Source organism: Globicephala melas, chromosome 3 (assembly GCF_963455315.2).
Source record: "Globicephala melas chromosome 3, mGloMel1.2, whole genome shotgun sequence".
Lineage (NCBI taxonomy): Eukaryota > Metazoa > Chordata > Mammalia > Artiodactyla > Delphinidae > Globicephala > Globicephala melas.
The window spans coordinates 79,393,646-79,515,541 of record NC_083316.1 but is presented as its reverse complement, the minus strand read 5'-3'; the positions used below and the strand labels follow the sequence as shown (position 1 = coordinate 79,515,541).

Genomic DNA, 121,896 nt, shown 5'->3' with positions numbered 1-121,896 from the left:
GTGATTATGTGTGAAATGTAGTCATCTCTACAACAAATTGCTATTTTTTCAATGCCGCAAAAAGGAAATGGAATTCTGTTTCCAAAATGCCACAGGTCCAAATCTGTACTTCATGTGTTCCAACCTCTGTAACCACCAGAGGGCAGTATGAATCCACCCATTAAAAGGAACCATAGAAAAGACAGGTGTTCTGCAAAATTTTTGCTCTGAGAGTCTTAAAAATAATTTTTAAAATTATGAATCCCTCCAAAAAGTTTGTCATATCTAAAAAATTTCAAAATAAGGACATAATTTTTGTATGTTATAATAAAGGATATCATTTCTGGTATATTTTGAAATATTTATATTTTAAAATAAAATTTATATCACCTTTTCCATATATCCAAAGGAAACTAAATACTATGGCCAACTTGATACCCATCACCATCCATTCAAAAATAAAATGGTGGATGTAGTGGAGGGAGGACCCCAGGTGGTCCCCCCCACCCCTGCCCTACCTGGCCTCATCCTTGTATTTTACTAATTAAACAATCTCTTGTTTTTTAACCCCTAAAAAATATACATGGAAAAAGCTTTCTTAAGCAATTGGAAAATTTGCATTTTTCTATTTTCTTCTTAACTTGTATATAAATTCCACTTTCATTACATCACATATACTTGTAGGGTTTTTTTGGATCACCCTCTCACACTTTCCTGCAACAAAAATACATACATAAATCCAAATATAGTTTTTAAAAACTTCAAGTGACCATAATTATTACAGATATTACTAATATACAATTAATCACAATAGCATACATGTATTATAAACATTGATATAGAATTATTAAACCTAAAAAGTAAAATTGTATTTTAAATGTAGATATTAATGAGGTGAATGAGGATATATTTATTTCAGAATAAGACAGGATTCAGCATCAGTTTTATTTTTATTATGCTGACAAACTCGATCATATCAATAAGTAGATGGAAATGGAAGGAGTTTTGTTCAGGCAATGTCACAAAGTTATTTGAACCCCTCCCAGGTTACATGCTGAAAGTCACATAGTGATTGATCATCAGAAATGTTTTAATGATCTAATAGTTGACGACTGGATTAGATCTTCCTATTTTGTGCTAAGAAATAATTGAAAACTATTTGATTTGCATAATGATTGTTACCCATTCATTAGAGTCATTCACTTGCTTAAGCAATATTTTGAATTGTCCCCTGGCTTGATGCTCCAGAGGTTTTTCAAATCAGAGCATTGTTCCATGGGAAGACTAGGGATGGTTGAGGGATATGCATTTCAGGTGTTAATTGGGAGAAGGCTGGTTATGAAGAGGGAGCAGGCAAGGAAAACAGCATGATCTTCAACTTCAGGGATGGCTTCAGGCAGAACAGTTCTAAGAAATATTACCTATGAAACAAGAGGATCTGGAAATCACATGCACATATGCCTTAGAAAGTCTTCATGTGCTTCAGTTGGAAGATTATTGTCCTAACTAACTTAAAACAAAATAAAAACACAGAACTTCTCTCACTTCCGGACTTTTGAAATCAATTGAGTTGAGAACATGTGATGAAAACTGAGAAGTACGCATGCCCCCAAATCTGATTTTAATCTAAGTAAACATATTATTTTAAGGTCCAATGAAGAAATTTCTTTCTCCAAATCAATGTGCTTATTAGTCTATACCTTCTTCTAATTCTTGTTCTTATCATCATAGATATGCTTTTGTATTCTGCATTTTAACTGTCTGAAATATACTTTTTATTGAAATTAAAAATACTCATAATACAAAGATAGAGATACCTCCACAAAGCTTTTATGAAAAAGAACAGTCCCGGGTCTTAATCAGCTCACCACAGCATTGCTTACCTCCCTTTTTAACGCTCTTGCCCCGTCTTATGATTGTAACCGACATATACCAAAATACAATGTGGGTATTGCTGCTTTTCTGTCTTACAGTTTTAGGCATTAACTATTATAACTTTCCATTATGAAAGATGAGGATTCAGTTCAATTTCACCTCCATCTGCACCCCACAGAGTTCCCATGCTCCAGTCTTCCCTGTATAGATGCAACTTTAGCATGAAACACGTTCAGTTTCCACATTATGAGGGTCATGTTCAACACTATCTGCACCTGAGCCACATACTCAGTGCACTGTGATTACTCTGTCTTGCCTGCACAACATTTCATTTTCCTTGGAATTTTTAATAGTTTTCTATGTACTCAACTCAGTTCCAAACTCCCCCTGAATTGTATGTCTTCAGTTTATATGTTCAGACATGTTAGGTTTCAATTTCATCTTCTTGAAGAAGTCTCTTCCAAAGTCTTCTGACCTTTCCTATTTGGGATGGGGCTGCCTCTAGCCTGCTGCATGACCATGGCCTCATTTAGGAATTCTGTCGGCTTCCTTCCTGCGATGGATCCCCTGGTTCCTGGATCCTCTAGTTCCTCCTGGGTTTATCCCCTTATCCTGGTGGAACATATTCTCCAGTAGCATTCTGAGAAAGGATGAATAGGAATTAGGTTTTTGAAAGTGTATTTCTAAAAATATCTTTTTTTTTTTTTCAAATCTGCAACTTAATTGATAATAGAGAAGCCTTTAAAAATCTAGGTTGGAAATCATTTTTTCTTTTTTCAAACCAGTGGTTTAGGAGAACATGTTGCTTTCCAATCCTTGTCCATATTGTAACATCTTCTTCTCCTCCTTCTTGAATCATTCATTGTGCCAGACACTCACAATCTGATCTGCAAATTCTTTAAGATCATATATGCTTCCGGAAGCCTTTGAAAAAGCTTTGGAAAAAAAAAAAAAGAGCTCAAAATTTCAAAAATAAAGTAAATGGAAGTTTTATAAGTCATCACTGAGGAAAAAAAGAATTGCCCTTTGAATAACCTTTGCAATCGTTTTCCATCTCCTATATACTAATTCTTCACCCTCAGGCACTGGTCTACTCACCACCACTTACCTCAGTTTTCACGCTTCTGTACCTTGCATGTACATTTCTGGCTCCTGAAATATATCTATTAGCAAAGTCTTACTTGTCCTTCAATTCCCACTTTATTTCCTATGTTCTTTGTGGCATTTTCACCATTTACTTCTTAAAAAAAAAAGATACTTATTACATTTTGAACATTTTATGTAAACTAACAGTGGCTGTGGGCCACTTTATAGCCAAAGTTTAGCCGCTAATTTTTAGGCAGATCAAAAAACAAGAATTCATCACAATTTACAAAAGGGGAACAATACTTAAAATACGAATGATCTTTGTTTCAAACCATGGAGAAGAATGACAGTGTGTGCAGTCTTCATGAAGGTAGCGTAATGAGGTTCCACATCTGGGGGATTTCTTATTTTGATCTCTATTTTAACTGGATTAGAAAATCACATTTGTGTATCATTAAGAATGGGAGAAATGTTTTGATAATCAGTTTTCCATGTTTGTATTGTACATAACATTGAAGTTAGATTGCTCACTGAAAATAACTTTCATCACTTTGCTGGACACTGTGTAGATGAGTTATTACACTGAAAACAACACCAGCAACAATAAAAACCTATAAAGTTGATTGTTTCAACATATAAAGTTGAACTTATAGGTTTCATTTAGCTGTGGAACATTCTTTATGCTTTGTTTTAGCATTTAAGTAGAGACAAGGTTTGTACTCTAATATATCATTGATTTCATTCTCTGAAGGATGAAAAAACATCAAGTGCTTGTAAACAGTCAAACTCAGCAATGCAGTGATTTGAACCCAAATTTTGTCTTCTTAGGAGAATTTATCTTCAACATTATTTTCAGTCAAAATCTTATTTTCAAACTTAAGCCTTGTGGAATTTTGGTCTTGAATTATTAGATTCTGGCTAATCACTAGAATAATAACAATATGAAAGTAAAAATACTGTCTTCACTGGAATTTTCATTGTCATGATGAACTGTCTTATTTCATCTCTCCTTTTACAAACTCATGAGAGCAACTTTCCCTTCAAAAGCCAGTTTACTGTGATATGTAAAAGCAGAATCATTTACTTATTATTTCTTCACATAACATGAGGAAAAGCAGCTATAGTCATCACAACAATTTAATTATATTAATAATTTTCACAACTTCATTTAGTGGCAAATCATGATTAAATGTCATATATTCTACATAACTGTTCTCTGTAAATAAAGCAGTGTGTAAATTCGCATTAATGTATAAATTATTTGCAATTTACGTCTCTTCCTTCCTGCATATCAGTTGGAGTGTTTTGAGCTACATTTATATTCTATATCAGAGGGTCAGCAAACCCTCTGTAAATGTCCAGAGAGTTAATATTTTAGGTTTTGCAGGCCTAAATGTAGCATCAAAGTAGCATAGACGATATAAAGATGAAAGCGCTTGTGTTAAAAAAAAACCGTATTTATGAACACTGAAATTTTAATTTCACATAATTTTCACATAGCAGGAAATATACTCTTAATTTTTTTTTCCCATTTAATAATATAAAAGCTACTGCTAGCTGGTAGGCTAATAGGTGGTGAGTCAGACTTGGCCTGTGGGCTATAGTTTGCTAACCCCTGGCCCATATCATGCCTCAAAAAGAAACCAGTTAACAAAATGAAAAGTCTGTTCTTACGTAGCCTGGGTTTTCAGTAAAAAGCAAATAAACAGTAAATCATCACATACTTCTACCTTATAAGTTTCGCATAGATGCCAAAATCTGAACCATACTTTGACCACTGGTGATTAACAATGAAGTAAACGATCTGCTAGCACCCAGAAGAAAATGATTGCTCATCCACATTATGTGCCATTCATTTTATATAACAACTAACAGTGTCATTTGAATAAGGAATTTTACCAGTAGCCGTTCATTGGCAGGCACATGAGAATATTTAATTGTTGGTATTCAAGTTTCATAATACATTTGTTATGTCCCATCCCAGACACTTTTATTCTCTTGGTACAAATTGTAGCTGAAAAGATCTCAGCTCAAACTCAATTTCTCTTTAAAAAAAAGTGTGTATTCATAAGAATTCATGAGAGGGTGTGTGTATATTTATATCTTGATTCATGTCTTTCATCAATTTTAGAAAATATTCAGGCATTATCTCTTTGAATATACTACTCTTCCATTCGCTCTAACATTCCCTTCTGGAACCTGTGTTTTACATATGATGGACCTCACATTCTATCAGCATGCCTCTTAAGCATTCTTTAATTTTTTTTTACTATAAACTATTTTAAGCATAAAATAGAGAAGTTATAGAAAACAATACAACCCACACCAGTAAGTCAACTTCATCAGACCATAGCATTTTGCCATATATGCTTGTTATACATATTGTTGAGATAAATTATAGATATAATTGAAATCTCCTGGATACCTTCCCAGAATCTTTCCCTTTATGCCTCTCCCAAGTTGACAATGATTCACTTTTTAATATTTTTGTTCACATAACGAAATAATATGTCCTAAAATTTTGTGTCAAAGTTAAATATTGCAGATGTATCAATCTTTTTTTCATGTAGTTTGCTTCTTGTGCTTTTAGTATATGGTTTAAGAAATTCTTACTTAATTTAAGGTCATGAATCAATCAATCAATCTATATTTTCTTCTCAAATTTAAAAAGGTTTTTCTTTTAACATTTATGTCTTTAAATCATCTGGAATTTATTTTCATCTAGAGTGAGGTAAGGATACAATGCCAATTTTTGCATGTGAATAAGCAACAGCTCAAGCACACTTTATTAAATACTTCATTCTTTTCTCACTGATTTGAATGATCAATTCCATTATATATCAAGTTCCTATTTATGCTCGGGTCAACTTCTGACCTCTATTCTGTTTTCCTAGCTTGTTTTTCTCATTCTGAGGTAGTTTCACACTGTTTTAATTGTTATGGTGTTATATAGTTATAGATAGCTGGTAATCATGCTGTTTGGACATGTTTTTCTTCCGAATTATTCTGCTTTCTCTCTAATAAAGCATACAATATTGACCTTTTTTGGTTTTAGTCTTCACAGCAATAAAGGGTAGGAGGTATATAAATATGAATAAATATCAGTCTGTGATATTGGTCATTTGCCTGCCTTCAGAAAAAATTTCAGCAGTTATGTAATGAATAGCATTATTTTGCATAGTTTTGTAAAACTGTGATTGATTTTACAAGACTAGTCACTATGCAAGAAATCCCCTCCAGCTATATGCCACTACAGACAAGTGTTTTAACAGATAATGCACTGGGACTGGTGGCAGTGGATCAATTTTCCAATAAAGTTCATTTATCTTATATTCACCATCGTACGTAATCACACTTTTCTTTTTGGCTGCTTGTGCAAAATCATTACAAGTTTAATTTTCCTTGCTCTAGCTTATGAAGATTCACATTCTACATTCACCCTGGAGTTCTGCTCCCTATCTATATTTCCACTTTTATTCTTTTTTGTTGCTGTTGTTGTTTTGTTTTTTTGCAGTACGCGGGCCTCTCACTGCTGTGGCCTCTCCTGTTGCGGAGCACAGGCTCCGGACGCGCAGGCTCAGCGGCCATGGCTCACGGGCCCAGCAGCTCCACGGCATGTGGGATCTTCCCGGACCGGGGCACGAACCCGTGTCCCCTGCATCAGCAGGCGGACTCTCAACAACTGCGCCACCAGGGAAGCCCTCCACTTTTATTCTTAGTTGCAGTATTTATACTACCACTTTCATCACTCCTTTTAATCTTTAAAGAACTATTTTTAAGCTATGGATATACTTCCTTTGAATTAGAATGATAGCAATGAAGAATGAAAGTTTAACAGATTTAAGTGATGATACTTAATTGACTTGAAAGCACCATGAGCATTGAGATAATATTTCAGTTTAGTTGAATATCAAGCAAGAGTTTCTTGATCAAATAGTCCAAATAGCACATGTACAGCCTCTAAACGTTTAGAAATCATTAAAACATAATGAGATTTTAGCAAAAATTATGATTAATATTACATTTCAAATTTATAAAATATATGCTAACAGCTGTACTGTGTTTCAGAGAAGTAGAACTTTAACAATCTGAAGATAATGAACTCAGATAATTACATATGAACCAATAAGACCCCAGGTCTCCACTCAAAAACTGGCTCAGAGGAACAACTTGGAATCACCCAGGCCTTTCTTGGTACCTGGTTTCTCCCATTCCTGAGCCTTTCAGAAGAGCTGCCGGGCAAACTGACTTGCTTCCCACTGGTATCTACCTTTACCTTTATCTGCATTGGGTGTTTCTTCACTCTGGTAGATGAGTGACCGTTCCCCTATTCACTTCTGACTTACACCGGGTTTAGGAAATATGGATTTATTTTAGTATCGTCAAAAACTGAGTTTCTGTTTCTTTTCTGTTCTCATTTTGGGGCTGATTTTAAAGTGGATAACAGGCAAAAAGATTTTTTTTTTTTGCCATTTTGTACCTGATAATGAGATTAGTCTTGTCTGAGATGATAATGCCTCTTTCAGCCTCTGAATTGTCCAGACCCAGACACAAGGGTGTAATATCAACCCAGGAGGAGAGGAGCACAGCACTTGGGAGTAAAGAACTCATTCAAGTTTACTCAGCTAATCAACCCAGATGTCCGTGATTTTCAATAATTCAAGAAACAATTTACAGCCTGCTGCACTAAAAATCTCCAAAAGAATCCTTGAAACAATCGTGGAAAATCTGTTCCTCCACTCTCAGGATTTCTGGAGACTTGGGTTACTTATTCTCAGGCAGCTAACAGCACTATTAACCGTAAGATAAGATGAACGACTGAGGCCATTCACTAGGGCTTGCATGTCCTATAAAGAGGTGGGAAACACATCCCTCAGAAGGCCAGGAGGAAGTGTGCCAGGGAGCATCAAATCACTGCAGCGTTTCCCCACCCAGGTGTCTGATTAGCTGTTAGCTGCCTGATTAGATCACGGTGTGTCTTAAGGATCTCAAGAATACAATAAACACTTTAACATCACTTGAATGTAAGCATACACCTCTATCTATATCATACACCTCTGGTATATTTGACACTGCTGGGAAATAAGGATACATTTAAGTAAATTTTCCAGTTAATTTTATTAGCTAATTGTTTATGAATTGCAATATATTCTCTTATTTTCCAAAAAGACTTTGTGTAGATTAAAAGATACATATGATAACGAATCTCTCAGTGTCAGTTTTTAATGATCTATAAATGGATATCACATAGCATAATTATGAGAAATAAATGAGTTAATATTTGTAAAGGGCTTAGAACGGCATCTAGCGCATGACAACTTCCATACAAGTTTTCAATAAACAAACTATAGAGCAAAAAGATATACATTCAAAATAAGTGAAAAGGATGAGGCAAATGGAAAACAAAAGGTATGGAAACAAAACGCAGTGCACAACATAACACCCATGAAATCCCTTCAATAGTGAGAAGTGGGTCACAGTCTTAGCTTCCGCTTTCTGGTACCAAGGCAAGGCAGTCAGTTATCTGCCTAATAGAGCCCATAACTTAACAAGAGATAGCCTTATTCCTTATATTAAGAACAGAGAGACTGCATCCCCAGGTCCTAATATCTATTATTTGCACTAAGTTTCTCACAGTTAATAAAGCAATAGGTTTTAACTGAGCTGTGTCTCATCACTCCATTCAGACACATCAAGCAATCCACTGACAGCAGTCTGAGGCTGCAGCAAACCTGCAGAAGGGAGAGCACCGGGGCAGTGATGTGCTATCTTTATGGCCCGGCTTAGTCTCAGCAATTTTGAGAAAATTGTTAGGAATGAGCAGATAGCTTATCTTCCAGGCCTCAGTTATCTAAAATTAAAAACAAAAGGCAGGGAATGGAAGTCGAGCTCAGCACATAGTAAGCACTCGATGTCTATTTAATAAATGAATGACCTGAAATCCTTTATTTCAGCCATTTTTATTGAAAAACTTTATGTAATGGGCAATACACATTCTGCCTTCTTACTGGAATTCAAAATATAATTTAACCTTTTCTTGATGACTCAGTTCCACTGTACTGAACATCAGTGATGGCCTCAGGCGATGTTGCGATACTCCCACGCACTGATTTAGAATGATGTATCTTTTATTCTGATGTACATTTTGAAGTTCTGTTTCTCATCCAAAGCAGTTGTCAGGTTTATTTTGGTTATTGCTAGTGTGCCTGCTTCTACCAGCCTTCTTTCTTCCTTCTGCATATTTGTTGGTTTTCTTGTGATGTTGAATAAGAAGTTGGTTGATGATCATGTATGAATTGCACGTAAAATAGAAGTAAATAAGCCCTGAGTGGTGGCTTGAGATTCTTCTCTGAGTAAAATGAGCAAGATTTTGTGTACATATTCTCTAAGTTTCCTTTAGTGGCTCAGATGACTTTTTATCTTCCTATTTACTCTTGGCTGTGTTCTGGATAGCTGAGTTTTCTAGATAACTGATCTTGGGACAAAAACATTATTAATCTACACAGGATACAGTATAAGTATAAGGTGTCAAAGGGAGAGCTGTCTTGCAAAGCATTTCATGAGAAAGAGATTGCAGAAGTGTTGGTGGGAAAGTCACCTTCTTATACACAATAGATTGGTTAAGCAAGAGCTGCAGGTGAATGGGGACCAGAAAAACCAGGCTGTAGCACTGAATCATCCAAATGAAGGAGACAGAGGCATTGAAGGCCCAGGGCTTGGAGCTTGAATGTCCTAGATACCCGTCTGCACCTATCTGCAACATTGTTGGCCTGCCCTTGGGGCAAGAGTTTGGGGGTTAGTCAATGACTCTTTCTGTCATTTTCATACTCCATAGGTGGAGTGAAAAGAACATTCCTTTCTTTTTTGAAATTTGGGCAAGTTGCATCCAGTTTTCATTTAGTGACTTTATTGTCTACCCTAAACATTTTTAGGTACCTAGAAACATTTGGGAATGGTACAACAAAATGCATGGACCACATAACACAACATGACCTTAAGGAGTTCAATTTTAGCAGCATGAACAAAGATAACTGAGGTCAGTTTAGTTTTTTAAGTGGATCAGTGTAGTTCAGTAAACTTGAGAAGTGGAGTAAGATTCTCAAGAGAACAAGGGATGCATAATCTGTAAAGAATAAGCAAATCCTTGAGATTTTTTTCTGACGAAATGGTACCCCATATACTACTGATACAGTCGAAACGAATGCACTAAGGGTATTTTAAATCTTATAAAATTTAGTCCACACTCTCTACCTATTTGGACATGTTCTTCTTGCCATTTTAATCAGATAATCATTTGCTAGCAATTGAGTTTGTTGATACTGTTGCCAACTTGATAAATGAAATGGAGTGTTTGGAACACTGACCCATTTATTCCTCTAAAAAACAAACCATTTATCTTTGTTTCTGAAGTTTCTTCCCACACTTCCACCACCTTGGTCCCTATCCAGTTCTTCCCAAAGATCTAAATGCATCTCTTTCCTGTAAAAAACGGGCTTCATAGTGGCCGATCATTGCACGGGGGATTGGCTTGTTCAATTTACTTTAAGGTCATGTTAAAACAACATTGTCCCAACTATAAATAAATTGCTTAAATTGAGGTCAAAGGTAGCCCAAGGAAGTAATCTTCATTGAGCCACCTGAGCACACTTCCAGAAATTCATTGACCTACATCCACAACACACGTTCACAATCGATTAAAAGTGCCCTCCAGTGAACCAGCCTCTTGCTACTTTCTTTGTAACCTCATCAGAGAGCTTGGGGGCTATCAGGACTGTCCCTACTGATAAATGGCGGCAAGGCTCATGCTGGGGATGGGACCTAGTAAAGGACTGAATCTTTGCTCTCCATCGTACCAAAAAGTGAGACAGGAGGAATATCTTGTCAGGAAAAAACGCAACTTTCTAATACCTTTATCTCTCTTCCTGCCATGACAGAACCTGTGTATCAACCATCTGGGATTTTCTAGGTCCCCGCTTAGGTACATTTTCTTTTTAAGAAGACTAAAAGATGCAGGGACATAGAAATTTTTAAGCATTGGGAGAACATTTTGGGGTTTTCCAAGCCTATCTAATGACCATATTCAAACATGAAGAGTTAATAGTTTAAAAAAAATAATTTATGTCAGTTACTGTGAAAATTGTTCATATTTCTCTTTTATATGCAGCACTATGGAAAAATGTTGAGACTCTTACCACAATCTTATCTCTACTGATGGTAAACAAGAAATGCTTGAACATGTTTCTAAATTAATGCAGGTTAAAAGGCAGCCTACGCAAAATTAATTCTGAATTTTGTGCAACTTATTCTGGTAGCCATTTGGGGGAAAAAGGCCAAAAACCAATAACACTCAAAAATAAGGGACCCATCAACCACTGCTGAGACCAATCATGAAGAAGAGACAATATTTTTCTGCCCTTGGCATAAGTTGTAAATTACAGGAAGGCATGGTTTCTGGATTATAAGCTTTTATACAGTCTAAAACACTTAACAGTATCATATAGTTGATTTCAATAGATTAATTTCTGTTTGAATTGATGAAGAGCTGAAAGGACATGACACTCATAGATAAGCATTTAGATTTATTATCACCGAAGACTGTCTGGATGTATTATCTTGCCCTGGATATTAAAGACTTGTTTCTGTGCTACTTGGGGTGTGGGTGTGCATGTTAGACCTGCACTAGTACTTGTCTCACCATTGGAGGGAAGTTCTTTCCCCATATGTGGCATTTCCTTCTTTCCCTTAGGTAAGTGTAGATGGGAACAACCTTGCTTGTCAGACAGATAATGACTGACTGCATTTGAAAGTTTTAATGCTAGGTTAACATAATTTGGGACTTCCCTGGTGGTCCAGTGGTTAAGACTCTGTGCTCCCAATGCAGAGGACACAGGTTCGATCCTTGGTCAGGGAACTAAGATCGCACGTGCCATGTGGTGCAGCCAAATAAAAATTAAAAAAAAAAAAATTGAAATGAAACATTGCTCAAAACAATGACTTTTCTATTTGTGGCAGATGTTTTCCAAAGATATCTAATGATAACTCTAATCCCACATTATTCTACAATGTGGTCTTGATACTCCCTCATCAAGAGATAGAGTTTATTTCCCTATGTTCCTAAGTTTGGATAAGCCCCGTGACTGCTTTGACTTATGAAATACAGTGGAAGTGACGCTGTGCTAGTTCCTGGTGTAGCCCTTAAAAGTGTTTGATTTATCTTAACTGCTTTTGCATCATGCTTACTCTCCATGTGCTCCCTCTTAGAGCCGTCATGCTATGTATGAAAAGCCCAAGTCAAAGTCACACGGAAAGCCACGTGCAGGGATTCTAGTGTCTAGCCCAGCTTACCTCCCAGAGAACAGTCACCTCTGACTGTCAGCCAGTTGAGCGGGCCATCTTGGATGTCCAGGCCAACTGAACTTTCGGATCACTGCATCCTTGAAGACTGCTAACCACCACTGCATGGGAGATCCCAGGGAAGAACCACCCAGCTGAGCCCAGCCAATCTGTAGAACCATGAGAGAAAGTACTTTACTTTATTGAAATTGTGGATTGATATTATAGAAATAAGTTACACTTGATATATGAAATACATATTAGCCCATTTAAAAACATTTCATTTAAAGTTGAGCCCTGAGTGATATGATCACAGCCCTGTCCAACACCTTCATTGCAGCTTTGTGAGATCCTAAGCAAAGTACCCAATTAAGCCATGCCTAGACTCCTGGTCCACAGACAATATGAGATAATAAATGTTGGGTTATGTAGGTTTTTTGTTAACAATCTTATTCACATGTAATACAACTCGTCCATTTAAAGTATACAATTGAAAGGTTTTTTTTCTCTTCACAGCATTGTGAAACCATCACCACAATCAATTTTGTAATATTTTCACTACTCCCAAAATAAAGCCCGTATTTTTTAGCTGTCACCCACCTTTCTTCTATTCCCTCAGCCCTAGGCTACCACTAACCTACTTTCTGTCTCTATAAATTTGTCTGTTCTAGACATTTCATATAAATGGAATTATACAAACAAAGTTGAGCACTGAGGGTTGAACATAATATTCCTTTTTGCTAAACTGTAAGTTCCTCTAGGTAAGGAAATATGACTATTCGGACTTGAATCTCTAGCATTCAACAATGTTTTGAACTTAGTAGATACTCAGTATATGTTTGTTAAATGAATAACTCTTCCCTTTTATACTACACTCAGTCCAATTTTCCTACTCATTAAGATTCCTCTTCAATGTCAGTAAGTTATTTTATGCATTGAATTCATAATCCTACCCCATGATTGCCAAAGAATGTGGTTCTGATGAGTTGACAAGTTTTGGCACCTTTTTGTCAGGTGATTAGTAATGTTGAAACTTATGTAAGGTTTTATCAATGTTATACACATGCATATGTATTTATATAGGTATTTACACATAAAAGAGACTAAACATTCTTTAATTTTTGACCCCACTGATTCAAACAAGGATGATAAACTTCCTTTTTGTAATAATTAATTAATTATTGCTTAATTAATATTTAAGCAAAGTGTTTAAGTAAGATTACAGATGTACTATTTACTTTCTTATGACAATATTCTCAAATATTTTAGATGTCTTGTTAGCAAACAATTAAAATGGTAATTTGTAGTATTTACTATTCATAAAAGAAGGTTTGTTTAATAGGCTATTTAACCAGACTTTTTTAGCATTTCCTTTCAAGCAAGTACTATAATTTAATGTAAATCATACAGCAACAGTAAAACATTACTGGGCTCAAGCATCATCTCACTGGCAAGTGTGGGCTTTCTGGTTCCAGTGAGTGTGGATGCTAATGAAAGCTCCACCCCCCACTGCTTGGTGATCACAGTCTAACAACTCAACCTCTCCCCTCAGTCTTCTCAGATCTCATGGAGTTTACAAGGTGCCTGCATGGTGTCTGAGACATAATAAACGACCAACAGCTATTAGATCTCTGTTGGATGCAGGATTAGTCCAGTTCTAGAATCAGCTCCTCCCCTTTCACACAGCCTCCACCTCGATATTCCTAATAGGTAAGTGTCAGAAAAAGTGGTCACCATAGCTTGAAGTCTTCCTGATTGTAATAATCACATCTGTCAGCTTATTCTCAACTCCTCTGTTCTTTGTTTCTTCTAATTTCAGTCCTAGCTCTACTCTTGAGGGATCACTAAGTTGAATTTCAGCATATCTTCCCCCTTTCCTCCCTCCCTCCCTTCCTTCCTTCCCTCCCTCCCTCCTTCCTTCCTTCCACAAATACTCTATTAATACATAGTGAGTGCCAGTCTTCTCTAGGGACAAAACAGTAAATAGTAAAAAAAAAAAAAAAAAAAACTCTGCTCTTATGGAGTTTACATCCTAGCAGGGGAGACACAATAAACACATAAACATGAAACACAGTATATTGTAAGATAGTGAAGAAGTAAATCATGCAGGGTTTGGGAGTAGAGAATGAGGGAGGGGGTATCATTGTGGATGGGGCAGTCATGGTGGGCCTCTCGAGGACTGAATAAAGTGGGCCACACCATCAATGCCCTAAGAGCTCTCAAGTGCCGAAACTTCATAGAGGCCTGTCGTGTAGTGGAGATGCCTGCTGCCATCCTGTGTTATGATCGCTTACCTGGCTGGCTTAAGCTGGGCCAAAGAGATCCTCAGTGAATACGAACTCTCTGTAGGTAGATGGAACCACAACTCTGTAGTTTTACCAAGAGTTCCTGTGAAGTAGAGGAATCAGCCTGCAGCGTGATAGAAAAGAAAAGGCGTTTAGAGTCAGAAGCAGAGATGAGACCCTCACAACTTTCCAGACTCTGTTTCCCTCCTTGTGAGCCTGGCGCCATTCCTGCCCTAGATCCACAAGATGCTCTATAACTTACAACAAGGCCCTCCTTTCCCCTTTTGTGCTTGGTAGTTTGAATTAGATTTTGTTGATGAAATCAGGCTCTTGATTCCTTCTTACTCCCTCCAATGCCCGAGGGATATACAATAAAATGTAAAAGCAAATATGTAACAGAAGGATGTGAAGGTTAATTTTATATGCCAATCTGATTGGGCTAAGGGATGCTCAGATAGCTGGTAAAACATTACTTCTAGGTGTATCTGTGTGTATCTGGAAGAGATTAGCATTTGATTCAGGAGGCTGAGTAAAGGGATCCATCCTCAGCAATGTGGGCAGTCATCAGCCAATGGGGGGCCCAAATGGAACAAAAAGGTAGAGGTAGGCAAATTCTCTCTCTTTTCTTGAGCTGGGACATCCAGCTTCTCCTGCCCTTGGATGCTGGAGCTCTTGGGTCTCAGGCCTTCAGACTCTGGGACTTAACACCCGTGGCCCCCGGTTGTTAGGCCTTCGGACTCAGACTGAATGACACTCAGGCTTTCCTAGGTCTCCAGCTTGCAGACAGCAGATGGTGGGACTTCTTGGCCTCCATAACCATGTAAGCCAGTTCCTATAACAAATCTCTTCATATATGTATTCTATTGGCTCTGTTTCTCTGGAGAACCCTAACTGCACAAGGATATCTGATTCCTCCATGTCACTGCTCTTCTTCATAACTACTTCAAGCACTGCCTGCATTTCTGTATCTCTATTCCATGTTTTTATTTGCTGTCTACAACTTTTCTCAGTCATTCCCTCCTTCACCCTTTACTTCTTTGTCACATTTTCCATTTTCTCTTTCTTTTTTTTTTGCGGTACGCGGGCCTCTCACTGCTGTGGCCTCTCCCGTTGCGGAGCACAGGCTCCGGACGCACAGGCTCAGCAGCCACGGCTCACGGGTCCAGCCGCTCTGCGGCACGTGGGATCCTCCCGGACCGGGGCACGAACCCGTGTCCCCTGCATCGGCAGGCGGACTCTCAACCACTGCGCCACCAGGGAAACCCCATTTTCTTTCTTATTTCTATTATTTTTGTAGTCTTTTTCAACACCTTTTCATTAACTTTTTGTCTGTGTGGCCTTTTTATTGAGTGATTCATCTCCTCTCACTTCTTAACATTTGAAAAAAATCCTAACATCAGAGAGCAGAAGGGCTTGCTCAATCAAAGACTGCTAGCTGCCATGGTAGGTCTCTTCTCTTTCCTTCCTCCATTTTCTCCTACAAACAATTCTGAGAAGATAGGAATGTGTTAAATTGGCCTAGTCTGAACAACTAGAAGATATCTGTGGGTAAGAGTTCAGTTTACGTGTGAGTACTGAAGGCCTTGCTAGCAAACCTTCTACATGCAACCCAATCTATGAAAACATGGCAGTGTCCTTTCCCAAAGTTGGATACTCTCTCCATTGGGACTCTTACTTGCTGAGATATATAACACATGACCAGAAATCTCTAGCAATTATTTCACTGGTAGCAGCTTTTCTTAGAGTTCTTCCGGTCCCCAGGCCACCCTGAATCCCTGAGCTTGTGTCCAGCTCAAGTGGTTGCTCACATGTCTGAATTACTCTCTTAATAGAGTCCTGGAAGAGTCTACACTGAGATTTTGCGGGGGGACGGGTCTGCAGTGAGGAGGTAGACAGGAGGCATCTGGGATGCACAGCTCTTGCTTTTGGTCTTACCCATTCCCCTAGGAGCCATGGTACAGTGTTCATCACCCTTGTGGATGTGTCTAATCTCAGGGATCGGCAGAACTCTGACCCAGCCCTAAATTCTGGAATGTTCACAGGGGCCTACATGCAAACTTAGCTCTAGAAATAGCTCAAGAGTTTGCCAGTTCCTAAAAGTAAACAAACAAATCTCCACCTTAGGTACATTTTTACGTAACATATGTTGAGGGCTAGGTCTGTACTAGGTAGGTGCTGTGCTGAGCACTTTAGATATGGTAACATATTTAACTCTCATAATGAATGTCTGAAGTGTGAAGTTCTATATGGCTTGGCAAATCTAAGGCTGCATGCCTAGTAGAGTATGTGGACTTGAGCTCAGAACTGTGTGACTCCACCATCCATAATCCTGATCGCTATGCTATGCCACCTCCTCTAAGGAAGAGTATATAAAACACATGTTTATGCACCAAAGAACCTGTGATAATGGCCCTGTGGCTGCAAATGTAATCAGGATGCACTCCATATTTGTCATTCGGGTTTGTGAGCTCTTCCTGTCCTGTTGCCATGTTTCCTCCCAGATACCTAGATAAACTTTCACCTCTTTCCCAGCCTCTAACCATCACCAAAATTTCCATCTTGACAGGACACTGAGAATCTTATATTCTGTGCTATCCCAAGTTATTTCACTGCTCTTTCCTTTTCCTTCCCAAGAAGGAAGATGAACATCCATGCGGTGACTCTGGCGCAGAATCTTTCCCGTGTACTTAGAGTGAGCCAATCGATAGCTCCCCACAGACTTCACTGCAGCGATGGCCAGCAACGCATAAACGACATTGTTATTTGGCAGATCCAAAGAAGGTCTTGGGAGAAAATGAATTTATCGTCCCCCTCATCGTCCCCTTCAGTGACTCCTACCTTACTGCTTCTTGTTAGAAGCCCCTGGAAGCAAGTCCTTTATGCCATCAAATAGCATCATTTCCCTTGGTAGTGCTACATTATTGACTGAGATAATCCTGGTTTTTAAAACGTCATTTAAGGTAGGTACAATTCATACTTGGTTAATTTGTGTGTGGTTTGATCTATATCCAATCTGATAGCAGAATGTTTACTTTTTTTCCTTCTTCTGGAGTTGGAGTTTTCATTATTAAAATAAAAAATGGGTCCTAGAACTGTCACCCATGAAGAACTCTCAGTTAGAAAACATTGCCTGGTTGCTTTCTTCTGGCTAGAGTTTGATGGACCTACTTTAATACATTTTAGTTGACAGGACTGGTTTGTGCAAGTGGTTTGAACATCATTTTAACGAGGCCAATGGCATACATTCTACCTCTGTAGGATCTGTTAGTATATTCTCCTGGGGCTTGGATGTCCAGTCTCTTTGTAAATCCACACACTGCTCACAAGGGAGAGGACGCACACAGACAACCCCACTCCAAGCACATACCTCACAGACATCACGTTTAGGGCACAAAGGACTGCGTTAAGCATCCTGCCTACGAGAGATACTTGGGGAAAGAAGAGAAGTAAATTCAAATGAAAATACCATCTAAATAATAATGTGAATATGACTTGTCCATTTAAAAGACACACAGAAAATAGATGGAAGCAGAAACAATATGGTGAGCTAGGTAGTGAAATAACAAAGAACTGGGAACTGCTTGCTGTTTCTTGAATGTCTTTTTTTTGCGTTACGCGGGCCTTTCACTGTTGTGGCCTCTCCCGTTGCGGAGCACAGGCTCCGGACGCGCAGGCTCACTGGCCATGGCTCACGGGCCTAGCCGCTCCGCGGCATGTGGGATCCTCCCGGACTGGGGCACGAAGCCGTGTCCCCTGCATCGGCAGGCGGACTCTCAACCACTGTGCCACCAGGGAAGCCCTGTTTCTTGAACGTCTTGATTACATTCTCTACGAGAGAGGGAGATGCTCCTTGGTTCACATACAAATAGATAACTGTTTATGGGAACAGGGGAAAAACTGTGGCAAAGTATCTTTGCCCAGAAAGGGCGGCAGCAATCCAAGACTGTGTTATTCCAGGTGATTCCAGGCAACAGGATGCTGCTAACTGCTGTGGGTACCAAAAAAAAAATTTTTTTAATAAAAAATAAACAAAAGAGAAAATTGAGATAACTAACAGGATTCTTAATATTTGTTAGTCACCATCTGCAGTTCAAGACAATAACGACCTCTTTTTAAGATTTTTGGACAGCTGCTCAAGTTTCAATCCCTGAAAAGCTGGAGGTCTGGACATGAATACAGTGAAGAATTTTTTATTTTTAAGCATAGACCTCATTGTGACAGATTATTTCGTAGTGTTCATTCAGTACAGACATAAGCACTATGTACTCAGTGGCTGTTAACACTGTCATCCTACTTCATGTGTGTTCAGTTGACATAATTTTCCTTTTTTATTTGTTCTGAACTGCCACACATAAACACTAAGTATAAGGATTAACTTTCTCTTTAAGAAATGATTATATATGTTTTCCCCAATCAGAATTGGCTCCATTTAATATTCTACCTAGTAGCACTAACAGTGCTTTTCTGTGCCTTCAGTTTGGGTTTAATTCTTTTTCAAGCTTTTCTACCCTTTGGCATGTTTCGTGAACAAAGACTAACTTACAGTCTTGTGATGTCTCTTTCTGGAACACCGAAGAAGTGGGGATTTACAGAAGTTTCCAAAGCCAGAAAATCCTGCCCCCCAAGATCCTCCCCACCAGGACTAAGTTGTTGCCATCCAGGCTGCCTTCAAAGAACCAAATGCAGGTCCCATGTCTGCAGGGGCCCAAAACTAATACTAAAGACAGACCTTTGGGATAATACTGACTTATCTGCAACTGCTTAAAATTTAAAAAGGAAAAACCACAGTAGTGATATAGTTTAGAAAATGAGTCTGTGGACAAGTTGTACAACTTACTGTCAGTAACCATAAAGGATTTTGCACAAACACACCCTTACTCCCTTTCTTCTGCTATTTCTCGGCTCTTCCAGCAGGTGTCACTATAATCACAGAACAAACATTCCACAGGATGGTATGTAACTTTATTTTTCTACCATAATTTAAAGTATTTACACACTGCACACTCACTGTTTTACACAGATACTTATTCATACACCTATGAACCACATCTAAAGGTTTCTTTGCAAAGACTCTACACACTGTGGGAGTTTCCAAGCATAACAAAGAGAAGGACAAAAAAATGTTTCGAGTCTTTTAAAGACAGCCACGTGGAGCATCTGTGAAAACCAGTGTTTTCCCACAAGTTTAAGCTCCCCCAGAAGACGTTTGAACAGCTACATCCTACCTATGTGTTAGTATGACCCGACACTCTTCTGGTTAAAGAGGATTTCAAAAACCAACATGTGCAAGTAGCATTTTCTTTAGACATTCTACGAAAGAAACTGGAGAAGATAAACCAGGCCCTTCTCTAGAGAAATATCTGTATTTCTGAAACAGTTATCTGTGGGGAGGGCCTCAGTGTCATACAGAGATACTGACTATAAAGGGAGAACAGCTAAATACACTGGTACTAATAATAGTGATGTAGGATGCTTTTAAGCATCCTTTCCAGGTAAATGATATGGGCAAAACAACCCAATTTTCTTTTCCCAACTATTAGCAGAGGTGGTTGTTTTGCTTTCCCTGAAAAGGACAAAGGTATGTTAATCATATACACTCTAAACCCAGATACTGTAGAAAACTTCTACTGTTTTTACTTCACTTTTAGACTATTTGCACAAAAATAGTGGTTAGAAGTACCCTAAATATTTTTCCTTCATTCTACTCAAATTACGTCAAAATTACTAGCTAACTATAGCTTCTAACCTGGCACAGGATTCTGTAAGTGAACAAAAGAAGTCACGGCTCAGAGCTGATGGTAGGTAGGCCCCCGGTCCAGCTCTTATATAAGGATAACAGGTTTGGGTTTCAACCCTCTGTAAGCAGGATGCCTTCAGGATTTTCCCAGACTGGCCAAGATTATTCTCTCATATACCAGAAGATGGTCGAGAGGAGGTTTGCCACCTCTGGATGAACCCACATCTCCATCCTGTGACTGATAGATCAGTTCACAAAGAAACAGAACTTCACAAAATGACATCCTCTTTCCTGCCAGTCTGGGCCTCTGGCAGTGCCACTCATCAACAGGACATGGCAAAAGGAAGAAATTACCTGGCCAACTAAAACTAAGCAGAATCTTGACCCAAACTGCTGTGAAATTTAAAGTTCACTAACTTTTGTTTGCATTTACGTAAATGATTAGGGTAAAGTATAAATATTACCACTAATTCTTGGAACCATACATTTACATTTTAGATGTAACAACATAAACCTACCTAGCCTGGAGTTCATGTTCTCAGTTACCGTTCTTGCCTTTTGTTGGCGGTGTTTTCCTTTTGCAAGAGGTGCCAACAATGGAATTGAAGAGGCAAGGAGTTTCTCTGTAGCTTGGTGAAATTACTATAAAGTAAAATGACTAAATAATAGTCACCTACTGATGTTAAGAGGGAGAGTATCTGATTAAATCGAGAGGCCACCTGGGGTGCAATACTGCCCAGTGCGAATGTCTGGACTAACCAGCACCCAGAGTTAGCTACATACAGAGTCAGGCCAAGGAAGCGCTTCTGTCATGAGTGCCCCAGTCCACTCCATTATGCACACAGATGTGTCAAAGGCTGAGGAAGGCCTCGGTGCGGAGGGCAAGGAAGAGGAAAACTTTGTGATGGGATCTGGGCCTTGATGTTAAAGCAAGAATCTAACAAACCCCAGTCCCTGGGGTCCTAAAGTGAGACTGAGGAGGGCTTACTGGGCATGAACACAGGCAGCAGTGTGTTTCTGAGCCCAAACAGCCAAGGAAGAGAAGGCTAAGAATGTGGGCTTGTACAAATTACAGAGATAAGAGCAAGGCATGATCACTCAATTTATGTTTTTGCGTTTTGTTCGTTCAATGTAGAATAGAGTTAAAAGAGGGAAAAGCTTCAGTTTACACAAGGACACGGGATGACAAAATTCTGAGAGCTGCCGGGGTCTAGCAAGATGCCTGGTATTCATCTATGAAATTGTCATCACTAGCCCCTTCTGACCTATAAAAACAGCAGTTTTCATTCAACCTACCATACTATAAGTGCTCAGATATAACAATCCTAGTTAATAAGAACGGTACTAACATTCTCCCCACCCTCCGAAAAAGTGACAGCTGTAAAAGAGGAAGAGGGCCTAGAATCAGTGTTTAAACAGCCAAAAGCACCTGGAGGGGGGTTAACTGTCCTTCCACATCGAGCAAGGGCAGAAGAAGAGGGTAAGGACCTAGTTCAAAGGAACGAGGCAGCTGCCCCAGGAGGCGGCAGGTGAAAGCTGCGTGCATGGGATGAGCAGCAGTGGGAAAGGACAGGAGGGCGCAGCCAGGAAGAGCTACAAACAACGTCACCGGTCATCTTCAAAGGGAACGCTGCGTACGGTGTCTGTGCACGTGTACTATATACATACTAACCAGGTACACACATAAATATTTAATATATAAAAAATAAAGTGCTTTCTAACAGGTCCCCAGGCAGGGACATTATAAAACATTTCACAAAACTGCAAAACAAAATCGATACAATCAAAGAACACTACATCCAACAGACGTGAAAACAGTCAAACACAATATGTACAATCAGGTGGGTGTCCCAGGACAAACATCCTGTCATATACATGGTATATACATATATACTCTTTTACTCAATATATTATGACAATATATATTTTAAAATTTTGTTATAGACAAAAACAGAAACAAAACAAAGACAACCCCTACAAAAACACGATAAGGATGGAGCACGCGAGGCCTAGACTGACAGACAAATGGCTGTCTCCACGGGGAGTCCCGAGGCCACTGCTTGGGAAAATGTGCCAGCGTTCTTTCCTGGGGTGCAGTGCCGCCACGTCTTCCAAGGCACTGTGGGCTGCGGCAGTGAAGTTGGCATCCCCCGTGGTGAGCAGGTCAAAGACACAGGACTGGAAATAGATGTCCTTCACCGGCATCTTCTCGTGGCATTGAGCGTTAGCAGTCTCCAGTGTGTAGCCAGGCCAGGCCTGGGCCGAGGACGTGTGAGGCAGGCTGTGCCCTAGGATGGCAGACACCTGGCCCTGCCCGTCATCGATGCGCTCGCTCAGGGGGCAGCCGTTCACACACAGCTGCAGGTCCTGGCTCTCCTCGTAGGACATGGCCAGGTCTTCAGGCATGCGGACGGCGAGGGTCAGGTAGCGACCCAGCTGCCGCACGAACACCGTGGTCCCTATGTAGCGAGCGTGCATCTCCACGTAGCGGCCGCTCTCCCTCTCCACGATACGCAGGCTCTTGATGTCGCCGTCCCCTCCACTGGTGCTGCCATCCACAAAGGCAGCTGGCAGGTCATCTGTCACAGCTTGGTATACTTTCTGATCTGTACACTCGCGGTGGGCTTTGAAGATGATGGTGATCTGTGGGAAGGAACGCGTACAAAGTTTAACACGATGGGAGGGACACGGGACGGTGCATCCTTGTGTGGCAAGAGCTGCTCTCCATTCTGGAGTTGAATGGCTAGAGGCAGAATCTCCAGACTAGGCCTCTTTGCTTCTGCCTTGCAAGTGAATGGTGTCACTGTTAGGGAAACTTTTAAAAGTCCTATGTATTTGGAATGATAATTTAACACAGATCCGGGGAATGTGCCTCCGGAAAAAATGTTCATTTTCCTAAGACAGAACAATGCTGTTGTTGGGATACAGGCAATTTTTATTGGTAATTTATATCTTGTCTCCTTCCAAAAACAGATGAGCTGTGGTAGAGCTCTGAGAAAAAAAGATTCCGTTCTCAGTTATGCAGAAGCTCTAAGTGGCTTAATTAACAATAAACCTACCAGAAATTTTTTTTTTGCGGTACGCGGGCCTCTCACTGTTGTGGCCTCTCCCGTTGCGGAGCACAGGCTCCGGATGCACAGGCTCAGCGGCCATGGCTCATGGGCCTAGCCGCTCCGCGGCAGGTGGGATCTTCCTGGACCAGGGCACGAACCCGCATCCCCTGCATCGGCAGGCGGACTCTCAACCACTGCGCCACCAGGGAAGCCCCGTACCAGAACTTCAATTTCTAAAAAGTTTCTCCCTTGGACGCTAAAACCATATCCCATGACTCATCACTACAAACTTACTTATAAACACTGAGGGAGGAAATGGAAAGCTGAGGAGGGGGCCATCCCAGCAACAGCTACCAATCATGTGCCTCAGGAAAGATTTCTCTTAAGTCCCTTAATCAAATGTTTCACATGACTGACTAATCGCTGTGACAGCAAACTCACTTAGCAAATGCAGCTCCCAAGCACTGGCAGACTAAATACCCTAAACCTAGTTACAGCAAATGTTTTCCCCAAACAGCACGATGGCCCTTCGACTTCTCAGAAATCTGTTCCCCAGTCAACTCTCAACCCGCCAAGTTAAGCAGACAATTCATGGAGAAAAAACTACTGATAATACAAAAGCTTCCCTTGAGTGAACTGATTTTATTTCCTTAATTAGAACAATTATTAAAAAAAAATGAACCTTGAGCACCTCGTCTCCAACATCCTCAACATCTCTGCCGCAGGGGATGGAAGGAAGATGACGAGGAAGAGACAGGGCCTTCTGGGTCACACAGGTGGGAAAACGGTCCCCAAGGGGGAAAAAAGACTATGCTTTGAGATCTGAGTTATTGTCAATAACTGAGGTAACAGCTTCTTCTTCTTCTTTTTTTTTTTTCAGAGAACTATTTTATTTTAAATTAATCTTTACTGGAGTATAGTTACTTTACAATGTTGTGTTAGCTTCTACTGCACAGCAAAACTTTACAATGTTGTGTTAGCTTCTACTGCACAGCAAAACGAATCAGCCATACATACACACCTATCCCTCTCCTTTTGGACTTCCCGCCCATTTAGGTCACCACAGTGCATTAAGTAGAGTTCCCTGTGCTGTACAGTATGCTCCCATCAGTTTTCTATTTTATACATAGCATCAATAGAGTGTATGTGTCAATCCCAATTATTCTTTCTTCTTGAAGAAAAAAAGAAGTATCAGGTGACTTCAGTCAAGGAGGGAGGTAGACAAGCCAAACACTCTACAGATTACTCTGGATGGAGGGAACCTTCCACCTCCTGCAAGGGGGCTAATCAAAACAATAGACCCTTGTTTAAAAGGCCATGCTGGCCCCTCTCCACCCCGCTCTCTACAAGTCCTCACCACCACCCTCAAGTTTATGTCCGAAGGGCTTTTTCCCCAGCTCGGCCAGCATTTGCTCACACTATTTAATTCCACGTGTTACCACCAGTGTTACCTAACTGGAATTTTCCAGCCTTTTCATTTCACTTCAGCCAGTTATAAAGCCACATCTGAACCAGCTGCACTGTAGCAACTGGTTAAATTCATATCCGTTGTTTGCAGCTGCAACTAAAACCCAGACAATGCACTAAGAAAATGCTTGGTTTTCTCCCTTCCTAATTACCCTGAGCCACAATTTAATTTCATGACCAGCCTTCTCACATTTCAACACCTTCCTAACAACCTGAAGGAGGTGTACCAGAGATGATTTCAGGAAATTTGTTGTGCATCCAACCATACGACCTTCCAGAGCGAGTGGGATTTTGAGCTAGATATCTAATGGGACTATAAAATAGATTTATTTGGTGGCTCTAAAGACAGTTTGACAAGTGCTTTTTTAAGGTAAGCTGGGATCCCTTGGAGGTGAAAAAGATTTATTCAAGTAAATTCTGCACCTGAAGAGTTGAAAGTTAATACAGACGGCTACAATAAGAGTAATAGTCTTTTCATACAGCCACTCTCCTCATTTTCAACTAGAACATCCACACTCAAAGAGTAAATGAACTCTTCTAAAACAGCTAGGCCATTTATCCTTCCAGTCTAACAAACCTCAAATTTAAACCAACTTGGCGTTATCTGCAAGAATTAAGTACTTTTTAGTTCACCTTAGGAAAAACACAGAGGAATTAGTTTTGTTGCGACAACACACCAGAGAGATCCAATTCCAAACAAGTTTCTAAAAAGGCAAGCAAGGGTCAATATTAAGATGAGTGGAATAGTTCCAGCTCTCACCAAGTCCACCAATTCCAACTCGGGAGTCATTTCAAACACTCTCACGTTATTGTCCTCTGCTATGCCTGTGACACTGACAGTAACTCCCATTACTTCTAGAAGATCAAGTAAAACTTAAAGCTTGACCGCTGCATACTATCTACACTTACAAAATATTCCAGTTTACCTAATGGATTTCTGTCTGTCCAATTTCCTAGGAGTGATTTTCTCTATGAGACAACGAAGCTGGTATTTCTCTTGTTGTTCCTCCTTTAGGTGAAATAATTCGCTCGGAGCATATGTATAGAATTAGCCCTTGAATCAAGATGCTGAGGGTAATGAAGCAACCTCAAAGCCTGAGAGAAGTTTCCTGAGTGGTCCTCTGTAGTTTAAGTAAGTACTGAAGAAATACCTAGAGATATAATCAATGTAGTAGAAAACACTAGGTAACAGTTTCACATGACTTAAGTTTTGTAATGTCATTCCTCATACAATTAATTACAACTCGAGGTCTTAAAAAGCAGGCACTCAGCCATGAAGGGCCAGAAATTCATTTCCAGATTCTGTCTCCCTCTTCAGGAAAAAAAAAAAAAAAATTTATTCACTCTCAATAATTCTTACTTTAAAAACACTCAAAATTTAATTGGCATGTTTGGTAATTCCACACGTTTTCTATTTCCAACTAGCAGCTGTCAGAGGGTAAAAACAGGACATTCAAAAATGTATTCTAAAGCTCTCAAACAGATAATTTAAAAACACCAGCTATGCTGCTTACTTTCCCCCCTCTATGAACTGATCCATATGCTGTAATAACTCAATTTGGCACATCTGTTCTACGCCACACCATTTATTATTGATGGATGGCATTTCTGTGCATTTAAAACACCAGTGCCTTTTGTTAAACCTCCCCCGCCCAGCCCCTCCCAACCCTCACCTCAGACAGACTACTCCAGTCCCCTCATTCATTTTTAATGTTTCATTCCCTGAGACCTTTACCACCCTACGGGTCTCTTAGGAAGAGCAAGAGAGCAGCTACAAATCAACCTTTCCACACGAGTAAGGCCATAAGGATTTAAGGTTTGCTGTGAAATACCAATATTTAGAGGCAGCTGCCTCTCCTTTCCACCAGGAAAGTAAAAAAAAAAAAAAATTAACTGAAAACGACGTAGCCCAGAGAACCAGGCATTGCCTTGGCAATGCACAGACAGAGCTTCCCCAGGCTCGACAGCCTTGCAAAGTGCTGCACAGAAGTTTTCAAACAGTAGAATTCCCCACAGGCTGTGCACTTAACTATTTGTGCTTATTGTATTTTGGAAGAAACATTTATTGGTGTTTAATCAGGCCATCTGGCACTGCAAGTGCAGGACCTTACTAGATTTCTCTAATAGCAGAACTCGACTTTAAGATCAAGGGACTCCATCTCTTGGATTTAGATGGGCCCGCAAACCAAACTGAAAGTCACAGAAATCAGCCTGGAACATACAGAAACAATTTTGATATGTACCTAATTAAGATTCTGCTTGTGTTAAGGAAGCTAAAATTAATTTTATTTCATATAATTAGCTGATAAGTCTACTTCCTCAGATCCTCTGGGTGCAATTATAGGTTGAAAAAACAGGCGACTGTGGGAGAATAAGAGAACGCTGTGCCCATGGCCCCTTTGCTCTTACCAGATCAGTGGAGTACAGCCTCTACACTCAGCCCTCAAGGCTGAGCAAAACAAGAAACCATTCCAAAAAGGGCACATGCTTCAAAGAAATAAACACACGTGCTCTATCTCCAGCTCTAAAACACATAATCTTAACTTCAGAGGGTCAGTTTTTATAAATGTTGAGGAGTCTGAGCCTAGGAAGCTCTGAAGCACCATAAGGAAGTATCTCGGCTGGACTGGGGAGAACTCTGGATCTCTCTCCCTTTTGTGGAGCAGGAAACAAAAGCATATTCACCTCGAATAACTTTCTGTTTGAACAGTTTCATACAAAACCTAGGAGAGTGTATGTACCATACTTAAGGAAAAAATGTTGCACTGGTTAATAACTGATGTCATTGATAATTTTCCTGAAAAACTAAGAAAAAAAAATCTGTCAGGAAGGTGTGAACTCGATGAACCGAATGTAATTTTACCATTCCGACTCAGCCTACATATCAGCTATCTACCTATAGGAAATCTGAACTTAAGATCTATAAGAGTATAGTTTCTTAAGTAATTTCATTGGAGTAGGACAAGATATTAACAGGAAGACAGTAGTACATGTGTTTAAGAGGAGGGTGGCAGGTTAAAAATCTTACTCTAGACTTCTTTTAAGTCCTGAATGAGACTATAAAAATCTCCTACCTTCTAAGGATATCAAAATAGGTTTCTCTATGCTCATGAGTCTCTTTCCACAGAGCTCTGTTCTAGAAACATGTACAGGATTCCAGAGAAACGGAATGGATCAGACTTATTTATTCTTCAGTGTTGCCCTAGGTAATACATGCAGGAACAAGGGCTGCCTTGGCTGCTGGAGGGGTTCTTGGCAGCAGATGGAGAAAGAAGAAACCAAACCAGAGGGAAAGGACACCCACAGTTGAGGCTGCTAGGGTGGTCCAGGGGAGAAGCATTAAGCTCAGTGGCTGGAAAGAGCATGTGAGAGAGAAAGGGAAGCAGGCCCAGGGATGACACATAAAAGGGACAGGCAAAAAAAATGTCGACTTCCAAAGGGCAATTTCTGTACACTTAAAACAAGGAAGGCTGGAAGTAGAAATAGGCTCAGAGACAGGGAAATCGGCCAGTTTCCTTGTACAGACCAGAGCTGAGTTTGGGGAGGAAAGGCCTCTGGTCCTCACAGTCTTGGCACTCAGAGAACTCCAAACGGAACTTCTTGTTTGTTGTGTTCGGACTTTGCATTGAGGAGGCCAGCAAATGTAGGAACTCACTACACTGCTAGATGCGAAGTTAGATATGTGTAGACAGTATTACAGGCCGAGGCTGCCACTGTGCTTTAGACCAGAGGCTAAAAATATTCTGAAAGGTGACAGCCAGGGCCAGAGGCAATAACTCTAGGGGCAGGAATCTGCCCTAGCAAGTCTTGCTTTTAGGGATCTCCCTCCTAATTGGGGGGGGGGGGAATGGGGGGGGACGGGCACAGGGCCAGGGTTCAGCACAGCTGTTTCCCAAACCAATGGGGATTAGGAAATCACAGTCTCATTGATCATTTTTCAGTTTTGGTGATTTGAAAAGCAAAAGGGCTTGAAGGTCTCCACAATACACTCACACTCCGTCACTTGTAGGTTCAATTGCAGGTTCCCAGGGCTATTAAAAAAAAAAGCAAAGCCTAGGAACGAGGTGGTTACAGGCAGTGACCATATATTCCAAGAAGCCAGTTAACTGGAAAGTTACAAAACAATATCCTTCTGTCTTCATTTTCCTGAGGCAGGGAGCGGGGAAAGCATGAACACCACATAAATGCACACGTGTGCTTACGTGTGTACTCACCCACACCTTTAGACGGAAAGATTAAACCCTGACCCCCTTTTTTCAGGAGCACATGCAGAGCAGATGGGAAGTTAGTATTTAAATGTTGTCACATCAATTCTATCCACAGTGTGTATACTAAGTTCCAACACTGAAAGAACCCCACCAGCAGCAGCAAAGGTACTTTGGGCTCCAGCTCTTAATAACCAGCTAACTGGGACATACAGAGCTCCTCTCTCCACAGACCCAACTTCACCTGAAGTTCTTTCTAGACCCGACAGCATCATGTTTTCACTACAAGGCTCTCCAGCTAAATTCTGCATCTTAGATGGGTGCTGCTATTCTTGTTAGTTATTACTTACTGACAAGCTGAGCAGTTTAAGAAGTCCTGAAGTTACCCCACCCATGAGAACACAAAATTCAAAACAGTGGAAGAGCAAGTTCTACTACAGTCAAAACAAATAAAGACAAAATGGGTAAGGTAGCATTTTTCATTGTTCAACACTGTAGGTAACTATACCACATTCCGCACAGGCAGAAACTGTTTGGTTAGCATTAATTGAAGCCAACAAAAAAAGTACCAACCATCCAATGTTTCCTTCTTGCCCCTTCCTCTCAAAATGTTAACTCAAAGAAAATTTAACAGGGCAGAGAGAAACATTTGGAAATGTGACAGAAAAACAAGTTCTAACTCTCAGCTGTGCATCAGACTTGGCCTCCTGCCTCTGGTTTAAACTATGAAGGAGTGTGGATTTGTTTTAAAGGAGTAGAGGCCCACAGCACTCGCATGGAATCCTGGCTGGCTCAGGCAGGCGTTGGGTTAATTTCTCTTATAAATGGGGGATTACGAAGGTCCTTTTTGTCCTTCCAAACCACATCTGGCACAGAGGGAGCGGCACAGAGAGATTCAAAATATAAAACTGACAAGATACACAGACACAAATTTTATACATTTTTAGACAGTTTCCACTAACATCTTCCGTAATTCTTCATTCTATTCCAGAGAACAGAAAGATGATAAAAGACTCATTACCCAGAGTACATGAATCTGTATGAACAATATAAAGGTGTATCTTGTTTGGAAAGTACAGCATAAAGAATAAATAAGGCAGGCCCATTTTCACCTTACAAAATGATCTTTCACACTTACAGATATATCATGGAGCTAATAATTTCTCCTTCTTTTCCTTCTTCCTTTGCCCACATATACTTTTACCTCCAGGCAATCTGCTGAAGTTTCATATAGTTCTATGAAGCAAAGCTGAATAGTTTCTGGGCCTGAGACCTTACAATCCAGTACAAACGAGAGCTATGCAGGAAACAGAAAAGGACAAATAGAAATACTACCACCTGCAATTATAGCTGATTTCTGCTTTTCTAAAAACTATTCTTTAATGTTTCAATATTATCTCTACAATAAGTGAATTCAGGGAGGATAAGGTTATCTAAGACATGTTTTCATGTGTCTTAAAGATGAGATGGAACCCTGAAAAAATGATTTTAACTAAGAACTGGTGATACTGATGGTTAAATTCCCTAGAAAGCTTTCTGGTATTAAATCAAAGATCAATAACCTTTCAACAGTGGCAGCCAGGGTTCTAGAGCCTGCTAGGGTATACAGGAGTGAGGAGACCTGGGTGCAGGTGAGGGGCCACCTGAACAGTGGGAAGTGAAAAGGGAGACTGTGACAAATCCTAGGAGTAAGAACACTGGCCTGTGATGGTGACCAGCGGGGACAGTCAGGCCCTGGGTACAGCAGCCCATCTCTCTGGCCCAACCTCCTGGTCCTTCCTGACACCCGAGAAAACTCGCAGCTCTTGGAACCAGCTTATAATGTGGGCCACCAATGTTCTAAGAAGAAACCCTGCAAATGGCTTTTTTTCCCCCACACACAAACCCACAATTCTCCACTGACTGCTGCAAAGTTTAGTTATGTGCTTAGACTGAGGCAGAGACAACATTCACCTCTGCATCTCCCATGCATAATAGGCCCTTTAATGCTGGGTGTTTCAAATGCAGCACCACATTATACATTTTATCAGAGAAATGAATATAGTATACAAGCTGGGAGCTACAACTGCAAACTTCTTTCCCATCTGTTCTGCAATATGCCTCAACTGGTGTTATAACTTTTTTTTTTTTTTTTTTTTTAGCATTTCTGCAAAACAAGGAGGACCATGACAAGATGCAAATCGTAAAAAGATGGCAAGAATTAGCTGCATAACAGATAATCGTAACAAAACAAAGAGCAACCTCAGATTTTAAGGATTAGTTACAATGTATCTGCAAGACAGTTTGTGCTCTCTGGAAGGAAAGGGCTCTATATTCTCAAAGAAACTGCCACATGTCCCTTCTGTAACAATGTTGCACGAAAGCACAGTGTCCATGTATTCAAATCACAATCTGGCAGAGGGAAGGATAAGGCATCTTCCTTAGTCCACAAAAATAAGAATGATCACCACTGTGTAGCTCACATTGTCTCCATGAAGATACTAAAAACATAATTGGTTACAAAAACTTGGCTACAAAAAAATGCACTAGGCCTAGGGTCAAGAGAGGACAGATTTCCAAACCCTGATCCAAAGATATGCCTAAAAAAGACAGTGGAAAGCCTTTGCAATGCAGGCGCGTCTGCTCTGATTTTGTAACCAACAGAGAATGACCCAGAACATTGGTTTACATGCCCACATTTGATTGTCGAACAACAGTTCATGCTAAGGGGCATCAGAAAGGAGCACAGGATCCAATCATGCTCTAGGACCCTACAAGTGAAGAGTATTTTATCATCAGGGAACACCTTGGGTTATGCAGTTTGATGAAGATAGTAAGCAAGAATGGGTCAAAGGGACTAAGTCTTCCTGTATCTCTAGTATCATCAACCAGTGGAAGTTTTCAGGAAATTTCCCAGAAAGCAGCTAGAGTTCGAGACTTAGGGATAATTATGGACTTTCAAAGACAGGGTCTCTTACCATGCTTTGGATAGGCACTGAAAGCTACTGCCCATGGGGTCACTGGGAGCTGGTGGCCCATGGCAGCAGCAAGAATTCACAAGGCACCTCAGAGTACCTGTTCAACAGCCACCCGGCTTGGTCAAGCACAAAGAACACACCTCTTCCCCAAAGTCAAACTGCCTGAAGGTAAACCACCTTCTCTCACTAAAGGATGAAGTACAGAAAAATCTGAAGATCTATAAAGGACCTGCAGTCATCTCAATCTCCCCTCCTACTTGCAGTTTTGTTTCACTGAGTTTGAAGAACAGCATACAAAAGCTAGAGTGATGAGAAAGGACATGATTACGTTAAAACAAAAGGGAAAACAAAGCAAAGGTATACCAATTATTTGTACAGAATAATTTTTAAAAATATTGCCATCGTTTAGGTGTGTAATACATTCATCCTTGAAATTTTTTGGTTAAAGGAATCATTTTAAATGCACCTGAGAGACTGGTGCTTTTAATACATGTTACTAGGAATACATTTGTAAAGTGCAGAATCCTTTCATAAAATAATTTATACCAAAATCACCTGTAATCATGGCAGATACAATTCCTTATTAAATCCACATAAACAGGGATACATAGATGCACAGAATGAAGTAAAAAGGAGTTGAGACTGAGAGGCTGGCAAAGAGAATGTGGAAGAGAAGTTACAGAAGCCCAGCATCCCCACAGATGACCTGGTTATTTACCTGTGTGAGGCCCAGGAGAGATACTGGCATTGTGTCCCCTCCCCCACCCCCAGCCCAAAACAGAAACTGCTTTTCTTCCCATGTAGCCAGCGCTGCCAGTTCTAAGCCTGCCCCCTCTCTCATCTCTCTCCCGCAGAGTGCCTGCAGGCCAGAAGCTGCCCCTTACAGCCAAAGGTGTAGAAGGTGGCCCAGAGCTGACATGGATCTCAGCAGAGGTGTGCAGGTGTGCCAGGAACCCTGGCAGGCCCAGGGCGGGGAGAGATGAAAAAATAGCCCTGGTCTCCCCTTTAGGAACACATCTAGCTGGCAAGGTGGCCAACCATACAGACTCCTGGGAAGGGATCCCCAACAGGCTGGTGGAGGGCACGACATAAACCCAGTGGCCGTGAGAAGGCATACCTGCACGCAGCATGACCGACGTTTCCCGGGGAACGGGGAGAGAAAGTAGACAAGGGAAGATGAGGCCAAACTGTCAAGCACTGCAGGTCTTGCTGCCCTACACTCACTGCTTGCCATGTGGATAAGGAAAAGTCTTAGCTAATAAATGACCCCTTGAGTATACAGGTGACTCTGTAGTTTAGATTTTTTTTCCCCCCAAGCTTTGTCTTTTCGTGATGAGGTTTGAAACGTGGGTGTTTAGGGGCAGGTAGAGCTCACAAAGACAGCCTTGAAGATGACTTGCTTAAGAAGCCAGGTTACCAGGACTGAGTTGCCTTAGGGACTTCCCTGAGCAAAACACCTGAGTCTAGTGCTTCAGTTTAGTGCTGAAGGTGGTGAAATGAATGTTTGCTTAAATACTATAATTTCGGCATCACAACCAGCCAGCCTCTATGATATGACATCATTGGTCAGTCTTTAAATCTAGTGACACTGAGCACATAGGTCATTAAAAATGCTTGACCACAGGATGACACAGTATCCGCAATGTGCAGTGCTGGGTTATCCAATAGCTGGTCTATGTATGTATTTAAGGTCTCAGTAAAGCTGGGACTCACATAAAAAATTCTTCTTAAAGGTTTCTTGAAAACAGTATTACAGTAGACATCAAGGAAAAAAAATTAGATCTTTTTTGGAACTTATTTCTTATGTACTTTTTTGTCTCATTGTTTTTATTTTTATTGCCATCATTTTTTCATTGCTTAGAATTTTTAAAAGGGTTCATTTTGGCCCTGGGTTGGTAAAAGGAAATTGCAGTGCAAAATTTTAGGCCTTTGTTTGGTTTCACCAGCAGAAGCCATACCAACATGGAGACAGGCCCTCAACAGTAACCTTCCAGATGCTTTTGGGGGCTTTGGAGAGAGTTACAAAAAGAAGAAGGAAAGAAACAACTACTAGGGGTCATAGAGTAATTTGTTGCTGAACAGCATGGTCACCAGATGTGGGGAAATACTTTCCAATAGTGCAATTAAAGACCAAACATTCTCACTGTCTGCTTGAATTTATGTTAGAGGATAATTTTTCCCCTCTCCTTTCTGGAATGGGTAAAATCTTTGATCCTTACCAAAGTGAGGGAGAAAACAAATTGTATTTATTTATTTGCTAAAAACTATGAGAGATTCAACCACAACTGAAATAGAATGATCTGAAGTCCTTCAGTGTCAACTGTTCCATTTATATAATGTTAATACTCATAAGGTAACCAGTTGTCCCCAAATATTTTCAACATGATCAGTAAAAAGTATAAAATTTTGAAAGGTTGAACACCAAACAGAAGTGACATGTGACTGGATGGAAGGCTTGGAAAACAAAACTTTGGGCTTGTGAAAAGAAACAATATAGCTGACCCCTGAACAACAGGAGGATTAGGGGCAAAGACCCCTGTGCAGTTGAAAATTCACATATAACTTTATAGCTGGCCCTCTGTATCGAGAGTTCTGCACCCAAGGATTCAACCAACCATGGATCATGTAGTACTGTAGTATTTACTACTGGAAAAAAATCCACGTAAGTGGACTGGTGCAGTTCAAACCCATGTTGTTCAAGGGTCAACTGTAGTTTCCCATGCACACAGCACTTATTAATCTCAAAAGTATCGTTTGAAGGATACCACTCCAAGCCCTCAATTATTTACACAATGATTTTGATGATTTTCTACATTCCTAATGGAACTATCTTCTTGAATTTTCAGTGTTATGTCTTTCCAAATACTATTCCCAGGTTTTATATCCTATGACTGCAATAATGATGGATTTTTTGCCCATGGCTTGTCTTATGACTTCATAATTATACTAACTTCATATCATAACATACAGCAAATACATATTTTAATATACAGATAGGAAAAATTACTTGCATACTTGTAAAACACAGAGGAAGAAAAGTTTGAGATATAAGATTTGGAAAGGTAAGCTTGGGCTTTATTGGGAGTTGAAGCGTAAATAGTTTTAAGTCCCCCTAATTTGTCTAGATCGATGTAATAGTCTTTGTTCAGAGCAATGACTTCTAATCTTAGATTTGTGACACCCCCGGGGTGTCTCCATACATCTCTGGAGGTGCTGTAAAATTCCCTCCACAAAATGTGAAGTAAAATAATTTAAATTCACTTAATGACTATGCCACATATGTTTGGAGGCAAGGGAGGTGTCCTGGAATCAAAAGAACAGTCGTTAAGTATTATAAAAGCTTGTTCCCTGTCAATTATATTTTAGCCTAAACCAACTGATGAAAAGATAAACAAAGGAAATCAAGCAAGATGAGAAAACCTGTATATGTGATTTTGTGGTTGGAGGAGACAGTGAAGGAGCTGCTTACTTGGGATGCTATTTTCATGGACAACCCTTTTTGACTGCTTTATTTATTAACACCTGAATCAGCTCGGACTGGCAACTGGAAAGCCAGTCATAGCTCCTCTCCACCTACTTGCACTAAGACACTGGTGCCTTAAAATTGGCTTAGAGGATCTCTATTCAGTATTAGTTTCTTTAAAACAAACAAACAACAACCACATACACTGGCAGCTAGACAGGGTAAGTTTAACTTAACTATGTCAGTTTTCCCCTCAGGCTGACTTACATTTTTATCCTGAGATGACATGGGGTTATAAATCATGGGGTTATAAATTGCTCTGCAATATCCAATTCTTAACTTCCTTGGTCACCACTAGGTTAGGAACTAAAACACCACTGTGGGCTTGCCACTGAGAAGCTGGCTTATAGCCATTACATTTTACTATAGCTTCCAAGTTCCCAATAAAATTTCCTGATGGGTTACTGCCTCTGGCTTCACAGCGTTCTTTATTCAGAACACCCATTTCAGTCATCTGATAAATCTGAACATGGATTTCTTCAAGAGCCACACACATCTGCACTTAAAAATGACACCACTGAAAAAATAAAGAACTTTTTTTTTTCATTAAGCAAGCCTGCCTTTTCCCTAGAGAACCCAACTTCAATGTTTACTTTTTATTTTTCATATCACTGCCTATTTAAATTTAGACCCACATTTTACATAAGCCCTAGAATTCACTGAGAAATTTTTTACCAAGTAATTTTCATTTAATCCTTCATCCACCCTGCGTGCCAAGATGACCAAGAGAAGCTCCTTTTAAACTAGTCTTTTGTATCACACTTCAAAAGTTGCCTGAAGAATCAAACTCTGAAAGTTACTGGAAAGAAGAAAAAAGTACACTTGCCTTATCTGTAGCAGTAGCACTGGATCCAGGGACCACAGGCACATTCGTCACTTGAACTGAAAGATAATTATTATCTATGAGTGGCCAGGCCCCTTCCACTTTGCATGTCTGGAAGTGATCCTTGAAAGTTCTAAGGTGAGGATCTCCGAACAAGCCACAAAAAAGGTAATTAGGAGGGTTCTGGTCCCCTCCCCTGTGTTCTCTCGCTCCCGCGTGGCTATGATAGTTACAAGAGTCATGGGTCACTTCAGGGTTTGTGGAGGATGTGGGTCCATCCTTAGAACAGTTCCTCTGGCTCATGAGGTCACTGATACCCAACACAGCAGAATGGTATACTAGGTTACCACGGCAGGCTTTTGAAGTTCGCTGGGTGCAGCCGGCATAGGCACGCAGAGCCTTGCAAAACTCAGAGTCAAAGCCATCAATGGCAGAGTTCAGGTTTGAAGTCAGGAACACAAAGTCTGTGGTACATTTCTGGATTCGACATTGGGCTGGCTGTTGGCAGTCACCTATGAGAAAGAAGATAAGAACAAACATTTTTTAAATGCTTCACAACTTCCTGAGCTACATGAGAAAATGACATTCTCCTCTGGGAACTGTTTGTTCTATTTCATATACTCCTATTTTAAGAAGGCCTTCAGAAATAGGGCTGTATTGTGCTTCTTGGCCTCTCACAAAGTAAGCCACTGGGAGAAACACTGCATGCAGCTAGTTAACTTGAAACTAAAGCATGGGCCATTGTGAGTAAACAGGAGTCTAGCCCAGTGTTCTTAGGGTAAAATTACAAGGGAATGATAAACGAAATATTTTATCAACTTTGCTATTGTTTATAGATTTTGAGAAAGATGTCTTTGCTTTAAGACCAAGTCAAAGATATGAACTTTGTTTTGATTTTGAAAACTGCATAAGTAATGTGCTTTGGAAATCACTGTCTATGCACAAAACCACGAGTAAAGCCTGCACACCTCAGGGAAGGGAAACTCCTAAATTACAGCATGATTAGTTAAAACACCTTTACCCGATTCTACTATGGCTATAGGCAAAGAATATCAGGAAAAAATCCAGGTACTAAGTTATTCTGCATTTCTTGAGGAATGTTTATCAACAAATTGCATATAAATTAACACTTAATCTCCTGGTTTCTATCAATACAACGTGTAAATGTTCCCTTAAAAAAATGAAGTGATTGATTTGACCAAGCTAGGTATTCACTTATCCCATAACATCAACCACACTAGGATTCCAGCTCCTAAACAGTTCACCAGTAAAAGTACACTAAATCAAAAAGTACGTAACACTGACAGGTGATCCCACCAACTATGTTTTCTTCCAGAAACAGAACCAGAGACAGAATTATTAGAGTATATATAAACTACTTTTCCCCTAAATCAACAATTCACATAAACTTAATGATTAATTCACATTAACTTAATGATTTAAGTCAAGCTAAAATGAATGAAAAATCATGTGATTACTGCCCTACTATTTAAAAAGTCAGTTTTCAAATTATGGCTTGCCCCTAGCTTCTCATATAAAAATGTGTAAAATCTCTCAAAGCACAAAAAACACAATGAACTGCCAAGACTAGGTCAGTGGTGTGCACCAATCAGTTTAACACTATATTCCTTAAAATGGGAACACCAGGATTACTGAAATGAGAAACAATTTTCTTTATCATCCACCTCAAATTTTATACAAATGAACTGTAACGCGTATCTGTATTACTTTTGCCCATCCTTTATAGGTCTCTCAACCATGGAGGAGCCTCAGTGTCAAGTCTTAGGTTCCTCATATGAGAAATGAGTAGGTTGTTCTACAGTAAACTCTGTGATCTTTTCTAGGCATAAAATATCTATGGGGGGGGAAATCAGTCAGTAGAGTATTATTAAATGTATAATTATTCAAGATTTAGGCATAACAAAACTTCAGGATAATATCAAGATTTAGTAATTTACCTGATAAAGACTTAAAACTAACCCTAATAATCATCTTAGAAAGATATTTTAATCTTTTCAGTAGTAAACTGCTTTTAAATCTGAATAAAATAGCCTGTAATCTCTGCTCATGGCATCAGCTGGGGAAACAAAGGGTAGGAAATGACAACCTCTTAAGGCACTTTCCCAACCATTCTTAAATTTCAAAAACCAAAAAGGGAAAAATATAGTCAAGATTGGATATTTGATTTAACACAAGTAAAAGAGATTAAAATATTTTAATATTTTGGAGCTATGAATTTACAGCTATCACTAAATCGCACTTAAAAAAATCAAATACATCTTGATGTGTTTGGTCCCTTTTATGTTTGCTCATTCTAAAGTTGATATTTATAGAATTCCTCTCTATAAAGTAGATCAAATCATTTTTCAACTATTTTTACTCAAAAAAGCAAAAATGCGAACAAAAAAATACAACCAACCAACAACCCCCCAAATGGTATTAAACCCATTTTACAGATGGGAAAATCAAGACAAAGGGACACTAAAGGCCTTGTCCTGGCTGGATTGTAAACAGCTAGTATGAAGCCCAGAGCATGGTGCCTTTCCTCAAATCCTGTTTTCATTCCTCCACATGTCACATCTCTACTAAATGCCTGATTCTCAAGACAGTACTTGATAGCTTAAAAAAAGACGTAACTACAGTATTTCTTTTAAAATCAGCTTCACAGTAAGCAGTAAGCAAGAAAATAAAATATGGGCCAAGATCACTCAGTAATGAACAGTTCTTGGACAACATATAAATGACAGCACAAGAACTTTCTGCTAAACTTGCAGTGCCTATTCTTTGTTATGGCCTATAAAATCTAGCCAAGCATACACTTACTAATAATTATTTCAAATAGTCATAAAATATCAGAAGTAAGACCAGCATGGAAATGCAGATGCAACTGTTCAGAAAGAAAGAGAAAAGCAGAATTTAGATTCCCAGCTCCTTTTTTGTTCCTTTCCTTCCTCCTCTCTCACTTTTTCATAGCAGGTGGGTGCCGATTCCTTTGAGAAATCTCACATAAAACAGAACTCCTTGGGTTCCTTTGTTTTGGATGAGGTTTCTAACAGACTTTTTGAATAGAGAAGATGGGAGGGAGGAGGGCTAAATAGAGAGAAAGTGCATTTGGGTCAGCAGTTTCAGCCCCATCACAGGCTCCTGTATAATGACTAATTTGCAGCATACACCCAGAAACATCCAGGCTTCATGAATTTATAATGACAATGCGCACTTTGCCTGTTATAGGCGGTAAAGTAAGCCTCCTGTCAAAATACCAAGACAATGCAGAGCAGAAACAATTTCAAGGATGCAGCCAAGAAGGCCATGAAGTGTATGAGTAAGCAAGGAACTCCCATATTGGATCTCCATTCAGGAGGCGCAGAGGTTTGCTTAAGGGAAAAAAAAAAAAAAAGTGAATAAAAGTATTCTTTTCATTTCCCAAGGGCAGAATTCAAAATCTGCAGCTACAGATCTATTTTTCAAATCAGATCATCTATGATGTGACAGTATTTTCATTCCGGTAAATGAAACTTACTAAGGGATTTGTGGGTCTATAGCTTTCATTAATGATCCAGACATAAAGACCTCACCATTCAAGACAGTTTCCTCAATGTCCGGACTGCGCGTGTGAATCTGCAGCCCAATCACCAGTTTATAATAAAAGAAATCAGATATGCTGAAGTGAATTAAGTGAAATGCAGAGCCATATGGGGTGCAGAGGCAAATTATATGGATCCAGGCATCAAACATATGGTAGCCCATCTGTAAAGAGCACTCGGCTAGGCTCCCTGCTCTGAGAAACACCCCCTGCATTTCAATAGCACTGCTCTTCAAAGAAATCTTTCAAAAAGGAGCCCTCTTTTCTATAACCAGATTAACTGCTCCATTCCAACAAGCTGTCCACAGATATCACTCACCACAGCAACTCTGGGTAGAATCTAATGGTGACTTCAGCGTGAGCACATTAGGATACTGAGAGGAGTTTCACATTCCAAGTTCTTGAACTAAGGCACCTTAATTTTCTAAACTTTTAAACCAACTTCTTAGGCCTTTCATGGGCCAGCGAAGAAATCTTCAAGGACCACATTCCAATCCTGTTATAGGACCCAATGGCAACTAAAGGAAACAATATCCAAGTAGTCAAGAGGGACACAGTCCTGCCTACCACTTCAATTTCCATTTCAAGCAACCTACACTTTGACGTTATGGACACTTATTTTTTTCACACAAAACCCTCCTGAGCAGATTTTTTGACACGTCATAAAAAATTTTCCATGTAACCATAAGCAAACTGACTTTATTTTCTAAGGTTCTAAAGTCACTAATTTAAAACCTTAATCATCGTAAAACTTGCTATTTACACTATTAAGACCTCGGTCTGTTTCCACAAGTGACAGTGTTAAAATGCAGCTGTTACATCACAATGCAAAGTTATGCAAAGTAAATTAAGTCGCCTCCTCAAATGCCACATTTTTTCCCTATTACTTAAAAGACCTCCTGGATTTTTAACACTGCTGCTATGACTTAGTAAATAAATAAGAATTACTCCGTACAGTTGGGCGGCATTAAAATTCAGTATTCTCCAGATCAGAGCGTTGTGACTGCTGTCCTACAAATACAGGACAAAAAGATCGCGAAGGAAAACTTACCTAATGCTCTAAGTGTGCTCAAAATACAAGATAAATTATCTTTCAATTTGGTATAAAAAAAATTCTTTGTCTAGATCTGCTCCTAGAAGTGGTACTTATTAGTAAAGAGTGTCCTAGATTTTTTCCCCAGCTTTATTGAAATGCAACTCACATATAACATCGTGTTAATGAAACGATTTTAAAAAGAAAAGTAGGTTAAAACATGCTAAAAGGCTCATCTTCGCTAAGAAGAACGAAGAAGGCTTACTTCGTTAAGAACAGATTCCTCACCGCTGCTTCCATAGGGGAAGCGCCAAACCTCCAGAAGGCAAGACATCTGTCAGCCTCTCCTGGAACCCGAAAACACGCGGCTAGCCACAAAGCACGAGTTTTTCCAAAGAGGTTGAAAGCTGAATTAAAAGCAGCTTTCGAAAATATGAAAGAAATCCCAGTTTTAAAAAGTTTAAGTTACTTCGAGATTAACCCCCAGGTTTTCCAGCTCTGGTGAAAATCTTTCCATCTGGTGCGATTTCTTCGCCTCGCCGCCACCCCCAACTCCAGAGAAGCAGCACAAGGCTCCTAGTCACCCCACCGAGGCGGCGGCGGCGGCTGCGGAAACCTGATCCCAGCCTGACTTTCAGTAAACACCAATGCAGAGAGCAATAAAGCATCCGGAACATTTGTCTCGGGTGCGCAGCCCCCGCCCGCTACATCTTTGATAAGTGGCTGTTGGAGGGGAGATTTATCAACGGTCCGAGCAGAAGGCTGGGAAGGCGGGAGGGAGGGGAAGAGGCCTCTCCTCTGCGCCCCGGGCGCTCCGCTCGGTCAGTGGGTGTGTTCCTGCCGCCGCCCCGCGAGCCCAGCTAAGGTGCATGGCAGGGGCTAGTGAGGCCTTTCCCGTCGCGCCACGCCGCCTTCCGCCCCGGCAAGCGCCTACGGGACCGGGGGTGTCGGGGAACAAAGCACTCGGCCCTAGAGCTGGCTCCCCTCGCGCGCGCGCCTCATACCTGCGTGAAGCAGCCCGAGGCTGAGCAGCAACAGAAGCAGCAACGCCAGGGGCGGCGGGCAGAGCCGGGGGCGGGGGCACTGCTCAGCCCCGGCGGCAGCGGCGAGGGCGGCGGCGGCGGCGCAGGAAGATGCTGCTCTCAAGCCCATGCCCGTCCATGCAGGTCTCGTGGGCTCCGGCGGGGGCGTCGGCGCGGGCGCCGTGGCGGGTCCCGGGCCGTGGCTGCGGCATGGGCCGGAGGACGCGCCTCGCTTCCTCTTCTTCCTCCTTCAGGCCCGCGTCGAGCACGGGCCGCCGCCACCGCCGCAGCGAGCAGTGCGCCGCGGGCGGAGCGAGTTGGCGGCGGCGGCAACAGGGCGCAGTGGCATCGTGGCGGCCGGAGACGGCGGCGGGCGGAGGGAGAAGGGGCGGGAGAGAAGACACAAAGACCGTGAGCGAGTGAGGGGCCCGACCTGCAGCGCGCGGGCGCCCTGGCCGCGGCCAGCGTGGGCTCACCAGGCGTGGAGCTCGGGTGTGGACGAAAATGAGGAGCACGCAGCCCCAACCAGCTGCCACCGTCGGCCAGGATATCTTTCCGCGTCTGCCCAGCTCTCAATCAATCTCAGCCCCTCACTGCCGCCCCGCCCGCCCTACACCCGCCAATCCGAGTCGTCCCCACCCCGACCTCGCCCCTCCCTCTACCTCCATTGGCTGAGAGGCGGACGCTCTGGGCCCAGCCCGCCACTCGTAGGGCCCAAAGCGCCCCCCCCTCCGTGCCTCCTCCTTCTTTCTGCCTGCCCGGTGTAGTTCGGTTTCCGCGTCCGCTCGCTGCGAATCCTGTCCTTCGCGCCCGGGCCCAGCCTCCCTCCGGCTCCCTTCTCTGCTCTCCCTCCACCCCGTTCTGCGATTTACTGTTTCCTCGCACCCAATTGAAACAGGCGACAGCAACTTTGTCCTGGCGTCGTTACAAAGGCACCGGCCTTTGACCTCTCCTTGAATTAATGTGATCAGGTTTAACCTCCCTCCATGACTTTTATTAAAAATTTCTTTTTCATCACCCTCACTCTGTCCCTCCAGCTCCAGCTACGGCTACGGCTCCTTGGAGGAAGCGGACGCTTTTACCCAGAGCCTTGCGGCAGGTCCCTTCGCAGCCAATCACATCTGCGGAACCGCGTTCTTAGCCTGTTGCGGACTTTTGGTAAAGCTAGCACCCAGTCGCGTTGGAAATCCGAATGTGACCCACGGTCCGGAACAAATCGGATAGGCTGGGAAGGTACCCGCCAGCTCCCGACGGAGTTCGCTGGCAGCTGTGCGAGGCTCCGGTGTTCTTGTTCCTTTGACATTTCCCTTCCTGAAAGCTGCGGGGAGGGGTCTGAGAGCGGGCGAACTTCAACGTGTTCGGCTACAGTGTAATTAGATTAATGAGGATAGTAAGTTTTTAATGCAGTATAGAATAATTATGCCATGATTTCTTGTTGCTCAGTGGCTTTTCCACAAATTTTCATCGTCTATTAGCAAATTAACCCAATGGCAGGTCGGTTTCTACTTTTGCGACTGAATGGATCCCAAAATGAGGGAAAACCAATTGTCTGCCAGAAAAGAGGTTGCCAGTGGAGATACAGGAAAGCATGTTGTGAGATTGATGATAGGTTCTAATTTGTTATGAGTAGGTGTGAAGTGGTATCTAATCTCAAGAATGGCCTCAAAGGCCGGGAGCCACTTCGTACTGCCCTTGTCTTTGCCCTTCTCCAAACGGCAAAGGGCTGCCGTTTTAAATTCACTGATATCCAAGTCACAGTCTGCAACCCTACCTGCTACATTACTTAGAATCTCTAATTAGGAATTTCGTATCAACCACGGACACGTTAATATTCCAACATGTTAAAAAGTGCTAATCAATGGACCAGAATAATTGAGGACAAACCTTCCAACGCTCCAGCTTACTCATTAGACGCATTCTGAATTATACAAACCACTAGGTCCCTAATGAAGGATGCCTATCTATTTTTACTGCAACTTTTCATTACTTACTTATTACGTACTATGATGACTCAAGTGGTAAACACACCTTTCACTGCCCAAGATATAATCCAAACCTTGTGTGTATCTATAATATGCTTAATAGTAGCTTCAGAGTTGCCTGGAGAAATGACATTTTGGGGGGAGTTATCTGATATGATTTTTAGATGATACTGTGTTGTAAATCAAAATTTTACTCTCTTACAATTACTACATATTACAAATGAAATCAAGTTAATGAAATACTGGTAAGTGTCTTTTAAATAGTAATCAAATGTGAACACTATCTTTCAAAGTATTTTGCTAGCAAAGACTAACAGTAAGATGTTTCTTCTTCCTTAACCCAAGATTTAATTCGACCCCTATGAAAGAAGCATCCTACTTTATTGACCATACTTTAAAACATATAACCAAGAGTTAAGGATCAAATTCAGTTTAGTTTGAGTCTTTTCACTCCTGATTTTCTATGATTTCCCCGCCTTTCCTCTTCTCCCTCCTACATCCTGCTCCTTAAGTACACGGATGCTCTAGATTTTATCAACAGAGGGCACCCTCGAGTCACTGCAAATCCTGGTGTCCTGAAATGGAGCTGTTGTTCTTTAGAGGAAAAACTTCATTTTTTCTAAGGCACTTTACTGCTCCTCTGTTGTAAAATTTGACAAGCTTAATATTTATACGCCTAACAATTCACTTTTTATTGCTGCATAAGTGTTCAGCCTGCTAGAGGAAAATGTTAATTTTCACAATTAAACCACAAGGTGGTTCCTATTTTCAAGACATTAGTCTAGTTGACACATTGGCGGGGTAAATTCGGACTGTTAGTAAGATCCCGAATCAGCTTGGGAAGCAAGAGCGTAGTGAATGGTCACTTACAGCGCATCCACTCCCGCAGCTAGTATGCTACAAGTTAAGGAGGATTTTAAGACTCTACAAAGAAAAATCTGGGGAGGGAGCTAGAACACAAACATAAAATCGATGACTTATAAAAGTTTTTACATTTTAATCAGAAAAAAAATCGTGAAGTGACAGCTTGCACAACTCACAAATCCACCCTGTTTCTTGCCACTTGTACTCTTTCCTCCTGCGTCTTTGTTTTCAGGAAAAAAAAGATGAGACTGGAACAGTATAATTAGGGGACACAGCAAAGCATCCGTGCAAAATGGGTAGAATTAAAACACATGCCAGCAACATTAATGGATTCTAAACAAGATGTGGTTTCTTATCCTGAACCTTTACATGATGTCTTAACTGTCCCCCTGTTAATATACAGAATCTCCATTTCCAGAAATCTAACACGAGGTCTCTAACAGATCACCGGGGGCAGAGGAGCCAGGAATCAGACCCGGGGTTGCGATTTGTGCAACCCATTTTAGAGTAAAGGCTCCCCTGCTGTTCCCCAGTCCACCCTACGCAAGTCAGGGGTGAAGGAGCCCGGAGTCCGACAGCCCAGCGGCAAGCAGCTTGCATATTGTACTTACATCATTCTTAACCCTTCCGTTCCTGGAGGGGGCTTGGCGGGATCAGGGGATCCCTGAGCTCCGGAACACGCAGGACCTGGATGTGAGAGGAGAGTCCCAGAGCCAGGGGTAAGCGCTGCGCCCCCGGAAGGAGAGGGCCTGGGGCGTGCGTGGGGCTCATCACCCGAGCGTATACAACCGGCCCCCGCGATCCCTTCGGGCTCAGCCGCGGCTCGCACCGCTCAAAGCGGCAGGTGCAAAAAGCATTTTGGAGTCGCTTGCCAGCGCGCGGAGGTAATGCGCTTCCTGTCCATTTATCTCAGGAAACCAGCGCAGCCTTCCCTTCCAAACAAAATTAACCTCTCATTACCCAGCCACTCATTCCCGAGAAGGCCTTAAAAGCTTTACCAGCTCGCTAATGTATTTAAGCTTTTCTTCCAGGCAAACGCAGCCGCTGCCGCGACTGCCATCAGCCCCGGGGGTTCCTCTGAGCTCCGCAGGGAGCCAACCGCTTACTTCCCCCCAGCCTGCAGGCTGGGAAACTCTGGCCAACCCAAATCCCAGTTTGTACTAATGGGCTGACCCGACACCCCTGAACCGACTTCATGCCGGAAGCAGCCCAAACAAGTTCCCACTAATTTCACAAGAGCCCCTCGTATCAAGTCCTCAGCTCCCCTATCCTCAAGGAACGGGGGAGGGTACCCGGGAGGAACTTCAATAGCAAGCTGTCCCCGGGGAGTGGGCGCTGACTCCCCTTTGGAACGCCAGCCCTGTTCGCAGCGGGGGCGGGAAGCACTGATCAGGGGCGTGGGGGTAGTGTTAGCTAGGATCCAGCCGATTCCAAAAGTGGAGAAGCAAAGGTGGTTCTAGGTCTACAAGGGGCAAGAAGGGGCCTTTTGGAGGGCTGGGGTTTTCTCACCCTGGTTCTCGCCGCCCCGAGGCTGGCAGATTTATACCACACAGGTGGACGGAGACCTAAACAAAATAGTCCCGGCCGCTGCCTGCCGCTCACCCCTCACGTCCCTCTGGCCCACCGCAAACTTCAACAAAAACAACTCACCACAGGCATTCCCTTGTCTGCAGCGCGACGCTTGCCAGCTGGGAAAATAAGCGGCAAGCCACGCGGCCGGGGCGCTGAGGGAGGCAGCGCGGCGGCCGCTTCTCTTCCCCAGGTCGGGGCGGCGGTAACCCGAGGCAGGAGGGAGGTTCCGGCTCGGGGGCTGCTGTCCCTGTTCCCCGACTGCTGCGTGAGCGCCCGGCAAGCGGCTGCCGCGACGTCTCCGCTACCTCGGGGAGGGGGCGTGAGGCAAACCCCTCGATTCCGTCTTGCTTTCTCCAAGCTGCTCTCTCTTCCCTCCGGAATCAAAGACCAAACCCAGGGGCCTCCACCCCACCCCTCCACATCTCCCCCTGCCGGCACATCCCGGATCTTTCCAGCGCGGCTGCGGAGTGGCAGGTAGCGGTGTCCCAGAACCCCAGCCCCCGGCTCCCGCTCTGCTGGCGCCTCTCGCACGTACACCTCCACCCCTAAGGCCTGCACAAAGAGCCTTTCACGCTGCCAGCGCCACCCTCCGCGCCGCCCTCCAGACCGGCTGCATTGCTTTTGCCCACCCGCAGCACCAGCGCATTGCCGCTTGGTGAGTGTGCCAGCCTTCGCCGGGGCAGGGCGGCAGTGAACGTGTGCAGGTTGTTCCTGCTCTGCGCTTCGGCACAGGCACAGGTGCGGTCCCTTGTCCCCCCTTCTACCGCTTTCTCTAGCTGTCCACCAGCGGCCACAAAATGCATTCCTTCCTTTGCATAAATGATCTTTGAGTGTCTTCCTAGTATGTCTAAACTGGGGGAGGGGGGCAGTAGTGGTCCTCTGGATTTTCGCTGAAATAAGGAATCCAAAGACCTTTCCTGTCCATCTAAATGTGGCTTGAGTTTGCAGCTTAAGAAAACCCAGGATAACGATTTGGGAATTACAAAATAACGATTTGGGGAGAGAGGGTTGAGAGAGACATCTAAGACACAGGTGAGGAAGTGTGTTATTAAGAACAAGCCCACGCAATGTTCAAGGAAAGAATCACTTGGGTAAGAGTAGAATGTATGCAGGGCGAGAGGGAAGGGACTAGCTGATCTTCCAAAGTTGAAAATGAGCATCACAGGTATTCAGCAGTAGCTACTGTTCTGTGCAAGGCCTGGGGTGAGCTGGCTGCTTCTCTTTGTCCAGGCAAATAAATATTCAAGTGTCTTGACCTAGGTATTTCACTTTTTGCCTCCTTAGGAGTTTCTCCGACCCTCTCTAGCTTTTCTTCACCTTCTGCTCTCGGTCTAACGCTAGAGGCAGCATAGGGCAGGGTAAACAGGGAGGAGTGGGAATCTAGTGAGGAGGGTCCAGGAAGAACTTTCTGAATAGTAGTCTTAGGCAACTGATGTCTTTGGACCTTGGGTCACTATCAAAATGGGTGTGTTAGGGGCAATGGCCGGGTTCCTTCTGGTTCTGAAATCCTATGACGAGAGACGTCTCTTCGCACCCTCTCTGTAGGTTCCCTTTTCCCCTTTGAAGCGTTTACCCACCTTGCTTTATCTTCTCCAAATGCCAATCAAATTGAGAAAAAAAAAATACTGGGGATGTGTCACGGTAAATGTAAGATACACTGAAAAATGCTCTTTTTGCTATTGAGAATTAAAAAAATAATAACCCTCAGCTCCTGGTCCACAGAAACAAGGAATTTTAATGTCCTCACTTGCTTGCCTTTGAAAAGCCACTCCAGCAATCAGCAGAGCAGCAGAGCAGAGCTTTAATTTAGAACGTAAAGGCAAGTCTCCTGTGTTTTTCTTTTTCCTTCCACCAACACAAAGACAAGCTGCCACATAAAATAATGATGAACAAGAGTTCAAAGCAAGACCAGAGAGCCAGCCCAGAGGACGTTTTCTAATGCAGTCCCAGTCCTTCAACACTCCCCTGCTAAAGCTGGCTTTGGACAGCACATAAATAGTAGGCAGAAGCTGCCAGAATCCCCTTCCCCACCCCCTTCCCATAAATATTGGTCAGTGGAATTTGTATTGTCAATCATCATGTAAATGCATTCATCAAATGTTGTCAGTCTTCATGTAAATGCATTCATCAAATCAATACACTAAATTTTTCCTTAGCCTCATACTTTCCAGAATTTTCAATTCACTATTCACTTTGGAATCTTTAGCCTTAGTTCTCCCTCTGGACAACCTTGACTGTTTTGTGTGGAATCTTTTCTGAAACCAAGACAAAAAAAGGTGAAATTTCATAATGAAGTGCTAATTTTCAAACTACAAATCTCTTGCTTCTTCAGTTTTATCAAAAGAATTTTAGAATTGCTTAGCTTTCATAGCAATGCACACTTAAAAAGTTATATATTAAAGAGAATTCTTAAGTACACTTTCATTGGGGAATATAAGTTATTGTTTAAACAATAGTGGTGGAGAAACATTTTTAGCTTTTTAAAATTCTGTTGCTTTCACTTGTATCAATCACACCCACCCTCATAACTGTCCCATTCATATATGCTAAAAACAGTTATATTTCTTATTAGACACTGTATGTTCCACTAGTAAAAGAACATGGCTTATTTTTTCCTCCCAAAATTCTTTATCTTGCTCAATGCTCCATAACTTTTTTCTCTTATTTCATTTTAATCTTTTTTTTTTCTCATACCAACCAAAATAAACCAAAGACGGGAATAGAAAGGGACAAAAAAGTCACCTTCATTGTTTGACTTAGCATTTCTCTACTGACTGTAAAGAAACTTTCTAATGATTCAATGTGTATTTGCACCATCCTCTGAATTTCCACTTAAACGTGATAGAACTTCAGCTTTTAAAATGTTCGGTTAATGTATACATTCAACTCTCCAGTTGTCAAGGTCATAGTTTGCTTACTTTTGATATTTCTAAGTTTTTCCTTTTGCAAATTGGAAGAGTCATCTCAATGATCAAGCACCAAATGAATCCATTTTTCAGTATTTGTTTTCCTTTTTATTGCATGTGTTGTACTTCTTTTCTAGTTTCAGGTTAATGCTCAATTTAATATCCTTTATTTACTCATAATGTTTGAGAATTATTATTATTGCTAATAAATTACACTATTTTAAATGTTAGTAGCACCAATAATAAGATTGGTAAGGAATAGAACATATATAAAATAATGCTGGGAGAAAATGCTGTTACACTTTCTACATGTGATTAATTTAGTTAAATGTTACTGAAGTTCATCAAGATCTTTTTTATTTTACAGGATCAGTGTTTAAATTGAGTGAAAACATAAAGGATCTAAGACCTACTTCTATCTGTAAAAGGGTGAGAATTTGCTTTGCTTTTTTCCCTCTATACAAAGATGTAAGACAGCTGTCTTGAACCATCAGCTCATGTGATGGTTGAAGTAAAGAATTCTGGTAAATTGTAAATTTTAAAATGAAACCCCTGGACACATAGCTAATGAACAAAGAAAAATTTTTTTTAAATCCTTCAGAAGATGAAAACTATTACATTCTATCAGCAAAGAAAGCCTGATTTTTTAGAGAAACCCTGCAATTCTAAAGTATTCCTACATACATATACAATAAAGTAGATAAATGAATGTGTATTAAATTAATAAATATTCCTGAAAACATATGTGATAAAAAGAAAGTAGACAATAATCTCCTTGACGTTCTAGGGAAAAAGCTACAATTTTTTGTGGGCTTGCTATTAGAAAAGCTCTTGTCATGAATCGTTTAGCCATCCAGTACAGTGTAAGATAGTAGAACATGGAACAGCAGGGACTGACCTTTTCCCTACTGTATTTGTAGATTTTTTTCAGTTGTAGTCATTAAACACACCCACACACACACAAATTTTCTAGATCTTGTAATATGTCTTTAACATTAAAAAAAATTTTTATACAATTTTAAAGGTTATTTTCCACTTACAGTTATTACAAAATCTTGGCTATATTTCTCATCTTGTACAATATATCCTTGAGCCTGTCTTATACCCAATAATTTGTACATCCCACTCCCCCACCCCATATTGCCACTCCTCCCTTCCCCACTAGTAACCACTAGTTTGTTCTCTATATCTGTGAGTCTGCTTCTTTTTTGTTCTATATAACATTTGTCTTTCTTTGACTTATTTCACTTAGCATAATGCCCTCCAAGTCCATCTATGTTGCTGCAAATAGCAAAATTGTTTTCTTGTTTATGGCTGAGTAGTATTCCACTGTATGTATATACCACCTCTTCTTTATCCATTCGTTTATTGATGGACACTTACGTTGCTTCCATATCTTGGCTATTGTAAATAATGCCACTATAAGCATAGGGGTGCATGTATCTTTTTGAATTCGTGTTTTTGTTTGTTTTTTGGATCTGTACTCAGCAGTGGAATTGCTGAGTCATATGGTAGTTCTATTTTTAGTTTTTTGAGAAACCTCCATACTGTTTTCCACAGTGGCTGCACTAATTTACATTCCCACCAACAGTGTACGAGAATTCCCTTTTCTCCACACCCTTGCCAACATTTGTTATTTGTGTTCTTTTTGATGATAGCCATTCTGTCAGGTGTGAAGTGATATCTCATTGTGGTTTTGATTTGCATTTCTCTGATGATTAGTGACGTTGAGCATCTTTTCATGTGCCTATTGGCCATCTGCGTTTCCTCTTTGGAAAAATGTCTATTCGGTTCTGCCCATTTTTAATCAGGTTGTTTGTTTTGTTTTGTTTTTTGATGTTGAGTTGTATGAGCTGTTTATATATGTTGGATATTAACCCCTTATCAGTCATATCATTTGCAAATATTTTCTCCCATTCAGTAGGTTGTCTTTTCATTTTGTTGATTGTTTCCTTTGCTGTGCAAAAGTTTTTAGGTTTAATTAGGTCCCATTTGTTTATTGTACTATAAATCTTAAGAGGCAAAATATATATCCCCCAAATATTCACTTTCTTTTACATTACATTTGCTCTATAAAAGATAAACTTCAAGAAGCTGGAAAAGAACCTTTTAAGAGAGGTAAAAAATTGTAAAGTTACTCTTCTGTGAACCAATTTAGACCTACCATGGTAATTCATAACTTCTTTTAGAGATGAAGTCTCTATTCCCACACTCACCTGTATACAGAGTGGCAAGAACATTATAAAAATATGACAGAATGGAATATGCCAAAATCCTTAAAATGTCATGAAATCTATGACATTTGGGAAATTGGATAACCTCAATTCTAATAGCCAATATTACCAATTAAGAGTTTAAATAATAAAAAAACTAAGTGTGTTCTAATATATGAATGTTATGTTTATACCTACCAATATCAGAGAAAATTTCAAGGAGATATATTTTAATTCAACTTAATAAATTGAAAAAATAATGGGACCAAATGTGTTCAAATAATCACAAATACAAAAATAATAAGTATTTTCCTTTTTCTTCTTTTTTTCTCATATTTCATCATGCCATCCTTTCAAGTTGTCTAAGCCACACAAAGAGACTCAGGCAGTGTTTGTGCCAGAAGTAAGGTTAGATTGGAGCCTGAGAATGAACCCAGGGATGAAAACAGTGCATGTTCATCAGATGTTTTAGTGAAATAAATCTGGCTGAATTCAGGAGTGGGGCTTATTTCACAAGAGTAGGAAAGGATTCTCAGAGGTCAGGCTCTTGCTGTTGAGTTGTTAATGTGCTCTTCAGCTGTCCCAGCTGGGACTGTCCATCAACTAAGAATGTGAGGAATGCATGACTGGTGCAGGGATCTATGTGAAATAGATGAAGTTTCCCTTTCCCCTGCCCCCTGGTAGGGGTGCCACAAGGGAGATGGGGGATATACCCCCCCTCCAGACGCCCCAGTAAACAATCAGCATCCAGGATACGTACTCCTTGTTACAGAAAGGATCATGCACAAATATAATTCCTTTCTTTTAATCCTTCGATTAAGCAAATGATTTTTGAGCACCCCAGTGAGCCTGGCAATCCTCTAGATCCCGGGGATACTGCTGAAAATAATTCAGACAAGGCTCTGAAGAATGTACATTCGGATGGTGGGAAAATAAACAGGTAAACAAATCAATAAACAAAATAACTTTAATAATGCTATAGAGTTTAAGGAACAGGGTGCATGTTAGCAACAAGGGTGAGAAGGAGTCACCATTAATGGAAAGGGCTTTCTGAGATATCATGGAAAGGCCTGTAATAATATGGGGGAAAGGGTTCTAGGCAGAGGTCAGGGTCTCAAGGTATGAACAATCTTTCAGTGTTCAAGGAATGGAAAAAACTATGGCAAAAAGTATTTTACCTGGGAGAATTTTTAGCAATCTAAGGCAGACTTCTTTGGCACTTGAATGAGGGAGATTTCTTGGTTGTTCCCAAACCTCAGGAAGGTAAGAAACAGAAGAAGCATTTATTTAATTACTATTAGGAGTGACACCTTGTGTCTGACTCCGACGTAGGTGGGACTGGTTGGGCTCTAAGTGCACTCTCATAACCTCTCTCTGAAGCACAGATTGTTCTCATTTTGTAGATGAGGAAATTCAGATCAAAAGATTGAAAAACCTGCCCAAAGATACATAATAAGTGGGTGGTACAGGATTTGAACCAAGTTTTTCTGATTCTAAAGTACAGTTTTTTTCCATTAGACTTCATCGCTCTATGTTATTTATGGACAGTCCTGGCGTTAGAATGCACAGAGATTCATCATAAAGTTTTTGCGCCCCTGACGAATAAAATGAGTGTAATTAATAGGAGAATTAAAAGGTGAACTAATTGGGAAAAAACATTAAGAATTACTTTTAGAAATTTAAAATTAAAAATGTAGTCCTCTTCTAGCCCAATCAAGAATCTCTCCTCAGTAGTGCAGAGAGCCAAAGATTTTCTCAACTCATACTCTGCCGCTCTATATAGCTTTTGTCAAGACTTGAATGAACTTTCTTCACTTGATTAAATGTCCAGTAGCCTATGGCTTGATCACAGGAGTACAGGTTTGACGCACACTCTTTCAATGGGATGCCTATACGTTTCTAGGGAATTCACAAGCAGAATTATCTTATGGATATAATCGTGCCTGTTTCACAACGTAGCTCGTGCCATTTCCTTAGTAAGGGCTGTGCGACTATGGAAATGCATGAGTGGTGTCCATGGTGCCAGGTACACAATAATATTAGTGGTTTCCTACAAAATCCAGAGCCTGGAAGGAACACGAGAGGTAATTATGTGGAAAAAGTCTGATATAATCACATTGGAAAATAATCCGAGTTATCAATGCACAACTTCATTACTGTACTCATTATTACTTTTAACAGAGAGCTAGTACTGTTTTATCCACTGTTCATTCATTCAGTCAGTTGGTTATTGAGCCAATCATTGTTTCCATAAACATTTACTGAACTACCTACTATGTGCCCGTACTCTTCTAGGCACTAGAGATATATCGGTGAAAGAAAAAAGAGTTAAGAACTGAGAAATATATCAATGAATGAATCATAAAAATCCTCCCACCTAGAAGGAGAGACAGAAAATAAACATAAACATGAGGACGTTGTAGAGTATATTAAAAGTAGTAACATGCTCTGGGAAAAACAGAACATGATAGCGAGATATGGAATGCTGGTTTTTATGTATAGTTTTTAAAAGGGTGGTTAAGGTGGGCTTGGCTGAAAAAGTGACATTTGAGCAAAGACTTGGAGGAGTTGATTGAGTGACCCACGCAACTATCTGAAGGGAGTCCAAGGCAGAAGCAACAGCCAGTGCAAAGATTCTTAGGCAGGAGCATACCTGGCATTTTTGAGAACGAGAAGAGAGGCCAGTTTTGTCAGAATGGAGTGAGCAAGGGAGAGTTATGAGTTTAGATACATTAAGCGGCCCCAGATCACAGAGAACTTCAAGACAATTGTAAGGAGTCTAACTGAATTTGGGAACCCTAAGAGAATTCTGAGCAGATGAACGACTTGATTTGAATTTTAGGAGTTCACTCCTATAGTTTTGCTGAGAATTTACTATGACCAGGCAAAGGTGGAAGCTGGGAGTCCATTGGGATGGTTATTTCAATAATCTGTGTAAGAGACGATAGCAGGTCAGACCAATAGTGGTAGCAAAGGAATTGCTTAGAAGTGGCTTGATTCTGGATATATTTGGATGTTTGAATCAAAAGGCTTTCTTGATAGATCAGATGGAGATGTTAGGGAGTAGTCAAGGATCCCTCTAAAGCTTTTGGCCTGAGGCACCATCAAGATAGAATGCCATCAACTGAGCTGAGTTGGAACAGGTTGGAAAGACAAAATGCACCAGTTAAGGAGATGATTTTATTCAGTCTGTTGCAGTAAGGAGAAAGTTCATTAATGAGGACCATCTCAAAAACAAGGAAGGGGCCTTGAGGGAGAGGCAGGTACAAAATGGAGTCATCAGGTCATCTTATGGGAGTCATGAGGAAGGATGGAGAGGGATCTTTCTCATCTGATTCATTTGAGGAAGAGTGGAGGTGAGTTATCTTGATATATTTGAGGGCAGGGTGGTGCTTCATGGTTAGCCATTTCTTCGAACACAAAAGAGTGGGAGCAGAGGGCTCAGGTAAAGTTAAATATTGTCTGTGAGGAAAAGTAAGAGTTTAGTTTTGGACTTATTAGGTTTAAGATTTCTGTTAGATTTCCTGGTGAAAATCTCTTCAATATTTCCTTGCCTGACATCAAGATGTTTGCTGTATCCAGCCCTGAATTCTCACACTGCATGTAAAAACATGTAATTTGAATAATCAATTTTATTTCATTTCAGTAAACAGATGAAGTCTCTGAATTATTTTTTTATTGTATAAGTATTTTTGTTTTTGTTTTTGTTTTTTGCGGCACATGGGCCTCTCATTGTTGTGGCCTCTCCCGTTGCGGAGCACAGGCTCCGGACGCGCAGGTTCAGTGGCCATGGCTCACGGTCCCAGCCGCTCCGCGGCATGTGGGATCTTCCCGGACCGGGACACGAACCTGTGTCCCCTGCATCGGCAGGCGGACTCTCAACCACTGTGCCACCAGGGAAGCCCAGTATTTTTGTTTTTAACAGCCTTCATATTACTAAAATTATTTTAATGAAATTGGAACCAAATTTTCCTTTATCTGACACTTCAGATATTCCACATCTCAGTGATGGGATCCATGGATCACGAAAGACTGTAGGGTACTGGTCATGATTGATTTCATATTCACACCTACTTATGTGTATCATATGTTCTTTCCCCTGTAGGTCCAGTAAATTAGAAAAAACATACCTATCTTTAGTAAATTTGCCTAAAGATACATGAAAACCTTTTTGATATCTATATACAATAAAATACATAAAATGGTTCATTTGATTATAGTGTTAGAGGTTAATGGTCTGGATTTTTCTCACATGTCCTGCCAACACCTAGAGTGCCTCATGTTTCATATGAAATTCAGGACAGCCAATCTGATCAAAGCAGTCAGAGAAATGGTAGGAAATGTAGGCCTTTTGGGGAAAAGACTAGAAAAGAGTAGATAGTAAATTATATGTATATGGAATGAGAAAAGAGTGATGATAGAGAAGATTTAGGTAGGAAAGAACATGTTGAGTTTAGAAATCTTAGAAGTTAAATTTAAGGAACAAAAGATTAAAAGAGTGAGAACAAACTATACTTTGGTCCAAGGACAAAAGGCACTTGTGAAATGTTATAAAATATTATAAACAAGCTTTGTTTGCAGGTTTGGGAATCTGATTTAGACTATCCCCTTTATTTTGGGGAAAGAATGACTTGATTTTAAAGTAATCCATACTTGGGATATCTTTTGTATTACCTGCTTTTGGCTTTAGAAAGGCAATAATTGTAACTAAATTCTATTAATTAACATAGGAAATTAGCTCAGAAACCAATATAAACTTCACTATTATCTCACTGAATTCTCATAACAATCTTACAATCTGATATCATTATTTTCTGCATTGTACAGATAAGAAATATAGAAGGTGAGGTAACTTACTAAGTCATGCTACCCACCTTCCCCTCACCCCACCCTCCGCCCCAGGAAAAACAAGGAAGTTGAAGAGGTAGGATTCAAACCCACGTCTATGACTCTAAAGTCTCTTATAGAGCTGCCATATGATCCAGCAATCCCAATCCAGACAAAACTATAAGTCAAAAATGTACATACACCCCTATGTTCATAACAGCACTATTTACAATAGCCAAGACATGGAAGCAACCTAAATGTCCACCAACAGAGGAATGGATAAAGAAGATGTGGTACATATATACAATGGAATAGTACTCAGCAATAAAAAAGAATGAAATAATGCTATTTGCAGCAACATGGATTGATTTAGAGATTATCATACTAAGTGAAGTAAGTCAGAAAGAGAAAGACAAATACCATGGTATCACTTATATGTGGAATTTAAAACATGATACAAATGAACCTATCTTCAAAACAGAAATAGACTCACAGACACAGAAAACAGACTTGTGGTTGCAAAGGGGGAGGTGGGGTGGGAGAGGGATGGATTGGGAGTTTTGAATTAGCAGATGCAAACTATTATATATCGAATGGAGAAACAACAAGGTCCTACTGTATAGCACAGGGAACTATATTCAACATCCTGTGATAAACCATAATGGTAAAGAATGTAAAAAAGAATATATACATAGGTAAAGCTGAATCACTTTGCTGTACAGCAGAAACTAACACAACATTGTAAATCAACTATACCTCAATTTAAAAAAAAAAGCCTCAGACATTACAAGTCAATCTTTCTCTTTTATTTTCCTAAAAATAACTCAAGAGAGGGCAGACAGCAAAAGCAAGAACTATAATCCTGCAGCCTGTGGAACGAAAACCACATTAACAGAAAGATAGACAAGATGAAAAGGCAGAGGGCTATGTACCAGATGAAGGAACAAGATAAAACCCCAGAAAAACAACTAAATGAAGTGGAGATAGGCAACCTTCCAGAAAAAGAATTCAGAATAATGACAGTGAAGATGATCCAGGACCTCAAAAAAAGAATGGACGTAAAGATCAAGAAGATGCAAGAAATGTTTAACAAAGACCTAGAAGAATCAAAGAACAAACAAACAGAGATGAACAATACAATAACTGAAATGAAAACTACACTAGAAGGAATCAATAGCAGAATAACTGAGGCAGAAGAATGGATAAGTGACCTGGAAGACAGAATGGTGGAATTCACTGCTGCTAAACAGAATGAAGAAAAACGAATGAAAAGATATGAAGACAGCCTAAGAGACCTCTGGGACAACATTAAACACAACAACATTCGCATTAGAGGGGTCTCAGAAGGAGAAGACAGAGGGAAAGGACCCGAGAAAATATTTGAGGAGATTATAGTCGAAAACTTCCCTGACATGGGAAAATAAATAGCCACCCAAGTCCAGGAAGTGCAGCGAGTGCCATACAGGATAAACCCAAGGAGAAACATACCGAGACACATAGTAATCAAATTGGCAAAAATTAAAGACAAAGAAAAATTATTGGAAGCAGCAAGGGAAAAATGACAAATAACATACAAGGGAACTCCCATAAGGTTAACAGCTGATTTCTCAGCAGAAACTCTACAAGCCAGAAGGCAGTGGCATGATATACTTAAAGTGATGAAAGGGAAGACGCTACAACCAAGATTACTCTACCCAGCAAGGATCTCATTCAGATTTGATGGAGAAATCAAAATCTTAACACACAAGCAAAAGCTAAGAGAACTCAGCACCACCAAACCAGCTCCACAACAAATGCTAAAGGAACTTCTCTAAGTGGGAAACACTAGAGAAGAAAAGGACCTACAAAAACAAACCCAAAACAATTAAGAAAATGGTCATAGGAACATACATGTCGATAATTACCTTAAACGTGAATGGATTAAATGCTCCAACCGAAAGACACAGGCTTGCTGAATGGATACAAAAACAAGACCCATATATATGCTGTCTACAAGAGACCCACTTCAGACCTAGGGACACATACAGACTGAAGGTGAGAGGATGGAAAAAGTTATTCCATGCAAATGAAATCAAAAGAAAGCTGGAGTAGCAATACTCATATCAGATAAAATAGACTTTAAAATAAAGAATGTTACAAGAGACAAGGAAGGACACTACATAATGATCAAGGGATTAATCCAAGAAGAAGATATAACAATTATAAATATATATGCACCCAACACAGGAGCACCTCAATACATAAGGCAACTGCTAACAGCTATAAAAGGGGAAATCGGGCTTCCCTGGTGGTGCAGTGGTTGAGAGTCCACCTGCTGATGCAGGGGACATGCGTTCGTGCCCCGGTCCGGGAAGATCCCACATGCCGCAGAGCAGCTGGGCCCGTGAGCCATGGCCACTGAGCCTGCGCGTCCAGAGCCTGTGCTCCACAATGGGAGAGGCCACAGCAGTGAGAGGCCCGTGTACCGCAAAAAAAAAAAAAAGAGGAAATCGACAGTAACACAATAATAGTGGGGGACTTTAACACCTCATGTACACCAATGGACAGATCATCCAAAATGAAAATAAATAAAGAAACAGAAGCTTTAAATGACACAATAGACCAGATAGATTTAATTGATATTTATAGGCCATTCCATCCAAAAACAGCAAATTACACTTTCTTCTCAAATGTGCATGGAACATTCTCCAGGATAGATCACATCTTGGGTCACAAATCAAGCCTCAGTAAATTTAAGAAAATTGAAATCATATCAAGCATCTTTACTGACCACAACGCTATGAGATTAGAAATGAATTACAGGGTAAAAAATGTAAAAAACACAAAAACATGGAGGCTAAACACTACATTACTAAATAACCAAGAGATCACTGAAGAAATCAAAGAGGAAATTAAAAAATACCTAGAGACAAATGACAATGAAAACACGATGGTCCAAAACCTGTGGGATGCAGCAAAAGCAGTTCTAAGAGGGAAGTTTATAGCTATACAAGCCTACCTCAAGAAACAACAAAAATCTCAAATAGACAATCTAACCTTACACCTAAAGGAACCAGAGAAAGAAGAACAAACAAAACCCAAAGTTAGCAGAAGGAAAGAAATCATAAAGGTCAGAGCAGAAATAAATGACATCAATAAATTGATCAATAAAACTAAAAGCTGGTTCTTTGAGAAGATAAACAAAATGCATACACCATTAGCCAGACTCATCAAGAAAAAGAGGGAGAGGACCCAAATCAATAAAATTAGAAATGAAAAAGGAGAAGTTACAACAGACACCACAGAAATACAAAGCCTCCTAAGAGACTACTACAAGCAACTCTATGCTAATAAAATGGACAACCTAGAAGAAATGGACAAATTCTTAGAAAGGTATAACCTTCCAAGACTGAACCAGGAAGAAATAGAAAATATGAACAGACCAATCACAAGTAATGAAATTGAAACTGTGATTAAAAATCTTCCAATGAAGGAAGTCCAGGACCAGATGGCTTCACAGGTGAATTCTATCAAACATTTAGAGAAGAGCTAACACCCATCCTTCTCACACTCTTCCAAAATATTGCAGAGGAAGGAACACTCTGAAACTCATTCTATGAGGCCACCATAACCCTGATACCAAAACCAGACAAAGATACTACAAAAAAAGAAAATTACAGACCAATATCACTGATGAATATAGATGCAAAAATCCTCAACAAAATACTAGCAAACAGAATCCAACAACACATTAAAAGGATCATACACCATGATCAAGTGGGATTTATCCCAGGGATGCAAGGATTCTTCAATATACGCAAATCAATCAATGTGATACACCATATTAACAAATTGAAGGATTAAAAACCATATGATCATCTCAAAAATCTAGAAAAAGCTTTTGACAAAATTCAACACCCATGTATGATAAAAACTCTCCAGAAAGAGGGCATAGAGGGAACCTACCTCAACATAATAAAGGCCATATACGACAAACCCACAGAAAACATTATTCTCAATGGTGAAAAACTGAAAGCATTTCCTCTAAGATCAGGAACAAGACAAGGATGTCCACTCTCACCACTATTATTCAACATAGTTTTGCAAGTCCTAGCCATGGCAATCAGAGAAGAAAAAGAAATAAAAGGAATACAAATTGGAAAAGAAGAAGGAAAACTGTCACTGTTTGCAGATGACATTATACTATACATAGAGAATCCTAAAGATGCCACCAGAAAACTACTAGAGCTAATCAATGAATTCGGTAAAGTTGCAGGATACAAAATTAATGCACAGAAATCTCTTGCATTCCTATACACTAATGATGAAAAATCTGAAAGAGAAATTAAGGAAACACTTCTATTTACCATTGCAACAAAAAGAATAAAATACCTAGGAATAAATCTACCTAGGGAGACAAAAGACCTGTATGCAGAAAACTATAAGACACTGATGAAAGAAATTAAAGATGATACCAACAGATGGAGAGATATACCATGTTCTTGGATTGGAAGAATCAATATTGTGAAAATGAGTATACTGCCCAAAGCAATCTACAGATTCAATGCAATCCCTATCAAATCACCAGTGGCATTTTTTACAGAACTAGAGCAAAAAATCTTAAAATTTGTATGGAGACACAGAAGACCCCGAATAGCCAAAGCAGTCTTGAGGGAAAAAAATGGAGCTGGAGGAATCAGACTCCCTGACTTCAGACTATACTACAAATCTACGGTAATGAAGACAATATGGTACTGGCACAAAAACAGAAACATAGATCAATGGAACAAGATAGAAAGCCGAGAGATAAACCCACACACCGATGGTCAACTAATTGATGACAAAGGAGGCAAGGATATACAATGGAGAAAAGACAGTCTCTTCAATAAGTGGTGCTGGGAAAACTGGACAGCTACATATAAAAGAATGAAATTAGAACACTCCTTAACACCGTACACAAAAATAAACTCAAAATGGATTCAAGACCTAAATGTAAGACTGGACACTATAAAACTCTTAGAGGAAAATATAGGAAGAACACTCTTTGATGTAAATCACAGCAAGATCCTTTTTGATCCACCTCCTAGATTAATGGAAATAACAACAAAAATAAACAAATGGGACCTAATGAAACTTAAAAGCTTTTGCACAGCAAAGGAAACCATAAACAAGACGAAAAGACAACCGTCAGAATGGGAGAAAATGTTTGCAAACAAAACGACGGACAATGGATTAATCTCCAAAATATATAATCAGCTCATGCAGCTCAATATTAAAGAAACAAACAACACAATCCAAAAATGGGCAGAAGACCTAAATAGACATTTCTCCAAAGAAGACATACAGATGGCCAAGAAGCACATGAAAAGCTGCTCAACATCACTAATTATTAGAGAAATGCAAATCAAAACTACAATGACGTATCACCTCACACCAGGTAGAATGGGCAACATCAGAAAATCTACAAACAACAAATGCTGGAGAGGGTGTGGAGAAAAGGGAACCCTCTTGCACTGTTGGTGGGGATGTAAATTGATACTGCCACTATGGAGAACAGTATGGAGGTTCCTTAAAAAACTAAAAGTAGAATTACCATATGATCCAGCAATCCCACTACTGGGCATATACCCAGAGAAAACTATAATTCAAAAAGACACATGCACCCCAATATTCATTGCAGCACTATTTACAATAGCCTGGTCACGGAAGCAAGCTAAATGCCCATCAACAGACGAATGGATAAAGAAGAAGTGGTACATATATATATACAATGGAGTATTACTCAGCCAGAAAAAGGAACGAAATTGAGTCATTTGTTGAGACGTGGATGGATCTAGAGACTGTCATACAGAGTGAAGTAAGTCAGAAAGAGAAAAACAAATATTGTATATAAACGCATGTATGTGGAACCTAGAAAAATGGTACAGATGAACTGGTTTGCAGGGCAGAAGTTGAGACACAGATGTAGAGAACAAATGTATGGACACCAAGGGGGGAAAGCCATGGTGGGTGGGGATGGTGGTGTGCTGAATTGGGCAATTGGGATTGACATGTATACACTGATGTGTATAAAACTGATGACTAATAAGAACCTGCTTTATAAAAAAATAAATTAAATTAAATTTAAAAAAACTCAATAAAATGTACCTTGATGGGATTGTTTTCTTTCTTTCTTTCTTTTTTTGTTATCCTTCAGAGGATGTTTCTAATCAGGAGGGTTAAAAGCCGTAAAGTAATCTGACATTTTAAATTGGATAGAAGAAAGAACTTTGTTATGTACCTTTTATTACTGTCCTTTGTTCTGAGAATAAGAGGTAATTGACAGAACACTTGAAGCTTTCCAATCATCTACCCTCCCATGTCTGGTTTGATAAGTATGTAGTTTGCATATACATACTATAACTTAGAGCTGTAAGAATTCATGCTATATTGAGGTGACTTGTGTCATCATTGTTTTAGGGTTTTTGTTTTTGTTTTTGCGGTACACGGGCCTCTCACTGTTGCGGCCTCTCCCGTTGCGGAGCACAGGCTCCGGACGCGCAGGCTCAGCGGCCATGTCTCACGGGCCCAGCCGCTCCGCGGCATGTGGGATCTTCCTGGACCGGGGCACGAACCCACATCCCCTGCATCGGCAGGCGGACTCTCAACCACTGCGCCACCAGGGAAGCCCTGTTTTAGGGTTTTTAAAAATAGACTTGATTGTATCACAACTGTATAAATTCTTAACTGATTCACAGAAGAGTGCTAAGCTTGGTAGTTTTTTATATCTACATTGTAGACAGTTAATCATGTATTATTTTGTAGTTCTTGGACATAAACAAAAATTTTATTTATTGACTAAGTATGTTTATAGGGAAAGTAGAGACTTTCTGGTTTATTATGTTAACACATCTTATTAATAAAACTAAATAATCACAGAATGATAGAGAAAGGAAATGAATGATGTCACATCAAAAATATATGCAATGTAATATATCTGTCAGCTTTTTTGCTATGGGTCTGAAGGATGAGTCTGAAGGTAAGATGTTATTCAGAAAAATGCTTATTGAGAAACACTTGGTGCTGGAAGAGCAATTCACTTTATTTTCTGTTTATTGTTCTCAAGTCTCCACAGTTTAGTAGCATATATTTTTATTAGTTTGTATTATACAGCATGTTCACAAGAAAGAGACACAAAGATGCACTGAAACAAAGCAAACAGGAAAGTGGATAGGCAGATACACAATAGAAAAAAGAATTCAGAACATTCGAGATTTTACTAAGTAGGGGAACTGGTTGCATGCTGTAGCTAAAATCTATGAGAAAGAGATAATTCAGAATTTAGCATAAGCCTCTCTTTGTGATAAAACATATCAGGGCTAGTTTCAGTGTTCCAGATTAATTTCCCTCTCACGAAAGCATATTTACCGGCCTGCCATTGTCATAGTTCTCCTTCTCAAAATTAAATTCCTTTTAGCTAGCATTTTCCTGTGGAAAATATATATAACAGTGTGCCTAGATGGAATTCAGAGGAGAACAAAAGATAAGAAAAGTTTTCCAGGTCATGAAAGTCAAACATAAAGACTGTGCTCTGAACTTCAGAGCCTATAATTCATGTGTTTTTTCCTCATTAGGTAGCTCAGTGGATCGCAAAGCGAGATCCTGCTTGTATGAGCAGCTTCAGTATCACCTGAGAACTTGTTAGAGATGCAAGTTCTCTGGCCTCACCTGGGGTCTACTGAATCAGAACATCTGAGAGTGGGGTCCAGCAACCTGTGTTTTAACAAACCCTTCAAATGATTCTGGTTCATGTTGTGAGAACTTTGGGGTTGGGCCCTTGCTAATTCACAGTGTAGCTCTTAAAACAGTAGCAAAGGTACCAGTTGGAAACTATTAAGAAATTCAGATTCTTGGGCCCTGCGCCAGATCCAGGGAATCAGAATGTGCATTTTAACTAGATCCTCAGATGATTTCTCTGCATGTTAAATTTTGGGAAGCGCAGGGCTAGCCATTCTCTCATGGTTTTCAGCCTTGGGTGCATAATGAAACCACCTGGGGATGTTTAAAAACTAACTCCAAGGCTTCCCTGGTGGTGCAGTGGTTAAGAATCCACCTGCCAATGCAGGGGACACAGGTTTGAGCCCTGGTCCGGGAAAAATCCCTACATGCCGCAGAGCAACTAAGCCCATGCACAACTACTGAAGCCCGAGCGCCTAGAGCCTGTGCTCTGCAAGAAGAGAAGGCACTGCAATGAGAAGCCTGCTTGCCACAACTAAAGGAAGCCCACGTGCAGCACCGAAGACCCAATGCAGCGAAAAATAAATAAATAAATTTATTTAAAAAAAAAGGCTACCTCCAGAGATTCTGATTTAATTGTCCTGGGATGTTGTCTAGACACCAGGGATTTTTTTCCAAAGCTCCCTGTGTGATTCTAGTGGGCAGGCAAGATTGAGAACCACTCCTTTAAGCTCTCAAACAGAGTTTATTTACTTTTGTTTTTGACAAGCTTCTTTATATGATTTTAAAGTTTGCAGGATATCTTAATCTTCAGCTACATAGTAGAAGAAGAATATCCCGGGTAAGAGAAGTGATTATTTCACTTTACTCTGAATGATCATATCACACCCAAAGCACTGCCTTTAGCTCTGGGCTCCCTTCTGGAGAAGAATGTAGAAAAACTAGAGCATGTTTAGAGGGGTTGGACCAAGAGAAGCAATGCAAATCATTCCTCTGAGAAATGGTTACAGGAATTTATACTGTTTAGGCAGCCGGAATGATCTTTTTAAGCATAAATCAGGTTTTATCACGTTCGTGCCTGTCACTTGCCTTTGGATTTGGAAAGAAATCTAAGCCTTTTACCAAGTCCCTACATGATCTGGTGCTGCGTACCTCTTCCACCTCACCTCACGCTCCTTGCTCCTCTCATTTCTCACCTCTCCAGCCACTGTTGTGTTCCTAGGTCACTTTGAGAGTTTTCTCATCTGAGAGGAAATTCACCTTCTGTTCCTTCTGCCTAAAGTGATTTTCCCTTGGCTTTTCCCATGGATGGAGCTTCAACTTTCAGGTCTCTACTCAGATACGGTGCTTCCTCATGTACTCGGTCTCTCCTAGTACCTTTCCAGAACAAAAGCCTAGTTAGGTTCTGCCTGATAACTCCTGTGATCTGTAATTATCTTGTTTACTTATTTACTTTCTTGTTTATTATCTTCCTTCCTAGAATGTGAGTTTGATGAGGACAGGGACCTTATTGGATTTATTCATTACTATAATCCCAGTGTCTAGAGTGGTGCCCAGCACAAAGTAGGGGGTAAATAATAATTCACTGAATGGCTGAAAAATGAAGGAAAAGAGAAAACTTTGGGTACCATGATAGTTATTTTCAAATATTTAAAAAACTGTAACTGGAAAGGAGTTCAGATTTGAATGGCTATCACTAAAACCAAAAGATGAACATTGTAAGGGGACTAGTAGATAAAAAAAATTCACAAAGCTGAAAGGAGCAATAGGCAGCCAGAGGAAGAATTAAGTTGTCATAGTAGATGCGTACAGGATTCAGGTGGTTGGCATTCGACAGAGTTGTCAATGAGGAGAATTGAACATTTGCAAGGTGATTGGTTTCAATGATCACTGATGTCCTATTCAATCTCATGACTCTAAGAAAAAGAAAATGAAGGAGGGCTGCTAGGGACAGGTGCAATGTCAGTGTTGAGAAGATAGAGCAGATGGAGAAAGGCAGGAACATTTCAAAAGTCAGGCTCAAGACTTGAAAAGGACTATAATAGAGCCTGATTTTTGTGTGTGTGTTAGAGCAAACAGCTCTATGCTCATCAGTAGCTCTGAAGGCTACCACTACATCACTGCACAATATCATTCATAGAAACATTTATATTTTCCTTTTTAAACAGTGTGACATATTCATTGTCATTTTTCACTTTGTAAAAATACTGTAAATGTTGCATATTTTATTCATCATTTGCCTTTACTATTTCTATGGCTTTTGAGTATACATCATATAAGTAATCATTTATGAAACCAATCTTATATGAATATCTTTGAAGTGAAATATTCATGCACCCTTATGATTAGGCTATAAAGATAAATTCCTAGTAATGAAAATAATAGTTTCACGGGTATTCAAGTATTTAAGGCTTTAATAATCGTTATTTATAATGATAAATTTGAGTCGTTAATATTCTTTGTTTAAAGAGTCAGGTAAAGTCAGTGATTTATTTTGGAAAGAATTCTACCCAACATAATTAAAAGAGTTTGGGCGTGTAAAATTATGAAGTCAACTTTCAAAAAAAGTCAATTATCCAGCTATGTCTATTCACCAAGGGTCCCATAGCCTAGATGCTACACTCTTTGTCTAAATTCTTTTTTTTCTTTTGGCCGCACCGGACAGCTTGCGGGATCTTAGTTCCCTGACCAGGGATCAAACCTGGGCCATCGCAGTGAAACCGCTGAGTCCCAACCATTGGACTGCCAGGGAATTCCCTTGTCTAAATTTGTTACAGGGATTTATATTGATTGAATAGAAATGTGTTTAATACTATAGATAATATACATATAATCTCATTGGCCTTATTTGCACTGTCTACTCCATCGGTGGAAATGCACTGTCATAATTAAGTTGAACTCTTTTCTAGTAAGGAAAAAGAGATTATTGGGCTAAAATATTTCACTCATTGCTCTGTACTGTATCCATATATTGAATAGATGTTTCAACCTTCACTTCATTTTTTTTTTTGCTGTACACGGGCCTCTCACTGTTGTGGCCTCTCCCATTGCAGAGCACAGGCTCCGGACGCACAGGCTCAGCGGCCATGGCTCACGGGCCTAGCCGCTCCGCGGCATGTGGGATCTTCCCGGACTGGGGCACGAACCCGTGTCCCCTGCATTGGCAGGCGGACTCTCAACCACTGCGCCACCAGGGAAGCCCATTCACTTCATTTTGATATTTAGACTTATTCCTCATGTTTCCAGTCAGCAAATCTCATCAGAAGGGTTCAGTGGAAATTCCATAGGAAGACCTGGTACCAACCAAATATTAAGTTTATTTCTAAGGGTAGCTTTATCTCACTTTGGATATTCATCTGTTTCTTTTTTGTTGTTGCCATACGCTCTGTGTTATCATTAAATTTTTTTGTCAATGAGCTCAATGCTTACAACTGAATTTGGGCAATTAGTTACTGGAATGGCTGATGGAGTTTCTAACAGAGAATTGGAGTCTGACTAATCAACAGGTTTACAGCAGTTAAATTACAGTTTACCATTGCAACTGCCAATTACCTTGTTCGAACTTTGGAGGAGGATTTATTAACCAGCTGATAACATGGCCTGTGCTTTTTTTTTTTCCCTATATCATGATGAAATCATCAGGGATCTCTCTGAATCCTCACATCTTCTAGGTTACATTTAATTATCTGTGTTCTTCACTCTGTTTAGTCCTTTGCCAAATTTACTGTTTTTACTTTATATTATCTCCTGAATTTGGTGTTTTTTCCTGTAACTATATCCTGTAACTATAGTCCTCTGTCTCATTCTCATTACCTCTTGCTTGAATTATCAATTAATACAATGTTTACTGGGAATGGAGTTGAAAAAAATAATAATTATTGAGGACTTTCTGTAAGCTAGGCATCATATAGACATGTTTCAAACATTATCTAACTTTTACCAGAAATTGTGGAAGTTAGATTATTCTTCATATTTTACATATGGGGAAACTGAGGTGCCAAGATGTTCTACACTGTAGACAATATCTAGTTTGAACCTACTTGTGCTTGCTTTACAACTCTCTCCACAGTACCACACACACTATCTCCACAGTTAGTCTAAGTGCCTACTATGTTCCAGAAGTTAAATTGTGTAGGATCTGTGGATATGAAAAGAATAAGATACAATCCTTTTCCTGGGTGAGCGCATATTTCAGAAGGGAAGCAGGCTTATACACGCATAATATAATTCTGAAACACAAGTATATTTGGGAAGGGGTAGAATGAGCAGACTCAGAAAATAAGGAGATGGTTGTGAGGACTGAAGAAAAGAGGAAGTGGTCCTTTTTCTTTGCTGAAACCTGGGTTTCAAAGTAACAACTGACTGGCAGACATACGGTCCAGCTGGATACAAGGGCTCAACCAATGCCAAGTGGGACTGTGGTTTCTCTTTCTATCTCTCATCTCTACATTGTCCTAGTTGACTTTGACCCCAGGAGAGCTCTCCCTCATGATCAGCAGCAGGTGTTAATTTTGTGGTCTGTTCTTCAAATGCCATGCAAAAGAGTACAAACCTTTGTCCTTGGATTCCTAGTAGTGTCTCTTTGTCTCTAATTGGACCAGGGGCCCATCATTGAGTCAATAAGTCTTGCCCAGGGTAATGTGCCATGCTGATTGGCTTAGGTCTGTGTCACACACCGTCCCCAAGCTATCTGTGGCAGCTCACCTGGAACCCATGTGCTGAGAGGGAGAATTAGCATCAGGGCACTGTTACCAAGAGAAACACATGAGTCCTGGGTGGTAAAAACAGCCATTCACTAATGTCATTGTTCTCCGTACATTCTGGCTTTTCCAATGTTCTTTTTTCACTTCAGACCCAGTTAAATGCACCAATGCCATCTTAATTCAATTCCATTCAACAATCAAGTACTGAGTACCTGTTTTATGCCTGGACCTGTGTTAGTCCCTGGAGAAATATAACTGAAAAAGACGTGGATCCTACTTTCGAGAAGCTCATAGGCAAGAAAACATTTAACCTCTCTTCTTTCAATAACTAATTTATATTTTCTTGTATTTTATTGACATAATTTAATCTTTTGCCTTCATCAGTAGTAGGTTTATCTGCTTTACATAGTAGGTTTCTGGAAGACAGGAACTTGCCCTTTTTAGCTTGTTTTGTACTAATTCTCATCTTTTCAGACAACTACTTCCAATGGACATTACTTTTTCAAGGGCTAAAAGGATATTAAGAATTCATGAAGTTTATGTTTAGCTTAAAGTAGTGTCACACACATTGGTAACTAACAGATCAAAGTAATGGGCAGGAACTCAACAACCTTCTTTGTGAACCGTTTTACTATTTAACTACTTCTGTTCTTAAAGCACCAGAGTATCTATTGATACTTTTTCCTTAATCTGTCACATAAACTGTCAGATTTTACATATTTTTATGATGCAGCTCATTTTGTCTTCAAAAATTTAAAAAGCTTCTTACCAAAGCATGTGCCGTGTGGCATGACCTCCTGACAATCCAACCAAACCTTATCATTATTATTTTTTTTTAAAGAGACTTCAGGGGCTTCCCTGGTGGTGCAGTGGTTAAGAATCCCCTGCCAAGGGAGGGGACACAGGTTCGAGCCCTGGTCTGGGAAGATCCCATATGCCGCGGGGCAACTAAGCCCGTGCACCACAACTACTGAAGCCCATGTGCCACAACTTCTGAAGCCTGCGCACCTAGAGCCTGTGCTCCGCAACAGGAGAAGCCATCGCAATGAGAAGCCCGCACACCGCAACGAAGAGTAGCCCCTGCTAGCTACAACTAGAGAAAGCCCGTGCACAGCAACGAAGACCCAATGCAGACAAAAAAACAAACAAATAAATCTATAAAATAAATAAATAAAAATAAAAGACACTTCAGGAGACACTACAGAGCCAAGAATTACGTGTTTTCATGTTGATAAACTATTTATGAAATAGTCAAGAATATTACTTGTTCTTAATTATGTAACTTAAATAATGCAAGCTCTCAAAGGAAATGTATTTTCTGTTTGCCTTAATTATTATTTGTAGCCCCCTGGATCCAGATCTTTGTAATTAGTTCTTACATTCTTTCCAATGTCCATCATGACATTTTTTCCCCCTTGTGTTTGTTAGTATCTATAGGTATAAATATACATATATACATATGTCAGTATGTATTTGTCTATTAAGCTTTATCTGGTTAAAACAAAAACACTGCAAAAACACTAAGACAAACATGAATAGTACCATTTCACAAAGAGGGAGCAGAGTTTAACTGATTGACCTGAAGTCTCTTAATTAGTTTCCCAGGTGGCAGTGGAAAGAAGTCCTTCTTGATGTATGTTTCAAATAAAGGTACTTAAAAGTTTTTGCTTTTTATGTTTATGTGCATGCTATTAGGTGCATACAAGTTCGTAAATATTATTTCTTCTTTGTGGATTGTTCCTTTTATTATTATACACATTTCTTCTTTGTCTTGGGTGACGGCTTTTAACCTTATTTTGCCTGATATTAATACTGTTAAACAAGCTTTTTACAGGTCTAGTATTTTGATAATATCTCTGTTCCTTTCCTTTTATTTTCAATTTGACTTCATTTTTATTAAGCTTTTTTGAAAGCAAAGTATAGGTTGGAATTAAAGAAAAATCCACAGATAATTGCTATAATTAGAACTTCGCAATTCTTTTTGTGGCAGTTTGTATGTTTGGACTTATTTCTGCTATCTTTGTATTTTGTGGTTACAATTCTTTTTCTTTTTACCCTCCTTGCTTTCTGTTAGATTGATAATTTTTCCTTATTCTGTTATTTGAAAGCTATAACTTGTATTTTTATTGTTCTAGTGTTACTCTTAAAATGTTAAGATACATTTTTTTTCTAAATGGGCCTTCCATTATTTAGTATTTCTATTCTTTTCCCTAAACATGACAAAGGTATTAGTATACTTTAAGTATGCATTGAGCATCCTCCTGCAACTTTATTATTATTTAGAATTTTACTTTTTACCATTTAATCCCATAAATGTGTTATTTTTATTTTAATATTATTAAAATAGCTGACATTTTATAAACTTCTATGGTTTGTTTTTAATTTTTATTTTATTAATTTTTTTATACAGCAGCTTATTAGTCATCAATTTTATACACATCAGTGTATACATGTCAATCCCAATTGCCCAATTCATCACCCCCGCCACCCCCCTGCTGCTTTCCCCTATGGTTTGTATTTCTTTTGGTTATTAACATAAAGTTCTTTTAGTGCAGGTCTGTGGATGTTAAACTCTTATAGTCTTTGTCTGAAAATATCTTTTTGTTACTTTCACTACTGAATGTTGGTTTTAATAAGAAGTTAATGATGGTTCAAATTATTGTTGCCCTATATTTAATGTGTCATTTTCCTCTGGCTGCTTTCAGGATTTATTTGTCATCTTTGGTTTTCAGCAGTTTGACTCTCAAGTGCCATAGATAGTTTTCTTCATAGTAGTCCTACTTGGAGATCCTTGAGATAACTGAATCTGTAAGTTGATATTTTTATTAAATTTAGAAAATTTTCACCACTTTTTATTCAAAATATTTTTCTGTTTTATTCTCTCTTCTGTTGCTATGACTCCACTTACATATATATATATATGTACACACATATATATACATAAACATACATATACATATATATATATATATATATACACACACATATATATATATATTTTTAGGCCTTTTCATATTGTCCAACAGGCCTCTGAAGTTCTAATCTCTTAAAAAATTTAAAAAAAATTTTTCTGTTCTTCAGATTGTATTATTTCTATTGACCAAACTTACTACTGTAAGTAGTAAGTTTGGCTTACTACTGTCACCTTCATCCTGCTATTAAACCCATCCAAATATATATTTTTTTAAATTTCAGATGTTATGTTTTTCAGTTCTAGAATTTCCATCTTTTAAATTTATTTATTGTGCTTATATTTATTTATTGTGCACATATTTTCCTTTATGTACTTGAGCATAGTTATAATAGCTGCTTTGAAAACCATGTCTGTTATTTCCAATTTATGATCATCAAGGATTGGTCTCTGTTTATTATACTTTTCTCTTGAAAATGGATATTTTCCTGGTTGAGTAATTTTGGATTTTATACTAGATATTGTGAAATGTTATGTTGTGCAAACTCTGTTATATTCCTCCAAAGAGTGTTGATTTTTGTATTTTAGCAGACATTAACTTGGTTGCACTCAAATTGCAAACTCTGACTTTTGGGAAATCTTAGACTGGGTTCTTTTATCTTTAGTGGAGTCTGTCCAATGCATGCATGTTTCAGGGATTAGCCAGAGATTTGTGCAGAGTCTAAACACAGAATTTGAGGCTTTCCTTCTCCGTTTTCTTTTTTTCTAGAATTCCCCCCTTCCCACTTTCCAGTGTCTGTGGTTGCTCTGAACTCTGTCTTCTGATTCCTCAGGCAAGAAGGATTGTGGTTTTTCTACCGGAGTTTTAGCCACCTTGTTCAACATCAACTTATTTTTGCCCTCAGGCTAAAGGTTGTAAAACAAATGGGAACCTCCACCCTTGCTTTGGTTTGCTCTCCAGTGCCTTCAGTTTGTTGCTTTTAGTATTTTGTCGAGAGTTTACAGTTGTTATATGCAGGAGCGTCAGATGCGGTAAAAGCTTACACACCCATGTCATAAGGGGAACTGTGATCAGTTCTTAATATGAACTTGATCTTATATCCTTTGTGCCTACTTTGGTGTCATGATGTCTTGTTATTTCTGCATGGATGATGCACCCTTATTTCTCTTTGAAATCCTCCAAATATTATTTCAAACTCATTTTTATGTTTTATGAAATAAATTCCACTTCAAATATAATTTATTTTTCTCATTGCTTTTTTTCAGCTTCTCATTTTAAAAAAATTTGTTTTAGAATTTGCAGGCTTATTTTGAGTGCTTTTGTTTTCTCTATTCCCTGTATTATTGGGCTGTTTTATGTGTTTTGTTTGTTTTATTTAGTTTTTTTTTTTGGCCATGCTGCGAGGCTTGTGTGATCTGAATTCCTCAACCAGCGACTGAACCCAGGCCATGGTAGTGAAAGCTGAGCCCTAACCACTGGACTGCCAGGAAACTCCCTGTTTTATGGCACCCACTTAGTTCTCTGGGTGCCCAGTTGAAAACTAGGATTTATAAACATACTTCAATAATATACGGGAGTATGGAAGACCTAGTAAGCAGTTTAGCTGAGCTTCTAGTAGCAAGATTGTACTTTTCCTTGGGCTCACAGCTACCAATAAGCTACAGCCCCCACCAGCAAGTCTGCCAAATTTTTTCTCCTCTTCCTTTCACATGTGAGAGAACTCACATCAGGCCCTGATTTCAAGTAGCGACACTACTGTTCCTATCTTGCATGAAATACTTTTAGCTCCTCTTCTTCCACAGGAATCAAATTCCCGGTGGCTGTTGCTCTATTTTGACCTGGATGGAAACCCCCATCTACTCTTTGGATAGCCTGGATATTATCTTTTCTATAAATCTGAGTATGTCTTTTTGATCTCTCTTAGTATTTCACCCATTATTGCTATGTGTTTGGAGTAGATGGTGTTTATAAAGCATGACCTCATTGCAAAGTTTGACCCTGAAGTTGACAAGTCCTTTTGTCTTGTCTACTATATGCAGCAACGCTTCTATATATTCTTTTGCTTCCCCATTTTGTGTTTGTCAGAAAAAACATTTAGTTTCCTTTCCATGTTCTGCTTAAGCCAGTAGATGCAATCTTATTTGTGTGAAGCAGGCCTCCTGATTTTTAGAATTAAGGTCAAGAAGATGGAGTTAGTGAGTATTTATATGTGAGGTGAGATATCAAGGGGAGGAAGGGATGATATTTTTGAAAAGGAGACATTATAATTTGGGTGTTAAGATAATAGGATGTGGCCAAGATGGAGTAGGGAGACCCTGTGCTCACCTCTTTCCATGGGCATACCAAAATTATAATTATTTACAGAGTAACAATTGATGAGAATGACCTGAAGACGAGCAGAAAAGGTTTTCTACAACAAAAGGTATACAGAAGGAACCACAATGAGATGGGTAGGAGGGGCAGAGGCACAATACGGTCCAGGTAGGCAACCCACAAATAGGAGGTTGATCACAACTGCAGAGGTCCTCCCCAAGGAGTGAGGAGTCCAAGCCCCACATTGGGCTCCACAGCCTGGCGGTTCTGCATCAGGAAGATGAGCCCCGAGAATGTCTGGCTTTCAAGGCTGGTGGGGCTTGTATACAGGAGAGCCAGTGGGCTATAGGAAACAGAGAATCTGCTCTTAAAGGGCACATGCAAAATCTCACACATTCCAAGACCCAGGGCAGAAGCAGTAATTTGAAAGGAGCTTGGATGAAACCCACCTGCTGATCTTGGGGAGCCTCCCAAAGAGGCAGGAGGCAACTGGGACTCCTCTTGGGACATAGACACTGGTGGCAGTCACTTTGGGGAGCTCATTTTACTATGAGGACACTGGTGCCAGAAAGCACCATTTTGGAGTTCTCCTGCTAGTCCATTAGCACTGGGGGCTTACCTGCTTACCAGCCACTCAGCAGCAGTCTCAAGACCCCCTGCCCCTGCCCCCAGGCCCTGCAGCTGGTTGCCCCAGGACTTGGCCCCCCACCACCAGCAGGGGGGCACTATCCCTGGGATCCTCTGGGCCCCACTGCCAGCTGTGCCAGGACCTGGACCAACCCACCAGAGGGCTGGCAACCTCCAGACAATGCAGGGCTGGCCGCCACTGGCTGGGGCTAGAGCTGCAAACCAGGATGCCCACAGTAGTTGGCCCTTCCACAACAGAAGGACAGGCACAGCTCTCATGGGGACACCCCTAGAGCATATAGCTCTGGTGATCAGAGGGGAGTGTGCTGCTGGGCCCCATAGGATGTCTCCTACCTAAGGCCACTTCTCCAAGAATCAATCTACCTAATACATAAAAATCAAAACAGAGAATTAAGCAAAATGAAGCAACAGAGAAATATGTTCCAAATAAAGGAAAAAGATAAAGCCCCAGAAGAAAGACTAAGTGAAGTAAAGATGAGCAGTCTACCCAATGAAGAGTCCAAGGTAATGCTCATAAAGTTGCCTGACAAACTTGGGAGAAGAATGAATGAACACAGTGAGAAGTTTAACAAAGTGTTAGAAAATATAAAGAAGAACCAAGCAGAGCTAAAGAATACACTAACTGAAATAAAGAATACACTAGAAGGTATCAATAATAGATTCGATAATACAGAGGAACAGATCAGGGAACCAGAAGACAGAGTAGTGGAAAGCTAAACCCAAGTAGTGGAAAGATTTCCAAGTAGTGAACGGCTACCCAAGCTGAATAGAAAAAAAAAAAAGAATTAAAAAAAATGAGGATAGTTTTTGAGACCTCTGAAACAACATCAAGCATACTAACATTTGCATTATATGGTGTCCCGGAAGAAGAGAGAGAGAGAGGGGCAGAGTACTTATTTGAAGAGCTAACAGCTGAAAACTTCTCTAACTGGGGAAAGGAAACAGACATCCAGGTCCAGGAAGCACAGAGAGTCCTAAACAAGATGAACCCAAAGATCATACTAAGACACATTGCAATTAAAATGGCAAAAATTAAAGATAAAGAGGGAATCTTAAACACAGCAAGGGAAAATCAACATCATGGGTAACCACAAACCAAAAATCTGTAATAGATACACACACACAAAAGAGAAAGGAGTCCAAACATAACATTAAAGATAGTCATCAAATTACAAGGGAAGAGAGAAAAAGAAAGGAAAAAAAAGAACCACAAAAAAAATCAGAAAACAATCAGCAAAATGACAATAAGTAAATACCAATCAGTAATTACTTTAAATGTAAATGGACTAAATGCTCCAGTCAAAAGACAGAGTGGTTGAATGGATAAAAAACAAGGCCCATCTATGTGCTGTATATGAGGCTCTCTTCAGATCTAAAGACATGCACAGACTGAAAGTGAAGGGATGGAAAAAACGCAAACAGAAACTAAAAGAAAGCTGGAATAGCAATACTTATATCAGATAAAATAGACTTTAAAACAAAGACTGTAACAAGAGACATAGAAGGACATTATATAATGATAAAGGGATCACCAGAACAAGAAGATATAACAATTGTAAATATATGGGCACCCAACACAGGAGCACTTAAAAGCAAGTATTAACAAACATAAAGGGAGAAATTGACAGTAACACAATAATAGTAGGAGACTTACACCCCTTACATCAATGGATAGATCATCCAGAATGAAAATCATTAAGGAAACACTGGCTTTGAAACACATTAGACCATACGGATGTCTATATATTTGTATGTCTACATGTCTATGTTTATATCTATATCTATAATGTATATTGCTATACATTCCAGCAGGTCCACTTCTGGGTATTTTTCTGAAGAAAACACAAACACTAATTCAAAAAAAAATATGTACCCCTATGTTCATCACAGCATTATTTACAATAGCCAAGATATGGAAGCAACCTAAGTGTCCATCAACAGATGAATGGATAAAGAAGATGTGATATATATCTACAATGGACTATTACTCAACTATAAAAAAGAATGAAAATATGCCATTTGCGACAACATGGATGGACCTAGAGGGTATTATGCTAAGTGAAATAAGTCAGACAGAGAAAGACAAATACCATATAATTTCATTTATGTATGGAACGTAAAAAGCAAAAACAAAGGAACAAACATAACACAACAGAAGCATACTCATAGATGCAGAGAACTGATGGTTGCCAGAGGGGCGTGGGGTGGGAGGATGAATGAAATAGGTGAAGGAGATTAAGAGGTACAAACTTCCAGTTACAAAATAAATGCATCATGGGTATGAAACGTACAGCATGAGGAATATCGTCAATAATATTGTAATAACTTTGTAGAGTAACAGATGGTAACTACACTTATCATGGAGATCATTTTGTAATGTACAGAAATGTCGAATCACTATGTTCTGCATCTGGAACTAACATAGTGTTGTGGGTCGATTATACTTCAATTAAAAAGAAAATGATAACAGACTGTGGAGTCCAAGAATGTGGGCTACAACCTGGCTCCACTGTGTACTAGCTCTGTGATGCTGAAAGGTACTAAATTTCAACTTTCGCAATAGAATTCCTATTAGGGAGAAAATTTTAATTTTGGTTCAGCAAAAGATCTTGATAGGCCACTTGGAGTAGATGATGAAACCCTTAATGTATGAGTAACCATATTGCTCCAGGGTTAAATAAAAGGATGGTAAATTTCTCTCTAGGAGAACATAAAATATATGTTTTTTGCTCTTGAAAGGGTATGGGTATAGAACATGGTGGTGAGTCCAAGACATAGTAGAGGAGGACTGAGCACTGGAAGCTCTCCAGTGATGGTGTGGCTATAAGATACCTTAAGAATAAGAATGCATAATGTTCACTGTAAAGTTGCTTGTTTACCTGAACTATGATCTTCTCTTGTTTCCACAGCCCCCAAACTTCAGGTGATGACACTAAACTCATCCTTGGCTTATATGAAATTTTTGTGTATTTATAAGTTATAGTGAGGCAGTCCATAGACTGAATGACATCATCAGAGCAAGCAGAATGAATCAGAAGTGAGCAGAAAGCATATAATCCTTGGGTATTTGTATCAATCCCAAAAGGAACTTCAGATTTCTATAGGGATTTGAGCCTATTATATTAACTAAGAGATCCCAAGTCAACACGTTGTTATAAAAATGAGGTAGGGGTGGAAGGTAAAGTGATTAAAGCCCTTGACTGAGTGGGAGATAGTAAAAGATCAACTTAAGGCAGCCATGGGATCACAGCGAAGTGCAACTTGAGAGTATCCCCAACGTCTGATTATCCGTAGACTAATTCTGACCAATTAGAATTGGTCAGATATATTTACAATTGTTATATCTTCTTGTTCTGGTGATCCCTTTTTTATTATATAATGTCCTTCTCTGACTCTTGTTACAGTCTTTGTTTTAAAGTCTATTTTATCTGATATAAGTATTGCTATTCCAGCTTTCTTTTAGTTTCTATCTGCGTTTTTTCCATCCCCTCACTTTCAGAACTAGTCAGAATTAGTCAGAAGATTAGTCAGTATTTACAGAAGATTCTTGGTTTTTGCAGTAGTAGGGTTCTCTAAAGTTGCTACGAACACTGAATTAATATGAATACTGAACTAGGGGAAAACAGGGTTAGATTCCTGTGAGCCTCTGGTCACATTGACCTATGTTGTGATCGATTGATACATAACCTTCTTTTATGTGTGTTTCTGTTTAAAGACACCTTATCTAACATATGTTGTTGATTCATTAACATTGAACTCATGGCCACCAGTACTATAACTTGCCCTGAAAAGGGCTTATCTAATATATGCATTTTCTCTTTAAGGCACATTAAGCCTTCCTGTGCTCAGCAGCACTAGACAGAACTTTATTATTTTGCTTGGGGATATTTTAAATAGTAAAATGACCAAGAAAAAGCACAAAAATGTGAAAAATATGGCACTAAGTAGACCACAGGAAGGACACTTCTTTATAGTATGAGAGCTGAAACAAGAAGGCAGAGTGTCACCTTGTCCAACCTCAGCTGGGATGTGGCCATTAGATGACTCAAATATTTTGCTGCTCCGCGTGTGTCTGGGAACGACCTCAAGAGCTCAGCGGGTATTGATTTTGGGGTTACAAATAACTTTTAGCAAGTAGTGAATTCGCAAGCACAGAATCCATAAATAATGAGGATTGACTGCGTATTCACTTTGATAGGTTTCAACACATGCTTAGCACTTGGCAGCTACAAATAAAATCTTCAATTCTAATTTTAATATTCCAAGTGGAAAGAAAAACAATAGAACATGACCTTTAATTATATATTCCTATTTCTCTACATGGTCAGAGAAAATATGACTAGTTTATCAACTCTTTTAAAGGTTGTGCTTTTGTGCAAAATGTTCATTTACTCCAGAAAATTGATGGAATAAGTTCCTAAAATTTTAAAGCTCACAAGTTTATAGCCTTATGTGTTCTTTCTAACTGCATAAAAAACTGTAGAAAAATTTGCAGTAATTTGACACATTAAAATCAATTTTACTCTATATTCCCAAAAGTCCCAATTGCTTTTTTAAATTTTAATACTTAAAACCATTTATGAAACTACAGTAACTACTAACAGAGTATATAAAAATTTTCAATTACTAAAGGTTCCCTTTGCACCCTCAACTTCAAAGTCAGTTATCTAACTCAACAATTCAGACTATATTGATGGGATCAAAAATATAACATTCACATAAAAAAGCAATTTAAAGACATTAGTGATACAAAATATAGTATTAGGTATCTTACTTCAGAGAAAGAATCATATTTTTAAAACGTTGGCAACCAGAATCTATCAGCTGTTCTGGCATCTCTGTCTCTCCTTCCCTTTTATTATTCTTGGGCAGCCAAGTTTCCTCCAATATAAAAGTTATTTACGGCAATAGGGAACATTTTGATTTCTTAAAAAAGTATTTGTATGAGGTATTCATTAAGGTAAGCTGCAAGGAGGGATGTCATAAGGGCTCTGTTTGGAAGGTGTCAGCATAAGAATAAGTAAGACTGTTGAGCACAAGATAATTGAATAGTGACTGCCTTATAAGGGTTTGAAGTGAAACTCCTAAGTCTTGCGGACTGCTTTTGGAATGTGATAGTAAACCGAAGAAATTTTAATTTGATTAAAGTTTTAAAAAGCTCAGAATTATAGACACCTAATTTATGATGAGAATTTCCTTATCAGGGATGTGGTGGGAGAGAATTTGATGGAATGATAGTGGGTAGATGGCTTGTGTCTTTCCCTTAGAGGGCACTAGCTCACTCTGTAGGTTTTGTGCCTTGATTCTTTTGTCTAATGGAACCATAATCTCTTCCTTGGTCTTCCTTTTCTCCAAGGAATGGATGTGTGTAATTTTGTAGTTCCAGGATTAAGAAAGCACCCTGTGACCAGATAATAGATCTGTATTAATTGGAATATTTGGGAGCTTGATTTTACAAATGTGGCCTCACTGGCACCATGCTTGACCTGAATAAACTAAATGTAGTACCTAATACTCTTGTCTGCACATGGTAAGAAATGTAAGCAGTAAGTATTTGTTGATATTAATTTAATTGAAGTGGACACAATATATGGATTAAAAAAACATAACCTATTTGTGTTTTATTTATCTATTTACTACTATTTGGATTATTAGATACTAGACAGGATGACCAACAACGGGCATTAGTTATATAAACAGGTTAGCTACTAATTGATTTAGGACTTTTGGCCTGTTGAGAGACAGGATCACATACTATAGAATCTTTGGAGGCTCCTTTGAATAATACGACTGTATGATCCCATTTTATATTTGGAGATAGAAATATACATACAGAGAGACTATGTGACATTATGAGAAGTGAGCTTAATCAGAGATAAAAATTGATATGAAATATATATAAATCTTTAACTCCTTTACCTTATTATTTACCTAGCTCCTTTGTTTCTAGCCTAAGAAGTAGCTTTTTGAACATTTTTAAGGATTCTGGTTGGAGCCTGTTAAAACTAACTGGACCAAAAGACCTAGGGGCTGTTAACAAATGGTAAAATATATGCTCTGACTTGTTTAGAAATTGCTTAGAACATTAATCATGCTCATCATTTGACTAAATTGCCTACCCCCCCTGTTTTATTTAAATCTCCATTCAGTTGTCAATAAAGAGAAAGCATTTTGCAGTACAGTTTATTTTCTACTTGCCTGACTTCTCTTAATGCATTCTGCTTTGTCTTTGAAAGATAAGTACAGAAATGTACAATGATTTAAAGGAATAGAGAACTTCCTGACCAGATTCTGTATTTCCCTATGTGACTTAGAAAGAGGGCAAACCCATTAATGCAGGATTTGATTTCCTAACAGGGCATCAGAGTTATCAAAGAAGTTGATATTGTAAGCAGTTCATTTACTCATAGAGTAGGCATCTCTCCTGCCTTAGGGCCCTCACACACAAGGCAGGAATAGTTTAACTTCCTTACTTGTAATCAGATATGATCTACCTTTCCTGATCATGCTCAGCATTGACTCATAGTTTCAATTACCTACAGAGGGATGAAATGAAGATGAAGGAAAGGGAGGTACACAACATACTACATTACTGAGTACTTATGTGACAGATCATGTGTTAGAATATTTTATGTATATTACCATATTTGATCCTCCTAAAACCTATGGAAGTAAACGCTATTCACATTTTATGATGGAATGTTGAAACTCAAAAAACTTAAATTATTTGCCAAAAATGATATGGTTAATAAGTAGAGATGGTTGCTAAATCTGGGCTCAAAACAAAATGAAGCATGGCATAAAGAGGGCCTAGAAAAGAAGCAGAGGGTATAACACCTATAAGGAATCAGACCTACTTGGAGTCCTTTTAAAAAGTTCAGCCACTTCTTTTGCAGAATCAGATGTGTGGCACAGTTATCTATACCCTTGTTCTTTTTACTAAATTCATTCCCTTCTCACAACAGGGAAATGTTCTGTTCATTTAAAGGTCATGTTTTTAAAGCTATTGACCTAGAGTTGTCATCACTTTCTTCCTACTTCAAATAGTCTGAGTAGTAAGATAAATATATTCTTTATCATTTTATGGTTAACCAGATTGACTCTTCAAACAAAGGGAAAGAGCCAACTTATGAAAAATAATACATAATATGTCATGATATACTTGCCTCTATGATGGAAACTCTCTTCCTAAAATATACATGGATTGGAGTATCCTCACTCTGAAATAAAAGTAATCCATATGAGAAGGTGGGAGTCTAAAAACAGGAAAAAAAAGAGTAAAGAACGTTGAATACAATGGGTAAGTAAAAAGGCATAAGGCAGTTGGGTTCAGGAGAGGGAAAGGGGTGAAGAGAAGTATTGTAGAAAATCCCCCTTTGGACATGCTAGAAGAAAAGAAGCCCAACACAGAGAGGGATTCTTTAAATGTGGAGCTGTTTGTCCAGCCAAGGCTGGTCTTCCTATTTCATGTTTCTCATGGGCAAGTTTCATGCTATAGGGCTCACATTTCTATATTGTATGGTCAGCTGTGCAGTGACCACTCAGGGAACCAGCCACTGAAGATACAGTGTGGCATTTTATGCAAAAATGTAGAGGATCACAGAGCAGGATGGGGCATGAGTAGGCCATGAGGGCCATGCAGGAGGCATGGGGATTCACCTGGGGCTCCAGCCAGTTTGGAGAACTCATCAACAGTACCAGTAAAGGCAGTTGCAGAGTGGTCCAGGCAGTGATTGGTACCTTTGGAAAGAATGAGGCACTGAAACATTCTGAGAAGGCACATAGGTTTGTGTTCATTAAGTAGGGCTGTCAAAGTCTCCCTGAGGGTCATCTCCTTTCTAGCCAGCCAGGAGAAAAAAGAATACAGATGAGAGTATTTGGGAGGTTTTCATGAGATAGTCCTCCAAGGCACACATCACTTCTGCTCACATTCCACTGACTACAATTCACCCACATGGCCACATTTAATTGCAAGGGAGGCTGGGAAATGTAGTCTAGCTGTGTACCTAGAAAGAAGAGGAAAACTGGGTTATGAGGGGCACCTGGCATATCTACTGTATAAATAAGAAATTGAGGTCTAGAGAAATTGAATGTCCTGCTAAAAGTCACACAGCTTAGAGTCCAAATTATCCCTATGAAGATGTACTTCTTACTTTTTGCCTTCAGGGCTATCTGCAAGTTTGTGGATATGAGCATTCATACCAGAATAAGGTATGGAATCCACTAGTTTCAGAATAAGGGCTGACCCTTTTGTTTGGTTTTGAAAGGAAAGCATGGCATTTAGAAGATACATTTGATAGACCTAACCATATCTTATCTCTTCTGGTATTCTAAAATAAAATATGTAATTCTGGGAGAAGATTTAATTTACATTACATTATAATTGAAGTTAGTAAGAATTGGTTGTTTTAACTAATAAATAAAGAGAACTTCTTGACATTTCAGTGAACCATTAAACTAAAAAGCTCAAATCATGGTCCCTCTGTGAGAATAAATTATAGGTAGATGCTTTACTTTTCCCAAACTTTGAGGAAAAACAAGACATTTTAGTTTAACGAATGCAGGTTAGACCAACCCAAACTGTGTAGCCACAAACAAATGTTATAAGCATAATATTTCAAATATTATGTAAGATAAAGCAAATAGGACTGATCTTGATAGTTCGGAACATTGGCTAGGACTTCCATGGTGGCACAGTGGTTAAGAATCCGCCTGCCAATGCAGGTGACATGGGTTCGAGCCCTAGTCTGGGAAGATCCCACATGCTGCGGAGCAACTAAGCCCGTGCGCCACAACTACTGAACCTGCGCTCTAGGGCCCGTGAGCCACAACGACTGAGCCCACGTGCCACAACTACTGAGGCTGCGTGCCACAACTACCGAAGCCCTCATGCCTAGGGCTCATGCTCCGCAACAAGAGAAGCCACCAAAATGAGAAGCCCACGCACCGCAACGAAGAGTATCCCCCGCTCGCTGCAACTAGAGAAAGCCTGCGCACAGCAACAAAGACCCAGTGCAGCCAAAAATAAATTAATTAAATAAATAAAAAATTAAAAAAATAATAAAAAAAAGAACATTGGCTAAACCTCAAAGTTGAGGCCAATGGATAATGAGTAGTTTATGATCTAAACAGATGTGCTAGATACATCTTTGAAGCATGCACTTAATAGGTGACATAGATCCATGACCATCACACAATTCTAATCCATGTAAGAGGAGGCTAGAGATTAATCAAGTAAGTTATTTGAAAAAACTTTTTAGGAGTAAAGAATACTTTGGCATATTTCTTTTCACTTATGAGAAAGAAGAGGGAGGGTAGGCGAGAGTAGTTCATTTCTTTTACCTTAAGTCAAGTGAGGGGGACTCAAAAAGAATTATCTAGAACATTAAACCTGTATGAAAAATGAGGAGACTTGTGCTTACGCTTATCTGGAAAACTCTGAAGCCAAGACCCAGGCTGGTAATGTTTCCTCTGCCAATGAGGCAAGGATTGAGGAGCCAGCAGTTGGTCAAATTGTACTCTGTAATTTTGTGGGAGTCAAACATTCAAGAATCTTCTGTGGCCCAAGTGAACACATGAAAAAGATGGGTCGGCTTAAGTTTTCTCAGGACCCAGCCCAATGGGACTGAATGTGTGGCAAGAGAAACCTGGCAGAAGGTCCTAGATCAGGGGAGTGTACTAGACCTTGGGATATATCTTAAGAACCTACCAATGTACCCCATGGCATCAGATGACTATTCCCACTCCTTGGAGGATGTCCTTAGGTTCCAGATTCTGTTCTACCGAGCCTTCATTTCTGGCAACTCCCATGCACCTCTCTCTTTCCATCTGTCTCTCTGCCTTTCTTCCTTTGTCTGTGGGGTAAAAGTAGAGGTCAAAATTTAGGAATTCTTCCAAGTGACTCTGGTGCTATTTAATTGCCACAAAACAGATAATCTTCACATAAGGCTTTCTAATTTGTTTTCATTAGGTTATTAAAATTTTAGTGTGTCTTTGTTTTTCCCCTTTTCTTATTCAACTTTGCTAAGTATTTGCAGTGGGATACAATTATTTTTGGGAAGTCACTACATGGGTCTCTCTTGTTTTTTTTTGCGGTACGCGGGCCTCTCACTGTTGTGGCCTCTCCCGTTGCGGAGCACAGGCTCCGGACGCGCAGGCCCAGCGGCCATGGCTCATGGGCCCAGCCGCTCCATGGCATGTGGGATCTTCCCGGACCGGGGCACGAACCCGTGTCCCCTGCATTGGCAGGAGGACTCTCAACCACTGCGCCACCAGGGAAGCCCTCTCCTGCTATTTTTTTTAAGTGGGAGAAAAACAAATTGGTGACTTAGGGAGTTCTTTTTGGCTTCTGGTGTGTTATGATCTCTTTATTACGGGGAAGGGGTTTCAAGTCTAGAAATGCATTCTTCATCCTCTGCCTTGTCATGCTTTCCTCTTCACTAGAAGATATCCTTCAGATTTGGGGGTGTCAGTGAGATTTTTTAATATATTTGTGACTTCCTTCTTCTCAGTACTGCTTGAGGGAATAGGAAAAGGAGATGTATCATTCCCAGGGTCCTTTACTTTCTTAAATATAATAGGGGATGATCATTAAGACAGACATTTTTAGATTTATAACGGCACCTATAAACAGCTGACCCACATAGAGTTTGATTGCAAACTAAATCCAATAAAAATCCAATAATTTTCTTGGCCTTTTAAGATTAGCAGATGTGAATAGAACCATTTAACTCTGAAATGATTTAACTTGAATTGAAATTGCCACTCTACATAATAACATGTGAAGACTACTCACAGAATTAAAATGTTCTTTTCAGAAAATGCAATTTGTACATTGCACATTAAAAATAAAGAAGATTCTTGTTGGGCTCTAGTGAATACACTATCTGGAAAACAAAACAAACTAAACACCTTTTCTTCTTTTCGAAATGTTCTCCTTGGTAAGGAAAATTAGATACTTAAATTTTCTCCCTCTTTAGTTCTTTTAATAATATATCATGAAAGAATATGGAAATTGTATTCTCTGTACAACTTGAAAATAAAAGACTGATTTATACACCTTGTTAGGAAGAATAGTAGGAAGATGTTTGAGAAGAGAGAATCAGTTTTGTCAGATTTTTAAACTCTTTATAGTTCTACAGACATATTGAATGGAACTACTGCAGTTTACAGTTTCCGGAGGCACCGTTCACATCATAGTTAGCGTGAATGTTGTTCCATGAAGTTGTATGGCATTGTGCGGTGTGCAGTCTAAGCCATGTGGCTGTGTGGAGGTCATGCCCTGGAGTCTCTTTTACATTACCTTAACAATAATGATAATGATAAAAGGATAATTCTTCTCATGTCTGGTAAATTTTAGCTTATTCTCATTGAAGCATAAACAAGTTAGGTAGGAAATCTCTAAAAGACTGCACCTCAGAGACAGCAGGGAAAGCTGCTGGGAGTGCTGGTTGGCTTGTAAAAATAACTGAGGGAGGCAAAGGAGATCTGTGGGCCTGGCAGGAGAATAAGCAATACTGCCTGTGCCAAAGCAATGACAGCTGGCATTCCATGGGTTTTTGCTATGGATGAGAGTACTCAAAATTGGGCTACTTCAATATTTTCAGTTATGGGTGGCAGCTTTAATGGTCAGCTGCTGGTCATTCTTGACCAGATCCTCAATAGATATACATTGTTCACTATTATTTTTAGATCTACTCTTTCCTCAACCCCTCTCCACACATTCTGACATTTCATATTGAAACACGGACAAGAATAAATTAAGTTACCTATAGTTGGCTAGATTGGTTTTTCCTATTCAGCTTTCAGGCTGGTATGAGGATGAGGGAAGAAAAAAGTTTAAACAGACTTGCTTTGCTGTTTTTGAAATGACGGCAGTGTAAACTCAAAATGTAAAATATCAACCTTAAATTAAAAACTTAAAATTTAATATAATATAGTGTTTTCCATTTGCAAAATGTCTAAGACAAGTGGACTTTGGTTTATGAAAATTTTGTTTATCTTATTTTTCTTCTGTGGCTCAGACTAAGTCCCTGCTTTATGGTTTAGTTTTTAAGTCTTTGCTACTGGAATCTCTTCAGTAGTGTCAATTTTAATGGTTTCTCTTCCCCCATACAATGTTCCCTCAAAGCTTCCTGAGGAAGACAGGTTCAGAATGCAGGTGTAGGCTCACCTTTCATGTGAAGTGGGCTCATATACTATTGCAAGTCTTAGCTGTATTTCTTCATATGAAAGTTCTATCATACAAAACCCTATTTATTTTGCTTCATGATACACACAAGATGGGCTTTTTGGTTACCATAGATTTAAACAACACAACGTACTTATTTCAGTTGCTTTCCTAGGGAAGATGATGCATTTTTATAGAACAGATCACATTTATTCTTTAGTTGTACTTCTCTGTTACCAGTATGATGTGTTTGTGAGATAGCTGGGTTCACGTGAGTCTAGAATTCCTGGCATTACTCTCAGTATCACTCCTTTTGACAGGTGACCTTAATTCCCCTTGGCTCTACTACTTTCAGAATTTTGGATTTCATCTGCCATTCTAGCTCAGTGATTCCTTCACTTAGAACTTAAGAAGTCTGTAATACTTGGCTATTTGGATTCTTGGATGAACTATTCATCACTGTCTGTCTCATGGTTTTACATTATTCTGTGTCATTTTTTTCTATGCACCGTCCCAGTCCTAGTCTGTGCCTAGATTTCTCTGTAAGTATACAAGATTTCACATATTGAGAAATGTATTAGGATTTAATTTTAATGGCAGTCATATAACTTCCAGTTAGGATCAAGGAACTAGCCCAATTCTTTCGTGTCTAATCTATGTTCTTGAAAAGAGAAGTAACTGTGCCCTCCTTAACTGGAACTTCCTCACTGCTTGAGATAAATGTTGTAACAGTGCAGACTACCACCCCGCACACCTCCGGCAACACACATACACACACACACCCCCAACTCCTTTTGGTTAGTTCTCTAGAGAAGTAATAATACAAAATATCCTATAAGAGATGACCAGAAAATCATTAGAAATGATCATTTAGAAAACAAATCAGGCAGGAACAGTGAGGCAACAGTGAGTCAGGGAGCCAGGAAAACTGTCGGAGGAGGAACATATTTTGGCCCCAAAGAAAACAAAATTATGTCATTATAGGCAAACAGGAATATTTTTTCTTTGTTTGATGTTTTTCTAAGAGAAGTTCAAAATAACCTACAAACATACATTAATAATTAGTTCTCTGAACAACCCCATTTTTTGAACACTTAAATTGAGGCAGATGGATAATGATTGACTTATTCAAAGCACTCAGCACGTCAGTGGTTGGATTTTGTTGAGATCCCTCATTCACCGTAGACCACACTGTTTCCAATGATCTATGTATAATTCATCTCAGCTTTATCCAAATTAGGAGCTGATATTTTTGGTAACACAAATCATAGCCTCTTGTCAGTAAAAGAACCCCAGTGCAGGAAACTCAGACTGCTATGAGGCTCAGTGTGTTGCTAACTTTGTTGTTTTTGTACAGATTTTAGAGAATCTAATAGTTTGCCACCTTTATGTTGGCACATGGACACATATGTTTATTGATGAGGTTGATTTTTCTTCAACCCAGGTATTTTCTGGGCAGGCAGGAAAGATCATTCTGAGGATTTTCTCCTAGGTGGTTCAACATGAATTAACAATAAAAATGCATTAAAAATGCTTTTGGTTCATGGGACTTTCCTGGTGGCACAGTGGTTAAGAATCCGCCTGCCAATGCAGGGGACACGGGTTTGAGCCCTAGTCCGGGAAGATCCCACATGCTGCGGAGCAACTAAGCCTGTGCGCCACAACTACTGAGCTCGCATGCCTAGGGCCCGTGCTCCATAACAAAGAGAAGCCACCGCAATGAGAAGCCCACGCACCACAAGGAAGAGTAGCCTCCATTCGCCACAACTAGAGAAAGCCCATGCGCAGCAATGAAGACCCAACGCAGCCAAAAAATAAATAAATAAATAAGTTTATTTCTAAAAATGCTTTTGGTTCAATACTTTTCCAGTGATGATCTTTGAATGATAACTATGAGCCTAGAAAGCAGAATAAGCCATTTTATTTCAGTTTTTTACACGTATTTTTGGAATTTTAAAAATCTTTTCTCTCTGAGAGTTGTGTGACCCCTCTTCTCTTTGAGTCCCTCCCTGTTTTGAGAGTGAATACCTATGATCAAAGGCTCAATTTTACTTCCTTAATATGCAGAAGTCGTTGACTCCAAGACAATTTTTTTTTTTTTTGCGGTACGTGGGCCTCTCACTGTTGTGGCCTCTCCCATTGCGGAGCACAGGCTCCGGACGTGCAGGCTCAGTGGCCATGGCTCACGGGCCCAGCCGCTCCACAGCATGTGGGATCTTCCCGGACCGGGGCACGAGCCTGCATCCCCTGCATCGGCAGGCAGACTCTCAACCACTGCGCCACCAGGGAAGCCCTCCAAGACAATTTGAGATCAAGCTGAGATATGCACAGATGAAAGCAGGAGAGCAAGATCCAGAGAGGACCAAGTGATACTGTAAGGTGTATATGAACTTTGATTCCAAACATTAGCAAAGCTTTCCCTTTATCTTTATACAATATAAAAAACAAATTTATCAATTACATCTTGACATGGGTAGAAACTGGCAATGTCTTGAATACTGAAAATTCTAACTAGATATGGTCTAGATGCCACATAACTTTGCTGCATCGTATTTTCTATTAGATATACAATTTTTTCCCCATAGAATAGCTTTTTACTTTATAGACTGAGAAATATCTATGGTTAAATTTTATTTAAATTTAGGAGTCTTTATAGACCCTTCCTAATTAATTATACTTGTTTTAACTTATTACAAAATCATTTTAGTAAAATGGAATTAAAATAGTGTAGGTGTAATCATGTTTAGAGTTTTGTATAATAAGACATAGACTTTACCTAGTCAGAATACTTAATGAATGGGAGTTTAAAAATGTCCTTCTGAAAAAGAATCAAATCAACAAAGCTGCTCTTAGGAAGTTATATTTTAAAAAATCAACTTACGATGTTTTTCTTGATCAGTACATGTCCAGTATTTGTTTTCCACATCTTCTATATCTGTCATTTTCTCTAAAATCATCGGTGTTGACAGAGATAACCCTGACGGCCTGGAACATACAAAGTCAAAAGAAAGATTAGATGATATTTACTTATACGCTATTGACTAAGGCAACATGAATATTAGTATAATTTTTAAAGACTTCAAATAAAAATGGTTGAAATGAAAAAAAAGGGAGCAGCTTAGGTTAAGACTAAGATAATTAGAGAATTCAAGCAGCTGTCATCATCCATGACCTAAACAGTAGGAAACACTGGGGTTCAGTGTTTGCCAAAATTATTTTTTAACTCTCTAACTTAATATACATGTAGTTATGACAAATCAATAAAACGGGCTTGTCTATTTCTTGCAGTGTTATACAAGTGGTCCAGCCTACAGCAAGAAAAAAAAATCAATTCATTCAGGGTCATCTGTTACATTACTAAAACAGTGAGAATTAACATTCAAAATCTATCTTCCTTGTTAGAACGTTTTCCAAGAGCCATTATGAATGCTCCCATTTTAACATCTAAATATGTATTAAAGGTCATAAACCACTATTTAAGAGTCTAAATCAAAAGCTATACATTATTTATTACACTAGAATTTTACTATTACTTGATTAAGAAGGCTGGAGCTTGAATATATTTGTTGGTGGTGCAGAAATTATTGTTGAGCTCATGTTATAATTATAATTACAGCATCTAATTACTCACAAATAAAGGTTAAATGGCTCACATCTTTCCAGTGATGGATGATAAATATAATCCACCTAATCATCCACCATTTCATCCATCTTTCCAGTACTGAGAGTTTACTTTGTAGGCACTCTAATATTGATACAGATATTCTAATATCAAGAGGATTATGAATGCTATGATAAACATTAAATGTTCTTTTACCAATTCTATTTTATGCTTACTCTGTGCTAGGCACTGGACTTAGAATTAGGTATGTAATAAGAAGCAAACAAAAACAGACAAAAGGCAAAAAACTTCAAATTCACTTTTGAAAATGTATTAACAGGGCTCTGATGCAAGAGATCAGTTGCAGTGGTCCATGACATGAATAATTAATCCAAATATCTGTATCATTCTTTTCTATTAATTAGATAAAAGGATAAATTATTCTACTTTATACAGTTGAAGAGAAGTCCTCAGAACAATCTCATGATTTAAGTATTGTGTTTTTGTGGCCTTAATTAAGCCACTTAATTCTGGTAGTTCAGAAGATACATAGGAAAGTTTGCATAAATTGGCTATTTCCATAATTTTATTAAACACTCCATGGGGAAAGAGATGAGGGTGTGTAGTCAGAGAGAACAGTATCAATTACACCTCAAAATGCCTAACAAAGCAGCATTTTAGCCAGATAATAGTTGATGACTCTCTTTTCCAAGATGTTTTACATTTCTGAAATATAACTTAGGTATTAACATTGATTTTAAATTACACAGGACAATATGATAAATTAATATCAAAGGGAAAGTACACGTAATTATTTTTGTAGGCCTTCCTTACACTCATAATTAAAGATTTATGAGTCATAGTTAAAGTAAAATATAAAATTGTTTACTGGTAGGTCAAGTTGTCATTGCCTTTTGTATTTTACCACAAAAAGTATATTGATCATTTCATAAAATATTTAAAAATTGAAAGCTTCATATAATTTTTGACAGCATGAACAAATATGGTTATCAACCATGAAGACATAATGATAGTTTCAAATTAAACAGTTCAAATTAACACATATATATTGAAGACCTTTTGTGTATAAAACAATCTGTATACTAGGCACAAGTCAGTCTTGACTTTTCACGTTGACAAAGGGTTTTTAAGTGGCCATGGATCTAAGATCAATAAATTTTTGTTTTGTTATGATGCTTTTCTCTTTGCTATTAGTCTATGAGGTGTAGCTACTATCAAAATGAGAAGATTCACATGTGAATTATATGAAAATAATACATACAAAACCAATATGAAACCATGTATATAATGTAGTGGAAAGAATAACGGATTCATTTACACTTTGTACTAAATGATTTTTGTGATGGGAAAACTTGCCCTGTCTTAGTTTCTCCATCTGTAAAATAAGGAGTTTATAATATCCAACGTCTCTTTGATAAAAAATGTTATTTTGTAAATATGGCATAAAGCCAGAAATATAACTGTAAGATTATAAGGTCTACTTAAATTTCCTTTATTGGGTCTTAACCTATAAATGATGAATATTAAACTTTTGTTCAAAATTTTCTACATATACTTTTATAGTAATCTAAGCAACACAGATCATCTTATTAGATTTTACTTGGAAATACAAACATTTCTTGAAAGGACTGGATGTGCATATAGTAAATATTCTGTAAGTAAAAATTATACCCGACATTCCATAATTTTGTTTGAATGCTTGGTGGACACTGTATTCAATAAAATCATAATTAAGCAGTAGCAGCATAAAAGTAGAGGGGAGAATTTTTTCATTTATGATTAACCCTGGTGCTACTCGTCTCCACTGTTTTTTCATCCAAAGAGTCATCCATGGGATGGGTGTATCTAAGATCTAAACGATCAGGAGTTCTCGAAGATTTTGAGAAGTGCTAATTTTTATTTCCATGAAGGTTTGAAATCTCTTGTCAGGGTAATAAGAAGGGAGGTACTGATAAGAAGGGAGCCAGGTGGGAAAGCAGGTAGTGAAATTCTTGAGTAGAATAGTGTTCAAGGTGCCCTTGTGGGTTATCTCTCTGTCTACTGGTAAATGACACCAAGAATGGCATCTGACTGGAGGTCAGCCAAGTAAGTCTTCAAGATCTATCAGCAGAGCCTGATTTAAAGAGATTTAATTCTTCCAACAAGAGTTTACTTGTTGATAACTCTTGTCCCATGCCATGGTTGTGTCATATTTTTGGCGATAATATTTTATTTCTAATGTGATATCCTATATATGAGAAGAACTTTGTTGAACACATTTTGTTAAATACATATTAAAAAATACAAATCTGGAAAACTCACCTGCTTTCCTCCCTTCCTCCCTTCCTCCCTTTCTTCCTTCCTTCCTTCCTGCTGTCTTGCCTTCCTTCCTTCTACTATCATTTATTGATACCCTATCATGTCCAAGAAACACTGAGTTCTAAAGCATTCAGAAAGATCTAAAAGATCTAGCAGACACGGTTCATGCCTTGGAAGGGATATGAGTATGCAAATACTTGTGGCATAAAGCAGGACATTTATTTCCACTAAATTAGCATAAAGCACCATGAGAATTCAGAGGTTAGAGCGACCCTTTCTAGTTGTGAGGCAAGAGATAGATGGGCCCCCGGGGCAAATGGTTTGAGTTAATTCCTGTGGACCAATACTCTGAGACCAGAATAACAGGACAATTGAGAGAGGATGCTAGGCCCTGCCCAGAAAGAAGATAAGAGACCACATATTCCTCATTCTCAAAGTCAAGAGACCTCCCTGACTACTCATGAGCAGAAAGCTCCTTGGAGGTCAAAAGAGGAGTGATGCCAAGTGGCTAAATCTACCCATAGGCCTCTTCGGTAAAATCCATCTTGGTTAAGAGATGCACGTGAACACATGGGAAAATCCTGAGATATACCAAATATAGACTTTGAACCAGACAAATCAAAATGATCAGCCAAAGGAAACTTGGAAGAAATGCCCCATATAAGTGATTCAAATTGCCGCAAGGGCGCGACTCTCTGAGTCCACCTGTGTGCCTATCCATGCGTATTTTTTCTCCTAATAAATACTTTACTTGTTTCACTACTTTTCATCTTTGTGGGAATTCTTTTTCTGCAAAGCTGTAGGGCAGGGCCTTGTCACTGATCACTGGTCTAGTGGCTAGGATTCAGTGCTCTCACCGCTGTGACCCGACCTCAAACACTGGCCGGGAACTGAAACCCTGCTTCAAGGCGCTGCAGGCTGAAGCCACCGGAAATGAGTTTTAGTGAGCAGGAATCAGTCAGTTCTCCAAGGAGTCCTTATTCCTTTTAATGGACTATGGTATTTAAAAAATAAGATCTGATATGGGATTCTGCTGCTTGTTCCTGGTAGCTTTCAGTGGACAGAGATAGGGAATATATGTATGAACATAAATATATATATACTATATATACATATATATGCTCATTAACACAGTTTCATCTCTATTTTTAAATCTATGTATGTGTGTGTGTGTGTATATATAGAGATAGATATTTAAGATCATAGGTCTGTACCAATACCTCCAATTCCAATTCAAATGGTAGGCTTCATTCCAGATTTCTCACTTTCTTATTTTAACTTCTTTCCCTAACATGGAGAAACCTGGCTCCCATTATCATTAATATTATTAGATCAGTTCCTCTGTATGTAACCAATCTCCCTTTGAGGCTCCTGGCCCTTCCCACATACAGAGGCTTTCTTCATCTCACCCACCCCTGACATTCTGTGACCAGCCACCCTATCACACGATGCCCTACTCACCCTGGTCAAGTCACAATGCCCTGCATCATCTAGTCAGCTGACATGTGGGTTGCTCAATAAATATCTGATTGACTACTGTATCTCAATAGCACAATGTTTGGGGTTTTCACAGAGCAGCATATTGTCACAAGAACAATAACGCTAACAACTTTAGGCTTTATTTCTGTGCTAAAATTACATTGTGTTAGTGTCAAACTCAAGTTAAAATTACACTGTGTTAGTGTCAAACTCAAGTCCAGTTATTTCATTCCAGACAACAGAAATGAAGTATGCAAATATATTTTGGATGATTAGGTTTGAAAAGGCCCAGGATGACAAGGAAGGAAATGGATTTTCTGCTGGCATTTTAAACTGACTCATTTAATAATTTAATTCTCCCTGGCTTGTAAAAGAAAAATAGATGAGATGTTTGCAGATACAATGTAAAAGAATGCAAAGGGCACAGAGAGGAGAGTAAAGAGATTTTAAAAAATCCTTTGGTTAATTCATGGTATTTCCTAGCCATAACTTCATATATAAGTAGAAAGGGGAAATAAATGAGAAACGTTTTCTTCTTAAATATGGGCAAAAATGCTCTGCTGCAAAAAAAGTAGGAAATTAAGTTGTATGAAAAATCTTTATATCACATATTTATTTAACTAAATTATGACTTGGAAGATAAGGCCTAACATAGGTTGCAATCACATACTAGTAACAATTAATCAGCAACTGTAAACCAGAGCAAGATTGATCAGTGTATGTTATTAGTGAAATATCAATGACTTGGTAATGACCAATAGATTCATGCCAATTCATTGTGGGCAAGGGATTCTAGAATTGTAGATCTTTCATTGGTGTGTCCATTTTGCTTTGTTCCTTTCTCTGACAGACTCAGTTTACTTGGAGTATAATTATTAGTAAAATCCTTTTTAATTTTGGAAAGTGTTCCAGCTTGGATGATAAATTATATGGTCATCCTAACTGTAGATAGAATTTGGAGAGAGAAAGCTGAGGAATCTCAGCTCCTCCTGTTTGTCACTTTGACCTACAGGAAATAAGGCAATTTTAAGTAAATTCAAAGCCACATAGGGCTAGTTCCTCTCTGGACTACATATGAATACAAATTGGACCAATCAGCTACATTTTACACCAGGTGTAACTTCTGTGGGGTCTTCAAAGACAACCCCATTTAGAGTGTATTTCAGTGATGCAAGGGAAATTTCACAGACTGCTAAAATGAGGGTGGGAGGTCTGCATTTGAAAGAGGGGGTTTCAATCACTGTATTATGGACAGCAGGAGAAAAGCTTTTCTACAGCTGTCACCTGAAACTTCAGCCACTAGTTACTTCATAGCATTCTACTATTTCCCCATAACATAGAGATAAATTATGAACACCATGCTATTCAAGGTGGTGTCATGGATTAAAAATGTAATTTAGCACTCCTTGTCCACAGTGTTCAATGTTGACCAAATATGCTGTCAATGCTGCCTTTTGTGTAATGAAGGGAAAACAAGATTTAATTGGATTTCATATTTCAGTTGTGTGATTCAATACTAATACAGTATGCTCAGGTGCAAAATTATTAGTAATATAATACTTTCACATTGAGTATTAAGATAGGAATGGGATTTCTGTCTGTCAAGATTAACTGAAAAATTCAGGACTTGACTGTGAAATATAAAGTTTTAAAGACCACCTTGTCTGATCAAATCCACCAAGAGAAAATTCTATGTACATGAACAAGGAATATTTGATGCTACACACTTGATCATAAAGACACTGAGAAGTCTTTAATTCATCTTGGATGAAGTGATGAAAAACATACCATGAGGTGGTGTCAAGATATGGAGAATAAAAATGTTCAAAAGATGAGAGAAAGAAAAATAAAGCCAGGAAGAAAGAAAATATAGGGGCTGAGAGTCTCCAAATATGAAATAAAAAAGAAGGAAACCAGCAAGAAATCTGAAGGCCACTCCTCCAATAAAATGGTAATAAAAAATTTACATTTTCTTGCTTACAAAGAAATGACTTTTCAAGAGATAGTTTTGGAAATAGGCTTTAGGCTTCCCCCCCCCATTTCAATCATTCCTTTGGGGTATAGAAAAGCAGACGATGTCACCCAGGGTTACGTGATACAAACTTTGCCTACTACCTAAAGCTTGTCAGTTCTTCAAGCAAGCTGGAATTTTGGAGACAAAGAGGATGGCTGGTTTGGGTGTCACTTGACTCTATTTCCTTGGCCCCCAAAAAAGTCATTTTCTAATTACTGAAAATAACTTAAAATGTACACTCATTTACATCTTGGCAAAGCAAAAATAAGAGCTAGCCATACCCTCACTTAAATACATCATGTCTTTCTGTCTCATGGATTTGGGCTCTAGCAGTGAATTACTCTCAGAAGCTGTACTGTAAGAGTGGGAATGTCTTTGTTTACATCCCCTGTTCACGAAGTATAGAATCAGGATTTTGGAGGAGAGGACTGCTAAGATACCCCTATGCCAGAAGGATTTGCCCATACAATATTCATTCCACTACCTCATGAATTGACAATCTCCTAAGGTTTGAGAAAACATGGAAGTCCTATTAATTTAACTTGTGAGACTGAAGGGTATCAGAATATGCTAACCCCAAATCTGCCTCTTTGGCATATGGATTATTTTGAGCCACAGGCAAATGCACAAAACAGTCTGAAAACACAAATTTCCCTTTTATAAAGGAAATTTCCATTTGTAAAGGTATCTTCCTCTCCTGTACCAGGAGGAGGACTCTTATCAACTCTTATCAATGGAGAAGGCACTAAGTTAAATCTGTAAAATAAACCTTTATTATTATTATTATTTTGGCCATGGTGCGTGGCATGTGGGATTTTAGTTCCCTGACCAGGGATCGAACCCATGCCCCTTGCATTGGAAGAGCAGAGTCTTTACCACTGGACTTCCAGGGAAGTCCCCAAACAAACCATATTAAACAATCCTTGCTACCATACTTTTGTTGGTCAGTCACCTTCCCTTAACTTGCCTTCCTTGTCCAGAAGCTCAAACCCTTTTTCCTTTGTTTAGCCTGAGATAGTATATAATAAGCTCAAGTTCTAACCAGCCCTTTGAGTTACTCATCACTGGGTGCTCCCATGTGTAATTTGTGCATCCAAGTATGATGCACAAATTAATAAATTTGTTTGTTTTTCTCTACCTTTTGCCAGACTAATTTATAGGACCTCAACTGGAGAACCTTAGATGGGTAGAAGAAAAAGATATTTTTCCTTTCCTACAAGATTACTATTATTTACTTCTTCATACATAACAAAATATCGGCAAAAAGATTATGATTTTTTCTCACACAAAGAAAAAGATATTTTGTTTGGCAGCAAAATCAAGCTCTTTGGGGCTTCTCTGGTGGCGCAGTGGTTGAGAGTCCACCTGCCAATGCAGGGGACACGGGTTCGTGTCCCGGTCTGGGAGGATCCTACATGCCGCGGAGCGGCTGGGCCCGTGAGCCATGGCCTCTGAGCCTGCACGTCTGGAGCCTGTGCTCCGCAACGGGAGAGGCCACAACAGTGAGAGGCCCGCGTACCGCAAAAAAAAAAAAAAAAAAAAAAAAAAAAATCAAGCTCTTTGCTATACAGTTACTCTGCCAGCTCTGTGACGATTATAGGATGTAGTACAGGTAAGAGGTGATGTACAGAAATGATCATATTATTATTTTTTATTAAAGTATAGTTGATTTACAATATTATGTAAATTTCAGGTATACAGCATAGTGGAAATGATATTATTAAATAATTCCATTTCCCCCCGAATACTGATATGCTTAAAGACACCTGTTTTGAATATTTAAAGTACATAATTATAAGCCAAAACTGGTATTTCAAAGAAAGGACAAAAAAACTAAACAATTTCAGCATATTTTTTCTTTGCATAAATCTACAAACCAAAGTAACTTAATATTCACATACAAATATATATTCTAAGTTTATTTACTCTCTCTTTTTTTTTTTTTTTTTTTTGCGGTACGCGGGCCTCTCACTGTTGTGGCCTCTCCCGTTGCGGAGCACAGGCTCTGGACGCGCAGGCTCAGTGGCCATGGCTCACAGGCCCAGCCGCTCCGTGGCCTGTGGGATCTTCCCGGACCGGGGCACGAACCCGTGTCCCTGCATCGGCAGGTGGACTCTCAACCACTGCGCCACCAGGGAAGCCCGTACTCTCTTAATGCTTAATAATCAGTGGGGACTATCAGAGACCAAGAAGTGCATGCAGACAAAATAAAACAACAAATTTGAGCACTGATGCCTTCCTTCTTTTTCTCCTCATCCTTTAACCACTATTTCTTAAAATATTACCTGAGAACCCACCTTCATCTGAATTTGTAAAATTTAGAGTCTTGGCGCCCATCAGAACTATGCAATCTTAATGTCTAGGTTGTGGCCATTTATTTTCAAATCTTGCATACAATTCTTATGCCTTAATAATTGTTAATATCCCTTTCAGTATTCTCTTATTTTGCCTCCTTCTGGCAGCAAATCTACCTTAATCTTGTTTTACTGCTTCCTTCCACCACTTCTTTCAGTTTTCTTTGTTTATTTGCTCACACTTAACACCACCTTTACATTAAAAAACAAATATTCTTAATGTGCTGGTATATGGTCACAGACTTCACTTATCACTTATCCCAGGAAGCCAACCTGCAAGTTTCTAATAAAAAGGGAATAAGCAATGGGATATAAAAGGCTCTGTATGGTCATTCCCCGCTTCCAAAAAAATAATTCAAAGGAAATGTCCTGTCTTGCACCAGTGGTATTATCCTCACGGATAAAAGGACAGCCCATTAATCATTAATTGTCATGCTGCTATGAACCGAGCAGGGTGGTTTCCAAAGAACACACTATTCTCCTTCCCTGATCCTTAGCCACTTTATTCTTGCAGTACAAGTTGCTTAGACCTTGTTTCTGGGCATCATTTAAGTAGTCAGAACAGGAAGGGTGGAGTGCAAGATAACAGATGTGGAGTTTTAAGCAACAGAACATAGTGTTGTCTTTTCTGTTGAACCTTCTCTCAATAATACTAACTTTTCTGTAAAGAGGGAATTGTAAGGGGTAAAAAGTCTTGGCTTCAAGGTCTGTAGTTCTGAATCCTCCTATCCTGAGGAAAAATTTGACCATTCTTAGTCAAGTTTAAAATGTTGACAGTGGAGATTGGGACAGAAGATTCCAAGAGCAGGAAAAGGGCCCTGACATTTCTAAAAACTGTTGTGCGACAGAGTTGGACCAATGGTTATCATGGGAGTTGGGGGAGAGGGAAAGATGAATAAGGAAAGGGTGTGAAGTAACAGAAGATGGGGGAACGCTAATGATGGAATTCAGGAACTTTATGGTTAGAATGAAAGTAAAGATCGCCGTGTTCGTATCAGATGTCACACAAACAGAATGAGAAGTTATGAATTAGTATGATTATACATGATTATATGATTAAGATTGGATTATCATGATTCTCAGAGGACATGATTATATGATTAAGATTGGATTATCATGATGCTCAGAGGAATTTCAAATACAATTCGACAAGACCTCTGTCTCTCCTTTTACAGAAAGATATGGTACATTTTAAAATTTGTTTCTCTCAGTTTGTTGGGATGTTGATTGATTCAATTTTTTTCCTGAACTTTAATTTATATTTTAAAAATGACAACAAAGATAATCTCTTATCTCATAAATGAGGAACAAAAATGCATAAAATTGGTTTTCACAAGAGTCTTTTAAACTTTGTAGTAGACCTCTCCTTCTAATTTACGTGCATTCAAATATGTCATGAGCCCATAATGTCCCCCAAACATAACTTATAATCACAGCCTGTTATCACATCTTTAGCCTATTCTAGGCACTTGGCATTTTAATTCTATTTACCACATACACTTTCAGCATTAATAAAATTATTAAACTTAATTAATTAATTAGTTGTCCAGATTTGACCTCCCACCCTGCCCCTTTCCATGAGGTAAAGAGGGAGCTCATACTCCTGGTGCCACCTTCTGGACCGCTCTATCTATTTGATTTTAGAATAAAATATGAATTGTCAAATAAAATAGAAATTTGGTAATATACAGGCTAACGTATTGTTTGTAATATGTTATTAATAAATTAAATAAAAACTTAAAAGTTAGGTAAATAATAATACCCTTTAGGAAACAGTGTCAAATCTATCGATTTTACTCCATACATGACCTGAAAGGACCCACTGTTCTCTTTGCCTCATTCAATTCATTCAGTTTTAACTTGGGTCTATATTGTGCAAGACACTGTGCCAAGTGCTTAAAAAAAGTGCAAGGAGGAATTACAAATGTTTTGGTAAAGCCAATATTAAATCGTTCCCTGACACATAATAGATGGTCAAGAAATATTAGTTGAATGAATGACTGAATTTTCAAGATTTTCTCAATCTAAGCTTACTCTTAAAATTTGGTTTTACCCCCTTTCCCCACCTATTTGCCTTCCAAGATACCCAAGAAAGAACCAAATAGAAACAAAAAACAATGATCAGTCTGACATAATGAGTTATATTTTACCTGTATTGGTCTATGCACTGGAATAATCATAAAAGATACTGATTTTTTTTTCTAAATACAAAGGAATTTTGTATTCTTTCAAGATCAGTTTTGCTTTAAAACTAAACAGACTTACCAACCAACAAAGCCAGACCTACATAAATCAAGTGGCCATGTTATTCAGCATTCTTTTATATTTCTGTCAAACTTGTCCATATTCTTTAAGTTTATGCAACAATGTTGACTCCTAAGAGAGTTCTCTGATCACCCCATCTAAAAAAAGTCCCCTACCCTGCCCCACTGGTATCCTCCAGCACCTCATTGTGATTTAAGTTTCTTCATAAATATTTATAAAAAACTGACTTTACATGGATATTATAAATGTATTTGTTTGTTGTGCATAGTCTGCATATCTCAATAAAATATCAACTTTAAAAAGGCAAGGAGAGGGGGCACAGTTCTTGAGGTGCTAGCCTGCTGTGTTTCCCTCTTTGCCTGGCAAAGAATAAAGCCACCCTTTCATTCTCCTCCTCCAAAAAAAAAAAAAAAAAAAGGCAAGGAGACTTTGTCTTTCTCTATCTCCAGTACCTAAAACAGCTGCTGTTGCATAGTAGGCGCTCAATAAATTGTTAATAGATGAATTTACATTATACAATTTAAAAAATGTTCTCCAAGAATATTATTAAATAGAAGCAGCTTTAAAAAGAAAATTATTTGTTTATTTATCTTGTCTGTGTCTGGTCTTAGTTGCGGCATGCAGGATCTTTTAGTTGTGGCATGTTGACTCTTAGCTGCAGGTTGTATGTGGGATCTAGTTTCCCGACCAAGGATAGAATCCGGGGCCCTTGCATTGGGAGCATGGAGTCTTACCCACTGGAACACCAGGGAAGTCACGAAGCAGCTTTAAAATACACATTAGGGGGCTTCCCTGGTGACACAGTGGTGGAGAATCCACCTGCCAATGCAGGGGACATGGGTTTGAGCCCTGGTCTGGGAAGATCCCACATGCCACGGAGCAACTAAGCCTGTGCGCCACAACTACTGAGCCTGTGCTCTAGAGCCCGTGAACCACAACTACTGAGCCCATGTGCCACAAGTACTGAGCTCACATGTGTAGAGCCTGTGCTCCGCAACAGGAGAAGCCACCGCAATGAGAGGCCCACGCACTGCAACGAAGAGTAGCCCCCGCTCACCGCAACTAGAGAAAGCCCGCACACAGCAACAAAGACCCAACACAGCCAAAAATAAATAAATAAATTTATTAAAAAAACGAAAAGAATGAACTTGACATGAAATATCTTAGGCCTATGTAAGGAATCTACAAATCCTGATCTAGGGTCATAATCAAAGACCTAAATAAATGTTAAAAAAAATACACATTAGGTTTAGAGATCTAATCAAACATGTATTATGTCCCACAGCAAGAGGTGGGAATTAACTGAGTAAAGTTTTTAGATGTGTTTAATAGACTTTTGTTTTATAAATTTCAATTAGATATGCATATTAAACTGCTTCAACTCAAGGAGGTACAAACACAACACATTGTAATTTTTTCCCCCAATCATCTTCCATCATGCTCTGTTGAGTTTCTCTCTCATCTTGGGCAGATCTCATAGCTTTCTAGCAACTTTCAATAGTTAAGATGCCCCAGTCTAGTCAGTTTAAACCTATAATCCCCTCTCTTACTTTTCTTCCTACTCAAGTAGGACCCATCTTCCATGTTCCTGCATGAGGGTTCACATTCTCTTCCCATTGCACACCTCAGAGTATGGCGTGAAACCATTTCTTTTACTTCCTCTCCCCTCTCTCTTCCAGTTCTTTTCTTTTCTGTGGCTGGATATGATAGAAGAGATGGCAGGGTTAGTTTATGTGCAAATGGACTTTCCTTCCTTGGTTGTTGCTACTCCTTGGGCTAACACTGATTGGTAATGAAAATGTTGGCTTTCTCTTGAAGTACATGTGTGAGTTCTTCAGGGAAGTCTGTGGTCTTGCTTTGTCTTCTCCTAATACTTGTAAAAGAGTTATTTAAAACCTTCAGTTGGGGCTTCCCTGGTGGAGCAGTGGTTAAGAATCCACCTGCCAATGCAGGGGACACGGGTTTGAGCCCTGGTCCGGGAAGATCCCACATGCCGTGGAGCAACTAAGCCTGTGTGCCACAACTACTGAGCCTGTGCTCTAGACCCTGTGAGCCACAACTACTGACATGGAGTGCCACAACTACTGAAGCCCACGCTCCTAGAGCCTGTGCTCTGCAACAAGAGAAGCCACTGCAATGAGAAGTCCATGTACTGCAACGAAGAGTAGCCCCTGCTCGCAGCAACTAGAGAAAAGCCCACGTGCAGCAACAAAAACCCAACGCAGCTAAAAATAATAATAAATATATTAAAAAAATTTTCAGCCACAGGAAAAATATTTGCAAAGTACATGACAAAAGGTTGGTTTCCCTTATGTTTAAGCAATTCTTATCAATTAATTAAAAAGAAAAGATATGTATCTAAATAAAAACTTTAAAAACAGGTAAAGAACTTGAACAGAAAATTCAAAAACAAGAAATACAAATAGCTTATAAATATTTGGTAACATTTAAACAGATAATAATGCTGAAGTAATCTTTTTTGTTAGGCGTATCAGATTGACAGAAGTGTAAAAATCTAGTATGTAAAATGTTTTTGAAATGAGTATTCTCACACTCTGCTTGATGGAGAAAAAATGGCTTGACGTTTCTGAGGACAAACTGACAATCGTATTCAAAGGTCCTATCCTATGAATATATACAGCATTTGACAGAGAAATTCTACTCCTGTAAAGTTATCCCCTTCTAAAATAGTCAGAAATACATGAAAAGTTTTATGTACATGGATATTAATTATGGTATTTTCAATTGCAAAAATTTTCAAATAACTAAACAGTAGAGGATTGGTCAAATAAATTGTAGAGCATCTATACAATGAGATATTATGAAACTTTTAAAATGATAATTGACATTTACTGGACACTTGTTATTTGCCAGGCATTTTTTCTGATATATTTTTAATTTTAATTTTTTAAAGTATCTTTATTGGAGTATAATTGCTTTACAATGTTGTGTTAGTTTCTGCTGTATAACAAAGTGAATCAGCTATTCTTATACATATATCCCCATATACACTCCCTCTTGCACCTCCTTTCCACCCTCCCTATCCCACCCCTCTAGGCGGTCACAAAGCACCGAGCTGATCTCCCTGTGCGATGCAGCTGCTTCTCACTAGCTATTTTACATTTGGTAGTGTATATACGTCAGTGCAACTCTCTCACTTCTTCCCAGCTTACCCTTCCCCCTCCCCGTGTCCTCAAGTCCATTTTCTACGTCTGGTCTTTATTCCTGTCCTGCCCCTAGGTTCATCAGAACCTTTTTTTTTTTTTTAGATTCCTTATATATGTGTTAGCATACGGTATTTGTTTTTCACTTTCTGACTTAATTCATTCTGTATGATAGACTCTAGGTCCATCCACCTCACTACAAATAACTCAATTTTGATTCTTTTTATGGCTGAGTAATATTCCATTGTATATATGTGCCACATCTTCTTTATCCATTCATCCGATGATGGACACTTAGGTTGCTTCCATGTCCTGCCTATTGTAAATAGTGCTGCAATGAATATTGTGGTACATGTCTCTTTTTGAATTATGGTTTTCTAAGGGTATATGCCCCGTAGTGGGATTGCTGGGTCATATGGTAGTCCTATTTTTAGTTTTTTAAGGGACCTCCATACTGTTCTCCATAGTGGCTGTATCAATTTACATTGTCACCAACAGTGCAAGAGGGTTCCCTTTTCCCCACAACCTCTCCAGCATTTGTTGTTTGTAGATTTTTGATGATGGCCATTCTGACCGGTGTGAGGTGATACCTCATTGTAGTTTTGATTTGCATTTCTCTAATGATTAGTGATGTTGAGCATCGTTTCATGTGTTTGTTTGCAATCTATATATATTCTTTGGAGAAATGTCTATTTAGGTCTTCTGCCCATTGCTGGATTGGGTTATTTTTTTGATATTGAGTTGCATGAGCTGCTTGTATATTTTGGAGATTAATCCTTTCTCAGTTGTTTCGTTTGCAAACATTTTCTCCCATTCTGAGGGTTGTCTTTCATCGTGTTATGGTTTCCTTTGCTGTGCAAAAGCTTTTAAGTTTCATTAGGTCCCAATTGTTTATTTTTGTTTTTATTTCCCTTACTCTAAGAGGTGGGTCTAAAAGTATCTTGCTGTGATTTATGTCATGGAGTGTTCTGTGAAGGTTTTCCTCTAAGAGTTTTATAGTTTCTGGCCTTACATTTAGGTCTTTAATCCATTTTGAGTGTATTTTTGTGTATGGTGTTAGGAAATGTTCTAATTTCATTCTTTTACATGTAGCTGTCAAGTTTTCCTAGCACCACTTATTGAAGAGGCTGTCTTTTCTCCATTGTATATTCTTGCCTCCTATATCAAAGATAACGTGACCATATGTGCATGGGCTTATCTCTCAGCTTTCTATCATGTTCCATTGATCTATTTTTCTGTTTTAGTGCCAGTAGCATACTGTCTTGATTTCTGTAGCTTTGTAGTATAGTCTGAAGTCAGGGAGCCTAATTCCTCCAGCTCTGTTTTTCTTTCTCAAGATTGCCTTGGGTATTTGGGATCTCTTGTGTTTCCCTACAAATTGTGAAATTTTTTGTTCTAGTTCTGTGAAAAATGCCAGTGGTAGTTTGACAGGAATTGCATTGAATCTGTAGATTGCTTTTGGTAGTATAGTCATTTTCACAATATTGATTCTTCCAATCCAGGAACATGGTATATCTCTCCATCTCTTTGTATCATCTTTCATTTCTTTTATTAGTGTCTTATAGTTTTCTGCAGACAGGTCTTTTATCTGCTTAGGTATGTTTATTCCTAGGTATTTTATTCTTTTTGTTGCAATGGTAAATGAGAGTGTTTCCACAATTTCTCTTCCAGATTTTTCATTGATAGTGTACAGGAATGCAAGAGGTTTCTGTGCATAAATTTTGTATCCTGTTACATTACCAAATTCATTGATTAGCTCTAATAGTTTTCTGGTAGCATCTTTAGGATTCTTTATGTATATTATCATGTCAACTGCAAGCAGTGACAGTTTTACTTCTTCTTTTCTGATTTGGATTCCTCTTATTTCTTTTTCTTCTCTGATTGCTGTGGCTAAAACTTCCAAAACTATGTTGAATAATAGTGGTGAGAGTGGGCAACCTTATCTTGTTCCTGATCTTAGAGGAAATGGTTTCAGTTTTTCACCATTGAGAATGATGTTGCCTGTGGTTTTGTCATATATGGCCTTTATTATGTTGAGGTAGGTTTCCTCTATTTCTACTTTCTGGAGAGTTTTTATCATAAATGGGTGTTGAATTTTGTCAAAAGATTTTTCTGCATCTATTGAGATGATCATATGGTTTTTATCCTTCAATCTGTTAATATGGTGTGTTACATTGATTGATTTTCATATAGTGAAGAATCCTTGCATTCCTGGGATAAATGCCACTTGACCATGGTGTATGATCCTTTTAAGGTGCTGTTGGATTCTGTTTCCTAGTATTTTGTTGAGGATTTTTGCATCTATGTTCATCAGTGATATTGGCCTGTAGTTTTCTTTTTTGTGACATCGTTGTTCGGTTTTCATATCACAGTGATTGTGGCCTCATAGAATGAGTTTGGGAGTTTTCCTCCCTCTGCTATATTTTGGAAGAGTTTGAGAAGGATAGGTGTTAGCTATTCTCTAAATGTTCGATAGAATTCACCTGTGAAGCCATCTGTTCCTGGGCTTTTGTTTGTTGGAAAATTTTTAATCACAGTTTCCATTTCAGTGTTTGCAATTGGTCTGTTTATATTTTCTACTTCTTCCTGGTTCAGTCTCGGAATGGTGTGCTTTACTAAGAATTTGTCCATTTCTTCCAGGTTGTCCATTTTATTGGCATAGAGTTGCTTGTAGTAATCTCTCATGATCTTTTGTATTTCTGCAGTGTCAGTTGTTACTTCTCCTTTTTCATTTCTAATTCTATTGATTTGAGTCTTCTCCCTTTTTTTCTTGATGAGTCTGGATAATGGTTTATCAATTTTGTTTATCTTCTCAAAGAACCAGCTTTTAGTTTTATTGGTTTTTGCTATTGTTTCCTTCATTTCTTTTTCATTTATTTGTGATCTGATCTTTATTATTCCTTCTTTCCTTCTACTTTGGGTTTTTTTTGTTGTTGTTGTTCTTCTTCTTTCTCTAATTGCTTTAGGTATAAGGTTAGGTTGCTTATTTGAGATTTTTCTTGTTTCTTGAGGTAGGATTGTATTGCTATAAACTTCTCTCTTAGAACTGCTTTTGCTGCATGCCATTTGGGTTTGGGTAGTCGTGTTTTCATTGTCATTTGTCTCTAGGTATTTTTTGATTTCCTCTTTGACTTCTTCAGAGATCTTTTGTTTATTTAGTAGGGTATTGTTTAACCTCCACGCGTTTGTATTTTTTACAGATTTTTTCCTGCAATTGATATCTAGTCTCATAGCATTGTGGTTGGAAAAGAAACTTGATATGATTTCAATTTTCTTAAATTTACCAAGGTTTGATTTGTGACCCTAGATAAGATATATCCTGGAGAATGTTCCGTGAGCACTTGAGAAAAAAGTGCATTCTATTGTTTTGGGATGGAATGTCTTATAAATATCAATTAAGTCCATCTTGTTTAATGTGTCATTTAAAGCTTCTGTTTCCTTATTTATTTTCATTTTGAATGATCTGTCCATTGTGCAAGTGGGGTGTTAAAGTCCCCTGCTATTGTGTTACTGGTGATTTCCCCTTTTATGACTGTTAGCATTTGCCTTATGTGTTGAGGTGCTCCTATGTTGGGTGCATAAATATTTACGATTGTTATATCTTCTTCTTGGATTGATCCCTTGATAACTGTGTAGTGTCCTTCTTTGTCTCTTGTAATAGTCTTTAAAGTCTATTTTGTCTGATATGAGAAATGCTACTCCAGCTTTCTTTTGATTTCCATTTGCATGGAATATCTTTTTCCTTCCCCTCACTTTCAGACTGTATATGTCCCTATGTCCTAGTGGGTCTCTTGTAGACAGCATATATAGGGGTCTTGTTTTTGTATCCATTCAGCCAGTCTATATCTTTTGGTTGGAGTATTTAATCCATTTACGTTTAAGGCAATTTTCAATATGTATGTTCCTTTTACCATTTTCTCAATTGTTTTGGGTTTGTTACTGTAGGTCTTTTCCTTCTCTTTTGTTTCCTGCCTAGAGAAGTTCCTTTAGCATTTGTTGTAAAGCTGGTTTGGTGGTGCTGAATTCTCTTAACTTTTGCTTGTCTGTAAAGATTTTAATTTCTCCATTGAATCTGAATGAGATCCTTGCAGGGTAGAGTAATCTTTTTTAAATTTATTTATTTATTTATTTTTGGCTGTGTTGGGCCTTCGTTTCTGTGCGAGATCTTTCTCTAGTTGCAGCGAGCAGGGGCCACTCTTTATCATGGTGCGCAGCCATCTCACTGTCACGGCCTCTCTTGTTGCTGAGCACAGGTTCCAGACGTGCAGGCTCAGTAGTTGTGGCTCACAGGCCCAGTTGCTCCGTGGCGTGTGGGATCTTCCCAGACCAGGGCTTGAACCTGTGTCCCCTGCATTGGCCGGCAGATTCTCAACCACTGTGCCACCAGGGAAGCCCAGGGTAGAGTAATCTTGGTTGTAGGTTTTTCCCTTTCATTACTTTAAATATGTCCTGCCACTCCCTTCTGGCTTGTAGAGTTTCTGCTGAAAGATCAGCTGTTAACCTTATGGGGATTCCCTTGTATGTTATTTGTTGTTATTCCCTTGCTGCTTTTAATATTTTTTCTTTGTACTTAATTTTTGATAGTTTGATTAAAATGTGTCTTGGTGTGTTTCTCCTTGGATTTATCCTGTATGGTACTCTCTGTGCTTCCTGGATTTGATTGACTATTTCCTTTCCCATATTATGGAAGTTTTCAACTATAATCTCTTCAAATATGTTCTCATACCCTTTCTTTTTCCCTTCTTCTTCTGGGACCCCTATAATTAGAATGTTGGTGTGTTTAATGTTGTCCCAGAGGTCTCTGAGACTGTCCCCAATTCTTTTCATTCTTTTTTCTTTATTCTACTCTGCAGTAGTTATTTCCACTATTTCGTCTTCCAGGTCACTTATATGTTCTCCTGCCCTAGCTATTCTGCTATTGATTCCTTGTAGAGAATTTTTTTTCAAACATCTTTATTGGAGTATAATTGCTTTACAATGGTGTGTTAGTTTCTGCTTTATAACAAAGTGAATGAGGTATACATATACATATATCCCCATATCTCCTCCCTCTTGTGTCTCCCTCCCTCCAACCCTCCCTATCGTACCCTTCTAGGAGGTCACAAAGCACCAAGCTGATCTCCCTGTGTTATGCGGCTGCTTCCCACCAGCTATCTACTTTACATTTGGTAGTGTATATATGTCCATGCCACTTAGAGAATTTTAAATTTCATTTATTGTGTTGTTCATCATTGTTTGTTTGCTCTTTAGTTTTTCTAGGTCCTTCTTATATGTTTCCTCTATTTTCTCCATTCTCTTTCCAAGATTTTGGATCATCTTTACTATCATTACTCTGAATTCTTTTTCAGGTAGACTGCTTATTTCCTCTTACTTTGTTTGGTCTGGTGGGTTTTTACCTTGCTCCTTCATCTGCTGCATATTTCTCTGTCTTCTCATTTTTTTTATCTTACTGTGTTTGGGGTCTCCTTTTCACAGACTGCAGGCTAATAGTTCCTGTTGTTTTTGGTGTCTGCCCCCAGTTGGTGAGGTTGGTTCAGTGGCTTGTGTAGGCTTCCTGGTGGAGGGGACTGGTGCCTGTGTTCTGGTGGGTATGGCTGGATCTTGTCATTCTGGTGGGCAGGGCCATGTCTGGTGGTGTGTTTTGGGTTGTCTGTGAACTTAGTATGATTTTAGGCAGCCTCTCTGCTAATGGGTGGGGTTGTGTTCCTGTCTTGCTAGTTGTTTGGCATGGGGCATCCAGCACTGGAGCTTGCTGGCCGTTGGGTGGAGCTGGGTCTTAGCGTTGAGACGGAGATCTCTGGGAGAGCTCTTGATTGATATTACATGTGGCTGGGAAGTCTCTGGTGGTCCAATGTCCTGAACTTGGGTCTCCCACCTCAGAGACTCAGGCCTGCCACCAAGTCGTGGCACCAAGACTTAGTCAGCCACACGGCTCAAAAGAAAAGGGACAAAAAAAGAAAGAAAAAATAAATAAATAAAAATAAAAAATTAAAAAATTATAATAATAAAAAAGGAGAGAGCAACCAAACCAATAAAGAAATCCACCAATGATTCCCAGCGTGAGAAGCTAAAGTAAGATAAACCTGAAAATCAGAATCAAATCAGTCACAGACAGCAAAGCCCAAGTCTACCGTTGCTCCCAAAGTCCGCCTCCTCAATTTTGGGATGATTCATTGTCTATTCAGGTACTCCACAGATGCAGGGTACATCAAGTTGATTGTGGGGATTTAATCCACTGCTCCTGAGGCTGCTGGGAGAGATTTCCCTTTGTCTTCTTGTTCGCAGAGCTCCTGGGGTTCAGCTTTGGTTTTGGCCCCACCTCTGCGTGTAGGTCGCCTGAGGGCATCTATCTGTTCCTGCCCAGACAGAAGGGGGTTAAAGCAGCAGTTGATTAGGGGGCTCTGGCTCACTCAGGCTGGGTGGAGGGAGGGTAGAGTAATCATAATTGGAATGCAAGGCAAGACTGCAGTGGCAGAGGTCGGTGTGATGTTGCAACAGCCTGAGGCATGTCATGTGTTCTCTTGGGCAAGTTGTCCTTGGATCACGGGACGCTGGCAGTGGCGGGCTGCACAGGCTCCCAGAGGGGTGGTGTGTGTGGATAGTGGCCTGTGCTTGCACACAGGCTTCTTGGTGGCTCCAGCAGCAGCATTAAGCGTTTCGTGCCTATCTCTGTGGTCGAGCTGATAGCTGCGGCTTGCACCCATCTTTGGAGCTTGCTTAGGCAGTGCTCTGCTTTCTGTGGGCACACAGGGAAGGAATACCCTCTCCTCATGCACCCCGAAACAATGGTCTCTTGCCTCTTTGGCGGGACCAGCCTTTTTCCCAGACTCCCTCCCATCTAGCTGAGGCACACTAGCACCCCTCAGGCTGTGTTCACACAGCCAACCCCAGTCCTCTCCCTAGGATCTGACCTCGGATGTCCGAGCCTCAGCTCCCAGCCCCCACCCGCCCTGGCAGGTGAGCAGACAAGGCTCTCAGGATGCTGGTTGGCACTGATCCTCTGTGTGGGAATCTCTCTGCTTTGCCCTCCACACCCCTGTTGCTGTGCTCTCAGTGGCTCCGAAGCTTCCCCTCATGCACCCCGTCTCTGCCAGTGAAGGGGCTTCCTAGTGTGTGGAAACTTCCTCCTTCACAGCTCCCTCCCAGAGGTGCAGGTCCTGTCCCTAACCTTTTGTCTCTGTTTATTCTTTTTTCTTCTGTCCTACCCAGGTACGTTGGGATTTTCTTGCCTTTTGGAAGGTCTGAGGTCTTCTGCCAGCATTCAGTAGGTGTTCTGTAGGAGTTGTTCCACATGTAGATGTATTTCTGATGTCTTTGTGGGGAGGAAGGTGATCTCCACTTCTTACTCATCTGCTGTCTTGAGGGTCTCCCCCACCCCATGATTGACTCTTTATTGTGAGAACTGTGATATCATAGACTAGCTGTCTCCTTTCTTCAAGAATTATTGTCAGCTCAGAAGTTTTTCCTCAAACACTGATATGTGGACTCCATGCATTTTCTGTGTGTGCTTTTTTTTTTTTTTTTTTGCGATACCCAGGCCTCTCATTGTTGTGGCCTCTCCCGTTGCGGAGCACAGGCTCCGGATGCGCAGGTCCAGCAGCCATGGCTCACAGGCCCAGCCTCTCCGCGGCATGTGGGATCTTCCCAGACCAGGGTACGAACCCGTGTCCCCTGCATCGGCAGGCGGACTCTCAACCACTGCGCCACCAGGGAAGCCCCTCTGTGTGTGCTCTTAAACAGGCTTTGTTAATACAAGAAAATGGGATTTTATAGTTTAATTATTTCCTGCCCTTGTTTATGTAGCATACTCAAGGATACCTTAATTCAAATTCAAAATTCATAGCTTGAGCCCCCTATTTTTGCCTAGGATAGCAACTAGCAGTTCTGAATGTCTGTAAGAGCAATATCTTTTCACCTTTTCATAATGCAGAGCTACTGAAACTGCTCATTATACAGGCTTTTCTTGGAGGGAGCAAATAATATATGTATCCTCCATGTTTATATTCAGGGCTACAACTTCAGATTTGTACTCTGGACATTAAATTTACACAGATGATTTCATGGATTTAGGCCATCTTACCATTTTGCTTATATTACAGCAACTAAAGTAGAAGTGTTTACATGTGTAATGTATATCAGAATTCCACACTGATAGCTGTATATGAAATTTAATATTCATTAAGAGATTTCACTGATGTCTTGAGCTGCATCTTCTCTGTGAATTCAGTCATATGCTACCATAGGCTCAAATGAGAAAATTAAACAAAGACAAAACTATTACCTGCCCATTCTGATACTAGCAATTACACATTGGGAGATTCACTATGGTACTGGTGAGCAAGTGTCACCCTGTATAACCTACTAGCTGGAATATATACTGGGATGTGAGTTCTCCTTGATAATAGTGATAAAATATGATAGAATATTGAATTTCCTGTGGTACAGTGATGGACACTAAGATGTTCTACATTTAAGCATCCTTTGGATTAGCTTTAGGGTCAATGTGAGAGTTGTAAGAACAAAATACTGCACTACAAGAGAACCTCAGATGTGCTCCTGTATTCTCTGTGCAAACTCAAAAGTGCAAGGCATGTTACCAGATGATTTCCCAAGAGGATATGGTGTTGCTAAAAGAAGGATCTTTTTCCTATAAATTCAGATTGTGGAGGCCACTGGACTAGAGTGGGAATAAACAGGCCTGATAAGGCAGATAAGAGGAAGGTATCTAACAGAGATGCATGGTCTTTCCAGAGGTTCTGGTCCTAAACATCTTTCCTTCTATAGAATCAGTACTTCCTCCCTTTTTCACTGGGCAAAAATTGACCCTTATTATGCCTATTGGTAAGTAGTTTTAGGTGTAGAGATAAATGATGATAATACATGCACAGCAATCTGTAATATTAATTAAAAATTACAGATTTACCAATAATATATGCCATATAAACTGAATTAACTTAGACTTTCTTATACTCTTGAGATATTTTTTGGAGGAAAGAAAACATTGGGAAAACATAATCTTGTAACCCTGCATCTGTAGAATACATGAATAGGCAACAAATCATCCCAAATTGAGGAGGAGGACTTTGAGAGCAAGATTTATGATTTTTTCCCCTTTTCCTCTTTTTGTGAGTGTGTATGTGTATGCTTCTGTGTGAGATTTTGTCTGTATAGCTTTGCTTCCACCATTTGTCCTAGGGTTCTATCCATCCATTTTTTTTTCTTTTTAATTTTTTTCATAATAATTATTTTTTATTTTAATAACTTTATTTTATCTTACTTTATTTTATTTTACTTTATCTTTTTGCTTTCTTTCTTTCTTTCTTTTCCTTCCTTCCTTCCTCCCTCCCTCCTTTCTTTCTTTCTTTCTTTCTTTCTACTTCTACTAATTCTTTCTTTCTACTTTTTCTCCCTTTTACTCTGAGCCGTGTGGATGAAAGGCTCTTGGTGCTCCAGCCAGGAGTCAGTGCTGTGCCTCTGAGGTGGGAGAGCCAACTTCAGGACACTGGTCCATAAGAGACCTCCCAGCTCCACATAATATCAAATGGAGAAAATCTCCCAGAGATCTCCATCTCAACACCAGCACCCAGCTTCACTCAATGAACAGGAAGCTACAGTGCTGGACAACCTATGCCAAACAACTAGCAACACAGGAACACAACCCAACCCATTAGCAGAGAGGCTGCCTAAAATCATAATAAGTCCACAGACACCCCAAAACACACCACCAGACATGGACCTGCCCACCAGAAAGACAAGATCCAGCCTCATCCACCAGAACACAGGCACTAGTCCCCTCCACCAGGAAGCCTACACTGAACCCACTGAACCAACTTTAGCCAACTTTAGCCACTGGGGACAGACACCAAAAACAACGGGAACTACGAACATGCAGCCTGCAAAAAGGAGACCCCAAACACAGTAAGATAAGCAAAATGAGAAGACAGAAAAACACACAGCAGTTGAAGGAGCAAGATAAAAAACGACCATACCTAACAAATGAAGAGGAAATAGGCAGTCTACCTGAAAAAGAATTCATAATAATGATAGTAAGGATGATCCAAAATCTTGGAAATACAATAGAGAAAATGCAAGAAACATTTAACAAGGACCTAGAAGAACTATTTGTTAAATAGATTTTAATACCAAGATGCAAAGGTCCAAGCTCAAGAGTTCTCTTGAGTATATAGCAATTTAAAAATATCTATTGTCCCAAGACATCTTACAAGGGGCAAACTTTCCATTAAGCATATTAAGAATCCTCTTAAAGATTACGGTGGTGACTAATTTATTTCCAAAATAATGACTAATTTAAGAATAGACTGTAAAAGCCAGCATTGCTATCAGTAAAGGATCTTAGTCAGTACTGTCTCATCACCAGTGGCAGTCAGCTTGGGCCATTACTCATGCTGGAGTTCTGACCTCCCTGCAGTTTTCAATTGCTCACTTCTTGTATAATCAAGAGGGATTACACAAATTTCTCTAACCAAAGCTGTGCTTGGAAGCAGTAAAGGCATCCTGATTTCTAGGTATGGACTCATTTATTTGAAGAAATTGCAGTTGTAAGTTATTTTGAATTTATTTGGCACCTTGGTAGGTCTCATTGCAGTTTACTGTTTTATTTTCCCTTTTCAAAATAATAGGAATGAAGACAATACAACTCAGGAGAGTTCAAGCCATGGAAGTAAAAGGAAAAAATCTCTATTAAGTTCTACAAAGACCTCTTGCTCAGGAAAGCAGGCAATCTTCTATCCTGGGGCGCAAGTAACTGATGCCCACAGGGGGCTATTAAACAAGAGAAGGGAAAGTGTATTCAATGAGAATGGACTCAGGGGTCTTGAATTTTCATTCACTGATGTGCGATCCACAGTTCTTTCCTTTAGGGGCTCCTTTGGCATGCTCTCAGAGAGTACTTTGAGACTTTTTTCAGGTGATCTTTTAACATCTCCCCATTTCCGTGCTGAGTTTACAGCATTCCCACTCAGAAACCTGAGTGAACAATTGCTCAGTTTTATCAGCCCTATGGGTCCCCAGGATGTAAGCAAACAACACTGAGGAAAGATGTTTCACACCTTCCAGTTCCTAAGCCTCTATTTTTACACAAAGCCAACATATTGTGTATACCTTAAGGTTTTGCATGAACAATGCAAGTACCCTGGCATCACCATATCAGAATTTTCCAAAATCCTCGTCTAGGGAAACAGTCATCCCTTATCACAGGAACAAGAATAAATTTATTTTTGTTGCCGAAAAGAAAAAAAAAATCATTAAACTTAAAGGATTAACAGATATTAAAATAATATTTGTGTAAAGTTAAGCCCACAGACTGGCAAACAGTGAACTCTCTTGAACATTAATAATCTGGAGATAATACCTGTTATACTTCAAAGGATTTAAAGGGAGCCTCTCAGCATGCGAATTAACATGGATGATCAAGAATTCATCTTAGAGTCCCAATTTTTAGCTGAATAATCAGAGACCAATGTTCAGTCACTGTATGTTTTATAGCTATTTGAAAATCTATAATCCAAAAATATCCTTTAAAGGAAAACTTCTACTTAAATTGCTCAGCTTGAATGAGGAACACTTCATATTAAATTTCATAAAATTGGTCATCCAAAACAAAGAACTCTTTGTGTCACGTTTGATGAATTACTGGAAGGCATGTGGGTAAAGTTCATCATATAACCATTACAATCACACACTGCATTATGCTACATTTCAAAGTATCTGCCAAGCAATATTCCAGATAGTAACGCACAGAACTAGCAGAATTAATCTATAAGAAATGGGTAGGAGGAGAATTAGAAGAAAGTTAGGATCTTAGCTTGAGTCATTAGAAAGCAGAACTAGAGACAAGGGTTTGTTTAATTGGGGAGGTGATCCAGGGAAATAAGAGGGTAGGACAGAGGAGGATGAAACAGGGAAAGAGAGAAAGCCAATTCAAAATGGTGTGCTCTTTAGTTGATAAATGCTCCTTGGCATTTTCCTCTGGGGATCTTCCAAGGAGCTATATGGACTACATCACAGAATTTACCCCTTGCTCCTCTGTGCCTCTCTCAGAATATAGCAGATATTATTGACAAGCAAGCTCTCTCCCTTCATCAGAAGAGAGTTATCCTATGGGGTGTTAATTCCTTTGTATACGCATATGATTGCCAGTGGTCCTACATCATAGGTTCTATATCATAGAGCTAGAGAAGATTCCACAAGGATCAGTAAGGCATTCTGTAAGTCCTTACATGGTGTTGGTGTGGAGGCCCTGCACACAGGGAATTTACACCCATAGGTGGAGTAGATGAAATTTCTGTTAACGATAAGTCTCTGTCTCCTCCAGGGTGGAAAGGTCCACGGTAATCCACCTGTCAATCAGTAGAGCCTACTGCAGTTTCTATTTATCATATCATCCTGTTTATTTTCTTCAAAACACTTTACATTCTGAATTTATCTTGTTTGTTTGTAAATCCCAATATAAATGAAAACTCCTTGAAGTTATAAATGTTGTCTCTCTCATATTGTATTATATATTCAGGAGGTCTGGCATGTAGTAGTACGGACTGGATATATATTTCTCTTTGCATTCTGAACTGATACTTCATCTTTGGTAATTTAATTCCTTTGGGCACCAGTCAGAAGGGAACTTGCATTTATTGAATTCTTTCCATGCAAGCAATTTATGTACATTATCTATGATGTAGGTGTCACAATTCTTGTCATTCTATATTTGAGGAAGAGCTGGCAGTAAGCTTGCTTAGAGTCATACAGCTGCTCACGCCTCTGGGTCTAAACTCAGGGTTGTCTGGCTCTGAAATTACTGTAGCTCCTATGGGATGACTGTTTGGCACCAATTCCTTATTATCCCCTTTTGTGATGACGTGCCAGATTTCTAATAAATGATTCTGATAGGGGCCAAAATAAATAGACCATCATTTCCAACAATCCTTTATTCCCACTCAGGTAAATGGCACCACTCTCCACTCAGCGGGTCTAGTCAGGTAACCAGGGGTTATCTCTAACTTCTTCCTCTTTCTCACCTCCTCTCTAGTATTTCTTTCAGTGGTACATTTGTTTAAACAAAATGCCAGCTGCATCTACACTTTTGTGATGGATGCATCACATTTAGGTTTCTGCTATTTACACAATTTCTATTCCTGACAGAAAATTCAAATGCCATATCATCTAGCTCAGAACTGGGTACCACAATTCTATTGGCCACTTGCCAAGTCCTGTCAATTTTGCTCCTTAAGTATCTCCCATTTCTGTTCTTTTCTTTAACCAACAATTCCACAAGTTAGTTTATGTTCTTGTCGCTTTCCACCTAGCTACTAAACCATAGTGGACATTTGCTGTTTCTGTCCATACAAAATCTCTTCTCACTTTCTGCTTATAGTACGCCCACCTTCCTTTCGGTAACAGAGTTTCACTCCCTATTTTTCCAGGTGTTTTGGGCTTGCCTGTCACAGTCTTCTGCCCCACTGACCATGGAGCTGAGCACCCAGGCTTGGCCAACTAGTGTTCTGTCTTCCTGGCTACAGTGCTTGGTGAAAGGAGTACATGATCCATCAGGCCATCAGACACTGCCTGTGGAGTTTTTCTTAATCTCTTTTCATTCATATTTTTCCAAGCTCAAAAGATATGATCCTGCGATTGTCAAGTTCCTCACCACACAGACGAACCTAACAAGCTGAGCCTAACCCTCAGGTAGATGTTGGAGGAGATGGAGTGAGTCCTGATCACATGTTTTGAGGCTATTTATTCAATGAAGTGTAAATCCAGTTTCATCATGTCCTTTCCAGTAACAACTATCAGTAAATTAGGTGCTTTTCATTTTTGTTTAACATGGGCTGATTTGAGTTTATTCAACTGCAATTTGAAGCACCTAGTAATGAACTTATTTTCTTGCCCTACCCTTGGAATGCCCATATACCCTACGCTGGCATAACCTTCCTTATGGTTTTACCCATTAATTCATTCTCCATGTGAGCGTGCATGCATGCATGAGTAAATACGTGCTGAGAGAGAGGGGATTTTTCTCTAAAGATGACATGTGTGCCCCAAATCTTCATGTTACATCCCTTTAAATGGACTGAATTCTTCTGGATGTATCTATTTTTTCTTAGATCTCTCTACTCTAGGTCGGTATGGAACTATTTTCTTTTAATTTCTTTATACCCCACAACAGTAAGAATCTTTTTTGTTTATGCACAACATCCAGTTATATTTGTAATTCCTTTTCTAAGTGTCATCTGAATCCTGACATGCCAAAGTTTCCAACAAGTATTTTCTCACATTACGTCTTCTATATTTTGGGGATGCAGCATCTTACTCCAGTATCCTAGGTTGATTATTCTCTTACTTCCATTCATTTTCTATCATTCCAATAGCTCTAAAATTGGATTAAGCTTTCTCTTGAGGTGCCAAGGTTTTGTTTTTTTTTTTTCTTTCTCCTGAACTTCATTCTTTAGTGCGTGTTGCTTTGCCATCATCTGAAAACATCTCTGCCAACTTCCCCTCCCCATATCTTGCCAATCCTTCCACCCCTAATACACTCTTTCCCTAATACCAGTACCAGTCCTTTACCATCCTTTAAGACAGTCATTTATAATTAACATCTATACAACTTATAGTTCAATTTCTCTGTTCCAGTGCGGACTGGAAAAGGCTTTTGTATTTTTGGCTGTATTTATCTCACAAGAATAAAATCTACCAGCATTTTTTAACATTGGAAATATGGAGTAAATAACAGTTTTATAAAAGAAAGGATGTTTTGAATTTATGTTTGTTTTACATTTAGAAAGACAGTAGTTCATTATCATGCTCTACAAAAATACTCTGCATCTTGTACACAGAAAGAAAAGGAGGAGAAATACTTTCTTTTATCTCTGTGAATGTGTTTCCAGTGCTTATAAAATGGCCTAGACTAACATGCAGAATGGAGCCTTCGCTCTATTTGAGGTTTTGTGGGTTCCAGAACTAGAGCTTCTTCATCCAGCAAACAGCATCTATATTTCATTACATGCAATCCTCTATTTAATTAGACAAGATCTTTAAGCAAATTTCTTCCCAAATCTCATTCTCTCTTTGCATTTTCACATCATAGATCAGAAAAATCATGTTCTTAGTTCTTCCTGTTGGTCAAGGGGGCACTAGCAAGTTGTCCCTGGGGACTAGTTGGGATGGACGAAGCATCAACTCCCATCTATCAAAGACCACATAAGATTCTAAAAATTGTCTTGCAAATTAACTTTTTCATTTGATAATAAAAATAAATTCAACAAACACAAATTGAAGTTATCAAATAATATTTAAATAATATTATACTTAAATAATATTTACTTAGAAGTTTTACATGATATTATTTGTTGGTGGGGCTTGCTATGAAAACGTAACATTCAAGGAGTTCTCCCTGTTTGGGGAAGAAAGAATGGTTAGATTCAGGCCAAATCTAATCAGAAGAACTTTCATAAGAGCATTGTGTTCCCCTGTTTTTATATTCTTCAAATAGGAAGGTAGCCACTTTCAATGTTATTGGAACATTGTCTCCAGTAATTACTGTTTATTGAACACTCACTATATGAAGCCTATTTTCCTTGCTGTATTCAGTAGCAGATACTATCAAGAAAACTGCTGATTAAGACTATTGGATCTAAGGTACAGCTGTTGGCAGTGATGCATCAAAGGTTATCCTTATTATTTTAGCCAATAGGTAGTTTTTCTCTCTACAGTAATTTAGCTTCCAAATTTAAATGTCATATGCCTAATGGAGGAAAGTAAATAATATTCTTTTTCAGTATAAGTTTTCTCTTTATAATTTCCAGTGCTCATTGGCATGTAGATGTAAAATGAATTTGCTCTGCCCAGATCTTCTTGGTAAATTTAGGCAACCAATCAAGATAATGCAGGCTTTGGCTCTGCTTATGAAAGGACATAGCTGGATCTTTTATCCGTCCATACTACTGGCATTTCATAGGTAATTTCCAACTTAAGTCTCTTTGGCTGCCTGGGAGCCAGGTAAAGTATGTCGGATAGCTGGAGCAAACATTTTGGCAATAAAGCTTACAATGCAAGGAAAATGAACGGCCAAACTGGGCCCAAGTGTTCTGAGTTGATGACACTCTGGTTTGGAGGTGATGAAGAAGAGATGGGCTCACCTCAGCTTCATTCTGCCAGGCAAAACCAGGGACTATAGGCTACAACTGCTTAGGAAAGAATTTCTTTCATGGATTTCTAAAATGAATTTATTTATTTGGCTGGATCTGAATATTCAAGTGGGTTGCTTGAAGATGTTTACTTTATAATTGAAAAGAAAGCAATTTCATTTAGTGGATGGAAGAGACAGTCCTTTCTGGAGGCCACAGTTTGTTGGTGTCAGGATTTGAACCTTACAATCACTTCTCCACACAAGGGTGGAGTCTAGCAAACACGTGGTTTGTCTTTCAAGACTGTGCTTTCTAGCTCCACTTCAAACATTACTCAGCCTTACCTTTACTGATCTTCTGCTGCCGCTGAATGATATCTGTCCCTCCACTAAAATGTTGTGGCGATTCGTACATTTCTTGTGGAATAATCGCTGCTGTGTACTTCTCCTATGCTCGCTATTTGACTGTGACTATATGAGGACAGTGAGAATGTAAATGACCTTCAGATTTAAAGTGAAAGCTCATTATAAGTCATGATGTGTTACAGTATTAAAAGTGCTAATTTGGGTGGGGTGGTAAACCTGCATGTACAGATGGAGATGTTTTCCCCTCCAGGACTTATTCCAGTATTAGCACACTGCCTCCTCCTTGCCCACTTGTTCGAAGGCAGGTTCTTGGTTTCTTAGTTCTTCTGCGTAGCGTGATTTCTATATTCAGATACACAGGTTGTCCCCACATTGCCTATGTACCCTCCCTCAGGTTTTACTTTACTTGGCTTCCTGTTTCTCCTCTGTACCTGAGATGTCTTCCCACTAACCAAGAGACATATTTGCATATTAATCCTGCCCTTTGTTTTCTGAGTCTGGCAAAGTTTCTCTCCAACCAGTAATATATTCTTCACTAAATGTGACACTTGCATTCCTAACAAGTTCTCAGGTGATGATGCTGGTTCAGAAACACCCTTTTGGAATCACTGATCTAGAAAAACATTTGACTCTTTTTTTGTTGTTTTTATTTTAAAAACTACTTCTATTTCAAAAAAAGTGTTTATCTTTAAATAATTTCAAATTTGGTAAAAGTTGTAGTAAATACACAGAGTTCCAGTGTGCCTTTTACTCAGATTCCCAGTTGCTTACATTTCAAATGAACCATCTGAGAACAACTCTCCTGTATCTAACCAACTCCTAGTTGTACCTGCCTAGTGTCAGAATCACTAAACTGTTACCAGCATGGCTATTAACCTCTCTGTTTGCTTTTCTTTTTTTTTAAAACTACTGTTTTTGTTTTCGTTTTAAAATTTGGGAAGTTATTAAAAAATTTTCAATTTCAAAATCTTAAAAACCTCCTTTTGAGGGAGGACTGTTCTACTTTCCCCCAGTTTTGAAGAAGAGGGTCAAAGGTAGAATCCCTGGAAACCAGAATTGGTGAGCTTGAAACCATTGGTAGAGTCACTCCTGCAATGTTAAGTGTGAATTTATATGGTACTTTCTACTAGCAAACTGTTTTATCTTCAGTTTTCTTAACAATTTATTTCAACAACGACATGAAATATATAGGGAACTTGGATCTGTTAATGAAGAATGATATTGAATTTCCTTCACAGAAAATCTTTAGAAAAAATCTCTCCCACGTTGAGGTGGATTTGACTTTCCTATCTTGAATCCAAGAAGTATCTGTAAATATTGTTTAATAGACAGATTTTAAAAATTAGGTAAAAAGCTTTATTAAGCTACAAAATGGTCCACAGTCTTTCTCTCACTTGATAGTGTCAGGAGCTGATTCTAGTGAATATCACAGGC

General features: G+C 39.3%; 1 protein-coding gene and 1 long non-coding RNA gene across 7 annotated transcripts; one reads left to right on the top strand and one right to left on the bottom strand.

The window, feature by feature from the left end:
* Positions 1-518: 518 nt before the first annotated feature.
* Positions 519-46,746, bottom strand: RGMB (repulsive guidance molecule BMP co-receptor b). 6 transcript variants are annotated; one of them, XM_060296045.1, is made up of 9 exons: positions 46,458-46,590; positions 45,419-45,494; positions 41,944-42,209; positions 36,327-36,835; positions 22,315-22,938; positions 14,568-14,682; positions 12,286-12,443; positions 2,637-2,789; positions 519-2,494 (listed from the first exon to the last, which is right to left on the bottom strand). In XM_060296045.1, the coding sequence occupies exons 2-6, from the start codon at positions 45,421-45,423 to the stop codon at positions 14,599-14,601; spliced, it is 1,488 nt and encodes a 495-aa protein (XP_060152028.1). In that variant the 5' UTR covers positions 45,424-45,494; positions 46,458-46,590; the 3' UTR covers positions 519-2,494; positions 2,637-2,789; positions 12,286-12,443; positions 14,568-14,598. The 6 variants fall into 6 exon arrangements, with proteins under 6 accessions (XP_060152028.1, XP_060152027.1, XP_060152031.1 ...); XM_060296044.1 differs by having other exon boundaries at positions 519-2,789; XM_060296046.1 differs by lacking the exon at positions 2,637-2,789 and having other exon boundaries at positions 520-2,494.
* LOC132597086 (uncharacterized) lies at positions 45,379-73,843 on the top strand. The gene is made up of 5 exons (XR_009563439.1): positions 45,379-45,526; positions 49,653-49,714; positions 70,321-70,373; positions 71,429-71,531; positions 72,404-73,843. It is a non-coding gene; the product is annotated as an uncharacterized lncRNA (long non-coding RNA).
* Positions 73,844-121,896: the final 48,053 nt, after the last annotated feature.

Bases quoted from the DNA above. Each gene is read 5' to 3' on its own strand.
- RGMB (XM_060296044.1), bottom strand. The intron at 22,939-36,326 runs GCAAGTGTACTT...TCCTTCCCACAG, and splicing joins GTGCTACTGCTACAGATAAG to ATCACCATCATCTTCAAAGC. The intron at 14,683-22,314 runs GTCAGTCTAGGC...ATCACGCTGCAG, and splicing joins GTGGAGACAGCCATTTGTCT to GCTGATTCCTCTACTTCACA.